Source organism: Cherax quadricarinatus, chromosome 27 (genome assembly GCF_038502225.1).
Source record: "Cherax quadricarinatus isolate ZL_2023a chromosome 27, ASM3850222v1, whole genome shotgun sequence".
NCBI classification, from domain to species: Eukaryota; Metazoa; Arthropoda; class Malacostraca; order Decapoda; family Parastacidae; genus Cherax; species Cherax quadricarinatus.
In genome coordinates, this window is record NC_091318.1 from 18,976,390 (window position 1) to 19,120,568 (window position 144,179).

The window sequence follows — 144,179 nt, forward strand, 5'->3', positions numbered from 1 at the left end:
AGGGATTGACAGTTCAGAAGCTCCATCTTTTAGGAACTTACACGGGATGTTATCAGGGCCTGTGCTCTTAGTTGGGTTTAACCTGCTTAGTTCTTTTTGAATAAAGTCATGAGATACACTTACTAGTTGACAACTGTTCGGGGTTACCCCTTTATTGGTATAGTATGTTTGAAACTTATCAGAGTCTGTGTTAAAGGTATTTGATGCAGCTGGTAGTTTACTTACTAGTGTTGATGCAACAGATGTGTAGTATGAATTAAAACAATTTGCCACCTTAGATGTTTCATGGCATACCTCATTATCGATAGTGAGTACTATGTTAGACCTATCTACTGGCTTATGGCTATACCCCAAATGTTTTAGTTGTTGCCAGAGCTTTCTGGGGTTATGCTTATACTCATCAATTTTTGAGCAGTAGTGCTTTGCCTTTGCTCCTTTTATAAGTCTCTGTACTCTGTTCCTCACCCTTTGGAATTCATTTAGTGCTGCAATATCCTGTCTGTTTGCTTTAAATCTTTTTAGCAGCTGGTCTCCGAATTTCATATTATCTAATATCTCAGTATTCATCCAGGGTTCAGTTCTTCGTTTAATCCTAACCTCTTTAACTGGTGCAATATTATCAAGGATGGTAGTGAACATTGTTTTAAATTTTTCCCAGGCATCGTTTACGTCCGTGCAACTTGTTATCTCTGTCCAGTCACAATTGTGTAGCCTATTTACCAGTGTTTCTTTACTGTAGTTTCTAGTTGACCTCATTTTTATTGTCCTGTGTAGGCCTATCCTATCCCTAGTGATTTTCCTGGTGCAGTAAATGATGAAATGATCACTAAGACCTGTGGTAATGACGCCTGACTGACTAATGTTCTCAGAGCGGTTACAAAGTATGTGGTCAATTAGGGTGGCTGAGAACTGCGTGATCCGGATTGGCGTATTAATTAGTTGAGCGTAACTATTTAATCCTAGAATTTGCTTATACCTTTTGCATAGCCCGTTATTTTGCTGCTGAAAACAGATATTGAAGTCGCCCAGTATTATTGTCTCGCAATTGTTTTCAACTCCGGACAAGACTCTGGAAAAGTCTTCTAAGAACTGGTCCTGCGTAGGAGGGCGGTAACTAGTTCCTACTAAGATGGGTTTGGTCTTAGGAAGCAGCACTTCAAACCATAGAATCTCCAGTTTATTGTTATTTAAATCAGGTCTTGGGTTGTAAGCTAAGTCATTTCTAATGTAGGCACATACTCCACCACCCTTTCTGTTCCTATCTAAGCGTTTTATATTGTAACCATCTATTTTGACCTCGTTATCAGTCATCGTATCATCCAACCAAGATTCAGAGATGGTTATAACTGCCGCCCTAATTTTGTTAGCTAGAATCCTAATCTCTGCCAATTTAGGAAGAAGTGATCTTGCATTGACATGAATAAAGTGAAGGCCTGTTTTCATAAAACAATTATAATCATCAATATATGGCAATGGGTCATTTGTATTAAATTTAGGTAAATCAATGTCATCACTGCTAAAGGGTAACTGTGCCAAAGTGCATTTGTTACACACAAAATGAATTCTGGCACCGTTGTTATAATTGTACATACATCCATCATGCACCCACCCCTTACACATTTTACATAAGGCGCCTTTTCTGTTTTTCATGCGTACTTTAGTACAGTGTATGCACCTGTTTGGTAGTGTTTGAGATAATAATGGCTGTATCGTCTCACATTGACCTATGTATGCATTACATATGGAGTTAAGGTTATCATTCCTAGCTACTAGACCGTCATTATCGCCGTCATTTATCTGTCTGTTTTGCCTCTGCACAATAGTTTGAGGTCCTGGATTAATTTGGATATCACCACTTAAGAGTGCTACAATAAGAGCTGTGTGCCACTGTTTTTGTTTGGGTATGCGGTGTTGCCATACCTTGCGGCGATAGTGACATTTACTTTTCTGGTAGGATGGCAACTGTTGGGCTTTTACTGTCCAGGGCGCTGTTACTCCATTCACCTTTTCCAACCCCCATGACTGATTTCTTTCTTCATGGAACTGAAGAAGAAATATAAATATAATTATGGCAGCCTGTACCCCCCTAATGCCTGCCATTTTCACTCTTCGCTCTTTTACTCATATACAATGATATTTATTTCTCTTTTCCAGTCCCTAGTACACTTAGTATCTGCTTTAGCAATCACCACTGAATTACTAGTAAAATTTCCTCTTCAAAACCCTCTTCACTGCTCACTTTTCCCTTAACTTCACAAAACCCTTACAGTTAACCCCTTATTACACACTCCCCTTCCCATCTCACTTCACAGTCTGGCTTCCTCAATTAACTTCTAACTCCTTTCCATTCTGGTAGATCAGAAAGGTTTAATCCATGGTTTTATCCTTCCAAATCCCCCTCAATTCCATTTATCGGGGGTTGTGTGGTGGTGTTGTCTCCTGACCTGTTCTGCTGACTCAGCCATTTTTAAAACACTGAGGGGAGTAACGCCACCTACAACCTGACTTTCCTTGAGTTTATAGATATATTTGGCGTTTTCTGCTATGATTCTCTCACTGTACACTGGTCAGCTGAATATAGGTCAGCTACTAAAACATTAACCTTGACTGTTTAACTATTCACTTCTTTCTCACGACTGGCACTGAGGGATATCCGACCTATAACCTTGGAGTTTTGTACTGTTGATTTGACGATGTCTCCTGTGTTTCCCTCTCGTTAGCACTGGTACAGGTGATATGATGGTGGTACAGATATGATGCTACTGTCAACAGATGAACGTCAGTAAAGATGAGAATTTCACTTCGCTAGTTGTACGTCTGGCAGTAGCGGCTGTTTGGATGCCGGTCAGCCATGTTTAAATGCTCAATTCTTTCCCTCGTTTGGCACTGAAGAAAAAAGTCCTACAGACCTGTCATTTCCTTGGAGATTTAGTTGATCAGGTTTTCTGCCATGTTGTCTTCCCGTTAAACACTGGTGCAGTTGATATGGAGGTCAGTTATTTCATTGTAGTGGAAAACGTCTCATGTCTGGTTCACGTCTGGCAGCAGGTCTGGTACTTGAATGCTGGTCCCTCTTTTGTCATATTTAGTCCATTTCGTTGTCGTCACCGTCAGTTTTTATGTCACTATAGGTTCCTTGCATGTTGTTGTAGCAGTACTTGCAAATTTGGCCATCACTGGAGTTCGGATAGGCCCAGGGGACGGCAAGATATAGGAGTTAGTTTAATATGTTTATTATGCACCCCATACCCATCCTGTGGGCGGTAGTCAAAAGATTACAGAGGTACATAATGGGTCCAGGGACTGGGCCTCAAAGTTTTGATGGCTGAGCAAGTTACAGAGGTAATGAATTCGCAATTTACAAAGGTAATGAACTCACAATTTACAAAGGTAATGAACTCCAGGTAGGTCTAGTCACAATCATGACAAGTTACAAAGGTATTAACAGATTATAGAGGAGCAGCCTTGTTGCTGCTTGCTGCGGCTGCGTGTTGCGGCTGCGTGCTTATACACGAGTCTGGCAATGTGTGTGTGTACTCACCTATTTGTACTCACCTATTTGTGGTTGCAGGGGTCGATTCACAGCTCCTGGCCCCGCCTCTTCGCTGATTGCTACTAGGTCCTCTCTCTCCCTGCCCCATGAGCTCTATCATACCTAGCCTTAAAACTATGTATGGTTCCTGCCTCCACCACATCACTTTCTAGGCTATTCTATGGCCTGACTACTCTATGACTGAAGAAATACTTCCTAACATCCCTTTGATTCATCTGAGTCTTCAACTTCCAATTGTGACCTCTTGTGTCTGTGTCCCATCTCTGGAACATCCCGTCTTTATCCACCTCGTCTATTCCGCGCAGTATTTTATATGTCGTTATCATGTCTCCCCTGACCCTCCTGGCCTCCAGTGTCGTCAGGCCGATTTCCCTCAACCTTTCTTCATAAGACAATCCCCGTAGCTCTGGGACTAGTCTTGTTGCAAACCTTTGCACTTTCTCTAATTTCTTGACGTGCTTGACTAGGTGTGGATTCCAAACTGGTGCTGCATACTCCAGTATAGGCCTGACGTAGATAGTATACAGAGTCTTAAACGAATCCTTACTGAGGTATCGGAACGCTATCCGTAGGTTTGCCAGGCGCCCGTATGCTGCAGCAGTTATCTGATTGATGTGCGCCTCAGGAGATATGCTCGGTGTTATACTCACCCCCAGATCTTTTTCCTTGAGTGAGTTTTGCAGTCTTTGGCCATCTAAACTATATTGTGTCTGCGGTCTTCTTTGCCCTTCCCCAATCTTTATGACTTTGCATTTGGCAGGGTTAAATTCAAGGAGCCAGTTGCTGGACCAGGCTTGTAGCCTGTCCAGGTCTCTTTGTAGTCCTGCCTGATCCTCGTCCGATTTGATTCTTCTCATTAACTTCACATCATCTGCAAACAAGGACCCTTCTGAGTCTATCCCTTCCGTTATGTCGTTCACGTATACCAAGAACAGCACAGGTCCTAGGACTGACCCCTGTGGAACCCCGCTTGTCACAGGCGCCCACTCTGACACCTGTGTGTGTGTGTGTGTGTGTGTGTGTGTGTGTGTGTGTGTGTGTGTGTGTGTGTGTGTGTGTGTGTGTGTGTGTGTGTGTGTGTGTGTGTGTGTGTGTGTGTGATGTGTGTGTGTGTGTGTGTGTGTGTGTGTGTGTACTCACCTAATTGTGGTTGCAGGGGTCGAGACTCAGTTCCTGGCCCCGCCTCTTCACTGATCGCTACTGGATCCTCTCTCTCTCTGCTTCCTGAGCTTTGTCATACCTCTTCTTAAAACTATGTATGGTTCCTGCCTCCACTACTTCACTTGCTAGGCTATTCCACTTGCTGACAACTCTATGACTGAAGAAATACTTCCTAACGTCCCTGTGACTCGTCTGAGTCTTCAGCTTCCAGTTGTGACCCCTTGTCCCTGTGTCCCCTCTCTGGAACATCCTATCTCTGTCCACCTTGTATATTCCCCGCAGTATCTTGTATGTCGTTATCATGTCTCCCCTGACCCTTCTGTGTGTGTGTGTGACTCAACAATCAATATTTGCACCAATAACTCATTACAGTTGTGACCGGGTGTGGAAGTGTGAATTGCTCATTACTCTGGAATTTGTTCATGATTGTAGCCATGTATAAACGTAAGTAACCATTCTTACAGAATTCATTACCTTTGTAACTTGTGAGCTCATTACCTTTGTACCTAGTTCAGCTATCAAAACTTTGGGGGCCCAGTCCCTGGACCCATTACGTACCTCTGTAATCTGTAAATACCTTTGTAACTTGTCATGATTGTGACCAGACCTACCTGGAGTTCATTACCTTTGAAAATTGTGAGTTCATTACCTTTGTAAATTGTGAGTTCATTACCTTTGTAAATTGTGAGTTCATTACCTTTGTAAATTGTGAGTTCATTACCTTTGTAAATTGTGAGTCCATTACCTTTGTAAATTGTGAGTTCATTACCTCTGTAACTTGCTCAGCTATCAAAACTTTGGAGTCCAGTCCCTGGACCAATTATGTACCTCTAATCTTTTGACTACCGCCCACAGGATGGGTATGGGGTGCATAATAAACATATTAAACTAAAACTCCCAGGTTCTCTACACATATGCTGCTATGTATGATAATTCTATGTAACTGTATTTGTGTATACCTGAATAAACTTACTTACAGGGACTGGACCCCAAAGTTATGACAGTTAAACAAGTTACAAAGGTAATGAACTCCAGGTAGATCTGTCACAATCATGGCAAGTTACAAAGGTAATGAGAGTTACTTATTTCCATTCCGTATCCGTCCACAGGATGGATGTGGTGCACGATAAACTAGCCACTTCGGTGGCAAAATCTAAATCTAATCTAATCTACATATATGCTGTTATGTATGATAATCTAAGTAACTGTATTTGTGTATACCTGAATAAACTTACTTGCCATAGATTTCAAATCTGGATATTTACCGAAAATATAAATAATTATATTCATGCCATCTTGTAATGTAAATAAATATTTATATTCATACTCCTTTGAGATATAAAAGCAATGTTGTGATTAGTGGACGCAGTATAATAGGCGAGCTCTGATTGGTTGTCCCTCACTATGTTGTTGAGTATGGTGGTGTTTAGTTTTGCTTCATATTAAATTAAGTTTTTAGCCAAATATGGCTGCCAGACCCAGTTTGGCCATATTCACTATTGTCTGCGCTCTTACCTGCATTTACGCTTTTAAGGAAACAAGAAGTTTTTCCTACGATAAAGGTGAGAACGTTAAATATATCGTGTTTCACTATTGCTTTATCTTGTGTCTCACTGTTTGCTTATCTTAAGATAAGATAAGATAAGATTTCGTTCGGATTTTTAACCCCGGAGGGTTAGCCACCCAGGATAACCCAAGAAAGTCAGTGCATCATCGAGGACTGTCTAACTTATTTCCATTGGGGTCCTTAATCTTGTCCCCCAGGATGTGACCCACACCAGTCGACTAACACCCAGGTACCTATTTGCTGCTAGGTGAACAGGACAATAGTGTAAGGAAACGTGTCGAAATGTTTCCACCCGCCGGGAATCGAACCCGGGCCCTCCGTGTGTGAAGCGGGAGCTTTAGCCACCAGGCCATTATTGGCTCATCTTATTGTGTCCCACTACTGTCCAGTCGTATTGTCCCACTACTGCCTGTACATTGTCCCACTACTGCCTCATAACATTGTCCCACTACTGTCTAGTCATATTGTCCTACTACTGCCTCATCTTAGTGTCCCACTACTGTAGCTATATTGTCCCACACACTGCCTAGTCATGTCTCACTACTGCTTCGTCCTAGTGTCCCACTATAGCATTGTATGACCCATGTGGGTTTAGTGCTTGGTTTTGATAATAATAATAATAATAATTGGTGTCCCACTAGTGCTTTGTCTTATTGTGTCCCTGTACTGCCTCTTATTGCTTCTTGGTTCATTACAGTATTGCTTCTACTGCCTAATCTTCCCTTAAGGGATGTTTCTTGACTGGTGAAGGGCTCTTGACCTAAGAAGTTGGACCTGATCTCTCCTTTGTAGAATTAAAACTGCCTCCCATTTCTCCAGGCATTGTATAACCCCTGTCAGTCCTGTAGCTCAGTAGGCAATGCTCTCTCCTCGCACACACTGAGTGTCTGTGGTTCAGTTCCCAGCCGGTTGGAAATGTTGGGGATGTTTCCTTACACTTGCTCTGTCTGTTCACCTAACACTAAGTAGGTACCTGGATGTTAGTCAACTATTGTGGGTCGCATCCTGGGGGGACAAGATTGAAGGACCACAATGGAAATAAGACAGACAGTCCTTGATGATACATTGATATTTTTGGGTTATCCCAGGTGTCTAACCCTCTTGGTTAAAAATCTGAACAAATCTTATCTTTTGGAAATATAAACACATATGCAGTATAATTGAACAAGTATTTTCTAAACTCCACTATCCTCGTCACTTCATCAGAGACTGCAGACGGCGGGCATTAAACATCTTCAACACACCCAGAGAAGACACTTCCGAGAAGAGATACATAGTCCTCCCCACCAACTCCATTACCAAACATGTTTCCAACATCTTTTCCAATACATCATTCCAAGTATCTACCTCCACAACCACGACCATCAAGGACATCACCAGTAGTAGACAGGACAAGCCTCCATCCTCTGCAGGGGTATACATAATCCCTTGTAATAACTGCAACAAATTATATGTGGGCAAAACATCAAGAGACCTCCAAACACGTATTTCAGAACACCAATATGCAAGCAGGACTGACGATACAAGGAATGCCTGTGTACAACATCGCAATTCACACAACCATTTAATTAACTACAGAAACTCAAGACTTATCGCCACAGAAGACAACACTCAATACCGAAGAATCCTGGAATCATCGCTTATCTCTATAACCAACAATTTCAACCAGAACAACGGCTTCTATAACATAGCTGAACCACTCGCCAAGAAACTTCTTCATCGCTATCCCACATAAGAACATAGAACACTGCAGAAGGTCTACTCACAACTTGTCCAATATCCCCGCCAAGCTACCCAAGACTCTATATCTCCACCCGGTAGATCATCAGATGCGGCATTCTCCACCTGACCTCAACATTCTGAACAAGACTATAAATACTCCCGTACCCTCCACCCCAGGTAGATCTGTGTGTGACTTGAAAAAGCCCACTGTGTGGGTGAAACGTTGTCAATAAAGGATCACATTATACTGCATATGTTTATATTTCCACTGTGTCGGTATTTGATACCATTTATTTCCAAATCTTATCTTTTCTTATCCCCCCCCCTTTCCCCCAAATGTAATAATGTTATCTGAATACTTCGAGTGACATACTTTGTCTTAAGATTTCTTAAGGGTAAGTTTGGTGTTCTTGTTAACAGCACAGCCTCACATTCAGTCTGATTCCATATAACCTAAGTGAACATGGAGAAAAAAGGAATTTTATACATGTAAAAATTATTTATAGCTAAGGTTCGTGACTGCTACTTGGTGGAACTCAGCTGTTAGTTTATACATTTTATAATTCACACATCCTATCTATACCATAGAATAAGTCTTGCAGAAATTTTTGTTTTAGGAGATATTAGCAAAAATAGTATACATATATATAGTGGACCCCTGCCTTACAAATGCATCGCGTTACGTTAAATCCGCCATACGGAGCATTTGAACGCAAAAATTTTGCCTCGCCTCATGATAAAAAACGCGCCTTACGTGATTCGTCCGGGACACGTCCCACGTGTGGCCTCAGCGCCAGTGTTTACAAGCCAGCCAGTGCGGTCGCATCTACCCATACATTCGGTACATTTCACATTATCCCAGTGTTTTTAGTGCTTGTAACTGTAAAATAAGTCACCATGGACCCCAAGAAAGCTTCTAGTGCCACCCCTGTGGTAAAAAGGGCGAGAATTAGTATGGAATTGAAAAAAGAGATTAAGGAAATGTGTGCATAGTGGGTTGAACTGCAAACCTTTACGGATGAAAATCACCCTGACACAGCTACTGCAAGCCATGTTGGCAACCTGTACAATGACAATGTTATGGCCCATTTTAGGAAAGTCTTAAGAGAACGGGAGGTACAGAGCTCTATGGACAGATTTGTTGTGTGACAGAGGTCCAGTGACTCTCAAGCTGGTCTTAGTGGCATTAAAAGAAGAAGGGAAGTAACCCCAGAAAAGGACTTGCTACCTCAAGTCCTAATGGAAGGGGATTCCCCTTCTAAACAATAACTTCCACACTCTCACCTCCTCCCATCCCATCAGTCATCACCAGATCTTCAGTAAAGGTAAGTGTCATGTATTCTCAGTTTGTGTGTATTAAAATTAATATTTCGTGTGGTAAAAAATTTTTTTTTTAATAGTACTTTGGGGTGTCAGGAACGGATTAATTTGATTTCCATTATTTCTTATGGGGAAAATTAATTCAGCTAATGATAATTTCGGGTTACAGTGAGCTCTCACGAACGGATTAATATCGTAAGGCGGGGCTCCACTGTATTTATTTGGTTGTGCAGCACTTCTGAGCTAGTCAACACTCACATGCCAGTACCAGTGGCAGAGTAAAGTTAAGTTATATTTGGTTATTGTAGGTTGGGGTAGGTGGGTTTCATCACCATTTATGCAACAAAATAATAACCCGGCTGTAAAATGATTTTAATAATATTGTGCAATTCGGACTATAATTAATGGCAGAAATCCACCGAGGAGCAGTTGTCTACTTTCCCATACTATTTAATGATGTAATATTTCAAGATTATTAAAAGATTATCTTGATTCCATTCTTCATAAAATTTTGAAAATATCATAAAAAGCTGTTTTCATAACACCACAAAAATAACATACAATTTTATTATACTTTACTAAATACATTTAAGGAAAGTCTTTTTGTATTTCCATTATTGTGAGGTGGAAAGGTTGATGATCCATATTAAGAATAAGGAGAAAGAAAACCATCAAAAGTGTAGTTTTGACTGGTTTTATTAAAAAAATTGTAGGTATATACTACTGTATTTGCCAGGGATTAATTATTTAATGTAACTATTTATCAAATTTAATCAGAGTGCTGCAATTGACTTAGTTGGTAGCACCCTCAACTCACTGAGGGATCAGGGTTCAATGCAGTAGCATGGTTTGTGTCCAGGGGAATGGGGCCTTTCTCTTGTAGGGGTGACACCCTTCCCACAAGATTCTTGCTTAAGAACACAGCATCTTTTCTCACCATAAATGGTGGGACTATTTCCCCTTTTATCTAGATTTGCTCATGCTCCTGGTTTATTACATGGAATGTTTTATTGGCATGGATTCCTTAATCACATTGTGATTATAATTTATGTAATTCGAGTGCAGTGGTCATGACAATAGCAAGTCTGTACTGATAATGTAAATTTGTTATGTAGTGTTTGAAATGGATGATGTTGAAAACAATGAATAATGTAAGGTTCAAGTACTCTGTCAATACAGTGGAACAACTAAATTGATTTATGCATTTTGGTTTTGTGTAGGAAATATTGTATGTACCAATCATTTTTTTAAATTGGCACATTATAATCAGTGCATTTATATTTTTGTATATACTATACTGTTCATTCTATAATTTTGCAGGTGTAGTGTCTAATCTCTCTCACTGCCCTGGACGCTATTGTGGTCGTACAAAACTTGAAAATGGGTCCTGGTCGACTTGTGGGGCATGTGAGAGAGGACTTCGACGCAACAATAGAAGTGCTTGTGAAGAATGCAATGATACTCCAGAATTTTATGACAAGTTGTACCTAGGTTTTATGGGGCTGTTACCATTAACATTTCACTTAGGCTGCATTGATGCTGCTGCAAAGAGAAGAACGTAAGTTATCCTGAGCAAGAAGCAGGTTATCCATTTTCCTGCATGAAATAATCCAAAAAAATCAAGTAACTTGAAGTTAAGCTAATCAAGTGTTTATGGGTGTAATACAGATGAGAAAAAAGGGGCTAGCTGTTGATGGTATGCATGAGAGTAAGCTAGATGTCCTAACACTGAGTGAAACAGAGTTTGGGAATTACTAAAACAAAGAAACAAACAAACAAGCAATTTTATTTTTATAAAGTGGAATACAGTATACAGTTGACATTTGAGTAATTGATATGTATAAACTATTTATAGAAAACCCCTTGTTATGTAGAGCATAAATTTGAAAAATGCATAGTTTAAGTTTAGATTGAAGGCTAATCATTATGCATGGTACCTGTTGGTGAGAGTGATGTATAATTGTGAGGGAATAATTGGTTTGAGAGACTTATGGAAAAGTCAGAAAAACTGTTGTAAAACATATAATAGGGAAGTTTAGAGTGCCTATTGTAGATGAAGATCAATCAATCAAATCAGTCAATCAAGTTTATTCTCTATAAGGATTACAATGCAGGGTTTACAGATTTTGGATATTGTGTGGTTTACATGTTATAAAATACTAATTACAGAGGGGGCCACTAGGACACCTAGCATGGCTAGGCATTTCGGGCAGACTTAGATTAATTCTTAACTCTAAATTATTACAAATTATGGAGTAAGTTGGTATTATGACTAAGTGACTGAATCATAGTTTGTGAGTTTAGCAATGTGAATGCTTTTGTTTTGGCACAATACATAGTTTCTATATTGGAGTATCACAGGCAAACTTATGACTAGTTAGGATTCATTATTTTAGGATTAAGATTCGTATTTCTGTGTTTATAGTCAAATGGGTGAGTGAGTGAGTGTAAGTGTGAACCACCAGGTGTTTTCATGTAGTAGTTAGTTGACGGGGTGTATCAGGAAGATAAGATGTTTTCTAACGGTAGTTTTGAAGGTGATGAATGTGTCTGCAGTTCTAGAGTTTTCAGGTAGGGTGTTCCAGATTTTAGGGCCTTTGACATACATTGAATTTTTGTAAAGGTTTAGTCGGACACGGGGAATGTCATAGAGATGTTTGTGTCTGGTGCTATGCCTATGGGTCCTGTCACAACTATCAAGAAAACATTTTAGGTCAAGGTTAATATTGGAATTTAAGGTCCTGTAGATGTAGATTGCACAGTAGTAAGTGTGGATGTTCTGAACAGGTAGTAAGTTTAGATCTATGAAGAGTTGGGGGGGGGTGTTGCCAGGGATGGGATTTAGTGATTATTCTTACTGCAGCTTATGTTGGGTTATTATTGGCTTTAGGTGTGTTGCTGCAGTTGATCCCCAAGCACAAATAGCATAGGTAAGGTATAGATAAATGAGTGAATGGTATAGTGTGAGAAGGGCATTTTGTGGCACGTAGTACAGTATTGTATCTTGGAGTGAATCCCAACCGTTTTGGATACTTTTTTTGTTATGTGTTGGATATGGGTGCTGAAATTAAGATTGTTGTCAAGGTATAGGCCTAGGAATTTGCCCTCATTATGTCTGGCAATTAGAGTATTGTTGATCTTAATGTTAAGTAGCACAACACCTGATCTGCTACCAAACATAATGTAGTAGGTTTTGTCAGTGTTAAGTGTAAATTTATTGGCTGTCATCCAAGTCGATATTTAGAGCAGCTCCTCGTTAACAATGGTGTTGAGGGTGGCAAGATTAGGGTGAGAGATGACATAAGTCGTGTCATCAGCAAAGAGAATGGGTTTCAGGTGTTGGGATACATTTGGAAGATCATTGATGTAAATGAGGAAGAGCAGGGGACCAAGGAAACTTCCCTCTGGAACTCCAGTATCAAGTGGCTGTGTTGTTGATGCTGTGTCTTTAATGGTGACATACTGATACCTATTAGTAAGGTAAAATTTGAAATATGCAAACGCATGGCCTCTTGTACCATAATGGTCAAGTTTGTGGAGTAGGATGCCGTGGTCTACTGTGTCAAAAGTTTTTCTTAGGTCAATAAAAATTCCTAGCAGATATTCCTTATTTTCCAGTGCTGTGTAAAGCAGATCTAGCATTTTTACAATTGCATCATTAGTGCTTTTATTTTTCCTGAATCCAAATTGGCAGGGGTTGAGTATGTTTTGTGCCGTTATAAATGAATATAGTCTCCTGTGCACGAGTTTCTCAAAGATTTTGGATAGCAATGGTAAGTTTGATATTGACCTATAGTTGACTAGCTGGTCTAGTGGCTAACGCGACGGGCTGGAGTTTTGAGACTCTATGACCGCGGGTTCAATCCCGGCCGGGGGTATGGTTTGGTTGACCTATAGTTGTTTACATCTGTAGGGTCACCACCTTTATGTATTGGTGTAACCCTTGCTGTCTTGAGTAGTGTCGGGAAAGTGCTAGTTTCTAGTGACTTGTTAAAAAGTAATGTAATAGCATGCGAAAGGACATGGAGGGGGAGGGCAGCCTTGAAGTTATAATGGTTTCAGGAAGAATAAGATGAATAAGCATAATACACATAAAGAATTAAACATGGGATTTTTGTTTAGGAATCCCCTTCAGCAACCTGCCTCAAACCAGTCAACTCAACAAAAGGTAGCAATCAGAATTTTCACAAATTCTAATTATGGGCAATACACTGTGCCTTTATTGTATCTCTTAAACCTTCTAATAATGTTATTTTTACTACTGTTCACTCTAGTTTTATAACATTGCACTGTAATGCTGATGCTTACCAAGGAGACTTGGTTGAACAGTGTATCAGACAACAACAAAAAAAAATTGGCTGGACAAACAGATGCCTTAGAATGAAAAAAAAAAAAGGCAATAATTCTGGATTTTGTCCATTAGCATGTTCTTTATAATGATAACTTATAAACATTTTTTTTTTTTTAAAAGTCGGCCGTCTCCCACCGAAGCAGGGTGATGCAAAAAGAAAGAAAATCCCCAAAAGAGAAAATACTTTCATCATCATTCAACACTTTCACCTCGCACATAATCACTGTTTTTGCAGAGGTGCTCAGAATACAGTAGTTTAGAAGCATATAAGTATAAAGATACACAACATATCCCTCCATACTGACAATATCCCAAACCCCTCCTTTAAAGTGCAGGCACCGTATTTCCCATTTCCAGGACTCAAGTCCGGCTATATAAAAATAACCGGTTTCCCTGAATCCCATCACTAAATATTACCCTGCTCACACTCCAACAGCTCGTCAGGTCCCAAATACCATTCGTCTCCATTCGCTACTATCTAACACGCTCATGTACACTTGGTGGAAGTCCAAGCCCCTCACCCACAAAACCTCCTTTACCCCCTCCCTCCAACCTTTTTGAGGATGACCCCTACCCTGCCTTCCTTCCTCTACAGATTTATATGCTTGAACTGCAAGAATGACCACCATACTCTAGCTGCCAGGTGCCCTATCAGAAGAGACATACTCAAGAAACAACAACAACAAAAGAAGCACAACCCACAAGCACCCACATATTCTGCTCTCGCCAAGCTTCAAGCAGACACTACCAAGATACTACAAGCCACGCAAGCTGCTCCCACTACTTTCCTCCCAGCACCTGCTGCCGACTCCACCAAGATTCTTTATTGCATCATGTATGCTCATGTACAGAATGCAGCTGAGCCTGGCTCCTTCAACAACACTATCAACGAACTTTTCAAACTAAACAACATGCCTGGCCTCACATTCCCTGCATCACCTTCCACTGAGATCCTACAAACCACTGCAAATATTGCCAGCATAACCGCTGTTCCACCACTGACACAACCTCCACTTGACACAGAGATGGACCAATCAGAGACCACTGAGACATCGACAAATCTTACCAATGAGAGTCCACCACCGCCTGCCTCCACCGTCACCACAACTGTCCAAGCAGAGGCCTTGCCTCTCACAGTTCAACCACCAGCCAAGAAAGCTAAAACTCAAGAACCAAGGGTTGCAGCTCCCCATGCCAATACTACTGCCCCATCGCAACAAGAAGCCAAGGTCAAGAATGGTGGACAATGCACAACCAACCAGAAGAAGAACCAAATGCGAACTCCAGAACGTGATCAAGACCTCCTGGACGAAATTATGTCACCCAACGTTGAAGAACTGGCCAAATGTGTCTACACCACCCTCTGCAGCGCTGGACTCGACCACACCACACTGAAGAACAGGCTGATACCTCCGAATCGGACTAGTGAAGAGGGTACCCCCCACCAGCACTACTATCAAGACAAGTTTCCCCAGCACTTTGCTGTCTGCTAAAGCTGGGGTGTGGCTCCAATGAACCCTGATTTCTGCCTCTGCCCAACTGTGACACTGAAGATGCCAAGCGTGAAGACACTTCCCACTTGGGGAGTCAATGCAAGATAGATGAAGAAGTTACCCTCCAACCGGAGGGCCCAAGAGAGAAGATAGAAGAATGAAGACGAACGACACCCCCGCCCCGGGGGCCACCGCTGGGTCACCATCTGGAGAAGACCCGGGCCAGAAGTACCGGCAAATCTCTAATGAATGAATGAATGAATATGCTCTCCATGTCATTCTACTTTGATCCATTCTCTCTAAATGACCAAACCACCCCTACAACTCCTCTTCAGCCTTCTAATACTTTTATTAACTCCACACCTCCTAATTTCCATACTCCGAATTTTTTTGCACAATATATACACCACACATCGCCCTTAGACAGGACATCTCCACTGCCTCCAACTGTCTCTTTGCTACAGCATTTACAACCCAAGCTTCACACCCACATAAGAGTGTTGGTACCCCTATACTTTCATACATTCCCTTCTTTGCCTCTATAGATAACGTTTTTTGTCTCCACATATACCGCAACACACCACTCACCTTTTTTCCTTCATCAATTCTATCATTAACTTCATCCTTCATAAATCCATCCGCTGACACATCAACTCCAAAATATCTGAAAACATTCACTTCTTCCATACTCCTTTCCAATTTGATATCCAATTTTTCTTTATCTAACTCATTTGATACCCACATCACCGTGCTCTTTTCTATGTTCACTTTCAACTTTCTGCCTTTACACACTCTCAAAACTCGTCCACTAACCTTTGCAATTTTTCTTTAGAATCTCCCATAAGCACAGTATCATCAGCAAAAAGTAACCGTGTCAATTCCCATTTTGTATTTGATTTCCCATAATTTAATCCCACCCCTCTCCCGAACACCCTAGCATTTACTTCTTTTACAACCCCATCTATAAATATATTAAACAACCATGGTGACATTACACATCCCTGTCTAAGACCTACTTTTACCAGGAAGTAGTCTCCCTCTCTTCTACACACCCTAACCTGAGCCTCGGTATCCTCATAAAAACTCTTTACAGCATTTAGTAAATTACTACCTATTCCATATACTGTACCTGTAACATCTCCCACATTGCTTCTCTAACCACTCTATCATATGCCTTTTCTAAATCCATAAATGCAGTGAAAACTTCCCTTCCTTTATCTAAATACTGTTCACATACATGCTTTAATGTAAACACTTGATCTACACATCCCCTACCCACTCTAAAACCTCCTTCCTCATCCGCAATCCTACATTCTGTCTTACCTCTAATTCTTTCAATAATAACCCTACCGTACACTTTTCGTGGTATACTCGGTAACTTAATTCCTCTATAATTTTTACAATCTCTTTTGTCCCCCTTCCCTTTATATAAAGGAACTATACATGCTCTCTGCCAATCCCTAGGTACCTTCCCCTCTTTCATACATTTATTAACCCTTTCAGGGTCCAAGGCCAAAATCTGAAGTCACGCACCAGTGTCCAAGAAATTTTGAAAAAAAAAAAAAATTATTTTTTCTTACAGAATTAAAGAGCATATTTTTGTGAAGGTAATAAAACAAAAAAAAATAGAATCTGATCAGTACTTACCGAGATACAGTGCCAAGAAGTTTGTAGAAAATGATGTGGTGGCGGCAACATCGACGAATTCCACATACGCGTATTATATTATTTTGTTGTTTTAGTTGTTTTTTCTTTTCTTTTCCAATTTTTTTCTATTCCTACTAACATTTGGGGCCTGAGAGACCAACACTGTATATAATTGATATATATATACTCACTGTATTGAACACAATAACCGCACTAAAGTTATTATCATATTATTGTTTACCACTGTTGTTTATTACAATAAACATGCACAAATATTGTATAATACTAATGTTCTATCATATATTTACATATTTACAATCACTGGACATGGTTTTAGAACTGCTGGAGCTTGTGGAACTCCTTGAAACAAGGCACCATGCACAGAGGCACCTTACATTCCTCACACATAAACCGAGTGTCTTTGCGTCTTTGTTGCCGTCGTTTTGTTTGTGCACAGACAATGCATCTCTTCTGAGCAAATTTCTTTTGAGTTGAAGGAAGCTGTATTATGAAATGATCACCTTCTCTTCTCAAACGCTTGGGTATATTGTGATGAATTCGAGGACCATGTTGTATTGCAGGTGTTGTTACCTGGTACTTCATTATGAGTTGTCTGACAACAGACAAACAAAATTCACCATACGGTGGTCTGTTACCAGTCTTTATTTGGTACATATTATATGCATTCAGCATTGAAATGTCCATGAGATGGAAGAAAAGTTTCATGTACCACTTGTAACTCTTACGAACACAGTCAACAAAACCAATCTGCATGTCACACTTGTCAACCAAGCGCATGTTTTGTGTATAATCAATCACTGTCACTGGTTTTCGAATACGTTCATTAGTCACTCGATCAACTTTGCCACTGTCTTGCATTTCATTACGGTGAATGGTTGTCAACAATGTGACATCTCGTTTGTCATGCCACCGTAATGCCATGATGTCATTGGCAGTAAACACCTGCACATCATCACCACGAACACCTGCGTTGAGCCTGGGCATATGTTTACAATTAGAACGCACTGTGCCACACACATCTGTCTTGTTCACTCGCATGAAATCACTGAGTAATGGGCTTGTGTACCAGTTATCGGTATATAATGTGTGGCCCTTACCAAGATAAGGTGCCATCATGTTTCTCACTACGTCACCTGATATACCCAATAACATCTTGGTATCTTTCAGTGTTTTACTACCTGTGTATACAACAATATCCAACACCAGGCCACTGTCACAATCACAGAGTACAAACAATTTTATACCAAAGCGGTTCCTCTTGCTCGGTATATACTGCTTGAATGACAGTCTACCTTTGAACAAAATCAAAGACTCGTCAATTACAAGATTCTTGTATGGATAAAAGTATATCCTGAACTTTTGTTTGAGATACATGAAAACATTTCTAATCTTGTATAACCTGTCACTTCTGTCAGGCCTGGTTTTGTCAGAGAAGTGCAACATACGTAACAGTAAGATAAACCTGTTCACTGGTATTATTTCACTGAAGGATGGGGTACAAATTAGCCGATCTGTGGACCAGTATGCTTTTATATTATGCTTATAGACGTGAGGCATAAGCATTATTGTTGCAAAAAGCAAATACATTTCTGCAACAGTCGTCTCTTTCCACCTGTGTAGTCTTGACTGTGGTGATAAGATCGTATTTGCCATGGTGTACTGAAAATACTTATTACTTTCCCTGACAATAATTTCCATCAATGGCTGGTCAAAGAATAATTCAAAGAATTCCAGTTCATTGGCCGTGGTTCCAAGGGGACAGGTAGGTAGAATTCCACTTTGCGAGTCATCAAAGTGGTGAGGGCTGGGAACAAAATTGGGATTTTGCTGCCAATCCCAGATACGGTTTGCTGGTGGATACTGGACATCATAGGCTGGTTGTACGGGTGGTTGTGGTGGGCTGGTGGGTGACGCTCCGCTTTGTCCTTGAACTGACGAGTCAGCAGCGTGGGTTCCCGCGTGGCACAGCGAGTCACGCATGGCGGTGCCACTACCACCACCAGCCCCACTAACACCATCCACTGATGTCTGTGGCCCATCCATGCCAAGTGTAGCCACATCATCCTCACTATCACTACCTAAAACGGGTGTAGGGCCACGGGATGTACTCCGGGATGTACTCCGGGATGTACTCCGTCCCCTGGACACAGCATAGGGTACACTACCCGAGCGCATGCAGTGGCGAACATACCGACGCTTCACTGGTGAATATGTTTCCTCACTATCACTACTCGAATGATCGTCGAGCGCAATAAAATCACAATCCACGTCAGAATCATCGTCATTACTGAAGTCAGAGGCCAGGCCACGGGAAAATACGTATTAGTTTTCTCTTACGTTTAGGAACACCCGACGGTGAGTCACGAGTGCCCACACCAGAGGTAGAAGGTCGAGGATCGTCGGGGTTTTCTGCACTATTATTGATATCCTGGTCATTATTTTCGATCACTAACTTATCAAAGCCGTAGAATTCGTCTTCATTTCCACTTCCATCAGTGTCAGAACTATCAGACAGGAAGAGGAGAGTCCCAATTTTCCGGGGAGTGAGAGCTGACTTGCGACGAGGCATGGTGAAAAAGGGTGACTGAGCCGGCGTTCCCACAATGCTATGCAGGCGCCTAGATTTTTTGTTTATGGCGCACACCCATGGCGCAGACCCATTCTCTCATATGTAGGCCTATGAGCGCTTTCGCGCTAAATTTGACGGCGCTAGAATTTTGGCATAGATCTACGGTTTGGACACTCACCGACCAGCCGTAGATCTACGGGACGGACCCTGAAAGGGTTAAACAAAAATACCAACCACTCCAACACAATATTTCCCCTGCTTTTAACATTTCTGTCATGATCCCATCAGTTCCAGCTGCTTTACCCCCTTTCATTCTACGTAATGCCTCACACACTTCCCCCACACTCACATCCTGCTCTTCACACCTAAAAGATGTTATACCTCCCTGGCCAATGCATGAAATTACCGCCTCCCTTTCTTCGTCAACATTTAAAAGTTCCTCAAAATATTCCCGCCATCTACCCAATACCTCCATCTCCCCAACTACTAACTCCCCCACTCTGTTTTTAACTGACAAATCTAGTCATTCCCTAGGCTTTCTTAACTTGTTTAACTCCAAAATTTTTTCTTATTTTCATTAAAATTTGTTAACAATGCCTCTCCTTCTCTATCATCTGCTCTCCTTTTGCACTCTCTCACCACTCTCTTCACCTTTCTTTTACTCTGCACATACTCTGCTCTTCTTATAACACTTTGCTTTGTAAAAACCTCTCATAAGCTACCTTTTTCTCTTTTATCACACCGTTTACTTCATCATTCCACCAATCACTCCTCTTTCCTCCTGTACCCACCCTCCTATAGCCACAAACTTTTGCCCCACATTCTAATACTGCATTTTTAAAACTATTCCAACCCTCTTCAACTCCCCCACTACTCATACTTGCACTAGCCAACCTTTCTGCCAATAGTTGCTTATCTTGCCTGAATTTCCTCCTCCATTATTTTATACACTTTCACCTCTCTCATAATTGTTATTGTCATTTTCCTCTTGTCCCATCTACCTCTTACTCTAACTGTAGCTACAACTAAATAATAATCTGATACATCAGTTGCTCCTCTATAAACATGTACATCCTGGAGCCTACCTATTAACCTTTTATCCACGAGTACATAATCTAAAAAACTTCTGTACTTTCATTATGTGCTATATCATACTTTGTATATTTTTTTATCCTCTTTTTCATAAAATATGTATTGCTTATTACCAAACCTCTTTCTTCACATAGCTCAATTAAAGGTTCCCCATTTTCATTTACCCCTGGCACCCCAAATTTACCTACTACTCCCTCCACAACATTTTTACCCACTCTAGCATTGAAATCTCCAACCACAAGTACTCCCTCACTTGGTTCAAAACTCCCCACACGTTCACTCAACATTTCCCAAAATCTCTCTCTCTCCTCTACACTTCTCTCTTCTCTAGGTGCATATATGCTTACTATAACCCACTTTTCACATCGAACCTTTATTTTACTCCACACAATCCTTGAATTAATACATTTATACTCCCTCTTTTCCTGCCATAGCTTATCCTTCAACATTATTGCTACTCCTTCTTTAGCTCTAACTCTATTTGAAACCCCTGACCTAATCCCATTTATTTCTCTCCACTGAAAATCTCCCACCCCCTTTAGCTTTGTTTCACTTAAAGCCAGGACATCCAGCTTCTTCTCATTCATAACATCCACAATCATCTCTTTCTTATCATTTGCACAACATCCACGCACATTCAGACATCCCACTTTGACAATTTTCTTCTTATTCATTTTAGTAATCATTACAGGAAAATGGGTTACTAACCCATTGTTCCCGGCACTTTAGTTGACTTTTACAACACACATGGCTTTCGGAGGAAAGATTCTTTTTCCACTTCCCCATGGATATGAAAGGAAAAGTAATAAGAAACAAGAACTATTAAGATAAAACCAAAGAAAACTCAGATGAGTGTGTATAAGTAAACGTGTACATGTATGTGTAGTGTGGCCTAAGTGTAAGTAGAAGTAACAAGATGTACCTTAAATCTTGCATGTTTATGAGACACAAAAAATACACCAGCAATCCTACCATCATGTAAAACTAATATGTACAGGCTTCCTTTTTTCACTCACTTGGTAGGACGTTAGTACCTTCCTGAATGGTTGCTGTCTACCAACCTACTACCTTTTCTTCTTTCAACAATTCTCCAATGCCAATGGTATTGACGATTGGACAGACATTTTTCTTAACAAAATACTTTGACTATACAACAAACATTGTCCTATAAAAACGAAACAGATCACGAATAAACGGCTTGGTTGCCCATGGCTAACCAGCAGCATTCTGAAATCCATTAATAAGAAACACCAATATGAAAAGCAATATAGACTGGGCTTAATACACAAAGATATTCTTAAACAATATTCAACAGTTCTCACCAAATTAATAAAGAAAGCCAAACAACTGTACTACACCAGCAGATTCACTGACACAAGAGGAGATATAAAAAAGACCTGGAAAACACTTTCCCAGATTCTGGGGACCCACAAACTGAAAAAAACCAAGAATATTGCTCTAACTAAACCTCATGAAACACCACTGCATCCCACTGATACAGCTAACAAGATAAATGACTTCTTCTCAAACATAGGATCTAATCTCGCTAGTAAAATCCCATGTACCAATGCCCGTGCCGGGGACTACCTAGATGGGAATTTCCCAAATTCCTTCTATCTTGTACCAACTGAGTCCACGGAAGTCACCGCGATCATAAAGTCACTTAAAAATAACTCGGGGAATCTGTCTCACGTCCCACCATTATTGTACAAGCGAGCGCCCCATGTCCTTTCGCATGCTATTACATTACTTTTTAACAAGTCACTAGAAACTAGCACTTTCTCGACACTACTCAAGACAGCAAAGGTTACACCAATGACACAGTAGACCACGGCATCCTACTCCACAAACTTGACCACTATGGTATAAGAGGCCATGCGCTTGCTTATTTTAAATCCTACCTTTCTGATAGGTATCAGTATGTCACCATTAAAGACAGCCTCATCAATACGGCCACTTGATACTGGAGTTCCGCAGGGAAGTGTCCTTGGACCCCTGCTCTTCCTCATTTACATCAATGATCTTCCAAACATATCCCAACACCTGAAACCCATTCTCTTTGCTGACGACACGACTTATGTCATCTCCCACCCTAATCTTGCCACCCTCAACACCATTGTTAACGAGGAGCTGCTCAAAATATCAACTTGGATGACAGCCAATAAACTTACACTTAACACTGGCAAAACCTACTATATTATGTTTGATAGCAGAGCAGGTGTTGCGCAACTTAACATTAAGATCGACAAAACTCTAATTGCCAGACATAATAAGGGCAAATTCCTTGGCCTATACCTCGACAACAACCTAAATTTCAGCACCCATATCCAACACATAACAAAAAAAGTATCCAAAACAGTGGGGATCCTCTCCAAGATACGATACTACGTGCCGCAGACTACCCTTCTCACACTATACCATTCACTTATATATCCATACCTCACCTATGCTATCTGTGCTTGGGGTTCAACTGCAGCAACACACCTAAAGCCAATAATAACCTAACAAAAAGCCGCAGTAAGAATAATCACTAAATCCCATCCCTGGCAACACCCCCCCCCCCACTCTTCATAGATCTAAACTTACTCTCTGTTCAGAACATCCACACTTACTACTGTGCAATCTATATCTACAGGACCTTAAATTCCAATATTAACCTTGACCTAAAACGCTTTCTTGATAGTTATGACAGGATCCTCAGGCATAACACCAGACACAAACATCTCTATGACATTCCCCGTGTTCGACTAAACCTTTACAAAAATTCAATGTATTTCAAAGGACCTAAAATCTGGAACACCCTGCCTGAAAACTCTAGAACTGCAGACACATTCATCACTTTCAAAACTACAGTTAGAAAACATCTTATCTCCCTGATCCATCCCGACAACTAACTACATGATATCTACCTGGTGGTTCACAATTACACTCACTCATTCACTGACTATAAACCCAGAAATACTAATCTTAATCTTAAAATAATAAATCCTAACTAGTCATAAGCTTGCCTATGATACTTCAATATAGACACTTCGTATTGTGCCAAAACAAAAGCATTCACATTGCTAAACTCACAAATTATGATGTAGTCACTTAGCCTTAATACCATAATCTGTAAGGATTTAATGTTAAGAATTAATCTAAGTCTGCTCGAAATGCCTAGCCATGTTAGGTGTCCTAGTGGCCCCCTCTGTAATTAGTATTTTATAACATGTAAACCACACAATACCCAAAACCTGTAAACCCCACATTGTAACCCTTATAGAGAATAAACTTGAATTGAATTGAACAAACTGGCCGTATTGCACCAAGGCAGGGTGGCCGAAAAAGAAAAACGAAAGTTTCTCTTTCTAAATTTAGTAATTTATGCAGGAGAAGGGGTTACTAGCTCCTTTGTCCTGGCATTTTAGTCACCTCTTACAATACGCATGCCTTACGGAGGAAGAATTCTGTTCCACTTCCCCATGGATATAGGAGGAAATAAACAAGAACAAGAACTGGAAAGAAAATAGAAGAAAACCCAGAGGGGTGTGTGTATATATGCTTGTACATGTATGTATAGTGTGACCTAAGTGTAAGTAGAAGTAGCAAGACGTACCTGAAATCTTGCGTGTTTATGTGACAGACAAAAGACACCAGCAATCCTACCATCATGTAAAACAGTTACAGGCTTTCGTTTTACACTCACTTGGCAGGATGGTAGTACCTCTCTGGGTGGTTGCTGTCTACCAACCTACCTTTCTTTTTTTCAACACACCGGCCGTATCCCACCAAGGCAGGGTGGCTCAAAAGGAAAAACGAAAGTTTCTCCTTTTACATTTAATAATATATGCAGGAGAAGAGGTTGCTAGCCCCTTGCTCCCGGCATTTTAGTCTCCTCTTACAACACGCATGGCTTACGGAGGAAGAATTCTATTCCACTTCCCCATGGAGATAAGAAATAAACAAGAACAAGAACTAGAAAGAAAATAGAAGAAAACCCAGAGGGGTGTGTATATATATGCTTGTACATGTATGTATAGTGTGACCTAAGTGTAAGTAGAAGTAGCAAGACGTACCTGAAATCTTGCATGTTTATGAGACTGACAAAAGACACCAGCAATCCTACCATCATGTAAAACAGTTACAGGCTTTCGTTTTACACTCACTTGGCAGGATGGTAGTACCTCTCTGGGTGGTTGCTGTCTACCAACCTACCTATTAAGATTAAATAAAATTGTAATACAGTTAACCTCTACTATCTTATCTAGTTTTTAGTAGTTACTATGTACTATTATCTGTCTAGTTTTAAGTAGTTTCTATGTACAGTGGACCCCCGCATAACGATGGCATCGCATAGCGATTTTTCCGCATAACGATTACTTTTATCGCAAAATTTTTGCCCCGCATACCGATTAAAAACCCGCATACCGATTTTCGTCCGAGACGCGTCCAATGTGCCCTCAGCCAGCCTCACATGTGCCGCTCCGTCCCATTGTTTACCAGCCAGCCTCCGCGGTAACATCCAAGCATACACTCGGAATATTTCGTATTATTACAGTATTTTCGGTGCTGTTTCTGGAAAATAAGTGACCATGGGCCCCAAGAAAGCTTCTAGTGCCAACCCTGTGGTGAAAAGGGTGAGAATTAGTATGGAAATTAAGAAAGATTTTGAAGGGTTTGGGGCTAACCCTGAGAAGCCTATGCCAGTTGTGGAATCCATTGTGCCTACTTCAAAGATTAAGGAAATGTGTGCACAGTGGGTTGAACTGCAAACCTTTATAGATGAAAATCACCCTGACACAGCTGTTGCAAGCCGTGCTGGTGACTATTTCAATGACAATGTTGTGGCCCATTTTAGACAAATCGTAAAGGAACGGGAGGTACAGAGCTCTATGGACAGATTTGTTGTGCGACAGAGGTCCAGTGACTCTCAAGCTGGTCCTAGTGGCATTAAAAGAAGAAGGGAAGTAACCCCGGAAAAGGACTTGCTACCTCAAGTCGTAATGGAAGGGGATTCCCCTTCTAAACAGTAAGAAGATAATGCTCTCCCCTCCTCCCATCCCATCAATCATCACCAGATCTTCAATAAAAGTAAGTGTCATTTAATTGTGCATGCCTTTTTCAGTTTGTGTGTATTAAAATTAACATTTCATGTGGTAAAAAAATTTTTTTTTCATACTTTTGGGCGTCTTGCACGGATTAATTTGATTTCCATTATTTCTTATGGGGAAAATTCATTCGCATAACGATTATTTCGCATAACGATGAGCCCTCTTGCACGGATTAAAATCGTTAACCGGGGGTCCACTGTATTAGGATTAGTCTGCCCAAAATGCCCTGGCATGATAGTGGCTTTCTTTGTACTTAGCAAACCAAAACTGTAATTACACATCAGTGACAATACTTTCCACAACTGGCATAGGCTCCTCAGGGTCAGCCTCAAACCCTTCAAAGTCCCTCTCTTGTACACATTCTGGCCACAGTTTTCTCCAAGCAGAGTTCAAAGTCCTGCAAGTCACTCCCTCCCAGGGCTTACCTATAGGGTTTATGCAATGGAGGATATTGAAGTGATCTTTCCAGAACTCTCTTAGGGTCAGTTCAGTGTCTGAGGTCACTTCAAGCACTTTTGAAACACTGCTTTGGGGTATAGTTTTTTGAAGTTTGAAATGACCTGCTGGTCCATGGGCTGGAGGAGAGGAGTTGTATTCAGGGGCAAGAACTTCACTGTGATGAAACAAAACTCCTCCACTATTTGCTCTTCCAAGTCTGGAGGATGAGCAGGAGCATTGTCCATTACCAGGAGGCACTTGAGTTCCAATTTATTTTCCAGGAGGTATTTCTTCACACTGGGGCCAAACACTTCATTAAACCAATCAAGGAAAATTTCCCTTGTGACCCATGCCTTACTGTTAGCCTTCCACATCACACACAATTCACTCTTGGCGACACTGTTTTTCTTGAACACAATGGGATTTTCAGAGTGATAGACCAGTAAAGGCTTCACTTTGCAATCCCCACAAGCATTACTACAAAACATGAGAGTTAGCCTGTCTTTCATAGGTTTGTGTCCTGGGAGTTCCATTTCCTCTTGGGTGATGTAGGTCCTCTTTGGCATTTTCTTCCAAAACAGTCCTGTTTCGTCACAGTTGAACACTTGCTGGGGTTTGAATTTTTCAGTGTCTGCATACCCCTTAAACTCCTGTAGAAACTTCTCAGCCTCCCTGTTGTCTGAACTGGCAGCCTCACCATGCCTTACCACACTGTGTATGCCACTACACTTCTTAAATCTCTGAAACCAGACTTTGCTGGCCTTAAAATCACAAACATCACCACTCGTTGCAGGCATTTTCTTTACAAGGTTGTCATGCAACTGCCTTGCCTTTTCACATATTATCGACTGCATAATACTATCTCCTGCTAACTGTTTTTGGGTAATCCGCACCAACAATGACCTCTCAACTTCTTTGAGGGTTTGCGATCTCTTTTTTGTCAGCATATCTACCCCTTTTGCAACAACAGCACACTTTATTTCCTTTTCCTTCGCCACGATCAAAGTGATGGTTGAATGGGGTTTGCCACACGTCCTGGCAAGCTCTGTAACACACACTCCACTCTCATATTTTTCAATGATTTCTTTCTTGAATTTGATTGTGTTCCTCACTTTCTTTACCAAAGGGCTGGCACTAGCTTTCTTTGGGCCCATGGTGATTTATTAAGCAGTTGCAAGCACAAAAAACAATGGATTATTATGAAATGTATCGTATGAACCCGTGGGGTGATGGTCACTTGCTGGTAAACAATGGCATACTGAGTGTGAATGGTGCTAAAGACTGGCTTTGCGTGCGCACTGATGGCGGACGCGTACCAGATGGTCGCAGAATCATGAGGCCAGTCACGAATCGCAAGGGTATATTTTGGCGAGGAAAGTTGCCAAAAGTCGGATTTCACAAAAGTCACGGCCGCTGAACGGCACGGGTTCACTGTGCTTCAGAGATGATGACGCTGCCTTTATTTTGCTCGATTGCGTTGGAAACAGCGATTAATGATGATTCAAGGCATTTACGTCTGTGGAAATTAGGCTCTCGATTACTAGTCGGGCGTCGTTGAATTTCATGAGGCGATTGGTGAAATTTCAGTGTTGTACGCAGGCATTGTTCAAGTTATCATTCCTGCATGTGTTAATGTGTTCATTGAGGCATGTTTCGAGGTTCCTAGCTGTTTCACCTACATGTATCTTGTCACGGCCTCCTCATGGTATGGTGTAAACTCCTGCCCCGACTGGTTCATGGTGGTTCAGTTTTGTCGAACAAAGCCTGCGTACAACACCAAAATTTCACCAGTCACCTCATGAAATTCAACGACTCCCAACTAGTAATCAGAGAGCCTAATTTCTGCAGACATAAATGCCTTGAATCATCATTAATCACTGTTTCTAACACAAGCAAAATGAAGGCAGCTTCATCATTTCTGACGTATTAGCAAAAATCCTCCTCAAAACAATAAACCCTGTCATCACATATTCTCTACTACACAAGAACACAACAGAGGAGGAGCACTGAATCAGACCTTCTCAGATCCATCCACCTACAGAAATATTTGTCTAACCTATCTTTGTTACCCAAGTACAGTAATACCTTTTATAACGTTTTACTCATGTGCAAGTTGACTGTTCTACCATATTGTCTTACTACAACTACTACTACTACTACTACTAATATTACTACTACTACTACTACCACTAGTATTACACCTCACTCTCTCTCTCTAAGCCTATACGTATATACCCTCTGTGTCCATGTATTGTTTGTAACTGCTTGATAAAGATCCTGGAGAGTGAAACATTTCCACAATAAAATGTGACATTAGTTTCACTTGTGTCCTTATACTTTAAAATAACTTACATCTACTTCTAACATATAACTACATAGTGGAAGTTTTGTAAGAACAATTCATTAGGTATTTTACATGTACAACAGCCTTTACCCTTTATGAAAGTTATTTTTTATTTTTTATTATCAAACTGGCCGATTCCCACCAAGGCAGGGTGGCCCGAAAAAGAAAAACTTTCACCATCATTCACTCCATCACTGTCTTGCCAGAAGGGTGCTTTACACTACAGTTTTTAAACTGCAACATTAACACCCCTCCTTCAGAGTGCAGGCACTGTACTTCCCATCTCCAGGACTCAAGTCCAGCCTGCCGGTTTCCCTGAACCCCTTCATAAATGTTACTTTGCTCACACTCCAACAGCACGTCAAGTATTAAAAACCATTTGTCTCCATTCACTCCTATCAAACACGCTCACGCATGCCTGCTGGAAGTCCAAGCCCCTCGCACACAAAACCTCCTTTACCCCCTCCCTCCAACCTTTCCTAGGCCGACCCCTACCCCACCTTCCTTCCACTACAGACTGATACACTCTTGAAGTCACTCTGTTTCGCTCCATTCTCTCTACATGTCCGAACCACCTCAACAACCCTTCCTCAGCCCTCTGGACAGCAGTTTTGGTAATCCCACACCTCCTCCTAACTTCCAAACTACGAATTCTCTGCATTATATTCGCACCACACATTGCCCACAGACATGACATCTCCACTTCCTCCAGCCTTCTCCTCGCTGCAACATTCATCACCCATGCTTCACACCCATATAAGAGTTGGTAAAACTATACTCTCATATACTTCTCAGTGCCAACAACAACATAACTATTTTTAACTACAATATCAGATCTTTAAGCAAGCATTACGATGACCTCATAGCATTACTAAATTCCTTACATGCCAATATGTCCATCATTACACTAACTGAAACCTGGCTAAAGCCTGATAGTACAGATGTCTATGCCATTCCTGGTTACACAGCCATACACAACTGTAGGCCAGACCAACAAGGGGGTGGCACAGCCATATACTACTCAGACCAACTAGAATGTATCACTAATACTTGCACAAGGGATGAACATGGGGAATATATAATAGCCAAATTCAAATCCAAATACCTACAAAAACCTCTCACATTGATAAACATTTACAGAGTTCCACAGTCAAACATTAGCCAATTTAGTCAAAACCTAGGAAGTATGATAACTGATGCACGCATGAACAAAGATCACTTACTACTCTCAGGTGACTTCAATATAAATCTCCTGCAAGACCAGGACCCACACGTTACTGAATTCACAAACACAATGAGTAACTGTATGTTGCTACCAACAGTAACAAAACCTACAAGAGTTACAGAGACTAGTGTTTCCCTACTTGACCACATCTGGACCAACACCATATCCCCTTTAAAATCAGGCATAATTACAGATAATACCACAGACCACTACCCTACTTTTCTCATAACAACTCTTGGTAAATTACCCCAAGACACTACTAAAGTCACCTTCAGACTTCACAATGAGGCAGCCATTAATAACTTCACAACAGCAGTAGCAAACATTGACTGGCACACTGAGCTAGAAATCTATACAGATATTGACGAATGTATTAATAATTTTCTAAAAAAGACACAATACCTCTATAACAAGCACTGCCCTAAAAAAACTAAACAGATGACAGCTAAGAGACTGAACAGTCCCTGGTTAACACCCAGCATTCTCAAATCCATAAATACAAAACACCAATATGAAAAACAGTACAGAATGGGTCACATAACCAGAGACCAAACAAAACGTTACTCGTCAATCCTAACCAGCCTAATAAGAAGGGCAAAAAAATTGTATTATGAGAACAGATTATCCAACTTACGAGGTGATATAAAAAAGACCTGGAAAACCCTATCAGAAATTCTAGGAACAAAAAAGATATCACGAAATAGCGAAATAAAATTAGCAAAATCAGATGAACCCCAACTCCCACCAACAGAAACAGCAAACAGACTCAATGACTTCTTCTCCACTATAGGACAAAACCTTGCCAATAAAATCCCAAGCTCAGATACCCCACCAAATGACTACCTCACTGGCAACTACCCGAACACACTGTTCCTAGCTCCGACTAACCCATACGAAGTCTCCCTTATTATCAACACGCTAAAAAACAAGGCAGGAGATTTAAATACCTTACAACCCTTTATATACAAAAAAGTGTCACAAGTGCTATCACCAATCATTGCAACACTCTTTAACAAATCCATTGAATCCTCCACCTTCCCCACAGTACTCAAAATAGCAAGGGTCACCCCGATCCACAAAGGAGGAGACCAAACAGAGTTGAATAACTATAGGCCAATATCCAACTTACACCCTCTCTCAAAAATCTTCGAAAAATTAATTCATAAACGAATCTACTCCTACCTTATCTCCCAAAACATACTCAACCCCTGCCAATTTGGATTCAGGCCAAATAAAAATACTAATGATGCTATTATACACATGCTAGAACATATATACACTGCAATAGAGAAAAAAGAAGTCCCACTGGGGATCTTCATTGACTTACGTAAAGCTTTTGATACAGTTAACCATGACTTGCTCCACGTAAAATTGTCACACTATGGTATAAGAGGGCACTCCCTCAACTACCTCAAGTCATACCTCAGCAACAGAAGCCAATATGTGTATGCAAATGGGGCAAACTCTTCTGCACAACCAATTACAGTTGGTGTCCCACAGGGAAGTGTCCTTGGCCCTCTTCTCTTTCTCCTATACATAAATGACCTACCAAATGCTTCGCAATTACTCAAACCCACACTATTTGCAGATGACACTACATACGTCTTCTCCCACCCGAGCCCAGTCACGCTAGCCAATACTGTAAATACAGAATTACAGAAAATATCTACCTGGATGAAGACTAACAAACTTACACTAAACATTGACAAAACCTACTTCATTCAGTTTGGTAACAGAGCTACAGATGTCCCTCTTAACATAATGATAAACGGATCACCTATCACAAAGCTAACAGAGGGAAAATTCTTAGGAATCCACCTTGATAATAGACTCAAATTTCATACACATATACAACAAATTTCTAAGAAAATTTCCAAGACTGTAGGCATACTATCGAAGATACGGTACTATGCTCCACAGTCAGCCCTCCTGGCCCTATATCACTCTCTTATTTACCCCTATCTCACCTATGGAATTTGTGCATGGGGCTCAACAACAAGTAACCATCTCAGACCACTAATTACCCAACAAAAGGCTGCAGTTAGAATGATAACAAATTCTCACTATAGGCAACACACTCCACCAATATTCAATACACTAAACCTATTCACCATACAAAACATTCATACTTATTACTGCACCTATTACATACATAGAACACTTAACTCTGATATTAACCCTCCCCTCAAACATCTCCTTGCCAACCTCAACAGAACACATGACCATAACACAAGGCACAGATCACTCTTTGATGTTCCTCGTGTCCATCTCACACTATGCAAAAACTCAATGCACATAAAAGGCCCTAAAATCTGGAACTCATTACCTGTAAATATAAAAGAAACACTACCTGTTTATAAATTCAAGTCTCTTCTCAAAGATCACTTACTCACCCAAAACCAAATAAATACTGAATAACTGAACCTTATAAATTGTATATCTTAAATATTTCTCACAATTATATCACATAAATGTTAAACCTAAAACCCAATCTAACTTTATTATTTTTTAAATACACTACCTAACAGAATACTCCATTCTACTGAATGTACAACAATGCATACAACCATATGACCTGTCTTTGTAATACTCACTTGTGCTTTATAGTAATCTGTTTACATTAAAGTTTTATCACCGATGTCATCATTGCTTAGTTCATCTTAAGTTAATTTTAAGCCAGCCCGTAATGCTATGCATAGTATAAGTGGCTTTGGCATACTGCTCTTTTCTGTATTTTTTGTACCTCTGTATGTGTGCACAAATTTTTAAATAAATAAATAAATAAATACATTCCCCTCTTTGCCTCCAAGGACAAAGTTCTTTGTCTCTACAGACTCCTAAGTGCACCATTTTCCCCTCATCAATTCTATGATTCACCTCATCTTTCATAGACCCATCCGCTGACACGTCCACTCCCAAATATCTGAATACATTCACCTCCTCCATACTCTCTCCCTCCAATCTGATATCCAATCTTTCATCACCTAATCTTTTTGTTATCCTCATAACCTTATTCTTTCCAGTATTCACTTTTAATTTTCTTCTTTTGCACACCCTACCAAATTCATCCACCAATCTCTGCAACTTCTCTTCAGAATCTCCCAAGAGCACAGTGTCATCAGCAAAGAGCAACTGTGACATCTCCTACTTCATGTGTGATTCTTTATCTTTTAACTCCACGCCTTTTGCCAAGACCCTCGCATTTACTTCTCTTATAACCCCATCTATAAATATATTAAACAACCATGGTGACATCACACATCCTTGTCTAAGGCCTACTTTTACTGGGAAATAATTTCCCTCTTTCCTACATACTCTAACTTGAGCCTCACTATCCTCGTAAAAACTCTTCACTGCTTTCAGTAACCTACCTCCTACACCATACACCTGCCACATTGCCCCCCTATGAAAGTTGTTAGTGGTAATTGAATACAAAAACAGATACATGTACTAATCTAAATTTCATTGTTACAGGGATGTTCCTGTCACTGACATGGCATGTTCATTCATTGGCTGAAGCTCAGCATCCTTTTTCTGTCTCCACTATTTTCTCACACTACAGTACACTCTCACACACCCACCCACTCCTCACATTCACTCTCACACCCACCCACCCACCCACCCTCCCACCCACCCCTCCCTCCCACCCACTCACCCACCCTCCCTCCCTCCCTCCCTCCCTCCCACCCATCCACCCTCCCGCCCTCCCGCCCACCCATCCACCCTCTCTCCCTCCCTCCCTCCCCCCCACCCTCCCTCCCCCCCCTCCCTCCCTCCCTCCCTCCCTCTCTCCCTCCCTCCCTCCCTCCCTCCCTCCCCTCCCTCCCACCCACCCACCCACCCATCCACCCTCCCTCCCTCCCTCCCACCCACCCACCCTCCCTCCCACCCACTCACCCACCCTCCCTCCCTACCTCCCTCCCACCCTCCCACCCTCCCTCTCTCCCTCCCCTCTCCCTCCCTCCCTCCCTCCCACCCACCCCCCACCCACCCACCCACCCACCCTCCCTGCCACCCACCCACCCACCCCCCCACCCACTCACCCTCCCTCCCTCCCTCCCTCCCTCACACCCATCCACCCTCCCTCCCTCACACCCATCCACCCTCCCTCCCTCCCTCCCACCCATCCACGCTCCCTCCCTCCCTCCCTCCCACCCATCCACCCTCCTCCCCTCCCTCCCACCCTCCCACCCTCCCTCCCTCCCTCCCTCCCTCCCTCCCTCACACCCATCCACCCTCCCTCCCACCCATCCACCCTCCCTCCCTCCCTCCCTCCCTCCCCTCCCTCTCCCCTCCCTCCCCTCCCCTCCCTCCCTCCCTCCCACCCACCCACCCAAACCCTCCCTCCCTCCCTCCCCTCCCACCCATCCACCCTCCCTCCCTCCCTCCCACCCATCCACCATCCCTCCCTCCCACCCTCCCACCCTCCCCTCCCCTCCCCTCCCACCCATCCACCCTCCCTCCCTCCCTCCCACCCATCCACCCCTCCCTCCCACCCTCCCACCCTCCCCTCCCTCCCACCCTCCCACCCTCCCACCCTCCCTCCCTCCCCTCCCACCCATCCACCCTCCCTCCCTCCCACCCATCCACCCTCCCTCCCTCCCTCCCTCCCCTCCCTCCCCTCCCTCCCTCCCACCCACCCACCCACCCACCCACCCTCCCTCCCTCCTCCCTCCCACCCATCCACCCTCCCTCCCTCCCACCCACCCTCCCTCCCACCCTCCCACCCTCCCTCCCTCCCCTCCCTCCCCTCTCTCCCTCCCTCCCTCCCTCCCACCCACCCACCCACCCACCCTCTCTCTCTCTCTCTCTCTCTCTCTCTCTCTCTCTCTCTCTCTCTCTCTCTCTCTCTCTCTCTCTTTCCTTTCCTTATCTTACAGCTCACTACTGTTTTACATGTTACAATGTTCTCTCTGTCCAGTATTGTCTCCAGAACCAACTGTTATGAAAAATAAATTTCATTATTAGGAAACAATGGACAGGGAGCAATAATGTATACCCTCTCCCCACTACTAGTCCATTAATTAGAGGGGTCACTATACTATATCTAGAATGAGATTTAAAAGAAAGTGGAATACACAGATTATGATTTCAGTAGTAAAGTTATAGTGAATGAATTTAATGAGAATATTTTTAGTGAGAAATATGAGCAGTTTTTGAACAGTATAATTATTGGGACATTGTAATTACTATATTTATTTAATGAATTATGTTCTATATAATAATGTAATGTTAATTAGCAGATATGAATGACTTATTATAACAATGGTATTTTGCAGGTGAATTGTAATGTCTGTATTTCACATTTCAGGTTTACTCGAGAAGTAATGGCCCTCTATGCTTTAGCCATTATTGAAGTAACAATAGCAGCAGTTGTAACTCTGCTTGTGACAGAACCATATGGATCCTTCAGCATTCGTTCATGTAAAGTACGAAAGCTAGCTGACTGGTATCCACTTTTTCACAACCCAAATCCTAACTATGAGGGTGTGTTGCACTGCACACAGGAAGCTGTTTATCCATTGTAAGTTTATTATTTTTTGTTGCTTGTTTGAGTTTATTGTTTTCAGCATAAAAGTCTAAATGTGACCCTAGAAATATTTTTATCTCACAGTGGAAGGTAATGGCTACATGAATATGCAGAGTGAGCAGTATTAGATTTGATCAGTTATTTATTGTTATATAGCTCAGGAATTAAATGCAATCAGTGTGTTTCTCTTTGCTCTTTTATATACAGTAGTTTTTTTTATTTTTTAGCATTGAAAAGATCTTTAAAAGCTTCTTTATTTATTTATTCATAGGGTTAAGATATTGTTTGTAGCTTGTGTGTTATATTAATTCCTTGAGGGTCCATGCCATTGTTCTACGGCTTTGAAGCCAGGGTTCGTGCCATTGTTCTACACCATGAGCTCAGCTCACCCAGATAAGCTGTGAGTGGTAAATTTGGGCCTAGAATATGAAAGAATGGGTCTATGTGGTAAGTGTGCACCATATAAAGAAAGTCCTGCATCATGCAGTGCATAATGAGAAAAAAACTGCGACAGTGTTTTGGGTTTAAAACCGCAGTTTTGCTGTGTATTTTCGTATGTTTTTTATTGTATTCACGGATTCTTGGTCTCATTTGATAGAATGGAAGATATGTTACAGAAATATAGATGATTTTGATTGGTTTTAGGACTGATAATAGCTTGAAATTGAGCTCAAAGTAGGGGAAATGTTAAATTTTTGCTGATATTCAAGAGTGAACAAATCACATCACGCATCCAGTACATATCAACTGGTATATCTGATATGCATTCACGAAGGTGCTGATATTATTTATACAATTATTACAATATTTCATGCGTGTCATATGAGGCAGCTAAAATGCCAGGAGCAATGGGCTAGTAACCCCTTCTGTAAACATTTACTAAAAAAGAGAAGAAGAAAAACTTTATAAAACTGGGATGTTTGAATGTGTGTGGATGTAGTACGGATGAAAAGAAGAGATGATTGCTAATGTTATGAATGAAAAGAAATTGGATGTCCTGGCCCTAAGCGAAACAAAGCTGAAGGGGGTAGGGGAGTTTCGGTGGGGAGAAATAAATGGGATTAAGTCAGGAGTATCTAAGAGAGTTAGAGCTAAGGAAGGGGTAGCAATAATGTTGAAGGATCAGTTATGGAAGGAGAAAAGGGAATATAAATGTGTGAATTCAAGGATTGTGTGGATCAAAATAAGGGTTGGATGCAAAAAGGGGGTCATAATAAGTGTGTATGCACCTGGAGAAGCGAGGAGTGTAGAGGAGAGAGAGAGATTTTGGGAGATGTTAAGTGAATGTATAGGAACCTTTGAACCAAGTGAGAGAGTAACTGGGGTAGGGGACCTAAATGCTAAAGTAGGAGAAACATTTAGAGAGGGTGTGGTAGGTAAGTTTGGAGTGCCAGGTGTAAATGAAAATGGAAGCCCTTTGATTGACCTATGTATAGAAAGGGGTTTAGTTATAGGTAATACATATTTAAAAAAAAGAGGATAAATAAGTATAAAAGATATGATGAAGGGTGTAATGACAGTTTGTTGGACTATGTATTGGTAGATAAAAGACTGTTGAGTAGAGGGGCCACAGATATATCAGATCACTTTTTAGTTGTAGCTCTAGTGAGAGTAAAAGGTAAATGGGATACAAGGAGAATAGAAGCATCAAGTAAGAGAGAGGTGAAGGTTTATAAACTAAAAGAGGAAGCAGTTAGGATAAGATATAAACAACTATTGGGGAATAGATGGGCTAGTGAGAGTATAGGCAATGGGGTCGAAGATGTATGGGGTAAGTTTAAAAATGTAGTGTTAGAGTGTTCAGCAGAAGTTTGTGGTTACAGGAAAGTGGGTACGGGAGGGAAGAGGAGCGATTGGTGGAATGATGATGTAAAGAGAGTAGTAAGGGAGAAAAAGTTAGGATACGAGAGGTTTTTACAAAGTAGAAGTGATGCAAGTAGGGAAGAGTATATGGAGAAGAAAAGAGAGGTTAAGAGAGTGGTGAAGCAATGTAAAAAGAGAGCAAATGAGAGAGCGGGTGAGATGTTATCAACAAATTTTGTTGAAAATATGAAAACGTTTTTGAGTGAGATTAACAAGTTGAGGAAGCCTAGGGAACAAATGGATTTGCCAGTTAAAAATAGAAGAGGAGAGTTATTAAATGGAGGGTTAGAGGTATCGGGAAGATGGAGGAAATATTTTAAGGAATTGTTAAATGTTAATGAAGATAGAGAAGCTGTGATTTTGTGTATAGGGTAAAGAGGAATAACAGCTTGTAGGAGTGAGGAAGAGCCAGTTGTGAGTGTGGGGGAAGTTCGTGAGGCAGTGGGTAGAATGAAAGGGGGTAAGGCAGCTGGGATTGATGGGATAAAGATAGAAATGTTAAAAGCAGGTGGGGATATAGTTTTGGAGTGGTTGGTGCTATTATTTAATAAATGTATGGAAGAGGGTAAGGTGCCTAGGGATTGGCAGAGAGCGTGCATAGTTCCCTTGTATAAAGACAAAGGGGACAAAAGAGAGTGCAAGAATTATAGAGGGAGAAGTCTGTTTAGTTCTAAGTAGTAGGTTAGTAGACAGCATCTACCTAGGGAGGCACTACCGTCCTACCAAGTGAGTGTAAAACGAAAGCCTGTAATTGTTTTACATGATGGTAGGATTGCTGGTGTCCTTTTTTCTGTCTCATAAACATGTAAGATTTCAGGTATGTCTTGCTACTTCTACTTACACTTAGGTCACACTACACATACATGTACAAGCATATATATATATACACAACCCTCTGGGTTTTCTGCTATTTTCTTTTTAGTTCTTGTTCTTGTTTATTTCCTCTTATCTCCATGGGGAAGTGGAACAGAATTCTTCCTCCGTAAGCCATGCGTGTTGTAAGAGGCGACTAAAATGCCAGGAGCAAGGGGCTAGCAACCCCTTCTCCTGTATAAATTACTAAATTTGAAAAGAGAAGCTTTTGTTTTTCTTTTTGGGCCACCCTGCCTCAGTGGGATGCGGCTGGTTTGTTGAAAGAAGTAGTAGTCTGTTGAGTATACCTGGTAAAGTGTTTGGTAGGGTTATTATTGAAAGAATTAAGAGTAAGACAGAGAGAAGGATAGCAGATGAACAAGGAGGCTTTAGGAAAGGTAGGGGGGTGTGTAGACCAAGTGTTTTCATTGAAACATATAGGTGAACAGTATTTAGATAAGGGTAAAGAGGTTTTTGTGGCATTTATGGATTTGGAAAAGGCATGTGACAGGTGGATAGGGAAGCAATGTGGCAGATGTTGCAGGTGTATGGTTTAGGAGGTAGGTTACTGAAAGCATTGAAGTTTTTACAAAGATACTGAGGCTCAGGTTAGAGTATGTAGGAAGGAGGGAGGTTATTTCCCAGTAAAAGTAGGCCTTAGACAAGGATGTGTGATGTCACCATGGTTGTTCAATATATTTATTGATGGGGTTGTAAGAGAAGTAAATGCGTGGGTCTTGGCAAGAGGCGTGGAGTTAAAAGATAAAGAATCAAGCACAAAGTGGGAGATGTCACAGTTGGTTTTTGCTGATGACACTGTTCTCTTGGGAGATTCTGAAGAGAAGTTGCAGAGGTTGGTGGATGAATTTGGTAGTTTATGTAAAAGAATAAAATTAAAAGTGAATATAGGAAAGAGTAAGGTTATGAGGATAACAAAAAGATTAGGTGATGAAATATTGGATATCAGATTGGATGGAGAGAGTATGGAGGAGGTGAATGTATTCAGATATTTGGGAGTGGACATGTCAGCAGATGGGTCTATGAAAGGTGAGGTGAATCATGGAATTGATGAGGGGGAAAAGGGTGAGCGGTGCACTTAGGAGTCTGTGGAGACAAAGAACTTTGTCTTTGGAAGCGAAGAGGGGAATGTATGAGAGTATAGTTGTACCAACACATTTATATGAGTGTAAAGCATGGGTGATAAATGTTGAAGCGAGGAGAAGGCTGGAGGCAGTGGTGCTGTCATGTCTGAGGGCAATGTATGGTGTGAATATAATGCAGAGAAAATATTATTTTAGTGCTAGAGGAAATGTTATTTTAGTGCCAAGAATGCCTGCATTGTTTATTCTGGACACTATTTTGAAGTTGGAATATTTTGAAATTTGTGTGAAATTGGCCAAATTACCAAATTCTTATCGCTTTTTGGATAGTTGAAATAGTTGATTGGGCAGTTTCTTGTGCTCACTTGATAAAATGGAAGGCATCTAGTGAAATAGCTAATTATTTGGTCAACTGGTACAATGTAATTGGCCTAAAATAGGAATCAGTGAGCAAAATCGCTGATGCGTAAATAATGCTGACACAGCAAAATTCGTGATAGCGTAACTTCGTCAGTTTTCCATCAATTTTCGTACGTTTTGTTTTATTACCTTCAGAAAAAAATTCTCTACCATTTCATAAAAAAATTCTTTTTTTTTTAAATTCTTGGGCCCTGTGGACGAGTTTCAGATTAGAGGTCTGGACTGTGAATGGGTTAAGAACTATGTATAAGACTGTATGGTTGAACCCAGAATTTCACAGCTTTCCAAATTTTGGTTATTCAACATTTTTATTGAGGTTTTCTTCTGCAAATAGCTTTGATTGTCCATTTTTTTTTATTGCACATGCTTTGCTTTGTGCATTACCTCTAAATTGAAAATCAGTCATAGAATTTTGTTCAAATTTGCACTCCCAAAACCAGATTTTTTTTCTTTCTTTACATATTTTTTTTTATACCACACCAGCTACCTCCCATCAAAATAGGGTGACCAAAAAAAAGGAAACACATTCACCATCATTCACTCAATAGCTGTGTTGCCAAAACTCTGTAGACACTGCAATTCAAATGACCCTTTGAGCTGTAACATCTATATCCCTCCTTTAGAGTGCAGCCACTGTATTTTCCACCTCCAGGACTTGAGTCTTGCTTACCAGTTTTCTAAAATCCCTTCGTAATTTTTACCTTCCTAGCACCCCAACAACACTTTAACCCTTTCAGGGTCCAAGGCCCAAATCTGGAGTCACGCACCAGTGTCCAAGAATTTTAAAAAAAAAAATTTGTTATTTTTTCTTATGAAATCGTAGAGAATCTTTTTGTGAAGGTAATAAAACAAAAAGTACGAAATTTGGTGGAAAATTGACGAAATTATGCTCTCGCGAATTTTGATGTGTCAGCGATATTTACGAATCGGCGATTTTGCCGACTTTGACTCCCATTTTAGGCCAATTACATTATTCCAATCAACCAAATTCTTAGCTATTTCACTAGTATTACTTCTATTCTATCGATTGAGCACAAGAAATTGCCAAGTCAACTGTTTCAACTACAAAATAAAGTGATCGGAAATTGTTAATTTGGCCAATTTAACACAAAGTTCAAAATATTCCAATTTCAAAATAGGGTCCAGAATGAACAATGTAGGCATTCCTGGCACTAAACTAACATTTCCTCTGTTCATTAGTTATGTTTTGAGGCTTTACAAATAAATTCCATTTTGATTTTTTATTCACATAATGAATTTTTATTCACACCAAAAAATAGAAGATTTACTGTTATGCAATACTGTAATAATTGTATAAATATCATCACCATATTTGTGAATGTATATTAGACCCACCAGCTGACGTGTATTAGACGTGTGAAGTCGTTTGTTTACTCTTGAATATCGGCAAAAATTTAACATTTCCGCTACTTTGAGCTCAGTTTCAAGCCATTTCCAATGCTAAAACCAATCAAAATCATCTCCATTTCTGTAATATGTCTTCCATTCTATCAAATGAGACCACGAAATCGCAAATACAACTATAAAAAACATACGAAAAAACACTGCAAAGTTGCTGTTATAATCGAAAAATCATGATTTCATTTTTTTTCTCTCATTATACACAGTGTGCTGCAGGATCTGTTTTATGTGGTGCACACATACCACATAGATGTATTCTCTCATATCTAGGCCCAAATGTACCACTCACAGTTTATCAGAGTCAGCTGAGCTCATGGCGTAGATCTACGGTTTGGACCCTGAACGTAAAGCCGTAGATCTACGGGACGGACCCTGAAAGGGTTAAGCCATGAAAATCACTTGTTTCTAGTCTCCATTCACTCCAGTTGAACATACTCATATATAGATGCTTGATGATCAGGTTTCTATTACCTAAAATATCTTTCACACCTCCCTCCAACTGTTCCTAGGAGGTTGACACTTTTCTCACTGCCATCACTGCTGGAACAATGGCAATAGTTGCTAACCTAGACAAATCATCTCTCTACTTCATTGAGGTTTTTGATGAAGTCTCTTGTGGGTACCCAAAGCTCGTAAATATTTTCTTAAACCAAGCCTGGAAAATAATGTGCTCAAACAAAAAAAATGTCAAAGCCTACTGGTAGCCTACAGGGTACTAGAAACCTCTTAAACCCTCCAAGTTAGGCAGATTACATGTTTAAGGAATAAGTTAATAGTACGATCTATCATCAAAACTGCTGTGAACGAGCAAAACAAGTGGAAAGGCAAATAACCTCACTTAATGTAAAGGGCTTTAGGCTGGAAAACACATGTGGATGCATAGTTCTCTGACTTCCTCCTTAGTCAAACTGATGAAAGGAATCAGCAACAGCTACCTGCTGTTGCTATTATCAACAGTAGAGCATTCCAACAACCTGTATCACCCAAAATTTCTGCAGTGATACTGCTCTAGCTCAGATTTCATTTGTCTTCAAGAAAAGTTTGATTTCTAACCAATATTATTGTACCCTAAAATCTTGTCTTTCAACTGTGTTCTTAGTTACCACATTAGTATTGGTAAACCTTTGATTTAACAGACTAATTGGGGCAAGCTGTGGCCTGTAGTGATGATTATGGGGGATAGATATGTGATTGTAACTATTGACCTAGCAAATTTTGTTTCATATTTCCAACATCAGTAAATGGAGGTCTGTTAAATTGTGATACTAAATTGAGGTCTGTTGTATTTAGGTTTACTATCTTCATTTCAATTATTATACCATGTACCATTTATCTGCGATCCATTATTTTCTAACATTTAATATCTTAATAAAAAATATTTTTTTGTAATTACTTTATAGTGTTATATCTCATCTTCAAAACTTTATTTTTTACCACAAATTTTCATATGCAATTTCTGTCTCTAGCTATGGCACTGTTGCTTTTGTATTCATTATTTATATGTTTATATTTTCATATTGTTGTCCTTTTTTTAAGTTAGGGGTGCAGTGATAGTAGCTTGTTAGACTGTGTTAGTAGAGAGAGGAACATAGATACGTTGGATCATTATTTAGTGGTAACTATAGTAAAATTGAGGGGTAGATGGAGTACAAGGAGAATGACATCAGTGAAAGTGAATGAACTGAAGGAGGAGACAGGGAAAGAATTTTTTTTTTCTTTTCAACAAACTGGCCGTATTCCACCAAGGCAGGGTGGCCCAAAAAGAAAAACGAAAGTTTCTCTTTTTAAATTTAGTAATTTATACAAGAGAAGGGGTTACTAGCCCCTTGCCCCCGGCATTTTAGTCGCCTTTGTAACACGCATGGCTTACGGAGGAATAATTCTGTTCCACTTCCCTATGGAGATAAGAGGAAATAAACAAGAACAAGAACTAGAAAGAAAGTAGCAGAAAACCCAGAGGGGTGTGTATATATATGCTTGTACATGTATGTGTAGTGTGACCTAAGTGTAAGTAAAAGTAGCAAGACATACCTGAAATCTTGCATGTTTATGAGACAGAAAAAAGGACGCCAGCAATCCTACTATCATGTAAAACAATTACAGGCTTTCGTTTTACACTCACTTGGCAGGATGGTAGTACCTCCCTGGGCGGATGCTGTTTACCAACCTAGTACCTAAAACAGGGAAAAATATAAGCAACTATTGGGAGAAAAGAAGTCTAAAGAGAGAGTACAAGAAATGAGGTTGAGGGAGTATGGGTAAATTTAAGAATGCAGTGCCAAAGTGTGCAGCAGAAGCTTGTGGGTTGCCAGCAGTAACAGCCTGGTTGATCAGGCAAGTACCAGACAAGTCTGGCCTGGGCTGGGCTGTGAGAGTACAGTAACTCTAGAAACCTTGCAGAGGTATATGTCAAAGGTAAAGATGAGTATAAGAGGGTGGGTGCAGGTAAGTAGAGGAATGATTGTTGGAATGATGAGGTGAAGAGGGTATTAAGGAAAAAAATTAACACATGAGATTTCACAATGTAAAAAAGTTATATACAGAAGGCAGATCATATGGAGAAGAAAAAAATGGTTAAGGGAGTGCAAAAGGAGAGCCAGTGAGAGAATGGGCAAGTCTTTTATCAGCAAATTTTGCTAAGAATAAGTAATTATTTTAAATAGAATTCAATAAAGTAAGGAAGTCTGGATAGCAAATGGACTTAGCAGGTAAGAACAAGGAAAGAGAGATGTTAGATGGGGAGGTGGAGGCACTGGAAAGATGGGTAGGATATTTTGAGTTGTTGCATATTAGTAATGAAGGGAAGACATTGGGTAGGGAGGGATAACATCATATAGGATAGTATGTGAGGCAGTGGGGAGAAATATAAGAATTATAGGGGGAGAAGCCTGTTGAATATACCAGGTAAAGTGTAGGGTAGTATTATTATTGACAGGGTCAGGGGAAAGAGAAAAAGTATTATTGTAGAGCATGAAGGATTTAGGAAGAGTAGGGGATGTGTAAACCAGGTGCTTATGTTGAATAATATAAGTGACCGGCACTTAGATATAGGTAAAGGGCTGTTTGTTGCATTTATATATTTAGTAAAGGCATATGATAGAGTGAACAAGAAAACCATGTGGCAGATGTTGAAAATGTCTGGAATAGGTGGGTGGTTGTTGAAAACAGTTAAGTGTTTTTATGTGGTTAGGTTATGTAGAGGGGACTATTTTCCAGTGAAAATAGGAGGTAGACAGTGATGTGTGATGTCACTATGGTAGTTTAATATATTTGTAGATGAGGTTGTAAAAGAAATGAACGCTAGGGTGTTGGGGAGACGTGTGGGATTAAAGGTTGTTGGATCTGGTATCAAGTGGGGGTTATCATAGTTGGTCTTTACTTATGACAGCTCTTTTGGAAGATTGTGAAGAGAAGTTGTAAAGGTTGGTGGATGAATTTGGGAAGGTATATAAAATTAGGTAATTAAAAGTGAATATAGAGGAACAAAGTGATTAGAGTAATAAAGATATGTTATAATTCATTTAGTTGTTTGTGTTTGGACCTTTTGCTATAATTGAAGATATTTAAACAATTACTGGTACTAAGGACACTTTTTGCAGTATTTATTGTATGGTACTGTAATTTTAAATATGGTCTGTAGGTTTTTCACTAGTATACGAGATGCTATCAAAAAGTTCCTGGACTGCCACGAAAATAATACATATGCTTACCTAATCACCTAGTTGAAATTGCCTCCTGCCAAGTACTCTCCTTGGGAGGCTATTCATTGATCCTAGTGCCATTGCCACCTCCCAGATAAATTCTGGAACTCTTGACAATGACAAGTATATTTTAGCATGATACATGTTTGTACAAAGGAGTGTAACAATTTGCAGAGCATTTCGGGCAAACTTAAGGCTAACTTAAGATCAATAAGGAAATAACAGTGCAGTAATTTTACATATTGTCATTAGGCGAGTTAATATGAATACAAGAAAATTGAATATTCAGCTTGAAGTTCATGCTATTTGGCTTTAGTAAGTTCAGTAGAGAATAAGAATAATTATAATTTTGATATAGTTATAAAAAATACAATATTACAATTTAGTAATTTAAAACAATGAAGTTGAAAGAATTTTAAGTAATGATTAAATAGTTGAGCAATCATCAAGCACAATATACAATAATGAAATTGAAACAATTTTAAGTTTGAAGTAAATGATCAAATAGTTGAGCAGTCTTAACTTATTTAGGAGTTTTTTGAGTAACTGGTAGGTATTAAGTGTTTGTCTGGTTAATTTTGGGTGATGAGGTGATTTCTCAGTAAGGCCTTAAATTGATTTACAGGCAGCAGGGGCCCTTTAGTGTGTTCAGGCAATGAATTCCAGATCTTTGGGCCCTTATGTGCATAGCATTTTTGTACACGGAGAGATGGACACAAGGGATATCGAAGAGTGATTTGTGTCTTGTATTATGCCTGTGTGTTCTGTTATAGTTATCAAGGAGTAGTTTGAGAGGAGGGTTAATATTTGAGTATACAGGTGGCCCTCCACATTCGTGAGTTCCACTTTCGTGAGCTTCAAACATTTGCGAATGCCCAGCCGCCCAATCATATTTATGCTTCCTCACCCTTGAAAAACTAGGGCAAGCGATGAGAATGACAGCACAGCTCAAACAATTTTTTTGCGACATAGACCCATCGATGTTGAGGGCTCTGAAGGTGATGAAAGACGTTGATAGGAGCATAATTCCCTACAAAACTCTGTTTGTAGATATGAAGAGGAAACAGTCTCAGATGCCCATCACAATGTTTTTCACGAGGAAGCCTGCCACAACTCCTGTTGCTAACTCTGACTCTAGCGGTGTCGATGATCCACCGCCTATTATTGGCAGTGACGCTGGCAGTGAAGTTAGAATCCACACACTAGACTTATCATGCCATGCAGTTACACTCCATATAATCACCTCCATTCAATTATCATCAGTAACTGCATGGCTAACTATCACCACCATTATCATCGGCATTGTCATCATCATCACAAGTCATCAGAGTTCGTCTGCCTAACCGTACGAGTGATGAGTGTTTTGTTTGTTGATTATTTGTTATTAAACCTTAACATGTATGTATATACAATACATGTATGTATATTACAATTGTTTATGGTTCAGTAGGTTAAGGAAGCAGTATTGTTAGGCTAAGTAAATGCTATTATTATATTTCCCTACAACATATTTGTGCACCAAACATTCGTGAATTTTCAACATTCGTGAGGTTCTTGATTCCCTAACCCTCACGAATGTGGAGGGCCCTGTAATGTTCTGTGTGTGTAGTAGGCACAATAATAAGTGTGGATGTTTTATGTATTAAGCAAGTTAATGCTCTTAAAAAGCAGTGAAGTGTGCTGTCTAGTGCAGGAGTTGGTAATCAGTTGCACTGCAGCTTTTTGTTGGGTTGTGCCCCATGCACAAATGCCATAGGTGAGGTAAGGGTAAATGAAAGAGTGGTAATGGTGTGTAGTGCGGCCTGTCATTTCTGCTTTAATCTTCTCCATGTCATTAAAACACCACTCTGTCTTTTTTTTTTTTTTAAGAAGAGAAAGAAGTCACAGGGGGCTAGACCTAGAGACTAAGGAGGGTGAGGGATGACAGCCAAGTTGTTTTTGGCTAGAAAATGATGACTGGTTTTGAGTAAACAAACTGGCACAAATTTCACAGCCACTCACTTCATGTTCAAATTTGCAGTCAGAATGTTTTAACTCAACCCATAAGAAATTCCCACAGCACTTGCAATGTCCTGGATTCTCTGATAACGATCTTTGTGAACATCCTTCTTTTTTTCTTTTTCTTTTTTTTAATGACATCTGTTTTTAACATTGATGGATGACCAGAGTGTTCATCCCATCATGATCATCATCATGTTCATTCATTCCACTTTGAATTGAGAAGACCATTCAACGCACCGTGTCCGACCCATTGGTTCATTGCCAAATGCTTAACTCACTGACATGACAAAACAATGCCCATCCAGCCTCACCAAAAAGACCAACTACACTGAAACTTGCCACACTACTTCAAAAGGAGTGTATGTAATGATTGATCTTCGCCGCCACCGTATTTAACCTGGGAAGTGTGCCAAAATTTGAGTCCAGGACATTTTTGATAGCACCTTGTATGTGTTGCTGAAGTAGTAGTTTTGTTGGGTGAATATTTGTATGCATAAACAATGGAGGATATAGGAATGTAACAGTTGTGGATATCAAATGAAATAATGTAAGAGAATGCTGTAGCTAAAGCAGATTAATGAGGTTCAAGCAATATTTTTAGAAATATGGATTCTGAAACGCAAAATTAATTCATATCTGAAACAATTTATTTTAAACTCAGAATTTGGGATATTCGCAGATTCTGAATTCATGGGAACCTCTAGGAACGTAATCCCAGAATTGTTTGATTTAACTGCACAGTATTTAATTAGGTATTGTTCATTAAAAAGGTAAAATTTGTTAAACATTTTTCTTCCAGATATTCTATGGTATTTGTGTTTTACACCCTCTGTTTGCTGGTGATGTTGATGATAAGGCCATTCCTTTCATCAAAACTTTTGCCAGGCCGTGGAAAGTCTGCCATCTATTCAGCACTCTACTTCCTCCCAGTCCTTATTGTTATCCATGCTGTTGGAGCAGGGCTTATATGTATGTAAACAAATATTGTCATTTCCTTTTTCATAGCAACACAAACATAGCACATACAGTAAACCCTCATACAGTAGAGGAGATATGTTCTTGGATATTGGTGCCTTGTGCAAATTATTGGTATGTGAGGCTTTGAACATATGGGAAAACTAGGGTTACAGTAAAAAAAATCCTCTAAATTTGTTAAACATTTTAAATGTTTTTCTAGGTACAAATTACTGTAAATATTGAAGAAGCAAGCAAGCATCACAATTAAAATGACTTAATGCAGCATTCCCAGTTTTGAGGGTAATTTACAGTAAATTGTTCATTGAAAATGTATACTTAGTAATTTCTATACTTTTAATGTATGACTGTATTCAAATGCTGGAATGTATCTAGTGTTAAACAGAGTTTTTATTTATTTCACAATAAATACATACATTTTTTCTTTTCAGATTATTCCTTCCCATACATGGTGATCATATTGTCAGTAGTATCAAATGCTGCACATTTTGCTTTTCAGTTGGACCAGGTTAGTATTATATTATAAATATTTGTAAAAAAAATTTAGTGATCAGAGAAGTAAAGAAGCAACTCTTGTCTGTAGAAACAGTATTTTTTTTTTTTTGTGGGAAAGTATATAAATTATGTTGTTTACTCTCTTCAGGCCCCTGAGTTACTGTGAGCACATTCAAAGCAATCACTTTGCTTATTACCAAAGTTGCTGTAGTCTTAATTTTTTATGTCTGATTCCCATTTTCTGTCATGTCATTCCATCTTCTGTATTGTCCAGTCTTTTGCTGTGTTGTCCTAATCTGCTGTGTTGTTCCCTCTTGTTTCACATTCTGCAGTGTTCTATCTTCTGCCATATTGTCCCATCTTCTGCTGTGTTGTCCTGTCTTCTGCCATGTTCTATCATCTGTTTTGTTCTCTTAAGTTCCCTTGTCTTATGTTAGGTAATAAATTCAAGTGTGTCAGGGTGATGACTGTGAAGATAAAATTACACATAATAGGGATGTGACAGTACTTGCACATCTGAAAAAGTAATATAGCACACTGTTCAGTGATTTATATAATAAATTTCTTCTTTTCCATCTTATTGATTTTTCTGTTTCCTTTTGCTTATCTTTACTAATCTTTGTCATTTTTTCTTGCATTTTTTTTTTTTGAATTCCTGTAGTATTTCATGTGTTCCTGTCACAGATTGTGTAAGCATTTATTTGCTTTTGTTCCACTGTTTTACCACTTCCTTTGTTATTATAGTAGACATGTCCAAGAAGTGCATGGTGTATTTTTATCATCATGCTGTCTTAACCCTTTCAGAGTCCGTGCCGTAGATCTACGGCTTTACGTTGAGGGTCCAAACCATAGATCTACGCCATGAGCTCAGCTCACTCTGATAAGCTGTGAGCGGTAAATTTGGGGCTAGATATGAGAGAATACATCTATGTGGTATGTGTGCACCACATAAAACAAATCCTGCAGCACAGACTGCATAATGAGAGAAAAAAAACCTGAGACCGTAATTTTCGATTAAAACAGCAACTTTGCAGTGTTTTTTCGTATGTTTTTGTGGTTGTATTTGCGATTTCTTGGTCTCATTTGATAGAATGGAAGATATATGACAGAAATAGAGATGATTTTGATTGGTTTTAGTACTGAAAATAACTTGAAACTGAGCTCAAATTAGCAGAAATGTTAAATTTTTGCCGATGTTCAAAAGTAAACAAATGACCTCACACGTCTAATACACGCCAGCTGGTGGGTCTAATATACGTTCACAAATGTGGTGATATTACTTATACAATTATTACAGTATTGCATAACAGTAAATCTTCTATTTTTTGGTTTGAATAAAAATTCATTATATGAATAAAAAATCAACATGGAATTCATTTGTAAAGCCTGGAATGCCTGCATTGTTTATTCTGAACCCTGTTTTGAAATTGGAATATTTTGAACTTTGCATTAAATTGGCCAAATTACCAATTTCCGATCACTTTATTTTGTAGTTGAAACAGTTGACTTGGCGATTTCTTGTGCTCATTTGATAGAATAGAAGTAATACTAGTGAAATAGGAAAGAATTTGGTTGACTGGAATAAAGTGATTGGCCTAAAATGGGAGTCAAAGTCGGCAAAATCGCCGATGCGTAAATATCGCTGACACACCAAAATTCGCGAGAACATAATTTCGTCAGTTTTCCATCAAATTTCGTACTTTGTTTTATTACCTTGAGATAAAGATTCTCTACCATTTCATAAGAAAAAAAACAAAATTATTTTTGAAAATTCTTTGATCCTGGTGCACACTTTGAAATTTGGCCTCTGGACCCTGAAAGGGTTAAATAAATGCATTTACCTGGTGCATTTTTACAATAATGCTAAATCAAGAAATGCATTTACACTGCATATATACTGCAATACTAACTAAGATACATTTACAGTGCATTTTTACCATCATGCTATCTCAAGAAATGTATTTACACAGTGCATTTTTGTCAGTGTCATATCATACCCAGTTTTTTTTCAACACGTCGGTCGTCTCCCACCAAGGCAGTGTGACCCAAAAAGAAAGAAAATCCCCAAAAAGAAAATACTTTCATTATCATTCAACACTTTCATCTCACTCATACATAATCACTGTCTTTGCAGAGGCACTCAGATATGACAGTTTAAAAGTCAGTCTCCAAACTGCCAATATCCCAGACCCCTCCTTTAAAGTGCAGGCATTGTACTTCCCATTTCAAGGACTCGACTTCGGCTAACTTGTTTCCCTGAATCTCTTCACAAAATATTATCCTGCTCACACTCCAACAGCTCGTCAGGTCCCAAAAACCATTCATCTCCATTCACTCCTATCTAACATGCTCACACATGCTTACTGGAAATCCAAGCCCCTCACTCACAAAACCTTTACCCCCTCCCTCCAACCTTTTCAAGGATGATCCCTACCCCGCTTTCCTTTCTCTACAGATTTATATGCTCTCCAAGTCATTCTACTTTGATTCATTCCCTCTAAATGACCAAACCACCTCAACAACCCTTCATCAGCCCTCTGACTAATACTTTCAGTAACTTCACACCTCCTCCTAATTTCCACACTCAAAATTCTCTGCATAATATTTACACTACACATTGCCCTCAGACAGGACATCTCCAGCCACCTCCTTGGTGCAGCATTTGCAGCCCAAGCTTCACACCCATATAAGAGTGTTGGTACCACTTTCCTTTTGTACATTCCCTTCTTTGCCTCCATGGATAACGTTTTTTTTTTCTCCACAGATACTTCAGTGCACCACTCACCTTTTTTCCCTCATCAATTCAATGGTTAACCTCATCCTTCATAAACCCATCTGTTGACAAGTCAACTCCCCAATACAGTGGACCCCCGGTTAACGATATTTTTTCATTCCAGAAGTATAAACCATACCCCCGGCTGGGATTGAACCCGCGGTCATAGTGTCAAAACTCCAGCCCGTCGCGTTAGCCACTAGACCAGCTGGAGTTTTGACACTCTATGACCGCGGGTTCAATCCTGGCCGGGGGTATGGTTTGTTTGCAATCGTGTCATTACGATTTCTTGAGTCATATTCCAGAAGTATGTTCAGGTGCCAGTACTGACCGAATTTGTTCCCATAAGGAATATTGTGAAGTAGATTAGTCCATTTCAGACCCCCAAACATACATGTACAAACGCACTTTCATAAATACACTTACATAATTGGTCGCATTGGGAGGTGATCGTTAAGCGGGGGTCCACTGTATCTGAAAACATTCACTTCTTCCATACTTCCTCTCTCCAATGTGATATCCAAATTTTCTTTATCTAAATTGTTTCATACCCTCATCACCTTATTCTTATCTATGTTCACTTTCAACTTTCTACCTTTACACACCCTTCCAAACTCCCTCTCTCCTACACACCCTAACCTGAGCTTCACTATCCTCATAAAAACTCTTTGCAGCATTTAGTAACTTACTACCTATTCCATACACTTGCAACATCTGCCACATTGCTCCCCTATCCACTCTATCATATGCCTTTTCTAAATCCATAAATGCAGTGAAAATTTCCCTCCCTTTATCTAAATACTGTTCACATATGCTTCAATGTAAACACTTGATCTACACATCCGCAATCCTACTCTCTGTCTTACCTTTACCGTACACTTTTCCTGGTATATTCAGTAAACTTATTCCTCTATAATTTTGCAGTCTCTTTTGTCCCCCTTCCCTTTATATAAAGGAACTATACATGCTCTCTGCCAATCCCTAGGTACCTTCCCCTCTTTCATACATTTATTAAACAAAAATACCAACCACTCCAACACTATATTTCTCCCTGCTTTTAACATTTCTGTCATGATCCTGTCAGTTCCAGCTGCTTTACCCCCTCTCATTCTACATAATGCCTCGTGCACCTCCCCCACATTCAAATCCTGCTCTTCTTCACTCCTAAAAGATGTTATACCTTCCTGGCCAGTGCATGAAATTACCTCCTCCCTTTCTTCCTCAACATTTAAAAGTTCCTCAAAATATTCCTGCCATCTACCCAATATCTCCAGTTCCCCATCAACTAACTCCCCTTCTCTGTTTTTAACAAACAAATACAGTCGTTCCCTAGGCTTTCTTAGCTTGTTCATCTGACCCCAATTTTTTTTCTTATTTTCAGCAAAATTTCTTGACAGTGCCTCTCCCACTCTCTCATCTGCTCTCTCTTTGCACTCTCTCATTACTCTTTTCACCTTTCTTTTACTCTCCATATACTCTGCTCTTCTTATAACACTTCTGCTTTGTAAAAACCTCTCATAAGCTACCTTTTTCTCTTTTATTACACCCTTTACTTCATCATTCCACCAATCACTCTCTTTCCTCCTGCACCCATCCTCCTATAGCCACAAACTTTTGCCCCACATTCTAATACTGCATTTTTAAAACTATCCCAACCCTCATTAACCCCCCCACTATTCATACTTGCACTAGTCCACCTTTCTGCCAATAGTTATTTATATCTTACCCTAACATCCTCCTCCCTTAGTTTATACACTTTACCCTCTCTCTTACTTGCTGTTGACATTTTTTTGTCCCATCTACCTCTTACTCTAACTGTAGCTATAACTAGATAATCATCCAATATATCTGTTGCCCCTCTATAAACATGTACATCCTGAAGCCTACCTATCATCCTTTTATCCACCAATATATAATCTAACAAACTACTTTCATCACATGCTATATCATACCTTGTATACTTATTAATCCTCCTTTTCATAAAATATGTACATTGGACCCTCGACCAATGATATTAATATGTTCCAGAGAGCTTATCTTTAGGTGAATTTATTTTTAGTCAAATTAATTTTCCCCATAAGAAATAATGGAAATCCAATTAACCCCTTGACTGTCGCAACCCCCAATCCTTAGGTGTCTCCTGGTGTCGCAAAATTTAAAAAAAAAAAATTATTTTTTCTTATGAAATGATAGAGAATCTTTTCCCGATTGTAATGACACCAAAAAAACGAAATTTGATGGAAAACTGACGGAATTATGCTCTCGCGAAGTTAGCAACCTCGGCGATATTTACAAATCCGCGATTTCGCCCACTTTGAGCCCTATTTTCGGCTAATTCCGGTGTTCCAGTCGACCAAACTCATAGCGATTTCTTTAGAACTCCATTTTTTCTATCGATTGAGTACAAGAAACTGCCCATTTACCAATTTCAATTACCCAATAATGTGGTCAGAAATTTGCAATTTGGCCAATTTCACGAAAATTAAAAAATATGACAATTTCAAAATAAGGTCCAGAATGAACAATGCAGACATTCCTGGCTCTAAAATAACATTTTCTTTGTTCATCAGTCATGTCTCAAGGCCCCTCTGATATTACTTTTGTTTTCTATTTTGAATTTTTATTCAAACAAAAAATAGAAGACTTACTATTATGCAGACTACTGCAATATTATAATAATTGTATAAATAACATCAACTCATTCATGACTGCATATTAGAATGGCTAGTTGGACATTTATTGGACAATGACATCATTTGTTTACTTTTGAACATTGGCAAAAATCAAACATTTCCACTACTTTGAGCTCGATTTCCAGGTTCTTTTTATAGAAAAATCAATCAAAATCACCTCTATTTCTATAATATGTTTTCCATTTTATCAAATGAGACCAAGAAAACGAGAATACAACCGTAAATGTTATACGAAAATAGACCACAAAGTCGGCATTTTAATTAAAAAAATGGTCGGAGTTTTTTTTTTTCTGCGTGCTCCAGGATTTTTTTTATATGGTGCACACTGACCACACATACCCGTTCTCTCACAACTGGGCCTACCAGCTTTCTCCTGCTTGATTTGAAGCCGCTAGAATTTATGAGTATGTATATGTCTTACGAGGTACCGTGTTTGACATATATATTTTATTATCACACTGGCCGATTCCCACCAAGGCAGGGTGGCCCGAAAAAGAAAAACTTTCACCATCATTCACTCCATCACTGTCTTGCCAGAAGGGTGCTTTACACTACAGTTTTTAAACTGCAACATTAACACCCCTCCTTCAGAGTGCAGGCACTGATGGGAAGTACAGTGCCTGCACTCTGAAGGAGGGGTGTTAATGTTGCAGTTTAAAAACTGTAGTGTAAAGCACCCTTCTGGCAAGACAGTGATGGAGTGAATGATGGTGAAAGTTTTTCTTTTTCGGGCCACCCTGCCTTGGTGGGAATCGGCCAGTGTGATAATAAAATATATATGTCAAACACGGTACCTCGTAAGACGTATATATACAGCCGCGACAGTCAAAGGGTTAATCTGTTCCAGACAGCCAAAAGTATTAAAAAGAGTTGTTTTTTTTTAATGAAATATACATTTCCTACAAAGAGAACAATGAGACATGCACAATAACTACATAAATAAATGTTAAAATGACACTTACCTTTATTGAAGAGTATTGATGAGTTATGAGACACTTTTTCTTGAACACTCTGGGATTTTCAGAGTGATACAATAGTAAAGGCTTCACTTTGCAATCCCCACTAGCATTACAACAAAACATGAGAGTTATCCTGTCTTTCATAAGTTTGTGTCCTGGGGAGTGCCTTTTCCTCCTGAGTAATGTAGGTCCTGTTTGGCATTGTCTTCCAGAACAGGCCTGTTTCATCTCACTCGAACACTTGTTGGGGGTTGGAATTTTTCAGCTTCGCCATACCTTATCACACTGTGTATGCCACTACGATTCTTAAATCTCTCCAACCAACCTTAGCTGGCTTTAAATTCACCAATATGAGCACTAGTTCCAGGCATTTTTTCCTGTTCACCTGGGTATGGGTCGCATCCTGGGGGACAAGATTAAGGACCCCAATGGAAATAAGTTAGACAGTCCTCGATGATGCACTGACTTTCTTGGGTTATCCTGGGTGGCTAACCCTCTGGGGTTAATTGTTTCTTGGTAATTGTTTCTCGTTAAGCCACACCAAAAACACTCTCCACATCTTCGAGTAGTATAGCTGATGGTGGTGGAGCAACAGCTGACGGTGGTGCAGCAGCAGCAACAGCTGACTGTGGTGCAGCAGCAACTGATCATGGTACGATAGTATTTCGATAGTATTTCTCACCCTTTTTACCACAGGGTTGGCACTAGAAGCTTTCTTTGGACCCATGGTGGCTTATTTAGCAGTTACAAGCACTAAAAACAATGGAATAATACAAAATTATTGAATATATGCGTGGAACCGTCCACCCTGGCTTGTAAACAGTGATGGCAGGGCAGCTGAGTCGCTCAGGCTGGACGGCCAGGTTCGGGACGAATCATGTTGGTCGAGTTTTTCATCGTTGGTTGGGCCAAAATTTTTATGCTCAAACGAAGCTCATTGGACGAATTTATCGTTAGACGATACCTTCGTTGGCCGAGGGTCCACTGTATTACCCAGTTATCTATGAAAATATCAGTTAAAGGCACAATTCATAATACATGCAGTATAGCTCACTAACAATTAAGTTAACAACTTGTTTTCCACTTTTGAGTCATTTTAAGTGTTCTCTACAGGTCAGAAGAACATCTCTAAACAACTGTGGATACTCAACACTCGTGGGGAAAGCTGATCTCTGATTCAATTGATGTTTAAGTGGAGGTCCAGGCACCTCAACAAAGCAAATTTTATTTTCAAAATGTGCATAACTGTTTCAATATTTACTGATTATGCAGAATATTTCAGGCAGACTAAAACTGAAATTTAACCCTTTGAGGGTCCATGGCTTTGAAGCCTGGGTCCAAATCGTAGAACTACGGCTTGAGCTCAGCTCACTCACATAAGCTGTGAACAGTAAATGTGGGCCTACATATGAGGAAATACATCTCTGTGGTAAGTGTGCACCATATAAGACAAATACTGCAGCATGCAGTGCATAATGAGAAAAAGAAAACTGCAACCGTATTTTTGGATTAAAACATCATCTTTGCGGTGTTTTTTCGTATGTTTTTTACAGTTGTATTTGCAATTTCTTGGTCTCACTTGATTGAATGGAAGATATATTACAGAAATAGAGATGGTTTTGATTGGTTTTAGTACTGAAAAGGGCTTCAAACTGAGCTGAAAGTAGCAGAAATGTTCAGTACGTATTTTCCGATGTTCAAGAGTAAGCAAATGGTCACGCATCTAATAGATGTCAGCTGGTGCATCTAATATACGTTCACAAATGGGCTGATATTTTTTATACAATTATTATAATGTTGCATAACAGTAAATCTATTTTTTGGTGTGAATAAAAATTCATACGAATAAAAAATCAAAATGGAATTCATTTGTAAAGCCTGAAAACATAACTAATAAACAGAGGAAATGTTAGTTTAGTGTCAGGAATGCCTACATTGTTTATTCTGGATCCTATTTTGAAATTGGAATATTTTGAACTTTGTGTTAAATTGGCCTTATTACCAATTTCCGATCACTTCATTGGGTAGTTGAAACAGTTTGACTTGGTGATTTCTTGTGCTCAATCGATGAAATAGAAGTAATACTAGCGAAATAGCTAAGAATTTGGTCAACTAGAATAATGTATGTAATTGCCCTAAAATGGGAATCAAGGTCGGCAAAATCGCCCGTGTGTAAATATCGCTGACGCAGCAAAATTCGTGAGCGTAATTTCATCAGTTTTCCATCAAATTTCGTACTTTTTGTTTTATTACCTTCAGAAAAATATTCTCAATTATTTCAAGAGAAAAATTAATTTTTTTTTTTTTTTTTTTTTTTAAATTCTTGTTCCCTGGCTGTCACTCTGAGATTTGGCCTCTGGACCCTCAAAAGGTTAAAGGGGATACAAGCCAGATCTTCAAATGGGCCACAAGAAACAATATGAATTTCATTGAGGACAAATTTCAGTTACTCCACCATCAAAAACTTGACGAAATAAAAGTAAGATTGGAGTACAAAACAAATTATAACAACACACTAAAGTGGAAAACTAATGCGAAGGACTTGGGAGTGATAATGTCAGAAGATCTCACTTTCAAAGCTCACAGCAATGTGATTATCACATCTGCTAGGAAAATGATAGGATGGATAATGAGAACCTTCAAGACAAGGGATGCCAAGCCAATGATGATTCTATTTCAGTCACCTGTTCTCTCTAGGCTGGAATAGTGCTGTACACTAATGACCACTTTCAAGGCAGGCAAAATTGCAGATCTGGAGAATACAGAGAGAACCTTCACTGCACATATAAGTACAGTCAAGCACCTCAATTACTGGGAACCTTTGAAGTCTCTCGACCTGTACTTCTTGGAATGCAGTCGAGAAGGACACATCATAATTTACACCTGAAAAATCCTAGAGGAATTAGTCCCAAATATACACACAGAAATCACTCCCTATGAAAGCAAAAAATTTGGCATGCAGTGCAACATCCCTAATGAAAAGCATGGGTGCTGTTACCAGGGTGGATCTACTATGAAACTAATGAAGCTTAAGCTTCAGGGTGTCTAATTCCGGAAGGGCTCCCAGAAGCAACTTTAGTCCACATTGTTTAAAAGTTTTGGATTTATTGTATGAAAATGGGTTGCAAAGGGGCTCCATAACAATTCAAGCTTCAGGACCCCAAAAATGTAGGTTTGCCACTGGCTGTGAGTACTAAGAGATATCACAATAAGTGTCAGGGGTCCCATGATTGTTCAGTTGCCTCCCAGCATACATAAGGGAGATTATAAATACAGTACATAGGCCTCTTGCTCTCTTCAAGAGGGAACTAGACAGATACCAAAAGTTAGTACCTGACCAGCTGGGCTGTGGGTCATACATTGGATTGCGTGTGGCTGGCATTAACAGCCTGGTTCATCAGGCCCTGATCTAGGAAAGGCTACAATAGGATCTCAGCAGGCTTCAAGCCTAATCTGACAAATGGCTCCTGGGGTTTAACCCTACCAAGTGCAAAGTCATGAAGCTTGGAGAAAGAAACTGGGCTTGTTTGACTATTTAGCACAATGAAGTCTGTTATAATATTATTTATTATTTTTTATTAACACATCGGCCATTTCCCACCAAGCCAGGGTGGCCCGAAAAAGAAAAATTTTCATCACAATTCACTCCATCACTGTCCTGCCAGAGGCATGCTTCCACTACAGTTATAAAACTGCAACATTCACACTCCTCCTTGAGAGTGCCAGCACTGTACTTCCCTTCTTCAGGAATCAAGTCCGATAGCCAGTTTCCCTGAATCCCTCCATAAATGTTACCTTGCTTACACTCCAGCTGCACGTCAAGTTCAAAAAACCATTTGTCTCCATTTGCTCCTATCTAACATGCTCACGCACACTTGCTGGAAGTCCAAGCCCCTTGCACACAAAACCTCCCTTACCCCCTCCCTCCAACCTTTCCTAGGCTGACCCCTACTCCGCCTTCCCTCCACTACAGATTTATACACTCTTGAAGTCGTTCTGTTTTGTTCCAGCCTCTCTACATATCTAAACCACCTCAGTAACCCCTCCTCAGCCCTCTGAATACTAGTTTTGGTAATCCCACACCACCTAATCTCCAAATTACGGTTTCTCTGCATTTTATTCACACCACACATTGCCCTCAGGCATGATATCTCCACTGCCTCCAGCCTTCTCCTTGTTGTAACATTCACAACCCATGCCTCACACCCATACAAGAACGTTGGTATAACTGTACTCTCATACATTCCCTCTTTGCTCTCATGGATAAAGTTATTTGTCTTCACAGACTCCTCAGTGCACCACTCACCTTTTTTCCCTCATCAGTTCTATGATTTATCTATCTGCTGACATGTCCACTCCAAAATATCTGAACACATTCACCTTCTCCATACTCTCCCCCTCCAATCTGACATCTAGTCTTTCGTTATCTAATTTTTTTGTTATCCTCATCACTGTACTCCTTCCTATATTCACTTTTAATTTCCTTCTTTTACATACCCTACCAAACTCATCAGTCAACCTCTGCAACTTCTCTTCAGAATCTCCCAAAGGCACAGTGTCATCAGCAAAGAGCAACTGTAACAACTCCCTCATTGTGTTAGATTCTTTATCTTTTAACCCCTCACCTCTTGCCAACACCCGAGCATTCACTTCCCTTACAACTTCATCTTTAAATATGTAAAGTAAAAGGACACAAGTGCAACTAATGTGACATTTATTGTGGCAACGTTTCGCTCTCCAGGAGCTTTATCAAGCCATTACGTAATGGCTTGATAAAGCTCCTGGAGAGCGAAACGTTGCCACAATAAATGTCACATTAGTTGCACTTGTGTCCTTTTACTTTACATATTGTCGGTAATTCTACCAACTTTATTACAATCTTTAAATATATTGAACAACCATGTTGACATCACGCATCCCTGTCCATGGCCTACTTTTACTGGGAAATAATTTCTCTCTCGCCTACATACTCTAACCTGAGCATTGTAATGACTCTTCACTGCTTTCAATAACCTACCTCCTATTCCATATATTTGCAACATCTGTCACATTGCTCCCTTATCCACTCTATCATATGCCTTTTCCAAATCCATAAATGCCACAAAAACCTCTTTACCCTTATCTAAATACTGTTCACCTATATGTTTCACAGTAAACATAAAGGTGAACACCCCCATACCCTTCCTAAAGCCTCCCTGTTCATCTGCTATCCTGCTCTCCATTTTACTCTTAATTCGTTCAATAATAACTCTACCATACACTTTACTGGGTATACTCAACAGACTTCTTTTTTTTTCTTTTAATACACCGGCCGTATCCCACCAAGGCAGGGTGGCCCAAAAGGAAAAACGAAAGTTTCTCCTTTTCTTTCTTTCTTTCTTTCAACACACCAGCCGTATCCCACCGAGGCGGGGTGGCCCAAAAGGAAAAACGAAAGTTTCTCCTTTTACATTTAGTAATATATACAGGAGAAGAGGTTACTAGCCCCTTGCTCCCGGCATTTTAGTCGCCTCTTACAACACGCATGGCTTACGGAGGAAGAATTCTGTTCCACTTCCCCATGGAGATAAGAGGAAATAAACAAGAATAAGAACTAGAAAGAAAATAGAAGAAAACCCAGAGGGTTGTGTGTATATATATGCTTGTACATGTATGTGTAGTGTGGCCTAAGTGTAAGTAGAAGTAGCAAGGCGTACCTGAAATCTTGCATGTTCATGAGACAGAAAAAGGGACACCAGCAATCCTACCATCATGTAAAACAATTACAGGCTTTTATTTTATACTCACTTGGCAGGACGGTAGTACCTCCCTGGGCGGTTGCTGTCTACCAACCTACTACCTAGGACTCAACAGACTTATTCCCCTATAATTTTTACTCTCTCTTTTGTCCCCTTTGCCTTCATACAAAGGAACTGTGCACGCTCTCTGCCAATCCCTAGGTACCTTACCCTCTTCCATACATTTATTAAATAAAAGCACTAACCACTCCAAAACTATATCCTCACCTACTTTTAACATTTCTATCTTTATCCTATCAATCCCAGCTGCCTTACCCCCTTTCATTCTACCTACTCCCCCATGCACTTTCCCTACACTTACAACTGATTCTTCCTCACTCCTGTAAGATGTTATTCCTCCTCGCCCTATACACGAAATCACAGCTTCCCTATCTTCATCAACATTTAACAATTCCTCAAAATATTCCCTCCATCTTCCCGATACCTCTAACTCTCCATTTAATAACTCTCCTCTCCTATTTTTAACTGAAATCCATTTGTTCCTAGGCTTCCTCAATTTGTTAATCTCACTCCAAAACTTTTTCTTATTTTCAGCAAAATTTGTTGATAACATCTCACCCACTCTCTCATTTGCTTTCTTTTTACATTGCTTCACCACTCTCTTAACCTCTCTTTTTCTCTCTATATACTCCTCCCTCCTTGCATCACTTCTACTTTGTGAAAACCTCTCATATGCTAAATTTTCCTCTTTTACTACTACTGTACTCTCTTTACACCATCATTCCACCTATCGCTCTTCTTCCCTTCAGCACCCACTTTCCTGTAACCACAAATTTATGCTGAACACTCTTACACTATATTCTTAAACTTACCCTGTACGTCTTCTACCCCATTGCCTATACAGTACTCACACTAGCCCATCTGTCCTCCAATAGTTGTTTATATCTTACCCTAACTGCCTCCTCCTTTAGTTTGTAAACCTTCCCTCTCTCTCTTACTTACTTTAGCTACAACTAAAGTGATCTGATATATCTGTTGCCCCTCTATAAACATGTACAACCTGAAGTCCACCCAACAGTCTTTTATCTACCAATACGTAGTCCAGCAAACTACTATCATTACGCCCTATATCGTATTTTGTACACTTATTTATCCTCTTTTTCTTAAAATGTGTTACCTGTAACCAAACCCCTTTCTATACAGAGTTCAATCAAATGCTCCCCATTATCATTTACACCTGGCACCCCAAACTTACTTACCACACTCTCTTTAAACACTTCTACTTTACCATTAAGGTCTCCTACCACAGTTACTCTCTCACTTGGCTCTAAATTTCCTACACACTTGCTTAACATCTAAAATCTCTCTCTCTCCTCTACACTCGTCTCTTCTTTTTTATTTATTTATTTATTTATTTAAAATTTGAGCACACATACAGAGGTACAAAAAATACAGATGAGCAGCATGTCAAAGCCACTTATACTATGCATAGCATTACGGGCTGGCTTAAAATTAACTTAAGATTAACTAAGCAATGATGAAATCAGTGATAAAACTTTAATGTAAACAGATTACTATAAAGCACAAGTGAGTATTACAAAGACAGGTCATATGGTTGTATGCATTGTTGTACATTCAGTAGAATGGAGTATTCTGTTAGGTAGTGTATTTACAAAATAATAAAGTTAGATTGGGTTTTAGGTTTAACATTTATGTGATATAATTGTGAGAAACATTTAAGATATACAATTTATAAGGTTCAGTTATTCAGTATTTATTTGGTTTTGGGTGAGTAAGTGATCTTTGAGAAGAGACTTGAATTTATAAACAGGTAGTGTTTCTTTTATATTTACAGGTAATGAATTCCAGATTTTAGGGCCTTTTATGTGCATTGAGTTTTTGCATAGTGTGAGATGGACACGAGGAACATCAAAGAGTGATCTGTGCCTTGTGTTATGGTCATGTGTTCTGTTGAGGTTGGCAAGGAGATGTTTGAGGGGAGGGTTAATATCAGAGTTAAGTGTTCTATGTATGTAATAGGTGCAGTAATAAGTATGGATGTTTTGTATGGTGAGTAGGTTTAGTGTATTGAATATTGGTGGAGTGTGCTGCCTATAGTGAGAATTTGTTATCATTCTAACTGCAGCCTTTTGTTGGGTAATTAGTGGTCTGAGATGGTTACTTGTTGTTGAGCCCCATGCACAAATTCCATAGATGAGATAGGGGTAAATAAGAGAGTGATATAGGGCCAGGAGGGCTGACTGTGGAACATAGTACCGTATCTTCGATAGTATGCCTACAGTCTTGGAAATTTTCTTAGAAATTTGTTGTATATGTGTATGAAATTTGAGTCTATTATCAAGGTGGATTCCTAAGAATTTTCCCTCTGTTAGCTTTGTGATAGGTGATCCGTTTATCATTATGTTAAGAGGGACATCTGTAGCTCTGTTACCAAACTGAATGAAGTAGGTTTTGTCAATGTTTAGTGTAAGTTTGTTAGTCCTCATCCAGGTAGATATTTTCTGTAATTCGGTATTTACAGTATTGGCTAGCGTGACTGGGCTCGGGTGGGAGAAGACGTATGTAGTGTCATCTGCAAATAGTGTGGGTTTGAGTAATTGCGAAGCATTTGGTAGGTCATTTATGTATAGGAGAAAGAGAAGAGGGCCAAGGACACTTCCCTGTGGGACACCAACTGTAATTGGTTGTGCAGAAGAGTTTGCCCCATTTGCATACACATATTGGCTTCTGTTGCTGAGGTATGACTTGAGGTAGTTGAGGGAGTGCCCTCTTATGCCATAGTGTGACAATTTTACGTGGAGCAAGTCATGGTTAACTGTATCAAAAGCTTTACGTAAGTCAATGAAGATCCCCAGTGGGACTTCTTTTTTCTCTATTGCAGTGTATATATGTTCTAGCATGTGTATAATAGCATCATTAGTATTTTTATTTGGCCTGAATCCAAATTGGCAGGGGTTGAGTATGTTTTGGGAGATAAGGTAGGAGTAGATTCGTTTATGAATTAATTTTTCGAAGATTTTTGAGAGAGGGTGTAAGTTGGATATTGGCCTATAGTTATTCAACTCTCTTTGGTCTCCTCCTTTGTGGATCGGGGTGACCCTTGCTATTTTGAGTACTGTAGGGAAGGTGGAGGATTCAATGGATTTGTTAAAGAGTGTTGCAATGATTGGTGATAGCACTTGTGACACTTTTTTGTATATAAAGGGTGGTAAGGTATTTAAATCTCCTGCCTTGTTTTTTAGTGTGTTGATAATAAGGGAGACTTCGTATGGGTTAGTCGGAGCTAGGAACAGTGTGTTCGGGTAGTTGCCGGTGAGGTAGTCATTTGGTGGGGTATCTGAGCTTGGGATTTTATTGGCAAGGTTTTGTCCTATAGTGGAGAAGAAGCCATTGAGTCTATTTGCTGTTTCTGTTGGTGGGAGTTGGGGTTCATCTGATTTTGCTAATTTTATTTCGCTATTTCATGATAACTTTTTTGTTCCTAGAATTTCTGATAGGGTTTTCCAGGTCTTTTTTATATCACCTCGTAAGTTGGATAATCTGTTCTCATAATACAATTTTTTTGCCCTTCTTATCAGGCTGGTTAGGATTGACGAGTAACGTTTTGTTTGGTCTCTGGTTATGTGACCCATTCTGTACTGTTTTTCATATTGGTGTTTTGTATTTATGGATTTGAGAATGCTGGGTGTTAACCAGGGACTGTTCAGTCTCTTAGCTGTCGTCTGTTTAGTTTTTTTAGGGCAGTGCTTGTTATAGAGGTATTGGGTCTTTTTTAGAAAATTATTAATACATTCGTCAATATCTGTATAGATTTCTAGCTCAGTGTGCCAGTCAATGTTTGCTACTGCTGTTGTGAAGTTATTAATGGCTGCCTCATTGTGAAGTCTGAAGGTGACTTTAGTAGTGTCTTGGGGTAATTTACCAAGAGTTGTTATGAGAAAAGTAGGGTAGTGGTCTGTGGTATTATCTGTAATTATGCCTGATTTTAAAGGGGATATGGTGTTGGTCCAGATGTGGTCAAGTAGGGAAACACTAGTCTCTGTAACTCTTGTAGGTTTTGTTACTGTTGGTAGCAACATACAGTTACTCATTGTGTTTGTGAATTCAGTAATGTGTGGGTCCTGGTCTTGCAGGAGATTTATATTGAAGTCACCTGAGAGTAGTAAGTGATCTTTGTTCAAGCGTGCATCAGTTATCATACTTCCTAGGTTTTGACTAAATTGGCTAATGTTTGACTGTGGAACTCTGTAGATGTTTATCAATGTGAGAGGTTTTTGTAGGTATTTGGATTTGAATTTGGCTATTATATATTCCCCATGTTCATCCCTTGTGCAAGTATTAGTGATACATTCTAGTTGGTCTGAGTAGTATATGGCTGTGCCACCCCCTTGTTGGTCTGGCTTACAGTTGTGTATGGCTGTGTAACCAGGAATGGCATAGACATCTGTACTATCAGGCTTTAGCCAGGTTTCAGTTAGTGTAATGATGGACATATTGGCATGTAAGGAATTTAGTAATGCTATGAGGTCATCGTAATGCTTGCTTAAAGATCTGATATTGTAGTTAAAGATAGTTATGTTGTTGTTGGCACTGAGAAGTGCCATTGATTGTTCTGCAGTGTAGTAATTACAGTAACTGTTTGATTCATTTAAGTCATTAAATAAGAGGTTGGTATCAGGATCAATGCTTGTAATCATAAGATTTGTAGTGAATCTATAGTTAGAATTAAGTATAAAACAAAGTAAATAGTCTTAAGCTAAAAAATAGCACCTGAATTATTTAACAAATGTAAAATAATGAGCTATTAAAAAGGGACTAATACAAATAAAGTGATGATAAAATAATGGAGCTTGGGAATATGATAGTAGGTAGTACTGTAAAGGTAATTCTTTAAAGTTAGAATTAAAGTATAAAATAATAATATAAAAGGGACTAATATAAGTTGTGGTGACCAATAAAGTGGTAATCAAATAAATGAGCTTTGGAATATAATGGCAAAATTGTGAACTTATTCTACTTCAGGTGCATACACTTATTATGACCCACTTTCACATTATTTATTATTTTTTATTAACACATTGGCCATTTCCCACCAAGCCAGGGTGGCCTGAAAGAGAAAAACTTTCATCATCATTCATTCCATCACTGTCTAGCCAGAGACGAGCTTACACAACAGTTATAAAACTGCAACATTAACACCCCTCCTTCAGAGTGCCGGCACTGTACTTCCCATCTCCACGTAATCCTTTAATTTATGCATTTATGTTCCCTCTTCTCTCTCCTTAACTGATTCTTCAACATTATTGCTACCCCTTCCTTAGCTCTAACTCTCTCAGATACTCCTGACTTAATCCCTTTTATTTCTCCCCACTGAAACTCCCCTACCCCATTCAGCTTTATAAAGTTTTTCTTTTCCTTGGTTTTAGTAGTATAATACAGGAGAAGGGGTTACTAGCTTATTTCTCCTGGCATTTAGTCGCCTCCTACGACACTCAGATTATGGAGGAAGATTTCTGTTCCATAAGCAGAAATAAACAAGAACAAGAACTAGGAAAAAATAGAAGAAAACCGAGAGGGGTTAGTATATAGTATAGGTCCACATTCTGAAATTTGAAAAGTTCAAAAAAACAAAGTTTTTTCGTGGAGTGTGGAGCATCAGTCATCTCGGTGCTGGGTCACACCGCCATGTGGTGGCGTTGAGAATCATTCTGAAATTCTAAAAAGTCTGAAATTCGAAACAGTACTAGCCCCAAGGGTTTCGGATAAAGGAATGTGGACCTGTATTTGCTTGTACATGCATATGTAGTGTGACCAAAGTGTAAGTATAAGTAGCAAGACATACCTGCAACTTTGCATGTTTATGAGACAGAAAAAGACACCAGCAATCCCACCATCATGCAAAACAATTACAGGCTTGTGTTTAACACTCATTTGGTAGAACGGTAGTACCTCCCTGGGTGGTTGCTGTCTACTAATCTACTACCTATAATGTATACAGGATAATTTAGTGTATACAGAATAATTTATTTTTGAGTTACAGAGATAAATATATAATTCATTGGTTTTCTCATTTCTTGCAGTCAATGCCTGGCCTCCTGATGGGATGTGTTCGGGACGTACGTAATCTCGTTATTCTCCTAGGTCATTGGGGATTGCATGCTTATGGTATTGTTGCAATTACACAGCTGACAGAAGGAGTCCTTCATGGCTCTCTATGTGCACTAGTGCCTCTACCAGCCCTCTTTTACATTCTTACCTCTCGATTTACTGACCCTTCCAACATTGGTTAAAGGGTATTTATTAAATAAAAAAATATTAAAATTTTATTTATTATATGTTGAGGGTTTTTCTGTTTACCTTTTTTATAGTAAGATGTTTGATTAGTTAGTTGTGTTGTTCATATGTGGATTACTCACTGAGTATATCAAGATAATGTGTTTATACTATCTCTAAATAATTAGGCATACAAAAACTATTTGCACCCAATATTTTGCTCCTCCACCTCACATAGATGACAACTCTTGTACCATCAGTGATATTGATGACAACTTTTGCACCTTCAGTTACCTCACAGATTGCACCATCAGTCACCTCACATTAATGACAACTCTTGTATAATCAATCATCTTATGTAAATGACCACTTCTGTCATCAGTCATCTCACATAGATTACCACTCTTGCACCATCAGTCACCATGTGTCAGTGACCACTTGTATACCATCACCTTACATAGGTAACCATTCAAAACCTGCTTTCTCCTCAACCATATGTCGGTAACGCGTGCATCTGTCATCACATCAACAATATGTAGGGAGCTTCTCACACACTTGCTGTCATCTTTTATCCTTAAAGCTGCAACCTTTTTTTACAAACAGTGCCAATAGGCACTCTTGCTCCACTTGTGTTGAGGGCCAGACTGCTGCTGCCACCATTATATGATGGCAGTCAGCTCCATGTATCTCAGGTGTCCTTAGTCGACCTCATGGATAAGTTCTTTGAGCTGTATTCAATTAACAGATGGAGACGAATCTGTGCCTGGGGTACTTGTACACTTAATTTTCATGCTTTCAAATACGCTGCATGCTGATATTTTAAGCCTCAGTGCAACTGTTTAGGTTTTCTACCGCCCTTCACACCTGGAAAAAAAAATCTGGAACCAGGTGGGTCCACACAGTGCATCATAGGTAACACTGCCTCACTAGCACATATAAATAATGTAATCAAGCCCTGTTGTGCTACCACAAGCTTCCATACTAGAATACAGGGTGTGGAACTGGCAGGAAGATAATCTCCAGATACATTACACTCTCATGATATTAGCCGGAGTTCAGTCAAAGCACTCACTATGTAGATTTAAACTAGGATAACCCAATAAAGTCAGTGTAATTTATTTCCTTGTTATGAGGAGTATTACACCTTGAAGCATTTATAAATCATAAGGTCTTGTAATTTTTTTTTTTTACAAATAATGGTCTTGAGGGTACACAGTTGTTATAAATACATAAAAAAATACATTGTGGCTTTAACTCAGGGTATTCCCTCAGGAAGGCTCCTCTATTCTGGTCTCTTAAGGGAGGTTCCTTGCTGCTGGTGATGGGCTCTTGATACAAGGCCCTTGTGAGTTTAGCACTTAGTTTTGAATATAATAATAATCTTGATCCAAGAAATTGAACTTGTTCCTCCATTTCCTTAGATCAAACCTGATTGCCTCCCATTCCCCAGGCACTGTATGACCTCTACAGGTCTAGTTCTTACCCTAAATATAATAATAATACCACAGGAAATACAAAACAAAATCCACTGGGTCAATAAATTTGGAAACAATAGACAAAGTTCATTGTTACTATCACAGCAAAACAATCTTTTCTCTGACTCCCGCAATTGCCATTACTGACCACTTCCCCCAATTAGTTTGTTCAATAATAACCCATGATGCTGGTGAGAGGCTCTTGATCCAAGGAACTAAACCCATTCCCCCCTTCTTTGAATCAAACCTGATAGCTTCCTGGTCCCCAGGTGTATGATCTTGTAAATATAGTTATTGTACAATAATAAGCCCAGATAACCTAAGAAAGGCAAATGCTGGGACTGTTTCCATGTTTTTGCTAAATGCCAGTTTTTGATGTGGTCTTTTCCCACATAGAGAAAGCATATTTCATTCCCTGACAGTATGACATCTTGTCCCAAGCCCATTCTTTTGGCTTGGAAGGCATCCTTCCATTTTTTCTTAAGACCTCCATAGTAGGCTGCCATTTACATGTCAGACTTTATTCAAACTGAAGAGCTTTTCCAAGGTAATGTCCTCAACACAACCTTATTCTATAGCACCATCAGTGGTCAGGGTTTTTGGTTCTCTTTGTATGTGGATGATTTTGCCATTACTTGTGCTGGCACAAACCTACAGCAGGTGACATTCTTATTGTATTGTGTGGTAGGTCATGTCTGACTGGGCTATGTTTTACGGTTTTTAGTTTTATATCCAAAAGTCTGTTTGACTGCCGTAACCCATGGGATTCATACATTCTCTCTGAGGATGGCATGCCTCAAGATTGAACTTGTTTAAAATTTTGTCATGCTCTGTTTTAAAGCAGATAGATAAATCTTATCATTTACATTTGGCATTGGTTTTTATCTAAGCTTATAATTATTTTTTTTCGTAGCTTTATATTCACCATCAGGGCTTATAGTTGTTTCTTGGTACCTTTCCTTAGTCCTGCATTAAAAGCTTGTATGAGGAATCTAATATGCTGTCTACATGATCATCCTAGAGGATACTCGGATAAAATATTTCTTCAGTCAGCATTCCTTTCATGTTTGCATGCAAGCTCTTAATTGCTATTCATCTTCCACCCCTACACTTTCACTGCACCATATGTAGTACATTGCACTACCATGGGACATTGTTGCATGTAGCTATCCCTTCCACTTTTGAAGTCGTGTATCTTTCCTCTGGACGTTGCTTATTTCTTGAGCATTTTCAGTTACACTCCCATGTTATTCCTGTGTACATCAGTGGATTTAAATCTACTGAAGATGTTGGGTACACAGCTGTGCTGTCTCTTCAGTCAAGACAAGGATTTTGTCCTTTGTAGAGTCCTTAAACATATTGGTATTTAGGACAGTGAACTTGCAGACTTCCCTGCTCATTGTTCAGCTGAGGACCTTCCATTCCATAGAGACTTCCCTTTTTCTGACTATACAGTGGACCCCCGCATACCGTTGGCATCACATAACGTTAAATCTGCATGCTGATACATTTTATCGCTAAGATTTTGCCTCGCATACCGCTAAAAAAACCGCTCAACGCTATTCGTCCAAGACGCGTCTATGTGAGGCCTGAGCCAGCCTCGCATGTTCTGCCGGTGGCATTGTTTACAAGCCAGCCTCCGCGGTAACATCCAAGCATACAATCGGAATATTTCGTATTATTACAGCGTTTTTGGTGATTTTATCTGCAAAATAAGTGACCATGGGCCCCAAGAAAGCTTCTAGTGCCAACCCTGTGGTAAAAAGGGGTGAGAAATATTATCGAAATACTGTGGTACCATCGTCAACTGCTGATGCTGCTGCTGCTGTAGCACTGTCAGCTGCTGCTGTAGCACCATCAGCTGCTGCTGCTGCTGTACCACTGTCAGCTGCTGCTGCTGCTGTAGTACCGTCTGCTGCTGCTGTAGCACCGTCTGCTGCTGCTGTAGCACTCAGCTGCTGCTGTAGCACTGTCTGCTGCTGCTGTAGCACTCAGCTGCTGCTGTAGCACTGTCAGCTGCTGCTGCTGCTGTAGCACCGTCAGCTGCTGCTGTACCACCGTCAGCTGCTGCTGCTGCTGTAGTACTGTCTGCTGCTGCTGTAGCACCGTCTGCTGCTGCTGTAGCACTGTCAGCTGCTGCTGCTGCTGCTGTAGCACGGTCAGCTGCTGCTGCTATAGCACCGTTGTTGGTGTGGCTTATTGGGAATACCAAGAAACAATTAACCCCAGAGGGTTAGCTACCCAGGATAACCCAAAAAAGTCAGTGTCATCGACGACTGTCTTAACTTATTTCCATTGGGTCCTTAATCTTGTCTCCCAGGATGCAACCCACACCAGTCGACTAACACCCAGGTGAACAGGGAAAAATGCCTGGAATTAGTGATCATATTGGTGAATTTAAAGCCAGCAAAGGTTGGTTTGAGAGATTTAAGAATCGTAGTGGCATACACAGTGTGATAAGGCCTGTTCTGGAAGAAAATGCCAAACAGGACCTACAGTACTCAGGAGGAAGAGGCACTCCCAGGACACAGTGTCTCATCAGTCATTGCTGCATCTTCAATAAAGGTAAGTGTCATTTATTCTTCATTTAGTAGAGTAGTACATGCACAATATATATTGTGCATGTACTACTCTACTATTGTGCATGTATCCTTCTCTTTGTGTGTAGGAAAATGTATATTTCATGTGGTAAAAATTTTTTTTTCATACTTTTGGGTGTCTTGCACGGATTAATTTGATTTCCATTACTTCTTATGGGAAAAATTCATTCACATGACGATAATTTTGCATAACAATGAGCTCTCAGGAACGGATTAATATCGTTATGCAGGGGTCCACTGTATCTCCCATCCCGTCTTGATGCATACATGTTTGTTGGCAGCATCTTTGGTCTGTGTTGAAGGCCAACAAACTTTTTACAATCAAACTGCAGCTGTTTCTCTTCAGCTTCCTTCCATCACTGCCAGCTGTGGGAAATTGTTCTTGATATTGAAATATTGACCACATGCATACCTCACTCATGGGAATCTCATGGAAACAAACCTGGTGCTTCTTTGACTGTCTTGATGGTCCAGCACATTTTGATTTATCAACCATGATGGTATAAACCTTGGTAATAAATACCGACAAGTTTGTTTAGAAAGACACGTAAGCAAACACTATAACATATTTATTAGAAAACGTTTCGGTCCTGGGACCGAAGTGATCAAGGTCCCAGGACCGAAACGTTTTCTAATAAATATGTTATAGTGTTTGCTTACGTGTCTTTCTAAACCATCAACCATGATAAGCAGGGCTATCACCCTGCTTATCATGGGAACCTGTAGGTCTCATTTCCATCCTGTTTTCTGACATCCAGGTGCTCTTTAACTGCTCACCTCCCCAACAGTATCACCCTCATTGTTGATTTTCTCTGATTTCATGGACAAAGGTTGCTTTTTGCACAAAGCTTGACTTTTCCTTTTGAGCCTGCTATTCCCTACGCATGCATTGTCCATACTCATCTTTTAGTAGATCAGTAGTGATTAACCCTATCAGTGACCAGACACCTGAAATTAATATTGCTTTCAATGTCCACATTTTAACCCTTTTCAGTGGCCATCATGCGGAACTGTCATTGCGGCCAGGGTTTTCACCTAGTTTTAAATCATGAGCTCAGCTCACTCAGATAAGCTGTGAGTGGTAAATTTTGATTTAGATATGAGAGAATGGTTTTGTACAGTGAGTTTGCACAGTATAAAAAAGATCCTGCCCAGCAGTGCATGATGGGAAAACAAACCTCTGATCATGTGAAAGGTTTAAAATAGCAATTTCAAGGTGTTTTCTTGGAGGGTTTTTATGGTTTTATTGGCAGTTTCTTAGTATCATTTGATAAAATGGAAAACATATGACTGAAATAGAGATGATTTTGATTGGTTTCAGGACCAGAAGTAGCTTGAAATTGAGCTCAAACTAGTGAAATACTTGATTTTTGCCAATATACCTGAGAACGGGTAAGGCACCCCTACACCCTGTAGTCTGTTTTATGGGTTTTTAATAGGCTTGGTTCAATTACTGAGACACTAAACTATGACCAATCATTCCTAGTTATATTTTATTATCAGAGAAATAGAGTAAATCTTCTTTTATTGTGTGATTAAGAATTCAAGATGGAAGGCCAAATATAGGAGAGCCCTGGGGACACGAATAATGAACAGAAGAAATGTTTTAGTCCCAAGAATGTCTATATTGTTTATTTTGGACTCAGTTTTTATATTAGTTTTTAATTTTCGTAAAATTGGCCAAAGGTGAAATAGTCAAATGGGCATCTTCTTGTGCTCAGTCAATAGAATGGAAGGCATACTAGAGAAATAACAGAATTTGGTCGAAAGGAGCAGTGGAATTGGTTTAAAATAGGACTCAAACTGGGCAAAATTGCCAATGCATAAATAATGCCAAGCCAGCTAACTTTGCACCTGTGTAATTCTGTGAATTTTCCATAACATTTCATACTTTTGCTGCCGTTACCTACAGAAAAAGATTTTCTGCCATTTCAGATTTTTTTTTTTTAATGGACACCGAGCAATATTAATTTCAGGGGTCTGGACAGTGAAAGGGTTAAGTTATTTTTTCCTTCAGAAATGGTAAAGAATATTTTTCTGAAGGTAATGACACCAACATGTAAAATTTGATGAAAAACTTACGAAATTACACAGGTGCATAATTAGTGGTCTGAATTTAATTTACACATTAGAGATTTTGCCCAATTTGAGTCATAGTTTTAAGACAATTCCATTGCTTCATTCAACCAAATTCTTTGCTATGTATTTTGCCAGTATGCCTCTATATTTCTGACTGAGTATAAGTAACTGCCCATTCAACTATAAGAACTATTCTATAAAGTGCACAGACGTTGGTAATTTGGCCAATTTTGAACAAAATTAAAAAAGTTCGAAATAAACAATGTAGACACTCCAGGCACTAAAACAACATTCCTCTGTTCATTAATCATGTCCATAAGCCTCTCCTATATTACCTTACATTTTGAATTCACAATTGCACAAAATCAAAGGTTTACCATATTTCTCAGATAATATAGCCAGGAATGATTGGACATGGTTTACAGTGTCCCAGTAATAGAATCAGACTTATTAAAACCTTAAAAAACAGACTGGAAGGTACTGGGGGACCTCACCCATCCTAGGGAATACCAGCAACAATTGAATATTTCCATTACTTTGAGCCCAGTTTTAAGTTGCTACTCATTGAAACCAACCAAAATCATCTCCTTCAGTAGTATATCTTCAGTTCTATCAAATAATATTAAGAAACAGCTAATAAAACCACAAAAACCATTAAGAAAACTACATGGATCAGGAGTTATTTTATACTGTGATCACTTGCCACACAGGCCCATTCTCTCATATCTAGGCCAAAATGTACCTCTCACAAGCTGAGGAAGGTGTGCTTTAAAGATAGATCTATGCAAGGGACCCTGGCATCAATAATGGAGCTCTATACGACAGCCCCTCGAAAGGTTAAGATCCATGTCAGATTTTTTTTTTTTTTCCTTGATGATGGCAGTAGCAACAACAGTTTTTTATGAGAAAGAAAAAACATTTGTAAAAAACTTATTTATTCATAATTATGGCTTGGTAAAATGTCATGACCTAATGATGGAGGTTGTATTGAATCGACTTTTACATATAAAGAATAATATCTAAGTTGACTGCCGTGCATTCATGACTACAGTGGCAGACCTTCACAACTCTTTACTTTTTTCAATGAGATGGGATTAGGGAAAATATAATTTGGTGAAAATAGCAAATCTACAGCTTGCACACTTTTTCCATAGAAAAAAATTGGCCTAGAAATGTTAAGATCCTTTCCCTGAAAGCTTTAGTTATAATGATTGACATAGTAAACTCTGGGAGACCAGAGATGTAACTATGGGACAATAATGACTTGCATGCAGTACAGGTGGCAATTCAATCTTAGGGCACATTTCTGAAGCATCCATTGAGCAATGGTAACAAGGCCTAGCCAATCAATGCAAGAAGTTCCTTATACCATCATTGATTTGTTTACCATCCCCTATGAAAGCATATGCCAAAGGTGTGGGTCCTTCAAATCATCTAAGCCAGTGACACTACTATAGTCTACAACTCAATACTTAGTAACCCAAAAGTAGTGAGTGATTAGCTATTGGGAATTTAACTACAGTATGTCACTATTATACTCCATATACCATGACATAGAATTTCTATGAATTTTTTAATACCTAAGTGTCCACAATATTGCCAGTTAACAATTAGTTTCATGACAAGTTGCTGTGCTAGTACTGTAATGTAAATTAAGCTACTTGTACATCTAAAGTATATTTTCATGAGATTTTGTAGAATGAAATGGTAAACAAAACATATGTACTTGTAAATGACTCATCCCAAAATACTGTCATGTAATCTACAGCTTTGCTGAAAAAAGAATACGCATATGGATCTGTACACGCTTCACTATGTTCAGCAACTCCCAACTTTGTCATAGTACTCCTGTATCCTCTCATGTCAATAAAATGACGTTCCACAGAGTTTATTATATAATTTTTAAAATTGCTTATAGTAGCTGGTGAACACCTTCCCTGATTATACTTGTTGAATCTTCAAACACTGAAGATTCCTCTCAATGTATTACTGGTAAACATATTAACTGGGTGACAGCAATTACATTTTCAGTTACACCAGTTATGAATCTCGCTATTAAAGATAACTTGGCCTTTTAGCAGAGAGCATTAAATGATCATGGTTCTACCAGTCTTAATATTGTCAAGAAAAAGACTACTAATTTTCATTATCCTGGGTCGTTTGTGTAAATTAAGTGAAAAAAAAAAATAAGGTCCAACTTATGCATAGCAATTCTGGTTTAGGCATTCTACAGATTTACAAGCGACAAATATACCCGAATGATAAGGGAAATAAAATCTATCTTTCAGTGTGTGTGTACAGGAAAACTGCATCACTGTTCATTTCTCCTCTTATGAGCCTTGCTAGTAAACATAAGCAACTAGGAGCTGGTGGTCTTGTGTATTAATTCCAATAAGGCACTTTCAGTGTCATTACTACTGTGAACTAAAGGCACCTTATTGGAGGACCATGCAAGAATAATGTGCACATTGCCACCACATGAAGTAGCATTCCAAAAGTTTTACACATTGGTCATGCAGCTCCTATGTCCAATGCAAATAACTTACTGTCCAAAGAGCATTGACACACTGCATTTTGGAAAAACTTGAGTGGCAGTTATTGCCATGTTTATGTATAGTAGAAAAAAAGTTTTATAAATTCATACATAGTTACATAAACAAGTGATGCCTATAAAAGGACTCATCAACTGTACAACTTTTTACATTAAAAATAACATAAGAATACTGTTATTTTTTACAATCTTCCACTTATAAACTACAAGGGTACAAAACTACATTCCTTTTTCACTGCATTTGGAAGGAATGTTTTATTAGTTTCACTGCAAATCTTCATTGGGTCAGAGAACTTTATCTGCAACTTTAGATCAGCTGCTAACATTTGGTTACATAAAATAGACATGTTAAAATTTATTCAGAAAATACTTGAAAAATTGCACTTTTGTGGAACATGAAAAATAATTACAAACCATAAACGAAGTTTCACTACAACTGCCTGAAGCTATGGCACGAAAGTTTTAAGGAAAACACACTTTGTATTTTTTTACTACTTAAAAAAGGGGGGAATAACCATATGCCGACTATAAATCTTGTTACATGTTCAGCACAATAAGAACCCTGAGCATTACTCCAAAGGGCTCTTCCTCTTGTCACACAGCAGTGTGCAGGAGCCTCAGTAAAGGGTCATTTGGGTCACACTGGCCAAACTTGGCTACAGTACTATGTAATCAGCATGATGCACACTGATGACTGTAGGGGGCTACAGAAATTATATAACAAAACATAAGCACCATATTAATCACTGGTCACCAGAACAATGACTATTAATAAAAATATTTAGTTAAATGGGCCAATTACATAAATACAACAAAAATGCATAAATAAATAAAAACATTAATACAATCACTCCATACTTGTTTGTCATTTTATAAAGTTCCTATTAAAATGATTCAAGGAGGCTCTAACATCTCTAAAATTATACTCCAATAATTAAAGTTACATGACTAACATATTAACTGACTTATGAAATCGTAACGACACGATTGACTCTCTGATCGCGGGTTCTATCCCCGCCCGTGGTATGGTTTATATTAAATTAATAGATGTTACATACAATTTTATGCATATTCAGGATCTGAAAGTTCATAAATATGAAATGAAAGTTTAGTAAAACCTAGGCATTTTTCCAAAAAGTTTCAATAATTATCCTTGGTAAACAATAATATATCAACTGCAATACATGAACTCATAACTCTACAATACACTTTTAGCAACTAATAGGGACTATAAAATTCTCTTAATATATCATCATGTTTTTGGTTGTGAAAATGTAATCATACATTTAATACACACATCTATACTGATGGGTCTATGAAATCCCTAGGGCCCTAAACAAGTGTATTTACTATAGAAAAAGTAATTGATATTGGCCTACAAATTTAGTAATTAGTTTAGTCAGCCCACTGATGAAAAAAAGTTAACCCTACTGAAGACTGTGGCACTGAAACTTGCCTATAAACCAAAGCTCTTCCAGAATTGTGGCAAACAAATTTTTATTTACATTAAAGTGTACAGTATACAGAATTTTTTTTTTTTGTCATTCTGCTCTTGACTACCGGTAATAACTGGCCAGTTCACTCACCATATAGAATGGGTGGTAAGGTAACAGCATTCATGCTGAACCCACTAAAACAGCCAAATATTTTAAACTATTCTTTCATCTACAGCTAGCTACATTATCTATCTCTACCTCTATCAATATGTCTACAGAAACTAGTAAAATAAATAATATTTTTACATGGCATTTGTCACAATGAATTTCCTTGAATATTAAGCTACATTAATTTGACACCTCATTAACCAAGATCATATGTTAAAACATCATAATTGTGACTTCAGTTGTGTATGAAAATGTCAAAACAGCTTAATTTTTTTTTTAACCACAGACAACAGAATTATGAAAAACTGTTACACTATAAGATATAATTTCTGACCTAAAAGATGCTGATAGTCGAGTGTGTCCACTGCTGAACCAATTCCTTACCAAGCCGACATTAACATCTAAAATGGTACGGCAGTTGCCTGGCCAGCATCCAAACATTAACATAATTAAATTTTCAAACAATTTTAGAAGTAAAATACAAGTTTTTATCAGCAAGCTTCTTTTCAAATCTTTATTCCTCTGGGTGCATTCTGGAGAACAAAGTAGCTTAGATAAAGATGTAACTATAGTGAGAGGGTTATCTTTAGTGATAATGTATTTTCTTACAAATGTGTTAGCAATGTCAACAAACTACTAAGTTCTATTAACTGCTCTACCCATGAAGGAAACAAACTTAAATAGTGTTAAATGTAAACAATAAAGCAGTTCCAGTTATGGAAGACAAACTATAACACTATGCAAAGGAGGAAATATTAGAAAAATGCAAGATGGTGCCAAACAAAATTTGAACACCAGGATGGCAGCTAAATATTTGTTTCATTCTTTAAGTACTAAAGAGGAAAACAATATCTCCAACACTATATGTTGAGAATATGTACCCTTCTTTGAAATGTTAACTCACACTTATGAGTCACAAAGATGAGGATCACCAAGAATGGTACAAGTCTATGATGGACTGTGCAGGCAGCACCATCATTCACCCTACAATTTCAAGTTCCAGCCATGATTATGCACAGTATTTATTTTATAATTTGAGCTTATTACATTGATACTAAAAATAATTTACTTGATTGCATAGTTGCTGGGAAATTGCTTGCAATGAATATTTATTTTTTATAATCTGAAATACTAGTTTTTAGTTAAAAAAAATTTAATACACCAGCTGTCTCCCACTGAAGTAGGGTGACCTGAAAAGAACATAAAGTTTTTCTTCTTGTTACATTTAGTAATGTATACAGAAGAAGGGGTTACTAGCCCCTTGTATCCTCTAGTAAAATATTCTCTAAATTCTTTTAAATTAAGTACAATACAGGTGGGTAATGCTAAGAAACATGTACCCACTATGTATTACATGTCATGCTGTCTAGCCAGAACTTTTCACTTTTGCTTATCTATCAATGATAGTTTTGCCAAATATACTAAGCCTATATTTGTTTTTTCTATAATTGCAAAAATCATTTGCATAACAAGATTAATACTATGTTTAAGTGACATTACAGTAACTCCATTTTGACTGATCTTACAGTTATACAAATAAACCTTTGTAAGGGTCAAGTTGCCAAGTCAGTTTTGGTGCAAACTTCAACAAATTCCATACCATGTTGATCACATGAATAATCTATCAGTCCATAAGAAAAGATGACAAAAATATTTAAGAAAACTTTTTTTTTTTGACGGTTCTGTCTTTATCCAACCCAACCTAGCTTTGCCTTAATTTATGTAGGATTACTTAATATTAATAAAATGTATTAATCAGGCAATGCTAACACTACCATTTTTATAATTACTGCAATAATATATTTACACTTGCTTAACTGGCAAACTGATCATAACTTGATGAATTTAATATGAAATCGCTGGCTAAAATGCAAGAGACATGTACATATCGTGCCTGATAAGCCAAATTGATTAAACAAATCAGTGACAAAAATAGAGAATTTACAAAAAAAAAATCTTATGTATTAACACATATTTTATTAATTTACATGGTACAAGATTAAAATTTATAATTTTGCACCAAATGTAACTTAATTTTTTTTAACTTAATGGCTATTTCCTGCCAAGGCATGGTAACCTAAAGGAAAACATATTCATCAACATTCACTCAACAGCCATCTTTGCGGAAATGCGCTAACATCACAATCAGATTGCCCCTCCAACTGCAACATGCTCACTCATTTTTCAGAGTGCAGGTGCTGCTCTCCCCACCTCCAGGACTAAAGTCCAACTGACTGGTTTTCATGAATCCTTTCATAAAAGTTACCCTGCTCATATTCCAACAGCATGTAGTAAGGTAGGAGAGAGAGAGGGGTCATCCAGGAATAGTTGGAGGAAGTGGGTACAACAGGCTTTGAGTTTTACGGGCTTGAGCATCCAGCATGGAGACAAAGAGTTTTCAATGGACATGCTGTTAGTGTGTGAGCAAGGTAACTTTTATGAAAGCATTCAGGAGAAACAGGTTAGCTGGTCTCAAGTCTCGGAGGTGAGAAGGCATGTACTCTGAGAGAATGCTGCAGTTGGAGGGTAATTGATCATGATGTCAGGATATTTCTGGAAAGACACCTATTGAGTGAATGTATTTTCTACTTTGGATTACTCTGCCTTGGCAGGAGATAACCAATGTATTAAAAGTTTATTTATTGTATTTATATATATTTTTACAAATAAAAGTTGCATTAATTTCCTTCAGTATATGCATTTAAACTTGTCAGACTATATTATACCTTTCAAAGGACTGTACATTTTTATAAGGAACATTATGGGTCCGATAAAAAATTAACATGTGTATTTATATTTTGCACAAATTACACAACCCATGGCTGACTTTAAAATAGGTCCAGGTGAATGACACTAGGTGACCTACATCCAGCACTGATCTCCATCTTAGACCAATGCATGGATTTATAAAGCTCACATGAAAATATGGAAAATATCACAGCTAAGAAATCAGACAGAAACATTTCTTAAATTATCGAGGGAAATTTGTAACCCATACATTGCAAATATAGTGCTTCAGCTATTTCCAATTATTAATTCTTAAGAGTTCATTTGAATAATATAATTCCACAGACAGAAGAATCCACATTCTTATTAAATACAGAGTTGTACTCTTTAAGTTTAACTACAACAGTAATTTTACCTTGTGTAAAAGATTGTAGTTATTCCATTTCTGCCTTCGGAGAGCCTCTTAAGAATTTGGATACTTAACCTTTGAAGCCTCATATCTTGAAATATTTAAAACAACCATTTCAAGAAAACAACATAAATCATCCCACTGTACAAGTTTATACTCACTAACTACAATGAGATTCACTGTACACTATTCACATTGTTCATCTGTTCCGTGACATGACCATCTATAGTGATGCGTCAGCTATAAAATGAACAAGGGTCAATTTCTCTGCAGAGCAAATGGAAAATGCGCCTTATTAACAAACACACACTGAAGTTCATGATAGCTGGTCCCATCACATTTGCATTTCACAGAAGTTTTGTAATATCAAGCTATACTACAATCTTCTATTATATATTTACAACCAAATTGTAACACGTAATAAAGCTTTCTGACCCCACATCTCAACAAAATTCAATATATATATATATAGATATATATATAGATATATATTGCTGCTTCCATTGTACTTTGAGGTAAGACCAGGTAATTCTTCCTTTGAGCTCATCCCTGTTTCATAAAAATAATTCTATTTGAAAACTTACAGGTGACTTATGCCCAGTTCCCAATAAAAATTAACTGCTTTATAAATGTATTTTATCTTTATGATAAAAGATTCTCTCAAATCTCTCCAAAGATGTGCATGAGATCAAAGAGATTAAAAATTGCAATTACTAAAGTATAGTGGTAATTTACCACATCTTATTAATTTACATTATAAGGAGAATTAGCATAAATTTTCAATTCTCAATAGATAATAATCAACTGTCTACCAAAAAAATTCTATATGCTTCAACTCCACTTTTAGTGTTTAGTCTTTTGGAGTCTGTGAGCTATTAACATATTTTATGTGAAGTAATTTTTCAACTTAAACAATTTCAAAGATTTGTTTCAGCAGTTACCCATTGTCAAATCTGTCATAAATTCATCTTCTGGCCCTTCATACATGCACAATGCCACAGCATCTTATTCCACAGGAGAAAGACATATGAACACAACACACAATTAAAGAGATACTCTTCAATACAAAACAGTAGCAAAACTTCCTGATTACCAAATAATGCAGCAAAAAACATTACTATACATTTTTTCAAATAGGCAGGTACCTTGGAAAATTACTCATTTCTATAATTGCCACATTAGTTATAACACAGGCTCTGAGAGCCTGCAAAATAATCCTCAACTGTAACCAGTATGTTAGCCTCCATTATGTATGAGCAATATGTACAAGCAACTGCATCTGTACAATCTATTCTTAAAGTTTTGAGTTGGTACATTATTTAGGAAGGTGCAGTTCGTCATTAAATATACCACTGGTACAATAACATTTACACGCAAAACACATTTAAACCTTATATTTTTAAACAAAAACTAATGTGTTTTCTTTAATACCAAATTCTGGTAATATTTCTTACTTATTGCTTGCACAATCTGAAACAGCTTTAGCTAATATCAGTATATTGGGCATAAGAATACCTTATAAAAAGTTACACGAACATATCTTTAATACAGCTTTGCTGTCAATTGACTCTAACCTCAAATATACATTGAGTGTTATCTTTTAGTGTTTTGGCGTATAATATTGCAACACAAGTACAAACATGACTGCTGGGTGCACTTCCTGAACACAGCTACTTAACTGAGCTACAACATATCTCGATGTTTGTATCTCATTTACAAACACAAGACTGGAAAGTTTTTGTCATATTTCAATCTGAATTCTGCTACACATTCACGTAGGCAAACAATTGAGCAACAGTGCATGGACAGCTTAGGTGGCACGCACGGTCTACGAAGGTGGGTATCTCAAGCTACAAAAACTCTTACATCTGGCAGTACTTATGGGATATAAGTGTAGACTTATTGAGAAATGAAATACTAAAGCTGTGCCTAATTTATACTAAGTCCACATTGAAATCTTAACTTTACTGAGATGCCAATGTTTATATATATATATATATATATATATATATATATATATATATATATATATATATATATATATATATAAACATTGGCATCTCAGTAAAGTTAAGATTTCAATGTGGACTTAGTATATATATATATATATATATATATATATATATATATATATATATATATATATATATATAATTTATTTATTTTGATGCTGGGTTCCACTGATAAAATATGAATAAAAATAAACAATAAAAAATAAAAGACATAACAATAACATAACAATCTAGATATAATTTATCATTATGTAGTGACAGGGAGTGTAGTGGTGGCTTGACTTGACGTTGGCACAGTGGCAGTGAGGGATGATCGTGCATCTGTGGAAATCAACATCAGTTAGAGCAATGGCATACGTTTGAATGCACCAATTTTTAAAATAAACACAGGATTAAATGCAGTGATGAGAAAAAGATCCAATGGGCATGTACAAGGAATAAATATGGTTGTACCCACTGTAAAACTTAACCCATAAAGTGTGTCTGATGTACGCAAATGTTGTCTGTGTCCAACGTATTAGTATGCCCAATTTTTCATACGCACAATTTTTCGCCAATATATTTGACCTCAGCACAATTCTTTGGGTCTTCTTTAACCCTTTGAGGGTCGACAGGCCCTCTCCGAAACTCGTTCTCAGGGTCGGCCAAATTTAAAAAAAAAAAATTATTTTCTCTTATGAAAAGATAGAGAATCTTTTCCCGATCATAAAGACACCAAAAGTTTGAAATTTGATAGAAAACTTATGGAATTATGCTCTCGCAAAGTTACCGGTCTCGGCGATGTTTACTCATCGGCGATTTTGCCCAATTTGAGCCCCATTTTCGGCCAATTTCACTGTACTAGTCGACAAAAAACATGAATATTTCGCTAGAACTCCATTTTTTCTATCGAATGGGTGCAAGAAACCACCCATTTATGAAATTCAACTATCCAGTACAGTGGTCAGAATTTAGCAATTTTGCCAATTTCACACAAATTTCAAAAGATGCCAATTTCCGAATAGGGTCCAGAATAAACAAGAAAGACATTCCTGGCACTAAAATGACATTTCCTCTAGTCATTAGTCACGTCTCAAGGCCCCTCTTATATTCTTTTGCTTTCCACTTTGAATTTTTATTCTCACAAAAAATATAAGATTTACTGTTATAAATGGTATAAATGGTATAAATATTATTGGTGCACTTGTGAAAGAATATTAGACTCACCAGTTGACGTGTATTGCACGCTTGGCACGATTTGTTTACTTTTGAAGTTTGGTAAAAATCGAACATTTCTGCTACTTTGAGCTCAATTTCAAGGCACCTTTCATTGTAAAACCAGTCAAAATCATCTCAATTTCTGTAATATGTCTTCCATTCTATAAAATGAGACCAAGAAAACTAGAATAGAACAATAAATACCATACGAAAATACACTGCAAAGCCGCTGATTTATTCCAAAAAAATGGTCAAAGTTTTTTTTTCTCATTATGCACTGTGTGCTGCAGGATTTTTTTTAGACTGTGCACACTGACCACATAGACCCATTCTTTCATATGAAGGCCTACCAGCTTTCTCCCACTAGATTTGAGGCCACTAGAATTTATGCGTACTAGTACGTCAAAAACCCCTACGCGTAAGACGTACTAGTACGACCAAAACCCTCAAAGGGTTAATCCATTCATACATTTGAAAGAAATCTAGGGCCAGGAGGATCCACACAATGTATCATGGTTAACTACTCAGGTGATGACTGTGCCCGACATACTAGTATGCCTAAATAGCATAAGTAAACAGTGAACTCAGTAGTTGTTGTTCCACCACCACCTAACCCTTAAACTGTCCAAACAGATCTATGTTCACATGCGTAGTGCTCCAAAAGTAGATCTACATTTTTTTACATATTTTCAAATATAACAAAAAAAAAATGTAGATCAAAGTTTTTTTGCACGTTTTCAAATGTAAAAAAAATCTACGTTTTTTTCCATACTTTCAAATGTTGAAAAAACGTAGCTCTAGGTTTGGACAGTTTAAGGGTTAACAGCAAATAGGGTGTGGAAGTGACACAAAGATGACTTATTCATTCCAAATTTATAACAATTTCATGATACTAACAGTGGAATTTAGCAACAAAGTCCATTAAGTACATATGTATGTATATTTAACCCAGGATAACCTATTAAAGTCAAACAATGTGAATTATTTCCATGTCTTGAAGAGTATTACACTTTGAAACAATTATAATATTATAAGTATTCCTTATATAACCTTAACCCTTTCAGGGTTTCCGACGTACTAGTACGGCTTACGCACCAGGGTTTTTGGCGTACTAGTACGCCTAAATTCTAGCGCCCTCAAATCTAGTGAGAGAAAGCTGGTAGGCCTACATACGAAAGAATGGGTCTATGTGGTCAGTGTGCGCAGTATAAAAAAAAATCCTGCAGCACAGTGCGTAATGAGAAAAAAAACTTTGACAGTGTTTTTGGTTTAAAACAGCGACTTTGCACTGTATTTTTGTATGGTATTTATGATGGTATTCTAATTTTCCTGGTCTCATTTTATAGAATGGAAGACATATTACAGAAATTGGGACGATTTTGATTGGTTTTACAATGAAAAGTACCTTGAAATTGAGCTCAAAGTAGCAGAAATCTTCGATTTTTGCCAAAGTTCAAAAGTAAGCAAATCTTGCTACACATCCAATACACGTCAACTGGTGAGTCTAATATTCTTTCACAAGTGCGCTGATATTGTTTACACTAATGCAGAAGTCTGCATAACAGTAAATCTTCTACTTTTTGAGAATAAAAATTCAAAGTGGAAAGCAAAAGAATGTAAGAGGGGCCTGGGGACGTGACTAATAAACAGAGGAAATGTTATTTTAGTGCCAGGAATGTCTTTCTTGTTTATTCTGGACCCTATTTGGAAATTGGCATCTTTTGAAATTTGTGTGAAATTGGCAAAATTTGTAAATTCTGACCACTTTATTGGATAGTTGAAATTGGTAAATGGGTGGTTTCTTGTACTCATTCGATAGAAAAAATGGAGTTCTAGTGAAATAGTTATGATTTTTGTTGGCTAGTACACTGGAATTGGCCAAAAATAGGGCTCAAAGTGGGCAAAATTGCCGATGCATAAACATCGTCGAGACTGCTAACTTCGCGAGAGTATAATTTCATAAGTTTTCCATCAAATTATAATCAGGAAAAGATTCTCTATCTTTTCATAAGAATTATTTTTTTTTTTTTTTAAATTTGGTGACCCTGAGAACAAGTCTCGGAGAGGGCCTGGCGACCCTGAAAGGGTTAATAGACCAAAATAGTAAAAATATATTAAAAACAATTATACTTTATCTTCTTTTTTCAACAAACCAGTCGTATCCTACCGAAGAAGGGTGGCCCAAAAAGAAAACTGTTCTACTTCCCCATAGGAAGTGGAGCTATGCCTGGCTAAGCATTTCACTACGTCTGAAGTGTAACATCATCTTTAACACATCTAATATCATAAGAAACTAGTGTACATAGTGTCAAACATTAAAATCAATTAAAAAACATGAAAACAATCATATCTTGACATCAATAATTGTAAAACATAAATATCGCTGGCACATTTACTGCTGTTGCTGATGAGTGATCAATATTTCTCAAAATTCAGTACACCATAAAATCATAAGTTTCTATCAGATTCCACTCATTTTTAGTCCTATTTCTATTTGATTCAGAAAAAATAAACTCTTTTATTCTATAAGATTTTTTTTTCCTCGCAATCACCCCCCCCCCCCCCCGCACAATTTAACCTTTAAACTGTCCAAACGTAGATCTACTTTCACGTGTGTAGCACTGATCGTAGATCTACTTTTTTTTTTTGCACAAGAAAGCATATAAAATCGGATGTAGATCTACGTCTGGAGGGCTACGCACGTGAAAGTAGATCTATGTTTGGACAGTCTAAGGGTTAAATTATGGGATACCCAGTAAAAAATAAAGAGTATGTGTGTGTGTATGTGTGTTGGGGGAGGATTGTGAGATAAAAAAAAAATCTTATGGAATAAAAGAGTTTATTTTTCTGAATCAAATAGAAATAGGACTAAAACTGAGTGGAATCTGAAAGAAACTTATGATTTTATGGTGTATTGAATTTTGAGAAATATTGATCACTCATCAGCAACAGCCGTAAATGTGCCAGCGATATTTATGTTTTACAATTATTAATGCCAAGATATGATCGTTTTCATGTTTTTTAATTGATTTTAATGTTTGACACTATGTAACTTTTAACCCTTAAACTGTCCAAACGTAGATCTACGTTCATGGCGTAGCACTCCGATTGTAGACCTTATTTTTTTTACCTAAGAAAGCATGTAAAACTGGATGTAGATCTACATCCGGAGTACTACGCATGTGAACGTAGACCTACGTTTGGACAGTTAAAGGGCTAAAAGTTACCATATTTTATGGCAAACAGGACGCTCTGGTGTCAAAGACGCCCCCTCAATTCTGACTGGCTAAATTTTGAACAAAAAACGATAAATAGTACTTTGGATTCCAAAATGCTGGGTAAATTTTCGAGACTTATTTTGGGAAAAAATAGCGCCTTCGAAGCTGTAAATTATGGTAAATCTTAAAGGTTAAGGATGAGCACTGTAAATGTACAAACTACAATTGTAGTATGATCATTTCCTGAGTATTTAACCCTTTCAGAGTTGGAACCCCTGATCTGAAACTTGATCTCAGGGTTGGATAATATATATATAAAAAAAATTCTCATGAAAGGACAGAGAATATTTTTCCAAAGGTAATGAAATAAGCATGAAATTTGATGGAAAACTTACGGAATTATGCTCTCACAAAGATAATGGTTTTGGTGATATTTATGCATCGGTGATTTTGCCCACTTTGAGCCTTACTTATGGCCAATTCCATTGTTCCAGTCAACCAAAATCATAGCTATTTAGCCAGTATTCATTCTATTCTATTGACTGAGCACAAGAAACCACCCATTTACCTATTTCAACTACCCAATAGTGATCAGAAATCTGTAATTTGGCCACTTTCACACAAAATTAAAAAAACTGCTAATTTCAAATCAGGGTCCAGAATAAACAATGTAGACATTCCTGGTATTAAAACAACATTTCCTCTTTTCATTAATCACATCCTCGGGCCTTTCCTATATTACACTTGCTTTCTATTTTGAATTTTTATTCACACAAAAAAAAAAATTTACTGCTATGCAGAATATCTCATTATAGTAATAATTGTATAAATAATGTCAGCACATCTGTAAACATGTATTAGCCTGACGAGTCGTACACGTATTGGACGAATGATGTAATCTGTGTACTCTGGAACACTGTTAAAAATAAAAAAAATCAAACATTTCCGCTTGTTTGAGCACAATTTCAAGCTACTTTCGGTCCTAAAACTGATCAAAATTATTTCTATTTCTTTAAAATATGTTCCATTCTATCAAATGAAGCCAAGAAACCTAGAAAACAACCATAAAAACCATGAGAAAATAAAATGCAAAGTCCTGCAAGATTTTCTTTATATGGTGCACACTTATTGCATTGACCCATTCTCTCATATCTAGGCCCAAATTTACCACTCACAGCTTATCTGAGAGAGCCAAGCTCATCACATAGAACAACAGGACCAACCTGTGCTTCAAAGCTGTAGTACATTGGGACCCACCCTGAAAGGGTTAAGATAAACTGTAACTCAGGGTAATGATTCCTAAAGGACAGAAAATGTCTATATGAAGGGTAGTTGAAACCTTTGTAGGTATTTGTGACAGAAGACAGCAGGATGTGAATATGAATAAAATTAATGTAATCTATGATAGTAAAATGAAATGCAAAGTGTATGTAAAATGAGAGTGAATAGAAATAGTATTGTAATTTGTTAAGTTCATGACATGACAGAAGATCATGTTTCATTTTCATTTGTCACTTTCATAAACATAACCTGGTTTCTTTGTGTAAGAATGTGACAACTGTATGACTTATGATAACCATACCAGGTGGTAGAATTCATTGGCAAATATTTTAAGTGCTACCAGAGAAAACCCAAGCACCATATTTTCTGGCATTTAATGTCCACAAGCATATCAGACATATAAGATGAAATTTCAAAGCAGTTGTAACGTAACATTAGTAAACAACTGCTAAAGCGTAACCCAAAGCCTACCCTTGACCCTGACCTTGAGCATATAAAGCGCAGGGTGATTTTCCAAGGCTTTTCCAAGGCTACCGTTGTCCTATTATTTTTACTATTCCTTGATAATGTGAGAAATGACAAAAGCAACTGGAATTTCACTATTTTTCAGTGTGATTATTTTGTGTGCATATGTGTATGTTGGTTGGAGGGAGGGGGGTAAAGGAGGTTTTGTGGGCGAGGGGCTTGGATTTCCGGCAAGCGTGCATGAGCGTGTTAGATAGGAGTGAATGGAGACGAATGGTATTTGGGACCTGACAAGCTGTTGGAGTGTGAGCAGGGTAATATTTTTTGAAGGAATTCAGGGAAACTGGTTATTTTTATATAGCCGAACTTGAGTCCTGGAAATGGGAAGTACAATGCCTGCATTTAAAGGAGGGGTTTGGGATATTACCTGGAGTTTACCTGGAGAGAGTTCCGGGGGTCAACGCCCCCGCGGCCCGGTCTGTGACCAGGCCTCCTGGTGGATCAGAGCCTGATCAACCAGGCTGTTGCTGCTGGCTGCATGCAAACCAACGTACGAGCCACAGCCCGGCTGATCAGGAACTGACTTTAGGTGCTTGTCCAGTGCCAGCTTGAAGACTACCAGGGGTCTGTTGGTAATCCCCCTTATGTGTGCTGGGAGGCAGTTGAACAGTCTCGGGCCCCTGACACTTATTGTATGGTCTCTTAACGTGCTAGTGACACCCCTGCTTTTCATTGGGGGGATCGTGCATCGTCTGCCAAGTCTTTTGCTTTCGTAGTGAGTGATTTTCGTGTGTAAGTTCGGTACTAGTCCCTCTAGGATTTTCCAGGTGTATATAATCATGTATCTCTCCCTCCTGCATTCCAGGGAATACAGGTTTAGGAACCTCAAGCGCTCCCAGTAATTGAGGTGTTTTATCTCCGTTATGAGCGCCGTGAAAGTTCTCTGTACATTTTCTAGGTCGGCAATTTCACCTGCCTTGAAAGGTGCTGTTAGTGTGCAGCAATATTCCAGCCTAGATAGAACAAGTGACCTGAAGAGTGTCATCATGGGCTTGGCCTCCCTAGTTTTGAAGGTTCTCATTATCCATCCTGTCATTTTTCTAGCAGATGCGATTGATACAATGTTATGGTCCAGTTTGGAGGGATATGTTGTGTATCTTTATACATATGTTTCTAAACTGTTGTATTCTGAGCACCTCTGCAAAAACAGTGATTATGTGTGAGTGAGGTGAAAGTGTTGAATGACGATGAAAGTATTTTCTTTTTGGCGATTTTGTTTCTTTTTTGGGTCACCCTGCCTCGGTGGGAGACGGCCGACTTGTTGAAAAAAAAAAATGTGTACATATGCACAGGACTGCAAAACTGCGGCATATTTTCGATCATGACCATGATATTTATCTATGATGATACAACTTTAGGGGAAAAATAGCTAAAAGGGCTGCGCTAGATGCCATTAGGAAAGAAGAGTTCCAGAAATGTTTCGAGAAGCGGCAGAGGCGCTGGGATCAGTGTATAGCCTCCCAAGGAGAGTACTTTGAGGGAGACAACTTTAACTAGGTAATTAGGTTAGCCTATATATTTTTCCGAGGCTGTCAAAGAACTTTTTGATAGCACCTCGTAGATTTCTGAGTACCACACATTTTCTCTTGGCACCACCACTTGCTGTAGAGGCCATTGTTAATTACACTTTATTTAATATGCTAATAAAGTCACACAAAATGCTCTAAATCCAGGAAAAATTAAAGGCTGAATAACAAGTGTATGAATGAGTGAAGACAAACAATACACTGACGGGGCAGCTCAGGGAACAATAAAAGCAGACAGGTCCTGGACATGGCTGCTTTGGCCTGTACTAGACAAACATCAGAGTTAGTTGACTTGACCTGATACTTCAGAAGACAACTGGACACTATCCCCAGACAAAATGTGGAATTACGGATTGCTTGCTCCTGGAAGATCATGATCATACAGTACAGTACAATTTTCTCAAAAAACAAAAATACAGATGAGAATCAACTCTTTACCAGAGAAGGCTCCAGATTCTAGAATAGGGAAACATGAAATGAAGCTACACACTCAATCCATCACAAAAAGTCAATGTGTAATAAGTATGTTGATATTATTTGTCTTCACAAGAGTGAAATTGTACAACCTACAGTTTTCTAAGTCACTGCTGACATGTAATGATTAAATATTCATATACAGTGGTACCTTAACTTACAAGTTTAATTAGTTCCATGACAGAGCTCCTAACTCAATTTGCTCGTGTATAAAATCAATTTTCCTCATTGAAATTACAGTGGTACCCCAAGTTTCATACAGCTCCCAACTCGAACAACTATGTAAGTGTATTATTGAAGGTGCTTTTTTAAGTGTATTTTTGGGGGTCTGAAATGGACTAATCTAATTTACATTATTTCTCAAGGGAACAAATTCGTTCAGTAAAGGCACTCAAAAAGCCTTCTGGAACGAATTATGGCCGAAACTCGGGGTACCACTGTAATTGAAATGCCGTTAATCAGTTCTAGCCCAAAAAAAATCACCCCAAGAGTAGGAGAAAATACTTCAATATAATGCTAATATTAACTCTATGGCTTATTAATCTATCAGAATTGATCTAATATTCAAATTCGAAGTTTATTCTCTATAAGGATTACAATGCTGAGCTTACAGAATTTGGTTATTGTGTGGTTTACATGTAGTAAAATAATAATTACCGAGTGTACCACTAGAACACCTAGCATGGCTAGGCATTTCGGGCAGACTTAAATTAAATCTTAAGTTGGTATTATGGCTAAGTGACTAAATACTAGTTTGTGAGTTTAGCAATGTGAATGCTTTTGTTTTGGCACTATACATAGTTTCAGTATTGGAGTATCACAGGCCAACTTATGACTAGTTAAGATTCATTATTTTGAGATTGAGACTGATATTTCTGTTTATGGTCAAATGGGTGAGTGAGTGTAAGTGTTAACCACCAGGTGGTATTCGTGTAATTAGTTGACAGGGTGTGTCAGGGAGATAAGATGTTTTCCGATGGTAGTTTTGAAGGTGATGAATGTGTCTGCAGTTTTAGAATTTTCAGGTAGGGTGTTCCAGATTTTAGGGCCTTTGACATACATTGAATTTTTGTACAGGTTTAGTCGGACACGGGGAATGTCAGAGATGTTTGTGTCTGGTGTTGTGCCTGTGGGTTCTGTCACAACTATCAAGAAAGCGTTTTAGGTCAAGGTTAATATTGGAATTTAAGGTCCTGTAGATGTAGATTGCACATAATAAACACTATAAGTATCATAGAAACATGATATATACTCTAGAATGAATAAAATAGGCCATAATATGGCGAGTGTCCAGGACCAGTCTGAGTATATAAAATCATTACTGCTCCTTCCTATAACGTGTTCTTGGTCCTGGGTAAGAGAAAATGGAGTTTTTGAGAGGCTAACTGCACTAGATCACTAGTGAAGTGATATATGGATATCTCAGAAGTTATCGACTTATTTTATGAAGCCCACCATTTATTATTGAAGTACAGTAGGGCCCCACTTATACGGCGGGTTAGGTTCCAGGCTGTCGCCGGAAAGCAGACATCACCGGAAGGCAGAACTCCATTTTTTCCATTTATAAATGCATATAAATGCCAGACGACAAGTTTACACTAAATTATATTAAGTTAGTAATAGAAATAGGCATTAAAAACACACAAAGTAAAATACAGTCACAGTAAATTCATTACTTATCTTAAAGTATTTGTAATCTTAATGTAGGGAGAGAGGTGAGTAGTACTTATTTGTAGGAAGTCAGGTGCAGGTAGCCCAGGTGTAGGTAGCACTGGCTCCCCGTCTCATACTTAATATACGATATTTAAAACATCCCAGAGGTAAAATACACATACAGTACACTCATTATTTACCTTAAAATATGTGTAGTCTTAATATAGGAAGAGAGGAGAGTAGTATTTATTTGTATAAAGTCAGTGTAGGTAGCCGGTAGGTGTAGCTGGTAGATGTAGCCTGGGCTACACCTACCGGCTACCTACACTGTGGCCCAGAGCCATATTATTAACATCGAGATGCCTTGTTCACTGAATTTAATCATTTCTAACAACTACCTTTAGATGCCATCATAAACAAAGGTAGAAGTAATGAATAATTCATGCCGAAAATTGTAAACAAAAGCGGAGTGGGGGAGTGGCTGGGCCAAACGCAGATTCATACACGTTTTCTCTGATGGCTGAACAGTGAAAACGTAATGTTGTCCTCCACCCGGCTCCACAAGTATTATTATCAGAGCATATAAAATATGCAATAAATGCCAGACAACAAGTTTACACTAACTTATATTAAGTTAGTGTAGTGATACTGCTCCTGTGGGGAGCAGCAGCAGGATAATACTGCACCACCTCTCGGGGCCCTTAACAACAACAACAGTTTGGTGTGTGTCATGGGCGCCAACACATGGTGTGTGATTCTCTTCTCTTCTATCCATATATTAGTGATGCAGATTACATGGTGAGTTTAAATATGTGGCCTGTAGTTATAACTTTTCTCTTGACATATGCAAGACATCACCATCCCCGTAGAAGCTGTTATTAGATGTACTAGTCATTATATTTTGTTGTTGCAGAAGTACTATGAAGATTCTATGTTCAATAAAGCCTAGAGATAAGGCCTGTGTTTCTATCACAACAATTTATTGAACATAGAATCCTGGGCTACCTGGTGGTGATCCTGCGCTAGACTACATCACAACATGGAGCGTTTACTGAAACCTGAGAGGCTAGACTGTGACCCCAGCTTATCAACGGCTGCTCAGGAATGGAAGCACTGGTTTAAGACTTTCGAAAACTTCTTGGGAGCCCTTCCTAAAGAAGATCTAGATAAACTAAGTCTGCTCATCAATTTTGTGTCACCTAAGATATATGAGGCTATTTCTGAGTGTAATACCTACGAAGATGCTATCAAAACCCTCAAGTCTCGGTATATTAAACCTACAAATGAAATCTTTGCACGCTATCGCCTTGCAACTCGCCGCCAGCAGATTGATGAATCCTTAGAGGAATACCTTCAAGCACTGAAAATTTTAGGTAAGGACTGTCACTTCTAAGCAGTGACAGCTGCTCAGTATTGTGAAGAGTCCATCAGGGATGCTTTTATCAGTGGCCTGCAATCACCAATAATAAGGCAGCGTTTATTGGAGAATAAAACTCTCGACTTAGCTGCTGCCTTTGACCAGGCAAGAGCTCTAGATTCAGCCCAGAAGAATTCTGAAGTATACAGTACCACTCAGCCTTCTCGAGTGGTAAGTGCTGCAATTCCTGACCAAGACTCTTGCAATGAAGTTACTGTGGAACCTGCCTCAGTGACAGCAGCAGCAGGTACGGTGCGTTTCTTTTGTGGTTTTTCAAGACATCCACGTCCAAAGTGTCCTGCTCGTAAAGCAATGTGCCATAAATGCCACAAGAAAGGTCACTTTGCTAAAGTATGTCGTGCTAATGCATCAACAAGAGCTAGTGCCTCCACACATTCCAGTGATCATGCGACTCTAGCAACAGTGACTTCTGCGGGTACTCCAAATTCACTGTCAAAGGCAGTTGTGAAAGTATTCATCAAAGGAACAGAAGTAGATGGTCTTATTGATAGTGGCAGCTCAGAGAGTTTCATCAACCTTGACTTAGTTAAACGCCACTCCTTGACTGTACATCACTCATCAGGTACCGTTTCCATGGCATCAACATCTCTCTCTATTCAGACCTTAGGGTTTTGTAAGGTAAATCTCAGAGTTAATGGAAAGGATTATCAAGATGTACATTTAGCTATTCTGCCACAACTGTGCTCTGATGTTATCCTTGGTCAGGACTTTCAGAAGCTGCATGGTAGTGTCACCTTAACATATGGAGGTGAACTGCCTCCTCTTGTTGTCTGTGGACTTAGCACTCTAAGGGTAGATCCACCAAAGCTGTTTGCAAATCTTACCGCGGATTGCCATCCTATATCAGCTAAGTCACGCAGCTATTCTTATGAGGATCGGATGTTCATTGAGAAAGAAACTCAAAGGCTGCTGAAGGAGGGTATTATAGAACCGAGTAATTCCCCTTGGCGTGCACAGGTTGTTGTTGTTAAAGATGATTATAGGAAACGGAGACTGGCTATCGATTACTCTGAGACAATCAACAAATTTACACTTCTTAATGGGTACCCTCTACCTCGAATTGATGATACAGTGAACAAAATTGCTCAGTACTATGTGTTTAGCACAATTGATCTACAGAGTGCCTATCATCAAGTCCCTATAAGGAATGAAGATAAACCATACACAGCATTTCAGGCTAGTGATGGCCTGTATCAGTTTACCAGAGTCCCTTTTGGAGTCACCAATGGGGTAGCCTGCTTCCAACGAATTATGGATTCACTCATTCAGGAAGAGCAACTCATGGGAACTTACGCGTATTTAGATAATGTTACCATTTGTGGCAAGACCCAGGAGGAACATGATGCAAACCTTGATAAGTTTTTGGAAGCCGCCAAGAAGAAAAATATCAGTTACAATGAGGAAAAGTGCACTTTTTCAACTAAAAGGCTTAGCATCCTTGGTTATGTAGTGGAAGGAGGTTCAATATTCCCAGACCCTGAACGACTACGACCTCTACGGGAACTTCCAATGCCTCAAGACAAAAAGTCACTCCGAAGAACTCTTGGTCTCTTTGCTTATTACTCACAATGGATCTACAACTATTCAAGTAAAGTCCGCCCATTGAGTGCTACCACATTTCCTGTGACAAAGGAAGCAGAAGCCGCTTTCCATACTCTCAAACAGGACATTGAAAACTCAGTAGTTCAAGCCATTGACGAGTCCCTACCATTCGAAGTGGAAACGGACGCATCTGACATTGCCATTGCTGCAGTCTTATCTCAGGCAGGACGACCAGTAGCCTTCTTTTCGAGAACTTTTCAAGGATCAGAGAAATGTTACGCTGCTGTAGAAAAGGAAGCCCAGGCCATCATAGAAGCAGTTCGCCACTGGAGGCATTATTTAACTGGTAGACATTTCACCATAAGGACTGACCAACGGTCTGTGATGTATATGTTCGACAAGAAGCACAAAAGTAGGATAAAGAATGACAAGATATTACGCTGGAGGATGGAACTATCGTGTTATGACTTTGATATTCTGTACCGACCAGGTCAAGAGAACATCTCACCTGATGCATTCTCTAGGTCTCACTGTGGAGCAGCATGTCATGATTTGCAATCACTCTCAGCGCTCCACAAGGCTTTGTGTCACCCAGGAGTTACACGCCTGTACCATTTTGTCAAATCAAAGAACATGCCCTACTCAGTGGAAGATGTGCGACAAGTGATCAGAGCATGCAGAGAATGTGCAGAGTGCAAGCCAAATTTTCATCAGCCAGAGAAGACTCATCTCATAAAATCCACCCAGCCTTTCGAGAGACTGAATATAGATTTCAAAGGACCTCTACCAAGCACAAATCAGAATAGGTATTTCCTTAACATAGTAGATGAATATTCAAGGTTTCCCTTTGTATTCCCCTGTGCAAATATGACTGCTTCAACTGTTATTAGTTGTTTTTCACAGTTGTTCTCTATGTTTGGTATGCCAGCTTATATCCATTCAGACAGGGGATCCTCGTTCATGAGTAACGAACTTCAGGAGTTTTTGGCTAGCAAAGGTATTGCCTGCAGCAGAACAACAAGCTACAACCCTCAAGGCAGTGGTCAAGTGGAGCGGTTCAATGGTACTATATGGAAGGCAGTTACAATGACATTGAAGTCGCGCAATCTACCTGTTCAACACTTGCAAACTGTCCTACCTGATGCTCTTCACTCTATTAGATCATTGCTGTGCACAGCTACTAATGCAACCCCTCATGAAAGACTCCTCAACTATTCACGTCGTTCCTCTACGGGAGCCTCCGTGCCCACTTGGTTATGTCATCCTGGACCCGTTCTCCTGAAGAGTCACCGTAGGATGAACAAGACGGATCCTTTAGTGGAAGAGGTAGAGCTCCTGCAAGCTAATCCACATTACGCCCACATTCGCTACCAAAATGGTGAAGAGACTACAGTATCTACAAGACATTTAGCCCCAGTTGAAATCCCCATTAGTGTGGAATCTCAAGATACACCAACAGATGTGAAAGATGCTTCGTTTTCTCCTGGAAAGCCCCTTGAGACTACCCCTACGGAAATAGAGGATTCTGCTCCAGCAGTTAGTCAAACCCCGCTGGAAAATATTGAACCTGGTGAAGAGGCTCAAGGGCTACGAAGGTCGGGACGTGTACGTCGCCCACCTAACAGTTTGGGAGATTACTGTCTCTGATATTTTAGAAGGGGGAGATTGTAGTGATACTGCTCCTGTGGGGAGCTTCAGCAGGATAATACTGCACCACCTCTCGGGGCCCTTAACAACAACAACAGTTTGGTGTGTGTCATGGGCGCCAACACATGGTGTGTGATTCTCTTCTCTTCTATCCATATATTAGTGATGCAGATTACATGGTGAGTTTAAATATGTGGCCTGTAGTTATAACTTTTCTCTTGACATATGCAAGACATCACCATCCCTGTAGAAGTCGTTATTAGATGTACTAGTCATTATATTTTGTTGTTGCAGAAGTACTATGAAGATTCTATGTTCAATAAAGCCTAAGAGATAAGGCCTGTGTTTCTATCACAACAGTTAGCAATAGAAATAGGCATTAAAAACACAATAAAAGGTAAGATACACACAGAGTACACTTATTACTTACCTTAAAATATTAATATTAATGTGTGAGAGGTGAGTGGCAGGGTGTTTATTGAATAAAATCAGAATGGCACACCATCATCCTCTAACTTGACACTTAAAGCAAGAGGCTTACGACTTCTCTTTTTATTACAGCTAACCTTAGACGCCATCATCAATGAGAGCCAACTAGTTAACGAAAGAGTAAACGAGAGAGAGAACGAGATACAGAGTTGAGACAATGTAAGAACACAAACTGAACAGGTAGTGGACGATCACTTGGTCAGGCAAAATAAATGCGTATTAATATGTGTCTACTTTTAGTTCATTCACGTCCATTTGTAAGAGTTTGTAAAACATTTACCTCAATATTTTTTTATTTTAATAATAATTACATCACAATACAAATACTCTTACATTGTGTACAAGTTGTACAAGTTAGTTCAGAATAAACAAACAGCAACACACCATTTTTAGAGTGAATGAAAATAATAATAATAATAATAATAATAATAATAATAATAATCATATTAGTATTAATATTGATAATAATAATAATAATTTTTTTTTCAACAAACCGGCCGTATCCCACCAAGGCAGGGTAGCCCAAAATGAAAAATGAAAGTTTCTCTTTTTAAATTTAGTAATTTATACGGGAGAAGGGGTTACTAGCCCCTTGCTCCCGGCATTTTAGTCGCCTCTTACAACATACATGGCTTACGGAGGAAGAATTCTGTTCCACTTCCCCATGGAGATAAGAGGAAATAAACAACAACTAGAAAGAAAATAGAAGAAAACCCAGAGGGATGTGTATATATACATACATATGCTTGTACATGTATGTGTAGTGTGACCTATGTGTAAGCAGAAGTAGCAAGACGTACCTGAAACCTTGCATGTTTATGAGACAGATAAAAAAGGACACCCGCAATCCTACCGTCATGTAAAACAATTACAGGCTTTCGTTTTACACTCACTTGGCAGGACGGTAGTACCTCCCTGGGCGGTTGCTGTCTACCAACCTACTAATTATTATTACTAATTATTATTATTATTATTTATTATAAAAAGCACTAAACCCACAAGGGTTGTGAATTGCTATACATAGAGAAAAGGCATACGAAAAGAATATTTTTCTACAGTTACCCCCCAGTGTTTGACTAGAGAAAACGTAATTCTTCCGACACAACCTACACAGCTGTTTTGTAAACAAATCTCATATTTACATCAATTTTTATTCTGAGTGTATGTATCATGTTTATATGCTATGTAATGGGTTTCATATATAATTTTGAGGAAAATATCATAGATGGATTAATGAAAATACCTATATTGATGTGAAATAAGACATTTAGTGTGCCCAAGAGTGATTATTATTACGTAGTATTGGCGTCATGAGTAGAGAGAGACTTGGCGATTTTAATGTGTACCTGCACACCAGCACAGTGTGTAAGTATATTTAGGTACAGGTACACATAAGTATAATTATCAGAGTACATATAAAATATGCAGTAACTTTAAAACACTTGAAATTTTGGAAAGTTTCCTGACATAATAGATGTGGTCACGGAAAATGTAAACAAACTGGGTTGGGGGCGCCGTATTTAAAAGACCGCTTGCCGTATAGCAAATTTTGGTCATAATTTGACATCGCTGTATTAGCGGAATGCCGTAAGGCAAAACGCCATAAAGCGGGGCCTTACTGTAAATGCAATAATATTAACAGGAATCATAAAAAAATTATTGTTGTACAATTGGCTTGTAAAATATTGGAAATATTCCAAATATTTTGGAATTTGTGTGGGAGTAAAGGGCAAAATATTTTGCAAATGTCAAAAACTTGGCAACTTTATTTTTTTGCAGAATAACTAAAGCTAATTACACGATTACCTCCAGTGAGAACATCGCACTAGAATTGTTTTATAAGTATCAAGTCCCAAAACCACCTTTCGTTGTGCCATTTAGGCTGGGGTTCTTGCCAAATGTCATTTTCAGTAAATATTTTTTGTTTCAGTAAATATTTTGTTTTTTGCTCATAACTCGGATTTTGTCACGCAACTCAAAGCACAAAATCGACCAAGCGACAGCTTGTAACTCAGAATACTCATAAGTTGGGACACTCGTAAGTCAAGGTACCACTGTACAGTGTGAGAGGAATTATCAATGTCGCTGATATACCTTTTTTCTTGTTTTTATTTTAATTTATATAATTTTTATGTTCTGATAATCATAATTTGTAGCAGTTCTTGTGATTTCATAGCCAATCTTTGTTCTGACACTAATATTAGGTACTGAAATAATACTCAAAAAGTCACAAACACACTGACAGGTGAACATTTTCACCTGCTCTGGTCATTTACTACCGACTAGAAATATATGCAACGTACTTATAGGTCTCAGCAATGTTTCAGACATGCTGGAGTATAAATGAAACTCCTTGAAGCATGGTGTTAAGATGAGTGTTACTAAACTGCTGACAGTGAAGCAGTGGAGTGACACTTGATGATCGTGCACTGCTCCAGGGTACCCTGGCTATATTTGTTTTCACTGTTACAAACAAACATGTCTGTCTATCTGTCTGTCTTCTATCTGCCTGTGTGTATGTCTTTCTGTCTGCCTGTGTGTGTGTCTGTCTTTCTGTCTGCCTGTGTGTATCTGTCTTTGTCTGCCTGTGTGTGTCTTTCTGTCTTTGTCTGCCTGTGTGTGTGTCTTTCTGTCTGCCTGTGTGTATCTGTCTTTTTGTCTGCCTGTGTGTGTCTGTCTTTCCGTCTGCTTGTCTCTGTCTCAGAGAGCAGCTCGTAAACCATCAGGTATTACACACAATGCAGAGTCGTCACGTCTGATTCCTAATCAAGTGAAAATGCATATTACTTGCCAGTCATGCTTATTATGCCTTATACAGTTGTACCCCGAGTTTTGTAGATCTCCCGACTCGAACAATTATGCAAGTGTATTATTGTAGGTGCTTTTGTAAGTGTATTTTTGGGGGTCTGAAACTGACTAATCTAATTTACATTATTCCTTATGGGAACAAATTCGTTTGGTAACGGCACTCGAACAGCCTTCTACAATGAATTATGGCTGAAACTCGGGGCATCACTGCATATACAAGCACTGTATAGCACTTTGCCTGGAATTTTTGGGTTATCCTAGGTAATTTATAATTTACACTACGTATAACTGTACTTATGTGTACCTGTGAGAGATAAACAGAGCCAGACAGACAGACAGAGGCAGCCATCCAGCCAGAGCCAGCCAGCCAGCCAGCCAGAGCCAGCCAGCCATCCAGCCAGAGCCAGCAAGCCATCCAGCCAGCCAGCCTGGGTCAACATTACTTTCCTCTTAAAAGGGGAGCGTTAGTACGACATGACATCAGTGAATCCCTGGTGTTTGCCAGCTATTTACTCTAGCTGGCATTCAATTGAACTGGTGCTCCCACAAGGTACTAAGTAGTCCCAGATTTTTTTAATACTACACACACTGAGTGTTAAGACCCATTCTATACTGACCAGGCATCTCAGGCCAATCGTGCCAAATCTGGAGGCAGGAAAAATAAAACGTTGATCTACGTTTGGAGTGCCAGCAGTACTAATGTAGATCAATGTTTGGACAGTTTAAGAGTTAACTGTCTTCAACGAGAAACTTGACAGGCTCCTCTAAACAGCTCCTGATCAGCCAGGTTGTAGTGCTTACATTACACTAAGTGCTGCTACATACAGCCTGACTGATCAAACCATCAACCAAGAGTCCAGGTCCAGGACTGAGTCATAGGGACAGTAACCCTTGGAACCATCAACAGGTAGCATGAAGTCACCATTGACCTCTTTTACTGGTCAAGTAGAGTCAAAGTGTGTACCATTTTTTCTTCTTAATTCACTAGTATATGGTTACTGAGGCAATCTTCATCACTGCCATTCTTACCTACTATTACAAATGAAAACTATTCTATATCAAATATCGGGAGGTGATCTGACAAAAGTTTCAAGAGCTTTTCCAATATTCTTTAAAAATTAGAATTCAACTGACAAGTTCAGGGATGATTCTACATTAAGTTGAATTCTCAAGGAATAAGAAGTCCCAAAAGGAACACGATGCCAATACCAAATGAAAAATTCTTATACGGGATTTTAAGTGACCAAGTTGGCCATACTTACTGTGGTGGTTGTTGTGAGTGAGTTGTGATTGATTAGCAGATGCATGTGATGCAGCTGCTGCAGGGTTAGGACTGCTGGGCACACCTGGGGTATTGGGCGTGTTTTGGTGAACCTTCTGTCTTACTTCTCTAATCTTTAAGATCAAGCAATTCTTGGTGGGGAAAATATCAGAATATCGTAATTGGAATGCTGCCACTGCCTGACCTGGAAAGTAGAAGAATTTGCAATAACACAGTAAGATATATCTATATTTTATACATTTATAAATGGTGTGAATATCATGCAGACAATTCTGAGTGCAGAAATTAAAAAGTGAAGAGGACTCACCAAGGGTATAATTCAGAGGGCTGAGGAAGGGTTGTTGAGGTAGTATAGGCATGTAGAGAGGATGAAAAGAGAAGAGAGCGAGGATGACAAAGAGGGTGTGTAAATCTGGGGTAAAAGGAAAGTGGTAGAGGTTACCTAGGAAGAACTGGAGAGAGGGGAGTAAAGGAGGCTTTGAGTTTTAGGGGCTTCAGCATCTAGCAGGCTTATGTGAGCATGAATAAATGAAGCCAAATGGTTTTAATGGATGTGCTGTTGGAGTGTGAGCAGGATAACATTTAAGAAGGGACTCAGAGAAACCATTTAGCTAGACTTGAGTCCTTGAGGTGGGGAAAAGAAAGCCTTGGGAAATGGTACTCTGCTGCAAGTGGACTAATACTAATGCCAATGTATGTACCTGTACCAATCTCAGTCAATAGTCAAAGCCATCTCACTATATGGTGTACTTACATTGTGTCTCAAAGTCACTCAAAACAATGCTTTTCTGCTGTTAGTAACCCACAACCCTAATCATCACAGCCTAGTTGATATACTACTTTGTTGGAGGAAGCAGCCCAGGTTCCTCTTGAAAACAGTCTTTGTTCCTGTGCAAGTCAACTGTTAGGCTTGTGTTCCTAACACTAGTACTGTAATAATGCTGTCAAGAAACCCTATCATTGGCATTTCACATGCTTTGTCTAAATATATAAGTGGGCAGGTTGCCTGCACATGGCTGGTGTTTATGTTGATGAAATTGGATTGTTTCTTTGTTACTGTAGATTTGGAAAAGGCATATGACAAGGTGAATAGGGGAGCAATGTGGCAGATGTTGCAAATGAATGGAATAGGAGGTAGGTTACTGAAAGCAGTGAAAAGTTTTTACGAGGACAGTGAGGCTCAGGTTAGAGTATGTACGAGAGAGGGAGATTAATTCCCAGTAAAAGTAGGCCTTAGACAAGGATGTGTAATGACACCACGGTTGTTCAATATATTTATAGATGGGGTTGTAAGAGTAGTGAATGCTTGGGTGCTGGCAGGAGGTGTGGGGTTAAAAAATAAAGAATCTGACACAAAATGGGAGTTGTCACAGTTGCTCTTTGCTGATGACACTGTACTTTTGGGAGACTCTGAAGAGAAGTTGCAGTGGTTGGTGGATGAGTTTGGTAGGGTATGCAAAAGAAGAAAATTAAAAGTGAATATAGGAAAGAGTAAGGTGATGAGGATAACAAAAGATTACGTGACGAAACATTGGATATCAGATTGGAGGAAGAAAGTATGGAGGAGGAGAATGTATTCAGATATTTAAGAGTGGATGTGTCAGCAGATGGGTCTATAAAAGATGAGGTGAATTATAAAATTGATTAGGGGAAAAAGGTGAGTGGTGCACTTAGGAGTCTGTGGAGACAAAGAACTTTGTCCATAGAAGCAAAGAGGGGAATGTATGAGAGTATAGTTATACTAATGCTCTTATATGGGTGTGAGGCATGGGTGGCGAATGTTGCAAGGAGAAAGATGGAGGCAGTGGAGATGTCATGTCAGAGGGCAATGTGTGGTGTGATAATGCAGAGAATTCGTAGTTTGGAAATTAGGAGGAAGTGTGGGATTACCAAAACTATTATCCAGAGGGCTGAGGAGGGGTTACCTTTGATATACCTCTGAAGAATTTCGAGAGTATATCTACTCTCTGAGCCCGGCCATGGGCCAGGCTCATCTGGTGCTCGCCTGGTCAACCAGGCTGTTACTGCTGGAGGCCCGCTGCCCCACATATCCATCACAGCCTGGTTGATCTGGCACCTGGTGAAGATACTTGTCTAGTTTCTTCTTGTAGGCTTCAACACTTGTTCCAGCAGTGTTTCTGATATCTTCTGGTAAGATGTTGAAAAGTCTGGGACCCCGGATGTTGATACAGTATTCCCTTATTGTCCCCACCGCACCCCTGCTCCTCACTGGGTTTATTTTACACTTCCTCCCATATCTCTCACTCCAGTATGTTGTTATGGCAGTGTTCAGATTTGGGACCAAGCCCTCGAGTGCCTTCCAGGTATATATTATCATGTTCCTCTCTCTCCTCTGCTCCAATGAGTACGTGTTCAAGACTTGCAGGCATTCCCAGTAGTTTAGGTGCTTTACTGGCTCAATGTGAGCCATAAACGATCTCTGTATTTGTTCCAGCTCTGATATTTCTCCTGTCCTGAACAGGGCCATCAGCACTGAGCAATATTCTAAGTGAGGGAGCACTAGCGATTTGAAGTGTCACCATCGGCATTGTTTCCCTTGTTTTGAAAGTTCTCAATACCCACCCAGTCATCTTCCTGGCTGTCATAATCTTTGTCTTGTTATGGTCTTTAAAAGAAAGGTCCGCTGACATAATTATTCCTGGGTCTTTTACATGTTCCTTACGTTCTATTTGGTGACCTTCTTGAGTTTTGTATATAGTGCTCCTTTTGAGTTCCTCATTCTTCCATACCTAAGCAGCTGGAACTTATCACCATTGAACGTCATGTTGTTTTCCACCACCCACTGGAAAACCCTGTTTATGTCTTCCTGTACTTTTTCAGTGTCCTCTACCGTACTGACTTTCATTCTTATTTTAGCATCATCTGCAAATGATGATACAAAAGTGTGCCGGGTGCTTTTGTCTATGTCTGCTATGAGGATGAGGAACAGCAGAGGTGCCAGGACAGTGCCTTGGGGCACTGAGCTTTTGACCTCGCTGATGCTGGATCTTGCCCTGTTCACTACTACTTTTTGTGATGTGTGTGTTAGGAAACCGAAAATCCATCTGCCTACCTGCCATCATTTTGTGCGCTATCACTCCATGATCGCATTTGTCAAACGCCTTTGCAAAATCTGTGTAAATCACATCTGCGTTTTGGTCGTCTTCCAGTGCCTCCGTAATTCTGTCACAATGGTTCAGCAGCTGTGACAGACATGATCGTCTGGCTCTAAAACCATCCTGGTTCGGGTTATGTTGGTTGTGCTGGTCCATGAAATTTGTAACCTGCCGTCTCATCACTCTTTCAAAGATTTTTATGTGAGAGGTTAGGGCTACTGGTCTGTAATTTTTAGCTAGCGCTCTACTACCTCCTTTGTGCAAAGGAGCTATGTCTGCACTCTTTAAGGCCTCCGGTATTTCACCTAGATCTAAGCTCTTTATCCAAAGAATACTGAGGGCTCGTGCTAGTGGTACTTTGCACTTCTTTATAAACAGAGCATTCCATGAATCTGGTCCAGGTGCTGAGTGAGTGGGCATGTTTTCCATTTCTTTTTCGAAATCTATGGGATTTGTACTAATGTCAGTTAGTTGGTCTGTGCAGCCTTCTTCCGGAGTGAAAAATATTTCTGCATTTTCTACCTTGCTGTCATTGAGTGGGTTGCTGAACACCGACTCATACTGTTCTTTTAGGATTTCACTCATTTCCTGTTCATCTTAGTATACGAGTCTCCTCTCAGTAGTGGTCCAATTCTACAGGTAGTTCTTAGCTTGGATTTTGCGTAGGAATAGAAATATTTTGGGTTTCTTGCAATATCTTGTATGGCCTTTTGGTCCCTTGGTACTTCTTCTGTGAGGTATGACATCCTAAGTTTTTGCTCTAATGCAGTGATCTCTCTGCTAAGTCTATCTTTCCTGTGGTGTAGCATATTTGTGTTTTTAAGCAGTTCAGTAACCCGTTTTCTTCTTCTGTACCATCTCCTATGCTCTCTCTCTCTCTCTATCTGATCTTCCTCTGGGTTTCCTCAATGGTACAAGTTTCATACATACTTTGTATGCTTCTGTATTCAGCTTCTCTAGGCACTGGTGGGGATTTAGGGTGCTCATGTCTAATTCCCAGGGTATATCTGATAGCTCTTGGTTTATTTTTTCCCAGTTAACATCCCGTCTCTAACTTTAGCGATGCAGTTTCCTACCCCTGAGTTAATACTAGTTTGAACCTCTATGATGTTATGATCAGAGTAAATAGTTTTGGAAACTTAAGTCTTTGATCAGTTCCTCGTTGTTTGTGAATATCAAATCCAGGGTATTTTCATTTCTAGTGGGATCAATTACCTGTTGGTTTAAAGAGTACTTTTCACAAAACCTCATTATTTCCCTGGTATGTACCTGTTGAGCCAGGGTGCTTCCCGGGGATACTTATGGTATAACATTACGTTGTGCCATCTTCCATTTTACATGAGGGAGATTAAAATTTCCAAGGAGTAAAATATTTGGTGTAGGATTTTCTAGCCTATCCAGATAGCTATCTATCTTACTTAACTGATCTGTGAATTCCTCAGCAGTTGCCGATGGTGGTTTGTATACTAGGATAATTACCAAATTCCTATTTTCAACTTTAATGCCTAGAATTTCTACTACATCATACGTAGAGTTCAGCACTTCTGTGCAACAGAAAGTATCCTTTACATAGATTCCTACTCCTCCCTGTGACCTATTGATTCTATCACATCTATACATGTTGTAGTTTTCTATCTTTATCTCTCCGTCCAAAACATCCCTTGTATGTGTTTCTGTAAATGCTCCGAATATGGCATTCACTTCTGTCAGGAGCCCACTGACATAACTAACTTTGTCATTTTTATTTGATTTCAAACCCTGTATATTTGCAAATATGAAGCAGGAATTACCAAGTGGGATGTTTTGTCTCACTTTGTGTTTCATTAGTACCACTGGTGGTGTACTACCTGGTATGTCCCCTGGTGTACATGCCCCTGGTTTCTCCAGTACTGGTTTCACGTTTGTTTGCTTATTTGGCCTTGACGTGCTGATGCCTGGTTTGGTACACCCCATTTTACTGCCCACATGTCCTCTCTGTACCATTCCCCCTGTTTGTCTCTTTGTTTGTTTTGATCTTTTCTCTTTTTTGTCTAAAAAAAAATGCTGTTCAATTTCCCTTTCTCTGCTAACTCTGTAGCGTCGCATTCCTTTTACATGATGGTCTGGGCAGCTCAGGTCATAACATTCTCTGGACTGCGTTGAAGCTTTACACATTACTGGATGGAAGTACCTGCACTCTTTGTTGAAACAACACTTTTCCTTCCTCAACATGTTCGCACATTTTCTGGTGTGTTTATTCCAACAATCTCTGCCATATAGGCACATACCTTTAGCATAGTAACTGCAAATGTTCTGACTACCTACATTTATTGATTCTGTGTCGTTCCTAAGTTCTGCCACCTGATCTGAGTCCCCTTGTTCACTTTCTTCTAGGCTAATTTCTTCTCTTTGCTAGTTTTCGTTTGTTCCTGTTCTAGTTTTCTCATCCTTCCTTCCCCTTTCCGCTATGTTACGTATCCCTGTTTCCTTTTCCAACTTGCTCTGTATGACGTTTTCTCTCTTGCTCTTACTCTCACTCCTTGGTTTTCACCTCTATTTGCATTTTCCTCCTTTTCTTGTTCCTTTTCCCCTGTTTTCCACTCTTTGTATAACTCTGGCAAGCTCCTTAGAAACTTCCTTACGCTTTCTAGGTTTTCACTTTTCAGTACCTCTCTTATGCTTAACCAGCTGCCCCTTTCACTAGGGCAAATTCAGAAATGACTTTCTTGTTTTTGGTCATTTGTCATGGCTGCATGAAGCTTTGTACATGATATATGTGATGTTTTACCGCATATTTCACAATCAATGCCCCTCATGTTTCTCCCAAAGATTTTTTCACATATAAAGGGAGTGCCCAGTGGGTTGGTTTTCAGGAAGTGGGAGAAGGAAGGTGGCAAAACTTGTTCAGCAAGACAGTCACGTAGGAAGCGAAGCTATTTCTTACGATGCCGGGTAGCAATAAGAGCAGCCTCATAAGATCGAAAGAGGGGTTTAAAAGAGGGAAGAACATTAAAAAAGTTGGAGAGAATATGACACTTAACTGCGGGGTCCATAAATAACAAAAAGGCACAATACCGTGACTGGAACACTGGGCACTCCCTTTCCTGATCATGCCCGTCTCCTACTTCAACAGCTCATTCTTTCTACTAAATCACAGGTTGAAGATGCCTTCTTTACTTTCCGTCAACGTCAATGTGCTCTCTTTGCGGCTCTACCACAGGATCTCTGTAACCTTCTCTTTACCATTGCCTTTGACACTGCTCGCCTGAATGCACAAATTCATTCTTCCAAATTACAAAATAAACTTCAACGTCTCATCTCAGCTAGCCCTTGGTCTAAATTCTCCCTCACTGACTGTGTTACTAATCTGTCTTCTGTCTCACTCTCTCAATATGAGCTTGAACTTCTTGGTTTTGGTCTTTCCTTTGCCACTTCGCCTACTCCTCGCGCTGGTATTTCCCTGATTAGCTCTTTTGATTCCTTTCGTCAATCTCGCTTCCGTAATCTTCCTGACTTGTCCACTTTTCGTGGTGCTCTCCTTCCTGCTCTTGTTAGTCTGTTTTCCAAGAATCACCACCTTCCACGCCGTTACCAACTTGCCCTTTCTTCTCTTAAATCCAACACTAACATTGTCATACTATCTTCTGACAAAGGTAATTCGGTAGTTATCCTAGATCGCGAGGATTACCTCCGTAAAGCTGATGTCTTGCTCTCTGACTCACGCACCTACACTCCTCTCGTTTCTAACCCTCTTGATCACATCAAGAGAACTTTCAACAAAAAACTAAGGACTCTCTCCGACCTCTGTCCTCCTGACTTTGACCTTGTTCAACGGTTTCGTGTCATTTGTCCCTCTCTTCCCTATTTCTATGGCCTTCCCAAAACTCATAAACCTGATATTCCTCTTCGTTCTATCATATCCTCTAGAGGTTCTGTCTCTTATTCTCTTGCTTCTTGGCTGGCCAAAACCCTCACTCCCTTTCTTGGTACTTTTTCTCCTGCCCACCTCAGTCACTCTCAATACTTCATTGAACGGGTTCGCTCTCTCCCAACCTGTAAGATGCTTAGTCTTGACGTTGAGTCCCTCTTCACCAATGTCCCTCTTGATGATGTCCTTGATTTCCTTAGAGAGAAGGCCCATGTAGGGTTTCTTCATCTCCCTATCCCCACTGATGTCTTTCTTGATCTGATCCGCCTCTGTGTGGACCCTAACTCCTTTTCCTTCCAAGGGAAATATTATTCTCAAACCTTCGGTGTCGCTATGGGCTCTCCTCTCTCTCCTGTCCTTGCTAATCTTTACATGGAATACTTCGAGACTGTTCTTCTTCCTACCCTCGATGTGCAACCTTCACTCTGGCTCCGCTATGTGGATGACATCTTTGCTCTGTGGCCTCATGACTCCAGTCTCTTCCAACCTTTTCTTGAAGCTCTTAACAATCTTGCCCCTTCCATTAAGTTTAAAGCTGAATGGGAATCTAATTCCTTACTTCCTTTCCTTGATGTCCATGTCCACCGCTCAGATACAGGTTTTTCCTTTTCCGTTTACCGTAAACCTATGCACAGTGGCATGTACATTCACTACTTTTCCTATCGTGCTTCCCCTGTCAAGAAAAGTGTTCTTATCTCCCTCTTTCTCCGTGCCCTCCGCATCTGTGATACTCAGTTCCTTCCAGCAGAAATTTCCACTCTTCATAATTCGTTCTCCCGTCTTGGCTACCCTTCCCATTTCATAGACTCTGCCCTCTCACGTGCTAAACGCAATTTCTTCTCTCCCAAACTCTCTACTCATGGGAACTCTTCTATCCTCTGCCTTCCCTACATTTCCGGTCTTTCTAATCTCAACAATTCTCTCCGTCCCTTAGACATCAAGCTTACCTTCCGCCAGACTAACACTCTTCGCACTAATCTCGTTCATACCTCTCCTCCCTCTACAGATGTTCCTGGTGTCTACTCTATTTCTTGCTCCTCCTGTCCTCTTCAATACTTCGGAGAAACTGGTCAATCTCTTTCTGACAGACTTAGGGAGCACAAAAATAGTGTTAGGCTTGCCGACACTAACAATGCTCTTTTCTGTCACGTCAGAGATCATAGCCATCCTATTGACTGGTCTTCTGCTAAAACTGTCTTCCCTACTTCCAACTCGAACAGTCGCCGTCTAGTTGAATCCTCTCTAATACACAACTTTCCTTGTATGAACCTTAGCCCTGGCTTCGTCTCTGTAGATGCCTTCCTCTCCCACTACATTGTAAAATGCTCCAAACTTCAGAACACCCATGACTTAACCTGAATCCTCATTTTTTCTTCTTCTTCTTCTTTTTCTTCTTCCTCTTCCCCTTTCCTCTCTCCTTTTCTCCTCTGGGTTGTCTTTCTCTCTCCTGTCTCGTGTTTCTGTTCCTTCTTCATTTATTTTATTTCACCACTTCCCCTTTCACGCACCTCTGTGCGCTTGCTCTCCCTCTGTGGGTATCTAGCTCTCTTGCAGTGCTCCCCTTCCTTTGTTTTTGACTGGCTCGTCATCCTTATTTCCCACTTCTACCACTACCACTACTACTACCTCTTCTTCTTCTACTACAACTACTGATGAAATTAAGACACATGTGCGGCGTCTGGTTGTCTTTGTTGTGGACGTTTCGCCATCCAGTGGCTGGCTGGATGGCGAAACGTCTACAGTGGGGACGCCCGGGTGTTGTGCATGTGTCTTGGTTTCATCCTGTCGGTATTATATACAATTCTTGTACTACTACTACTACTACTACTACCTCCACCTCTTCCTGCCTATATATAGCCATCCTGCTCCACCTCTGTTAGTGTGACTTTGTCAATGGTCCAAGTCGGACCGAAACGTCGTCGTAAGCTTCTCTCTTTTATGTGCGGGTATTTGTGTATTGTTCCAGTCACGGTATTGTGCCTTTTTGTTATTTAAGCTTAAACGACACCAGAAAAATTATGCCACTATTGAGAAAGAGGCTCTAGCTCTTGTGGTGTCCTTGGAACATTTTGACGTGTATTTGGGCACTTCCCCATTTAAAATTAACGTTTTTTCAGACCACAATCCACTCACTTATATTAACACTATGAAAAGTAAAAATGCTAGGATCATGAGGTGGGCCCTCAGAATCCAACCTTATTCTATTAGTATAAAACACATAAGTGGTCATTGTAATGTAATTGCTGACGCTCTGTCACGTCCTTAATAATTATCAGTTACATTAAAATTTACATAACTTTAATGCCCAAATACCTTTTGTTACTTGCTATGTCAAATTCAGTAAAGTAACTTAATCCCGGACAGGCCCCCATTTGTTACAAAAAACGCGATTCTAAAAGCTTAGAGATCTCCAGTGAATACTAGAAAGGACTGCCCTTCTAGCATCCAGCCTGTTACTGGGTTTTCGTAACAAGTAGTCAGTATCCTTGTCCAATTATCCATTAGAATTCAGTATTATTCAATAGTGCTTCAGGATTACAACTGGTAGGCTACTAACTAGAGAAATTAAAATTTAATAAATTTATTAAGTCTAGAGGTATATTATCAAATTAAATTAAATTAAATTAATCACAGTAATCAAAATAATATCAATCTCTCGAGTACAATATTATTGTGCTGAAAGCACATATCACATTTATAATTCTTAAGTACCGTCTGGTACATTAACATTTAATAAGATATTACAAATATGTACAAGTAAGTGTGTATGTGTGAAAGTGCTCTAAGTAGTTCGCTATGTCTCAAGACTCGACTAGACTTAAACAAGTGACTGACAAAGTCCTCTCATAAACTAACTTCTTGACCGACTGGCAACCAGAACAGTCTGCTTGAACAATAAAAAGAATGCTAAGCCCAATAGCAATATAACAAGCAACTGCGACACAGAATCAGGAACAAGGAGATAATATAACGACACTAAGTAGGGACCATCAGCAGATCCTCCACAAAAGTCACAAAACTCCCATACTACTGAATCTAAGTTCAGCATAAGAAAATCCCCGACTGTGATAATACACAGATACCAGTACAAATTAGGTCAAAAGCTACAGCTCAGGACCTGAGATGTTCAGAATGTCTATGAGACACACAACCTCAGTACAACGTCGAAAATCACTAAGTCTATACAATGTTCTGTGAACAGAGTTCTACAGAACTAACAAGAATAATGAGACAGACAATCTGTCCAACCACCAAGAGAGTCTAGAGCAGACTGAATACTTCATGTGAGGTGAGGACACCCCCCCCTCGATCACGTGATAGCTCCGTGGGTTGCTGTCGCTGCCCAACAAGAAGCCGGCAGGGAAACAAGCAAAGAGCGATAATTACAGTAGTTAGACAATCAAGACTTGAACTGAGCACATAATATGTTACATCCTACCTAACAACATAACTACGTCAAATAACAATATAAAGCAATACATTTACGATTTAGCTATTATCGCAAATATAAGCAATATAAAATTAAATGAAAAGGTAATAATTATATATATACATAATAATCATTGCAACCCATTCAGGAGTTGCAACAATGAGTGCCTTGAATAATGTTAACATTAGCAACATTTATGTCTTTTGTTTTAAAATTACTCATTATTCACCCAGTTATTTTTCTGACATTTGTGACATTTGCCTTATTGTGTTTTCTAAGTAAGAAATCATCTGATATTAATGACATGCAGACATCTTTACCTTACCTGGGAATGCAGCCATTAATAACTGCAGGCCTGATTATAGAAGCAGTCTTTTACTCTAACGAATTAATATGTAGTAACTTACATGTACCAGTAAGAACATTCTACAGGTTACCTCATACTAATATTCCCACCTTTGGTGACAACCTAAACAACCTAATAATTAACAAGCACCTAACAAATATCACCTAATACTTGCTGATGGCTGCAATATAAACCTTGTTCAAGCTGAAGACCCTTAAGTAGCTGACTTCACAAACATGAATAATTGCTTGGTAATTTTTTTTTTTTTCAACAAGTCAGCCGTCTCCCACCGAGGCAGGGTGACCCAAAACGAAAGAAAATCCCCAAAAAGAAAATACTTTCAACACTTTCACCTCACTCACACATATTCACTGTTTTTGCAGAGGTGCTCAGAATACAACAGTTTAGAAGCATATACGTATAAAGATACACAATATATCCCTCCAAACTGCCAATATCCCAAACCCCTCCTTTAAAGTGCAGGCATTGTACTTCCCATTTCCAGAACTCAAGTCCGACTATATGAAAATAACCGGTTTCCCTGAATCCCTTCACTAAATATTACCCTGCTCACACTCCAACAGATCGTCAGGTCCCAAGTACCATTCGTCTCCATTCACTCCTATCCAACACGCTCGAGCATGCTTGCTGGAAGTCCAAGCCCCTCGCCCACAAAACTTCCTTTACCCCCCTCCCTCCAACCTTTTCTAGGACGAACCCTACCGTGCCTTCCTTCCCCTACAGATTTATACACTCTCTATGTCATTCTACCTTGATCCATTCTCTTTAAATGACCAAACCACCTCAACAACCCCTCTTCAGCCCCTTGACTAATACTTTTATTAACTCCACACCTTCTCCTAATTTCCACACTCTGAATTTTCTGCATAATATTTACACCACACATTGCCCTTGGACAGGTAATGTCAGCTATAAATAAGCCTACATGAATTTCTGACACAAGTGCATAAGAACATAAGAAAGGAGGAACACTGCAGCAGGCCTGTTGGCCCATACTATGCAGGTCCCTCACAATCCATCCCATTAACAAAATATTTGCCCAATGCAATTTTCAATGCTACCCAAGAAATAAGCTTTGATAACTCTAATTACTCATGTGCAAGTCCCACTCAAATCCAACCCCCCCTCACCCATGTATTTATCCAATCTAAATTTGAAACTACCCAAGGTTTTAGCTTTGATAACCCTACTAGGTAGACCGTTCCACTCATCAACTACCCTATTACCAAACCAGTACTTTCCTATATCCTTTTAAAATATAAACTTATCTAATTTGAATCCATTATTGTGGGTTCTCTCTTGGAGAGATATCCTCAAGACCTTATTTATATCCCCTTTGTTAATACCCATTCTTCATCTTACAAGTGAATGTAATTTAAGGGACTTCAATCTTTCTTCATACAGAAGATTTTTAATACTATGAATTAGTTTTGTCATTCTTTGCTGAATGTTTTCTAACGAATTAGTATCCATTCCGTAATATGGAGACCAGAACTGAGCTGCGTAATCTAGGTGAGGCCTTACTAATGATGTATAAAGCTGTAGTATAACCTCTGGACTTCTGCTGCATACACTTCTTGATATAAATCCCAGTAATCTGCTTGCCTTACTATGTATGCTAGGCATTGGTCTCTTATCTGGACCAACATAATAACTCCTCTCAAAGCATGGAAAATCACAGACAATACTACGGATCACTACCCAACCTTCTTCATAACCAACATAAGTAAATTACCACTAGACATTAGTAAAATCTCGTTCGATATCCATGAAGAGACATCAGTAAAAAACTTTATTACAGCAGTAACCAACAATGACTGGCAGAGACAGTTTACTGATGATTGGGAAATTGACAAATGGGTCAGTGTTTTTCTACCAAAAATACAAAGAAACTACAAGAGGCACTGTCCTAGTAAAACTAAACAGATCACAGCAAAGAGACTAAGTAGTCCATGGCTAACAAACAGCACCTTCAGGTTCATTGCTAAAAAACCTAATTATGAAAGTGCAGATTGGGATGAGTAATTAAAAATTATACCTCTGTACTTACCAATCTAATAAGGAAGTTTAAACAACTGTATTATGCTAGAAGTTTAATCAAATAAACAGGAATATGAAAAAGACCTTGAAAACTCTCCCAAATCCTGAACTCTCAAAAATACACCCAAACCAGAGATATTGTCCTAACTAAACCCAGTGAACCTTACATTTAGTATGTTGAAAGAACGAATATACTAAATGATTTCTTCTCTACTACTTCAACAAGTCTAGCTAGCAAATTCCCAAATTCAAATGCCCAAGCAAGTGACTACCTAACTGGAGTTTTCCACTCACTCTATCTAGCTCCAATTAATTCTAATGAGGTGACTTTAATAATAAATTCACTGAAAAATAAGGCAGAAAACTTAGTTAATTTGACACCACTCTCCGACTACCCTCTCTCAATGTACAAACAATTCATGAATGAGTTGAAATGGAACTTGTTTATAAGTTGGAGCCCTTTCCCTGTATGGCAAAACATCGTATACTGTATTAGTTTCTTCCCTATATGGCATTATATCTACACTGCATACCCTCATACTGTACCATATAACAAGGGTAATTGGTACTGTATTAACAATTTTAGTAGTAAGAACGGATGAATTAGACACATGTGCAACACATGGTAAGAATTGTTTGGCTGATTTTCAAAGGACGATTTCAAGCTATTTTGGTTATCCAAAGAGAAATAAGAGAAATACTGCAAACATTCTTTGCAGATTGACAATATGACTTACCAGATGGAAACCAGCCATATTCAGAGAAAAGTTGCATGACAAGAGTACGGCGTTGGTCCAGGATGTGTCGCAAGGAGGAATGACTTTTGTCTGCATCACGTGGGGTCTTTGGCGTACGAGGAGATCGACCACCAGCTGGTGAATCCACCTCCGACTTATCTGATCGAGGTTCTCCTACTGCTGAGCATATAAAAATGTTACTAAAACAGTATCGAGAGAAGTTACATTTCTTGTAAAAAGAAAACTTAAAATTCCATAGCATTAATAATTCAAATAATACATTTGTTTCTCATATACTTGAACATATCTGAAGAATTAAATAAAAGCACTCTAAACTTACCCTTAAAGGTTTCCGGATTAAAATCTGGTGGGAAGAACTTGGAGCCTTGCAACGTAGATGATGGTGTAAGTGATGGGGTAAGGTGAGGTGTAACACTAATTGGAGTTTCTGCTTCCGACTCATCACCACCTGCTGCAGTAAGTAATTAGCACTTTGTAGGCAATATATGTCAAGTAATACAAATAATGTAATAACATACAAATTACTTATATGTGATATATGATGTTTAGAATGATACAATGAAACATAACATTGGGACTTCAATAAAAATAAATTGTTTTGCAAAAATATTGGAATATCCTGGGTTTACCTGGAGTTTACCTGGAGAGAGTTCCGGGGGTCAACGCCCCCGCGGCCCGGTCTATGACCAGGCCTCCTGGTGGATCAGAGCCTGATCAACCAGGCTGTTGCTGCTTGCTGCACGCAAACCAACGTACGAGCCACAGCCCGGCTGGGTTAAGTCGTCATACCACGTTACTTTTCTATACATATTTATACAAACATGAGGGTAAATAATTAATGTTCTGTAATATCTTCGAATGATATTTTGTGTACACTACAGACTGCCAACCAGACACTCTTGAAAAAACTAAGTTTATTAAATAACTGATTTTAGTTGTGAGGTCAAAGGTAAAGGTAGAAAGTTGAAAGTAAATATAGATAAGAGTAAGGTGATGAGGGTATCAAGTGATTTAGATAAAGAACAAATGGGTATCACATTGGAGAGAAGGAGTATGGAAGAAGAGAATGTTTTCAGATATTTGGGAGTTAATGTGTCAGCAGATGGGTTTATGAAGGATGAGGTTAACCATAGAATTGATGAGGGAAAAAACTGAGTGGTGCGTTGAGGTATATGTGGAGACAAAAAATGTTATCAATAGAGGCAAAGAAGGGAATGTATGAAAGTATAGTGGTGCCAACACTCTTATATGGGTGTGAAGCTTGGGTTGTAAATGCTGCAGCGAGGAGGCGGCTGGAGGCAGTGGAGATGTCCTGTCTAAGGTCAATGTGTGGTGTAAATATTATGCAGAGAATTCAAAGTGTGGAAATTAGGTGTGGGGTTACTAAAAGTATTAGTCAGAGGACTGAAGAGGGATTGTTGAGGAGGTTTGATCATTTAGAGAGAATGGATCAAAGTAGAATGACTTGGAGAGTGTATAAATCTGTGGGGGAAGGAAGGAGGGGTAGGGGTCATCCTCGAAAAGGTTGGAGGGAGGGGGTAAAGGTTTTGTGGGCAAGGGGCTTGGACTTCCAGCATGTGTGAGCATGTTAGATAGGAGCGAATGGAGATGAATAGTTTTTGGGACCTAAAGAGCTGTTGGAGTGTGAGCAGGGTAATATTTAGTGAAGGAATTTAGGGAAACTGGTCAACTGGACTCGAGTCCTGGAAATGAGAAGTACAATGCCTGCACTTCAAAGGAAGGGTTTGGGATATTGACAGTTTGGAGGGACTTCTAAACTGTCGTATCTGAGACCCTCTGCAAAGACAGTGATTATGTATGAGTGAGGTGAAAGTGTTGAATGATGATCAAAGTATTTTTCTTTTTGGGGATTTTCTTTCTTTTTTGGGTCACGCTGCCTTGGTGGGAGACGGATGACTCGTCGAAAAAAAATAAATATACAGTGGACCCCCGGTTAACGATATTTTTTCATTCCAGAAGTATGTTCAGTTGCCAGTACTGACTGAATTTGTTCCCATAAGGAATATTGTGAAGTAGATTAGTCCATTTCAGACCCCCAAACATACACGTACAAACGCACTTACATAAATACACTTACATAATTGGTCGCATTGGGAAGTGATCATTAAGCGGGGGTCCACTGTATATGTATATATAAATATGCAATAAGATCACAGTAAACAGGTGATATCACAATATGCAGGACATCCACTGTGAAAAATAGTGAAATTGCAAGCACTTTTGTGATTTCTCACATAATCAAGGAACTGTAAAAATAAATGATCAACAGGAAGGCACGTAAGGACGAGCCTACACTTTGGGTTACCTTACAACACCTGACTTTTTATGATGATGTAGGTAGGTAGTCAAAAATCTGTGAAACACAGGTTATATTCTTCCCAAGCATTAAGAATTTTTTAACTTGCCTAATGTATCTTTTATTTTTTAAGTTCCTTGATAATGTGAGAAATCCCAAGAGAGCTTAGAATTTCATTATTTTTTCAGTGGTTGCTCTGCATATATAAACATACATGGTTCACATTAAAAATGCAAACAATATTACAATTTATGAGTATATGCAAGTAATTTTAATACTATTATTTACTTTATGCAAATTTAAGAATTTGTAATGATTTCAGTGCTCAGTATGAGCCCTGCAAGTGTGTGTACACATACAGGGACAAAGAAAATATAATCTGAAAATGAAACATACTGGAATGCTTTCTTTTCTTTCTGTAGGAGCTGATGAATGTGCGAGGGGATGATGGAACTGATGGGACAGTGTTGGCATTAATGCTTGGAGATTGAACTTCATCAGGATTGAACTCAGGTAATGCCCCAAACTTTTTTTCAAAGTTTACTTCTTCTAAAACCCTGAAGAACAAAATGTAAAATCTTATTAGTATCATAATGAATGTAAAACATATATGTGATATATAAGTTCTTCAAAATTCCCAATACAAGAGGGCCCAGTTTACAAATGTCCAAAAGTACACACATTCGTGCTTAAATAGGGCACTTATGAAGCAAATAAGTTTCATAAGTTCCAAGTTGTAGTACGAACAAGTGTGAAACATGACCATCCTTTATTCTAATGTTTTTCTACGCAAAAAAAATTGTCTAAGTTAATAAAATCAGGAATGTAGCTCATCTGTAAATTGAGGACTTCCTGCACTGTAGCTCATAAAGCAGGCCTAAATCAAGTTTTCCCTAGTACATAACTCTCAACTTTTACCAACAGCATGACCCTAACCCTCATAACCTCTCAATTTCCAACTTCCATTTACTGATAAAATTAAGGTGTTTAGAGATGGTTTTTCTTACATGGCTCATCCAACTAGAAAACAAAAATAACTATTTTACTAAATAATAGTGAAATTCAAATTAAAGGTATATTATGCAAGGTTAACCCTTTGAGGGTCGACGGGCCCTCTCCGAAACTCGTTCTCAGGGTCGGCCAAATTTAAAAAAAAAAAAATTATTTTCTCTTATGAAAAGATAGAGAATCTTTTTCCAATCACAAAGACACCAAAAGTTTGAAATTTGATAGAAAACTTACGGAATTATGCTCTCGCAAAGTTAGCGGTCTCGGCGATGTTAACGCATCGGCGATTTTGCCCACTTTGAGCCCCATTTTCGGCCAATTTCACTGTACTAGTCGACAAAAAACATGAATATTTCGCTAGAACTCCATTTTTTCTATCGAATGGGTGCAAGAAACCACCCATTTATGAAATTCAACTATCCAGTACAGTGGTCAGAATTTAGCAATTTTGCCAATTTCACACAAATTTCAAAAGATGCCAATTTCCGAATAGGGTCCAGAATAAACAAGAAAGACATTCCTGGCACTAAAATGACATTTCCTCTAGTCATTAGTCACGTCTCAAGGCCCCTCTTATATTCTTTTGCTTTCCACTTTGAATTTTTATTCTCACAAAAAATATAAGATTTACTGTTATGCAGACTACTGCATTAGTGTAAAAAATGGTATAAATATTATTGGTGCACTTGTGAAAGAATATTAGACTCACCAGTTGACGTGTATTGCACGCTTGGCACGATTTGTTTACTTTTGAAGTTTGGTAAAAATCGAACATTTCTGCTACTTTGAGCTCAATTTCAAGGCACCTTTCATTGTAAAACCAGTCAAAATCATCTCAATTTCTGTAATATATCTTCCATTCTATAAAATGAGACCAAGAAATCTAGAATACAACAATAAATACCATACGAAAATACACTGCAAAGCCGCTGATTTATTCCAAAAAAATGGTCAAAGTTTTTTTTTTCTCATTATGCACTGTGTGCTGCAGGATTTTTTTTAGACTGTGCACACTGACCACATAGACCCATTCTTTCATATGAAGGCCCACCAGCTTTCTCCCACTAGATTTGAGGCCGCTAGAATTTATGCGTACTAGTACATCAAAAACCCCTACGCGTAAGACGTACTAGTATGACCAAAACCCTCAAAGGGTTAAATACTAAAAGATCAGAAAAAAAAAGTAATCATATTGTGGCACAAACAATGCATATTTGAAGCCAATCAGGTAACACTCCTTACCTGTGCTAATAATTTGCAAAAAGAGAACAGGTGCTGGATAATTTCAGTGAAAATTAAAGCAGTGTCAGTAGTATATAAATATCTATCTGTTGTATCAACTTATCAGAAAAAAAAAATCAGTTGCCAGTGGGTGCTCTCAACAGCAGTTTAAGGCAGTTACATGAGCATCTTAGCCTCAGTGTGGATAAATGCTGAATAATCCTTCTAGAAATCATCTACATACTAAGTGTCTGTGGTTTAAGTCCTGGAAGGGTGGAAGTGTTGGGCATATTTCCTTACACCTGCATCCCATTCACCTAGCAGTAATTAGGTACCTGGGTGTTAGGTTGACTGTTGTGGGTTGCCTTAGACAGGGTTAGGCTTTGAAATAACCTGAAGTAGGACAATAGCTCTTTGTCTATAAAACTGATTTGTGCAACAAAAAAGAAGTCAAAACTGTATATAGGGTTCTTCAATGATAAAGTTTCTTTAGGTTCTTGTAACAATTTATTAATAAATTGTAAATTTAAATAATAATAGCACTACAGTGGAACCTCTACTTACGAGTTTAATCCGTTCCGTCATATTGCTTGCACCTGGATTTGCTTGTTTGCAGAGACAATTTTCCTCATTTAACCCTTTGACTGTTCTGGTCATATACATATGTCTTACGAGCCAATATGTTTGACATATATACACTCTAAAATTCTAGTGGCTTCAAATCAAGCAGGAGAAAGCTGGTAAGCCCACATGTGAGAGAATGGGTCTGTGTGGTCATTGTGCACGGTATAAAAAAAAAATCCTGCAGCACGCAGTGCATAGTGAGAAAAAAAACTCCGATCGTGTTTTTGGATTAAAATGCCGACTTTGAGGTGTATTTTTGTAAAGTATTTATGGTTGTATTCTTTTCTTTGTCTCATTTGATAGAATGGAAAACATGTTATAGAAATAGAAGTGATTTTGATTGGTTTTACCATGAAAAGGATCTTGAAATGGAGCTCGAAGTAGTGGAGATGTTCAATTTTTGCCGATGTTCAAAAGTAAACAAATGACATCATTGTCCGATAAATGTCCAACTAGCCATTCTAATACACAGTCACAAATGGGCTGATGTTATTTATACAATTATTACAATATTGCAGTAGTCTGCATAACAACAAATCTATTTTTTGTGTGAATAAAAATTCAAAATAGAAAGCAAGAGTATTATAACTGGGACCTGGAAACATGACTGATGAACAGAGAAAATGTTATTTTAGTGCCAGGAATGTCTGCATTGTTCATTCTGGACCCTATTTTGAAAATGACATGTTTTTAATTTGCATGAAATTTGCCTAATTGCCAATTCCTGACCATTTTATTGGGTAGTTGAAATCAGTAAATGGGCGGTTTCTTGTACTCAATCGACAGAACAAATGGAGTTTTAAAGAAATAGCTATAAGTTTGGCTGACTGGAACAAAGGAATTGGCCGAAAATAGGGCTCAAAGTGGGCGAAATTGCCAATGCGCAAATGTCGCTGAGGTTACTAACTTCACGAGAGTGTAATTCCGTAAGTTTTCTATAAAACTTCGTACTTTTGGTACCATTATCATCGGAAAAAGATTCTCTATCATTTCATAAGAAAAATCATTTTTTCAAATATTTTGTGATACCAGCAGACACTTCAAGATTTGGGGATGCGACAGTCAAAGGGTTAAATTAACTGAAATGCAATTAATCCATTCCGGCTCTCAGGAGGCACAACAAGATACTTCAATATTTCGCTAATATCATCTATACAGCTTATTTATCTATCACAATTCATCTAATATGACATAATAAACAATATAAATAACATAGAAACCTGATATACACTCTGTCATTATGTGACAGGTGGAGGCGGCCAAAACCACTCCCGCATTGTTATGGTAATCAATGCCATCTAGTGACGGCCTTTTGAAGCCGTCTATTATAATTATTATTATATACATGTAGTACATTATTATTACACGGTACATGTATTATGTCAATGAAGAAAGGGAGGTGGTAATTTCGTGCACTGGCCAAGGAGGTATACCATCTTTTAGGAGCGAAGAAGAGCAGGAAGTGAGTATGGGGGAGGTGCATGAGGCATTACGTAGAATGAAAGAGGGTAAAGCAGCTGGAACTGACGGGATCATGACAGAAATGTTAAAAGCAGGGGGTGAAATAGTGTTGGAGTGGTTGGTATTTTTGTTTAATAAATGTATGAAAGAGGGGAAGGTACCTAAGGATTGGCAGAGAGCATGTATAGTCCCTCTAATAAAGGGAAGGGGGACAAAAGAGATTGTAAAAATTATAGAGGAAGAAATTTACCGAGTCCTAGGTAGCAGGTTGGTAGACAGCAACCGCCCAGGGAGGTACTACCGTCCTGCCAAGTGAGTGTGAAACGAAAGCCTGTAATTGTTTTACATGATGGTAAGATTGCTGGTGTCTTTTGTCTGTCTCATAAACATGCAAGATTTCAGGTATGTCTTGCTACTTCTACTTACACTTAGGTCACACTACACATACATGTACAAGTACATATACACACACCCCTCTGGGTTTTCTTCTATTTTCTTTCTAGTTCTTGTTCTTGTTTATTTCCTCTTATCTCCATGGGAAAGTGGAACAGAATTCTTCCATCGTAAGCCATGCGTGTTGTAAGAGGCGACTAAAATGCCGGGAGAAAGGGGCTAGAAACTCCTACTACTGTATAAATTACTAAATTTAAAATGAGAAACTTTCGTTTTTCTTTTTGGGCCACCCTGCCTTGGTGGGATATGGCCGGTTTGTTGAAAGTAGTAGTAGTAGTTTACTGAGTATACCAGGAAAAGTATACGGTAGGGTTATTATTGAAAGAATTAGAGGTAAGACAGAATGTAGGATTGCTGATGAACAAGGAGGCTTTAGAGTGGGTCGGGGATGTGTAGATCAAGTGTTTACATTGAAGCATATATGTGAACAGTATTTAGATAAAGGTAGGGAAGTTTTTATTGCATTTATGGATTTAGAAAAGGTATAAGATAGAGTGGATAGGGGAGCAATGTGGCAGATGTTGTAAGTATATGAAATAGGTGGTAAGTTACTAAATGCTGTAAAGAGTTTTTATGAGGATAGTGAGGCTCAGGTTAGGGTGTGTAGAAGAGAGGGAGACTAATTCCCTGTAAAAGTAGGTCTTAGACAGGGATGTGTAATGTCACAATGATTGTTTAATATAAACCATACCACGGGCGGGATTGAACCCGCGGTCAGAGAGTCTCAAAACTCCAGACCGTCGCGTTAGCCACAGTGGTGCCTATGCTAAACTTCCTATGGTGTAGGAATATACCTAGTTGGACGAATCTTATTGTGGCTAGCTGGTCTAGTGGCTAACGCGATGGTCTGGAGTTTTGAGACTCTGTGACCGCAGGTTCAATCCCGCCCGTGGTATGGTTTGTTTGCAATCGTGTCATTACGATTTCGTGAGTCATTGTTTAATATATTTATAGATGGGGTTCTAAAAGAAGTAAATGCTAGGGTGTTCGAGAGAGGGGTGGGATTAAATTATGGGGAATCAAATACAAAATGGGAATTGACACAGTTACTTTTTGCTGATGATACTGTGCCTATGGGAGATTCTAAAGAAAAATTGCAAAGGTTAGTGGATGAGTTTGGGAGTGTGTATAAAGGTAGAAAGTTGAAAGTGAACATAGAAAAGAGTAAGGTGATGAGGGTATCAAATGATTTAGATAAAGAAAAATTGGATATCAAATTGGGGAGGAGGAGTATGGAAGAAGTGAATGTTTTCAGATATTTGGGAGTTGATGTGTTGGCGGATGGATTTATGAAGGATGAGGTTAATCATAGAATTGATGAGGGAAAAAAAGGCGAGTGGTGTGTTGAGGTATGTGTGGAGACAAAAAACGTTATCTATGGAGGCAAAGAAGGGAATGTATGAAAGTATAGTAGTACCAACACTCTTATATGGTTGTGAAGCTTGGGTTGTAAATGCTGCAGCGAGGAGGTGGTTGGAGGCAGTGGAGATGTCTTGTCTAAAGGCAATGTGTGGTGTAAATATTATGCAGAAAATTCCGAGTGTGGAAATTAGGAGAAGGTGTGGAGTTAATAAAAGTAATAGTCAGAGGGCTGAGGATGGGTTGTTGAGGTGGTTTGGTCATTTAGAGAGAATGTATCAAAGTAGAATGACATGGAGAGCGTATAAATCTGTAGGGGAAGGAAGGCAGGGTAGTGGTCGCCCTCGAGAAGGTTGGAAGGAGGGGGTAAAGGAGGTTTTGTGGGCAAGGAGCTTGGAATTCCAGCAAGCATGCATGAGCATGTTTGATAGGAGTGAATGGAGACAAATGGTATTTGGGACCTGACAAGCTGTTGGAGTGTGAGCAAGGTAATATTTATTGAAGGGATTCTGGGAAACTGGTTATTTTTATATAGCCGGACTTGAGTCCTGGAAATGGGAAGTACAATGCCTGCACTTTGAAGGAGGGGTTCGGGATATTGGCAGTTTGGGGGGATATGTTGTGTATCTTTATACATATATGCTTCTAAACTGTTGTATTCTGGGCACCTCTGCAAAAACAATGATTATGTGTGAGTGAGGTGAAAGTGTTGAATGATGATAAAAGTATTTTCTTTTTGGTTATTTTCTTTCTTTTTGGATCACCCTGCCTCGGTGGGAGACGGCAGACTTGTTAAAAAAAAGAAAAGTATTATTATTATATGTATTATATTGTTATTATTATATTATTATACTATTATTATTATATGTATTATTATTATTTTTATTATATGTATTATTTTTACTATTATTATTATTATTGTTATTACAATATAAATAATTTGTAAGTTTTATTCACACAAAAATAGAAGATTTACTGTTATGCAGACTACTGCATTATTGTAATAATTGTATAAATAATGTCAACCCATTCGTGACTACATATTGAAATGGACAGTGACGTCATTTGTTTACTCTTGAACATTGCCAAAGAATCGAACATTTCTGCTATTTTGAGCTCAATTTCAAGGTACTTTTCATCGTGAAATCAATCAAAATCATAAATGAGAGAGTGGGTGAGATGTTATCAACAAATTTTGTTGAAAATAAGAAAAAGTTTTGGAGTGATATTAACAAGTTAAGAAAGCCTAGAGAACAAATGGATTTGTCAGTTAAAAATAGGAGAGGAGAGTTATTAAATGGAGAGTTAGAGGTATTGGGAAGATGGGTTGAATATTTTGAGGAATTGTTAAATGTTGATGAAGATAGGGAAGCTGTGATTTCGTGTATAGGGCAAGGAGGAATAACATCTTGTAGGAGTGAGGAAGAGCCAGTTCTGAGTGTGGGGGAAGTTCGTGAGGCAGTAGGTAAAATGAAAGGGGGTAAGGCTCTGGTGGCCTGGTGGTTAACGCTCTCGCTTCACACGGTGAGGGCCTGGGTTCGATTCCCAGCCAGAGTAGAAACATTGGACGTGTTTCTTTCCACCTGTTGTGTATGTTCCCCATCAGTAAAATGGGTACCTGGGTGTTAGTAGACTGGTGTGGGTCGCATCCTGGGACACTGACCTAAGGAGGCCTGGTCACAGACCGGGCCGCGGGGGCGTTGACCCCCGGAACTCTCTCTAGGTAAACTCTAGGTAAGGCAGCCGGGATTGATGGGATAAAGATAGAAATGTTAAAAGCAGGTGGGGATATAGTTTTGGAGTGGTTGGTGCAATTATTTAATAAATGTATGGAAGAGGGTAAGGTACCTAGGGATTGGCAGAGAGCATGCATAGTTCCTTTGTATAAAGATGAAGGGGACAAAAGAGAGTGCAAAAATTATAGGGGGATAAGTCTGTTGAGTATGCCTGGTAAAGTGAATGGTAGAGTTATTATTGAAAGAATTAAGAGTAAGACGGAGAATAGGAAAGCAGATGAACAAGGAGGCTTTAGGAAAGGTAGGGGGTGTGTGGACCAGGTGTTTACAGTGAAACATGTAAGTGAACAGTATTTAGATAAGGCTAAAGAGGTCTTTGTGGCATTTATGGATTTGGAAAAGGCGTATGACAGGGTGGATAGGGGGGCAATGTGGCAGATGTTGCAGGTGTATAGTGTAGGAGGTAGGTTACTGAAAGCAGTGAAGAGATTTTACGAGGATAGTGAGGCTCAAGTTAGAGTATGTAGGAAAGAGGGAAAATATTTCCCAGTAAAAGTAGGCCTTAGACAAGGATGTGTGATGTCACCGTGGTTGTTTAATATATTTATCGATGGGGTTGTAAGAGAAGTAAATGCGAGGGTCTTGGCAAGAGGCGTGGAGTTAAAAGATAAAGAATCACACACAAAGTGGGAGTTGTCACAGTTGCTCTTTGCTGATGACACTGTGCTCTTGGGAGATTCTGAAGAGAAGTTGCAGAGATTGGAGGATGAATTTGGTAGGGTGTGCAAAAGAAGAAAATTGAAAGTGAATACAGTAAAGAGTAAGGTTATGAGGATAACAAAAAGATTAGGTGATGAAAGATTGGATATCAGATTGGAGGGAGAGAGTATGGAGGAGGTGAATGTATTCAGATATTTGGGAGTGGACGTGTCAGTGGATGGGTCTATGAAAGATGAGGTGAATCATAGAATTGATGAGGGGAAAAGGGTGAGTGGTGCACTTAGGAGTCTGTGGAGACAAAGAACTTTGTCCTTGGAGGCAAAGAGGGGAATGTATGAGAGTATAGTTTTACCAACACTCTTATATGGGTGTGAAGCATGGGTGATGAATGTTGCAGCGAGGAGAAGGCTGGAAGCAGTGGAGATGTCATGTCTGAGAGCAATGTGTGGTGTGAATATAATGCAGAGAATTCATAGTTTGGAAGTTAGGAGGAGGTGCGGGATTACCAAAACTGTTGTCCAGAGGGCTGAGGAAGGGTTGTTGAGGTGGTTCGGACATGTGGAGAGAATGGAGCGAAACAGAATAACTTCAAGAGTGTATCAGTCTGTAGTGGAAGGAAGGCGGGGTAGGGGTCGGCCTAGGAAAGGTTGGAGGGAGGGGGTAAAGGAGGTTTTGTGTGCGAGGGGCTTGGACTTCCAGCAGGCATGCGTGAGCGTGTTTGATAGGAGTGAATGGAGACAAATGGTTTTTAATACTTGACGTGCTGTTGGAGTGTGAGCAAAGTAACATTTATGAAGGGGTTCAGGGAAACCGGCAGGCCGGACTCGAGTCCTGGAGATGGGAAGTACAGTGCCTGCACTCTGAAGGAGGGGTGTTAATGTTGCAGTTTAAAAACTGTAGTGTAAAGCACCCTTCTGGCAAGACAGTGATGGAGTGAATGATGGTGAAAGTTTTTCTTTTTCGGGCCACCCTGCCTTGGTGGGAATCGGTCAGTGTGATAATAAAAAAAAAAAAATTCTTCCATTCTATCAAATGAGACCAAAGAAACGTGAATACAACCATAAAAACCATCCGAAAATACAACTAAGGGGCGGCTAATGGCTGAGAAGTGAACTCCATTACTTATGGTCCGATTTCTTTCATTTTTGGTGTACATTAAGAAGCATCTTTCCATCATACAGTGCCATAGTTTCGATAAGATAGTCCAACAAACAAATGAGATCCAATTCCCTTGATCAAGAGCAAGAGCCCCTCACCAAGGAACCTCCCTTGAGGCCCGCTCGCTTATGGAATGCATATGGAAGCAAAAAATCGACCGAGTGACTGCTCGTATTTGGAAAAACTCGAACGTGGATGCACTCCTAAATGGAGGTTCCACTGTATATATTCAATGATATCTGAAAAATAAACTCTCTTCATTCCCTCTTTTAACTTATGGACATATTATATTCATTAGATTACATAAGTGATATAAATGATACATTTTTAATGTAATTCTATTTTTTTAAGACTACATCAACAGTTTTTAAAGTTTGCCACTTACTTATCCATGCCATCCTCAATATTTTTCTTAAAAAAACTTTTCTTCTCATTTGGTGAAGGAGGGACTGAGGTCATTTGCTGATTACCACCAGTAGTTGCTAATAGTGCTGAGTCTCCATCACAACTGTTACAGCCTCCTGGGGATACTTTAGTTTCTCCACTGGGGTGCTGCGGAGGAGCCATCTTGTTGTCTGGAGATAACTGTGGTGGGGTATCGCCTATTGCCGTTATTTGCCCTGAAGCAAGGGCACACCAATGAGTTTTGCATCTCACATAACCATGAAAGCCTACGAGTCAAAGAACAAATGGAATGTTGGAAAAGTTAAAGATTCCTATGAAATGGAAATGAAAAGCTGTAGTTTTAAATAAATATAAATACAAAAGTAAGCATGCACTGTATTAAATGACAAACTTGCTTTATGGAGGTGAGAAGGACAGTGTCTACACACTGAAGGATGGGTAGGGATAATGTAGTTTGGAGGGTAATGGTTATGGTGAATGTTACCTTCTTTGAATCACACTACTTTGGAAGGAAATAACAAGTGCTAAATAACTTTTTATAATACACTACTCTGTTTGAACACAACTTGCTTAAAGAATAAGCCTTTACTTTATCTCCTACAAACATTTCAACTTCCTTACTGCTGGTATGTTAAAAACTTCTGAGGAAGCATTGAAAGCCTTTCAGCTTCTCCACTGTCTCTACTCTTTTGCATCACTTTCACTCTCATCATTACATCTATAGTAAATATTTTACATTCATTAGTTAATTCAAAGCACAAAACACCTCTGATCCAGTATTCAAGAATATCTTTGTATATTCTTCTATACTCCAAGGATCTGTAGGTACACAGTCCCAACAAATAGTCTCCCTGTACGGTATGTATATGTAACTTATAATGACATACAGAAATAAATGAGCATGATTATTAGGTCATGGAGTGCAGCGAGGCAGTGGATAGTGCAGGGGTAGAGGGTAGCAAGAGATTTAGGTAGAAAGGGCTGTGAGTACTAGAGGTATCATCATCATCAGAGTTTGTGCAGTAAATCTGTTGCTGTCAAAAAGTCAATGAGAGTCTGGGTTAAAGGAGGGTCCATCAGAAGAAGGGAAGGTAAAGTAAGGGCAGTAGAGCGGTGATGACGTTGGAGGTAAATTCTGCATGCTCGTTGATAGAGTGGGCAGTCCAACAGAATGTGGCTAACAGAAATTGGAACCTGACAATTCTCACAGAGTGGAACAGGGCCCCTCTCTATGAAATACCCGTAAGACGAGCATGGCCAATGCGAAGACGGGAGAGAGTAGTCTCCTAACCTCGACACTGATAAGAAGACGGCCAGAAACCTATACTCGGTTTAACAGAATGTAGTTTATTATGGAGCAGATCAGATCAATGTTGTTGCCAATGGGTGCAAAGGTGGGTAGCAATTACAGCAAAATAGTCAGTGAATGGAACACTTCTATATGAAACTGGGAGGTAGTGTACTGCTGACCACGCAGCAGTGTCTGCCTGTTCATTGCCCTGTACGTCAACATGACCAGGGACCCAACAAAAGACAATATCTTTGTGCTTGCTAGAGATATGGCGTAACCAAAGTTGGATAAGAAGAGCCAGGGGATGAGGCGTATCAAATTTTCACATAGCCTGTAAAGCACTAAGGGAGTCTGAAACGACCACAAATGGTGACACAGGCATAGATGCAATACGGATAAGTGCTATGAGAATGGCATACAATTCAGCCATAAAAATGCTAGCCGGGGATAATAAATGCCCTTACATGATGCTGTCCGGAAACACTGCTGTGAGTCCAATGCCGTCAGAAAACTTTCAAACATTGGCGTACACTGTGATGGCCTGAGAATAAGATCGGAAATGGTTAAGAAAAAGAGCACGAGAATCCACCATAGGCAGTTGGGCTTTCACGCATGGCAGTGGGAAAGAACAGACACGAACCATCGGAACTTCCCAAGGGGACAGGGAAAAGTGAGATGCTACAGGAACAAAGAAAGGAGGAAACTAAAGAGAAGACAAGAGAGAATGTAGGTGAAGAGAAAAGGGACAGAGTAAACAGGGGCGACAAACAAATAAAGAACATCTACTAATATTAGTGACTATCCTATATATGGAAGGATTGCGGAGGTCATGAGAGTGAACACAATAGCAAAGGCAATAAGCATCAAGGCGATCGGACATGGATGGAATATTCGCCTCTGCATAGATGCTCTCAACCGGTGAAGAGTGAAAAGCACCGAGGCATAAATGTAATCCCTAGTGATGGATAGGATTAAGGCTAAAGAGAGTTGCAGGAGAGGCCACCAAATATATCTGGCTGCCGTAATTGAGTTTCGATAAGATTAGGGCTGAAGGTAAGCGATGGAGAGTTCTATGAACAGCCCCCCATGAAAGATGAGTGAGTGTTTTAAGGAGGGTCAGCCGACTATGACAAGTAGCCTTCAGAGAGGTAATGTGAGGTTTCCAGGATAACCTACAGTCAAACAGAAGGCCTAGACACCTGGGATATGTAAGCCATATAGGTATAATGGATGATCAGAGACAACAGAATGTCTAGTAAAAGTAATTTGGTGAGTTTAAGTACTAGAAAATTTAAACCCATGAGAGGTGGCCCAATTGGAAACACGGTTGACTGCATGCTGGAGAGAAACTGCAATGAGGTGACAGTCAGTGCCTGCACAAGCTATAGCAAAGTCATCAACATAAAGCGATGACCAAGTATTGGATGGAAGAACAGAGGCCAGGTCATTAACAGCAAGGAGAAAAAGTGTTGTGCTCAGAACACAACCCTGGGGGACACCTTCAGCTAGCACAAAGTCCGGGGAAAGCATATTAGTACTATTAACCTGAACATGGAAATGTCTTTCAGTTAAGAAGTTCTTAAGGAAAAATGGTAGATTGCCTTGGAGGCCTAAGGAGTGGGCCTGGGTCAAGATATTATACCTCAAAGTAGTGTCATATGCCTTCTCAAGGTCAAAAAAGACGGCGATAACTGAGTAGTTATTGGCAAAGAGATTACGGACATATGTATCTCAGGGGTCAATGGTAGAATGGCTCTTACCTAAGCCATACTGACTAGTGGAGAGACGGCTGTGTGTCTCTAAATACCACATCAAATGTCTATTTACCAGACGTTCCATCACCTTACAAACTGCACTGGTAAGAGCAATGGGATGATAGTGGAAGGCATCATGTCCCGTACTACCCGGTTTGTGGAAAGGAAGAACAATGGCAGATTTCCACAGCTGGGTGAGAACTCCTTGGGACCAAATAAGATTAAAGAGTCATAAGAGGACTGCAAGGGCTGACTGAAGTAAATGCTGTAGCATCCGAATATGAATGCCGTCAGGCCCAGCTGTCCATGATCAGCAAGCTGAGAGTGTTACCTCCAGTTCTAGAAGTGTAAAAGGCACATTGTAAGATTCTTCTCTGATAGCAGAAAAGTTTAAGGGCTCTAACTCTCTGGCAGACTTTGAGGAACAAAACGAGGGGCATAGATGAAGCCCCTGAAAGATACGGACAAGATGATTACCAATTTCAGTGGCAACATCAAGAGGGTTTGCGATATCAACACTGGCAACCCGAAGAACAGGAGCCGGGTCGGGAGAGTATTTACCACGCAGTTTCTACACTTTTTTCCAGGCTGCACTCATAGAGGAAGCAGAAGTGATGGTGGAAACATAATCTCGCCAGCAAGTGCATTTAGCATCACAGATGACATGGCGAGCAACCGCTCACTTCTGCTTAAAATCAAGGAGTCTCTCTGTGGTTCTATTGTACCGATACCTGCCCCATGCAGCACATTTCAAACGTACTGCCCGAGCACAAGTAGGAGACCACCAAGGCATGCGCTTCTGAGAATGCCTGCCCAAGGTTTAGGGTATAGAATGTGAAACTGCGGTTAAAACTGAGGTCGAGAAGAGGTGTAAAAGCTCATCAATGGAGGATGAAGAAGGAACCTCACTAAAAGCAGTTAGATGTGAGTAGGTCCCAATTTGCTCGGTCAAATTGCCAGCGTGGGCTACGAGGAGGTGGAAAATATGAAGAATGATTGGAAAATGATCACTGTCATGCAAGTCTGGGAGGACAGACCAGGTGAAATCTAGTACAGTGGAGGAAGAGCAGACCGAGAGATCGATGCAAGAAAGAGAACGAGTACGAGGATAAAAATGGGTGGGAGAACCCGTATTTAAAACATGGAGGGGGAGAGAAGTGAGAAAAACCTCCAACTGAATGCAGTGGGAGTCACAGTGAGACCCCTGCCCCCCCTCCAGAGGAAATGCTGGGCATTGAATTTGCCAAGCAACAGAAGTGGTGGAGGTAAGGAAGAAACCAGAAATGCAACATCTGGGATAGATAAGGCCCAAGAAATAGAGAGGTACAAAGAACAGACTGTATACCACTTATTCAAGTGGATACAGGCTGCAGTGTAATGCACCAAAGTATGAATAAAGAGCTGACAGTATGGAATACTGGTGCATATAAGAAGTGCACTTTCATTAAAGGTTCCATCAGGAAAAAGATCCGATGAATATAATAAATCATAGCCCAAGATGGGATGGATAACAGCGGAGTGTAATTTGGGTTCTTGTAAACAAACACAAATGGGAAAACTGGGAGAGCAACACCTGGAGCTCACCCCGGTTATCTCTGAGGCCACGGATATTCCACTGTAAATAAGCCATGATTTGCGAAGAGAAAGACACAAGAAATCTGAAAGTAGAGGTATCTACGGACTAAACGGATTAGAAAAGTCTACATGTGGAGATAGTGGAAAACTTTTAAGCAATGAAGGATTGGGGCGCTGCGAAGAAAGGAGTTGTGCAGACGGAGAAGGGTGAAGAAGAGGAACAGGAGGTGGATCGGTGTCCATCAATGGTCTAGTCTCCTCAATATATTCTGAGACAGCATCAAGTGTTTCTGAGGACAAGGACGTTGTATGTGGTACAATACTGGAGAGGGAAGAAGGAGAGTAAGTAAAGATCAGGGAGATGATGGATTGTACCAAAGTAGGGGGGGGGGATGAAAGGGTAGAGAGAACTAGCTTGGGAGGGGACATTTGGAGAGGAAGCAACCTGGGAGGGAGCAGAAGAAGAAACTTGGAAGGGGACTGGGGAAGAAGGTATTGTACGAGGAGGATGAATCTCCACACTCGTAACAGAGCCAGTTAGAGGTGAAGAACCGGGTACAGAGACTGGGAAGGAAAAAATGAGCAGGTTGCAAAAGGAAAGGAAGGGTGAAAGGAGATTTTTAACAATGGAGATGTTTTGGACTTCGGAGAAGGAGAGGGGCGATGGGGAGTAGGTGTAGTACGAGGTCTTGTAGACACGAACTTGTGAGTGAGAAGAGGAAAAGGTGAGAATAGAATAAGGTGCTGAGGTAGGGACCTCTGAGTCCAGGACAGCAAAAGAATTAGAGATGGGTGACTGTGGAAGGGGTGACCACAGAGGAGGCTGCAGAAGTTGAGACCCCAGAGGAGGGGGGATGTTTAGTAACTCGAGAATAAGAAATACGGAAAGTTCCCCTTGGAGGCGTAGATGAGAGACTGCCATAGCATATGGGAGGCCTTCTGCCTCTTTGAGACAACTGACTTCACACTCATTTAAGTAAACCTGGCAATGCCAAGAGTAAGATGGGTGAGCCTCATGACAATTAAGGCAAGGGGGAGGTAGACTATAAGACGTATTGGTCGTCAGCACCACAAACTGTGCATTCGGCGACGAACCTGCAATATTTTGCTGGATGACCAAAATGCCAGCAATTTCTACAACTTGTAAACGGTGTCCCGCTATATATACAGTGGACAGAAGCTCACAGCAGTTGAAAGTTAAGAGAGCTACATTACAAGGGTATTGTCTCTGCCTGCGGGAAGGGAGGACATAAGTGTCTACTTTGAGGATTGGGAGGTCTTGGAGTTCTAGCTGTTCCAGAATGTCATCGCCACACGTCTGGAAATTCTATTGGACAATGGTATGAGGCAGAAAGACAGTACCACTACAAGAATTGAGGGAATGATGTTTTTCAATAGTTACAGGAATAGTGTCAATAGTTGTAAGGAGAGAAAGATCATGAGCTTGGTTAGCATTCTGGACAGTGATGACACGTGTACTGCTCTTGAGAACATGAAAGGACATATCTCTACCAACATAGCGTATGAGCGCCTTGCCAATACTATGGTCGGAAAGATAGGCAGTAGAGGAAGTCGATCATCGAGTAAAAAACTTAGTCCATTGTGTATTTTGAAATACAGAGTGTATAGGGAGTGCGTGACGTGCCGGTCTTTTCTGAGCAGAATGAGAAGGAAGTGAAGAAGTACCATCAGGTAATGGTCTTGGGCGTTTAGGTGTAGGACCGGAGTTGGTCCGACGTAGGACAGGTGGGTGATCTGAAAATTGCCGTAACAAGGAGAAGCCAGAAGCATAGTCATAGAAGAGTGGAGGTCAGACGTATCAAAGGAGTCAGTTGAAACCCTGGTACCTGGAGCAGGTGTCGAAACAGCATCAGCAGGAGGTACAGGGGCAATAGAAATGTCTGAAGAGTGGGCAAATAATGAGGCAGGGTCAGAACAGGGTGCGGTATCAGGAAGGGGCCCGAGGGAACCAGGTTCATGGATTGGGAACTTCATAGTTAGTTCACTCCTTTTCTTTTTGTTTTTTAGAAAAAAAGAAAAGAATAAAAAAAGAATAAAAAGGGGGGGGGGGGAACGTGGAGGAATAGCTCCTAGGAGGAATGAAAGGACCAAAAATCCCCCTCAGTGCCCAAGAGGACCTCAGCACAGCAAGTAGTGCAGATGCAGCATGGAACCCGTGTCATACCCTACCCTTCATGCCAGTAAACCAGCAATCTGGGATAGCAACCTCATATTCGCCGAGTTACCTCGGTGGACAAAAGAGAGAGCGACCAGACACCTGCCACAAAGCATACCTCCTTTGGCCACCACCCCCTGGAATCCAAAAGGTAGCTTCCAGAGATACACCCATCACCTGAAAGACACCCAAAGCCACCTCCTGGGAGACTGGAGAGGGATCGAGACATCCCCAGGTGATCCAGATTCCATGGCAAACTACACCACCACCAAGAACCTCAACGGAATAGGATGGACCCCAGTACCCTTCCCCTTACCTAGGAACTAGAGTGCCTGTGGGAAGAATCCCAAAGGCTGAAAATAGGAAGGGAATAGGGGAGGGATGGGGAGGAGGAGGAGGAAAGGGAAAAAGGGGGGATGGGGAGGATGGGATAGGGAAGGGGTGATTGGGGGGTAATTAGGTTCGGTCTTAGGAAGGAGACCAAAAGGTCTAATTTCTCAGACCAAGAGCCTCTTCACTGTGCCCTGCACAGAAAGGTATATCAGTATCCAACATTTTGTGATCATTTTTTGTGATATAATTTATATACCACATATGCCTTTGACCAACAATGATTAAGTCAGTCACTTACTCTAGAAAAAGTAAAGATTAGCTACTCTACCAGGTTCCAGGCAATTTGAGGTGTACAGAATTGAACTAGCCATGCTTCACAGTAGTGTCAACTCAATACACAATGTCATTTGTTTATATTTCACACAACCTTTCCTGTGTGTAATATGTACCTAGTATGGGAAGGCTTTAATTACTACTTTAACTGATCACAGCAGTTAAGAATCTATTAATTACAAAAACTTGATTAAATTTTCTTTTTATCTAAAATGAATATACCAGTAACTAAAAAGTGGGATCACTGTAAATTTGTCCTAACTTATCAGGTTTTTGTGCTTTTACTGAAAAATAATCTCCCTCTCTCCTACATACCCTAACTTGAGCCTATCTTTATAAAAAAAACTCAACTGTTTTTAGTAACCTACCATCTAGGTCTCCACCTTGACAGTAATCTTAAACTCCAGACTCACATCCAGCATATAACTAAGAAAGCTTCCAAAACAGTAGGTATCCTCGGCAGTGCCTCAGCATGACAGTGGCTTTCTTTGTACCAATCAAATTATGAAATGTAAACACCCATTGTAACCTTAGCAAAGAAATAAAATTTTTATTTTGATTTTCATTTTCATTTTGATACACTTGCAACATCTACCACATTGCTTCCCTATCAACCCTATCATATGCCTTTTCTAAGTCCATAAATGCAACGAGCACTTCCTTACATTTATCTAAATACTGTTTCCTTAAATGCTTCAATGCAAACACTTGGTCTATGTATCCCCTACCCTTCCTAAAGCCTCCTGGTTCATTTGCAATCCTACTCTTCATCTTACAATTAATTCTTTTAATAATAACCTCTTCATACACTTATACTCAACAGGCTTGTTTCCTTATAATTCTTACTCTCTTTTTTATCTTTTTTGTTTTTTCCTTTATACAAAGGGGCTATGCACCCTCTCTGCCAATCCCTCGATACCTTTCTCCTTTTCACACATTCAATGAACAAACCCACCAACCACTTCAAAACTAGTATGTCCCCCACCTGCTGTTAACATTTGTCTTGATCCCATCAATCTCATTGTACCCACAGCCTCACACACCTCCCCACATTTGCAACTGGCTCCTCCTCACTCCTTAAAGATGTTATACTTTCCTGCCCAATGCAACCTTTGCCTAACTTACAAGCATAGACTAATACCAGTGTCGACTGGTACCACAGGCAGGCTTTGCTTTATTATAACATGACAATATTCCAAATTATTATTTACATATATTATGCATTTCATTTCAAAATTCCTAGGGATGCAGGTGTTCCCTTGCCTCCTCAGAGGCTATGGTCCTTACATTAAATTTCATATGAATTTAGCTGTTTTTTTTTTCTTACAAATTTGCTGTATCTAGATAATCTTTTGAACTATGCACAAGTACATTTAACAGTATAATAAAACCTCATTTAATGAATATCAGATTTAACAGAGAAAAAAATAGCCTGTGTCCAGTGTCTGTAAATTCTGGAAACAAGACAAAATCCTTCATTTCCATAATTATTATTTTTACAATCTGCTGGCCAAACTGATTTTTGAAACACTGGACAAAGCTCACTGTTTCTAGAATTGTCCATTATTGTTACAATCTGCAGGGTAAGTTTATTTCAGAAAAGGGGCAAAGTCCATAGTTTTCCAAATTGTCTATCACTGTTATGATCAGAGCAAAACAATCTCAATATTCAGACAAAGCAATTTCATTACAGTGGTCCTTCGAGTCAAGATATTAATCCGATCCAAAACACATATCGTACCTCAAAACAATCACAACTCAAATCCCAAAATATATGGTTTTATGGTAATTTGTTCCAAGACCCCAAAAGTGCAACTTTTACTGTACCTTGCACTTGCAGGCACTGTATATCTTTTCATTTGCTGGTTTTGTATCCACAATAACAAGTCTTTCTCTGCCATTTTTCACTAGCTTTGATTATTCAGCCACTTTAACATCTTCTACAATGTCTTTGTGCTTTATAATGGTAGAGATGGTTGATTGTGGAAAACCATACTCATACACCAATACACTAATTATAACTCCTGCATCATGTTTTTTTAAATTTCTTGTTTGATCTTTAGAGAAACTGCCTGTTTACTGCATGCTTCAGGGATCATAATGGTGTTAAGTCACAAATGTGTATCGTTTCTCAAATTTTTCATCGCAACTCAAAACTAATTTCCTTTGTGAAGGCAAATCGCAACTCAAAATTATTGCAACCCCAGCCAATTGTAACTCAAGGGACCACTGTATTCAAAATTTAGCAGAAAATCAGTACTGCCAGACGCCCTCTCCCCTTATTAGTACGTTAAATCAGGGTTTCACTGTAATTATCTTTTCTCTAATTATTAAACATAACTGTTGGAATTGTATATTGTGTGCAGTGCTATCCACATTTTTAAAAGAAAAGAATAGTTAAATATGTCTAAAGAATTTACTTACAGATTATTACATTCGTGGGGAAGAGTTTAAACCCATAAGGAATTATACAGTGCTTGGGGAATGGAAGATAATCAGATTTGATCCAAGGAAAGAAAGGAAATATCCAACTGCTTGAATCAAGAGCCTTTCACCAATATCAAGGCACCTGCCTTGAAGGGTTTTACCTGTAGAGTTAAGTCTCTTCTGGCGTGGAGCCTTGCCAAGCTGTGCTGGAGTTGGTGCAAGGATAAACTTAGGCTTATCATCTAATTCTTCCTCTTCAAGACCACTTCCACCAGTATTTGAACCAACAGAAGCTAGAGGAATATTGGCAACCTGTGCTTTTACTTTCTGCTGTTGTTGCTGATTGTGCTGATATTGCTGGTGTTGCTGCTGCTGCTGCTGCTGCTGCTGTTGGTGGTGGTGTTGCTGCTGGTGGTGATGTTGCTGTTGCTGCTGCTGTTGCTGCTGCTGCTGTTGTTGTTGTTGTTGTTGTTGTTGTTGTTGTTGTTGTTGCTGTTGTTGTTGTTGTTGCTGTTGTTGCTGCTGTTGTTGCTGCTGCTGTTGTTGCTGCTGCTGTTGCTGCTTCTGCTGAAGAAGTTGCTGCTGCTGCTGTGATTGCTGCTGCTGTGGGTGATGCTGCTGTATCTGTTGTTGTTGTTGATGATGATGGTGATGATGTTGATGCTGCAACTGTTGTGAGGGTGACAACTGCTGTACTGGAAGAGTTATGGCTGCCAAAGACCCAGCTGCAGGCGAGTTTGTCACTATTGCTGCTGCTCCTCCACACCCTCTACCTGCAATCAATTATAAAAATAAAAAATAATTAAGAGCAACATCCTCATTGGAAACTACAACATAAAATTTACCATCCTTTATCTTTTATATTTACAATATCTCTGAGGTATTAAATTAACCCTTTCACTATCCAAACCCCTGAAATTAAGAGTGCTCACAATGTCTACATTTAAAAAAAAATCTTTTTCTGAAATGGTAGAGAATCTTTTTCTGAAGTTAATGACACCAAAAATATGAAATTTGATAAAAGACTTACAGAATTATGCAGGCACAAAGTTAGCAGTGTGGGTGCAAATTATGCATCAGCAAATTTGCCCATTTTGAGTCCTATTTTAAACCAATTCCATTGCTCAATTTGGCCAAATTCTTAGCAATTTTGCTAGGATGCTTTCTGTTCTATCAATTGAGCACAAGAAACTGCCAATTTAACTATTATAGTTACCCTATAAAGTGCACAGATGTCAGTAATTTGGCCAATTTTTTAGACAAAATTAAAAAAATATTAATTTACAAAGTCCAAAATAAGCACTGTAGATATTCCAGGTACTAAAAGAACATTTCCTCTGTTCATTAGTCATGTCCCCAGGCCTCTCTTATTACACCTGGCTTCTATTTTGAATTCATCACACAAAAAATTTAAGATTTACTCTATTTTTCTGATAAAATATAACTGGAATAATTGGTCATGGTTTATGGCATCCCAGAAGTTGAATCAGACCAATTAAAAACTCATAAAACAAACTGGGAGATTTAAGGAGTTTCTAACCTATCCTCAGGAATTTTGGAAAATCAAATATTTCCATTACAGTAGGACTCCTGTATCCAAGGGCCTGCCGTGAAAACGGAACCATGGATAGTAACAAACCCTATATTTACGTCCTATACATACCTATTATAAAGTTTAACTGATAAATTATGCACATTAAGTGGAGAATTATCACTTTTTTACTGACAGAAAGCACTTCACGGCTTCTCTTAGGCTTTGAGGAACTGCCAGCTTTTCTACTTTTGCACTTTGAGGGCCATTATTATGCAAAATTAAGAGGTATTTTTGGGCCACAGTAAATCGTGGATAACTGAAACCACAGATACCGAATCAGTGAATACAGGGGTTCTACTGTACTTTGAGACTGGTTTCACGACACTTCCAGTCCTGGAACCAACTAAAGTTACGGTGTCTTTATTTCAGCATTATGTTTCCCATTCTTAGTAGGCTGGTAGACAGAAATTGCCCAGGGAGACACTACCGTCCTGCCAAGTGAGTGTAAAATGGAAGCCTGTAACTGTTTTACATGATGGTAGGATTGCTGGTGTCTTTTTTCTTTCTCATAAACAAGCAAGATTTCAGGTATGTCTTCCTACTTCTACTTACACTTTCATCACACTACACATGCATGTACAAGCATATATATACACACCCCTCTGGGTTTTCTTCTATTTTCTATTTAGTCTTTGTTTTTGTTTATTTCTGCTTATCTTCATGGGGAAATGGAACAGAATTCTTCCTCTTTCAGCCATGCGTGTTGTAAGAGGCGACTAAAACGCTGGGAGCAAGGGGCTAGTAACCACTTATCCTGTATATATTACTGAAGAGAAACACTTCTTTTTCTTTTTGGGCCACCCTGCCTCAGTGGAATAAGGCCAGTGCATTGAAAGAAAGAAAGAAGTTTCCCATTCTATCAAATGATACCAAGAAACAACCAATAAAACCATAAAAACAATCCTAGAAGACACCTCAAATTTGCTACATATTTTAAAACAAACACAAGATCAGAGTTCTACTTTTCCAAACATGCACTAAGTGAGGCAGGATTTTTTTTCTTATACTGTGAACACTCACTGCATAGACCCATTCTCTCATATCTAGGCCAAAATTTACTGCTCATATCTGAGAGAGCTGAGCTCACAATGTATAACTACATGAGAGACCCTGGTGTCCATAACGTATTTGTACATGACAGATAGTGAAAGGGTTAAATAGAAATACTATGTATCAAACTCTCTGCACTATCAAGTATTAGAATATTTAGTAACAAGCTTTGCTCTTGCTAACAGAGAATTGAAAGGCATGATATTGTGATTGGAACAATACACAAATAACTGCATGAAACTTATGACAATGTTTTGGTCCAACTTAGACCATTAACTAGCCACTCAGAAGTGAAAAAGCAGAGGGAGCCAGTATATACATATATATATGAGAGGGGTGCAGGGCTGGGAGAATGAGAGGAACTGGTAGTATAATGGTGGTGGTAGTAGTGGTTGAGAATATGGAGGTAGTAGTAGCACTAGTGAGTCATTCTTCAGTGTTTTTTTTCCTTCTCTTTTCTTGTCCTAAGACTACCTCCACTACCACCATTGCCTCGCTTACTCTCCACTCTCTGACTCTTGTGTCACTACCACTACTTCCTTCTTATTACCACCTCTGCCACTATTGCACTACTACTACTACTTCCATTACCTCTACCACTACTTCCACCATTATACTACCACCTCTCATTCTCCTGCTCCCCTTTCCCTCTTGTGTATACATATACTGACTCCCTTCCCTTTGCACTTGTGTGTGACTAGTTAATGGTCCAAGTTTAACCGAAAAATCGTCATAAGTTTCCTTTTCCTATATGTGCTTGTCTGTGTACTCTCATTTATATTTGGATTTTTTAATAATGAAAGGAAAAAATATAAAAATTGGGTGAGGCATAAAGTTATAAAATAAACTGCTCAACATTATTAAATTATGCTAAGGATAAAGAAAACAAATGAGGATTTGGGGAAAAACAAAGGGATATAGATTAAATATTGCTCAGGAAGTGAAGGGAGAATGGAAATGAAACTTCTAGAAGTACAAAAATAAAATAAACTATATAAACAGAAGTAATGGAATAATAAATTTTAAGAAATAAACATATATTATACATGCAAATGTGAGTGATGTTAAAATTTAACAAAAAATAATATGAAAAGAGAAGGTAGAGGCATCTAGATATAGGTTAAAATTATGGAGTTATGACCAGTGATGTTAAAACATTCTTGTGACGTAGGTTAACATCACACAACACTTGTGCATGTAAGTATTTAGAGCACAGGCAGGGTGCTTTATGAGTCAATATAAACAACACTCTTGGGAAAAGAGCCAGGGTAGTAACATGTAGAAATGATTACAGAAATAACAACACAGAATAAATGAACAGTAATTGAATCAGTGTAAGATTAAAAGGTTGGTAAAATATTGCAAGAGGTCAATGAATTAAAGTGTTTGTAACCAGCACTATAAAATATGAAACAATGGAGAAAGAAATAAGGAGTCTGTTATTATTACTATAAATTCATGGTAAGCCAATCAACCCATAAGGGATATATACACAGGACCTGCAGAATGGGATGTAATCAGGTTAGATACAAATTGGGGAAAGCAGCCAAAATTCCTTGGATCAAGAGCTCTTCACCAGAATCAAAGCACAGCATCCCCTCTTAAAGGAAAGGAAAAACTGCAAGAGGGAAATTAAGCTTGAATCCTTAGAAGGCTAATGAGAGAAACATTACATTTAGGGAAAGTTCTAGACCCATAGGGGTCATGCAGGTACTTGCTTGCAGATACAGTATACAGTTCTTATAGTGTTCATCACCAGTTAGTCTAGAATATACCTTGACTGGTCCTAATTTACACATTCATAGTTATATGTGGTGGCATGACAGGCTGGTAATCTCCAGACTGCCACATGGCAGGTATGAATCCTGTTCACTTATTAGAACCATTAACATTCACTCATGGTGAATTTCTCAGTACACAACTATGTGCTTAATTTTTTTTAAACAAACTTAAATGAATACTACATTTTATCATTCAATGATTAGCATTTTCTGTAAGTAGTTTATCACAAGTGCAATTAAGTGTATGTATATCCCATAACATTTATATTATCTATACATATAAAGTGGATTGTTATCATAAATTATATTCCACCTTACAGTACATACAGGCGGGCCCTGCTTTACAGTGCTTCACTTTATGGCATTTCGATAAAGAAGCGGTTTTCAGTTATACCCATTCTTCATTCATTCAAACTTTTTACAATAAATATATTCACCACTCACTATAAGCTAAGGATGAAAATATTTTAAGGTAAGTAATGTGTGTATTGTATATGCATTTTTCAGGCCTAGCTCTACTGCTCACTTAATTTATGATAATGTAAACACGTTATCAGGCTTTTTTTATGCATTTGAAAGTAAAAAAAAAAAAAAAAGGCTATTTCACTTAACAGTGATTTTCACTTTACAACAGTAGCCTGGAACCTGACCTGCTGTATAAGTGGGGCCCTCCTGTAATTAGGTACACTATCTAATATTAAATGAAAAAATTATTTCACAAAATAACTAATAACAATATAAAGTATATATATAGCATCAACAATAATTATTTCTTCAACACTTTAAGGCAAACACTACCCAAATTAAATGAAATATACAGACTTATGTATAATACTATATACAGTTATACATGTTCAGGAAAAGTATTTTCAATTTTATAATAAGTTAATATCAAAAGTAGGAAAACTTTATGATAGCCAGAGAACACCTGCAGTACTTTGTGTTACTGTATTTCCTTATTTGTAGTCTACAGGGTTGAGCCAGGCTTGTAGTCTACAGGGTTGAGTCAGGCTTGTAGTCTACAGGGTTGAGTCAGGCTTGTAGTCTACAGGGTTGAGTCAGGCTTCTAGTCTACAGGGTTGAGCCAGGCTTATAGTCTACAGGGTTGAGTCAGGCTTGTAGTCTACAGGGTTGAGTCAGGCTTGTAGTCTACAGGGTTGAGCCAGGCTTGTACTCTCAGTCACCTACTCTATCATAACTTCTTTAAAAATATAACTAGCTGCAGTACACACCACATTCTCCTTCAGATTTGCATTTCAACAGTTCTGTTTGCAGATAATTTACATACATCTTTGCAAAACCTTTTTCCGGCTAAAGATATACTGGGTAGGTTTAAGAATATAGTGCTAGAGTGCACAGCAGTGTTCTATGGTTATAGTAGGGTGGGTGTGATTATAGTAGGGTGGGTGTGGTTATAGTAGGGAGGGTGTGGTTATAGTAGAGTGGGTGTGGTTATAGTAGGGTTGGTGTGGTTATAGTAGGGTGGGTGTGGTTATAGTAGGGTGGGTGTGGTTATAGTAGGGTGGGTGTGGTTGTAGTAGGGTGGGTGTGGTTATAGTAGGGTGGGTGTGGTTATAGTAGGGTGTGTGTGGTTACAGTAGGGTGTGTGTGGTTACAGGAGGGCAAGTGTGGTTATAGTAGGGTGGGTGTGGTTATAGGAGGGTGGGTGTGGTTATAGGCAGGTGGGTTTGGTTATAGTAGGGTGTGTGTGGTTATAGGAGGGCAAGTGTGGTTATAGTAGGGTGGGTGTGGTTATAGGAGGGTGGGTGTGGTTATAGTAGGGTGGGTGTGGTTATAGTAGGGTGTGTGTGGTTATAGGAGGGCAAGTGTGGTTATAGTAGGGTGGGTGTGGTTATAGGAGGGTGGGTGTGGTTACAAGAGGGTGGTGTGGTTATAGGGGGGTGGGTGTAGTTACAAGAGGGTGGGTGTGGTTACAGGAGGGTGGGTGAGGTTATAGGAGGGTGGATGTGGTTATAGAAGGGTGGATGTGGTTATAGAAGGGTGGGTGAGGTTATAGGAGGGTGTAGGAGGGTGGGTGAGGTTATAGGAGGGTGGGTGAGGTTATAGGAGGGTGAGGGTATAGGAGGGTGAGGTTATAGGAGGGTGAGTTTGGGAGGGAATATGAATAGCTGATGGAATGACAAAGAGTTGTAAAGGAGAAATTGTCAGAATACAAAATGTTTTTAAAATGAAAAAAATGATGTATTGAACACAGAGTTACAGAGGAAAAAAGTGAGGTAAAAGGAGTGATGAAGGAGTACAGAAAGAAATTATTCATAGCAAATTTTGCTAAAAAGAAAAAAAAACAGTTTTGGAGAGAGATTAATAAGTTAAGAAAGCCTGGGAAGTTAATGGTCTTGAAAGTTAACCCTTTCACTGTCTCCCACATCACTGATGCCAGTGTCACTCATGTACATCCAAGCTTTAAGCACAGCTCCCTCAAATATGCTGTAAGCAGTAAATTTTGGCCTAGACATGAGAGAATGGGTCTGTGCCGTAATTGTACCCAGTACAGTATTAAAAAAAAATCCTGCTCAATGCAGTGCATAATGGGATATGTAAACCTCTGACCTTCTTTTTTATTTATTTAAATAAACACTAAATACATTGAGCTGTTTATAGGGTGGTTTTTATGGTTTTATTGGCCATTTCTTGATATCAATAGAGATGATTTTAGTTAGTTTCAGGCCACAAGTACATTGAAATAGGGCTCATAAGCAGCAGAAATATTCGATTTTTGGCAATTTTCCTCAAGGGAAGGGCCCCTCTGGCCTCCACAAACTGTTTTTAAGAGATCCATTTCAATTATTGTGACAGCCTGGAGGCCTGGTCACAG

The 144,179-nt window shown here is 39.3% G+C and overlaps 2 protein-coding genes across 14 annotated transcripts in view; one reads left to right on the forward strand and one right to left on the reverse strand.

Annotated features, from left to right (window-relative positions):
• Nucleotides 1–6,060: 6,060 nt before the first annotated feature.
• Nucleotides 6,061–66,474, forward strand: LOC128691186 (JNK1/MAPK8-associated membrane protein). 2 transcript variants are annotated; one of them, XM_070089067.1, is made up of 7 exons: nt 6,124–6,276; nt 7,488–8,180; nt 10,644–10,881; nt 34,908–35,120; nt 47,285–47,454; nt 47,892–47,968; nt 66,220–66,474. In XM_070089067.1, the coding sequence occupies exons 2-7, from the start codon at nt 8,111–8,113 to the stop codon at nt 66,427–66,429; spliced, it is 978 nt and encodes a 325-aa protein (XP_069945168.1). In that variant the 5' UTR covers nt 6,124–6,276; nt 7,488–8,110; the 3' UTR covers nt 66,430–66,474. The 2 variants fall into 2 exon arrangements, with proteins under 2 accessions (XP_069945167.1, XP_069945168.1); XM_070089066.1 differs by lacking the exon at nt 7,488–8,180 and having other exon boundaries at nt 6,061–6,276.
• Nucleotides 66,475–82,006: 15,532 nt separating this feature from the next.
• cic (Putative transcription factor capicua) overlaps nt 82,007–144,179 on the reverse strand; it is a 653,343-nt gene continuing 591,170 nt past the window's right edge. For 6 of the 12 annotated variants that reach the window (XM_070089069.1, XM_070089070.1, XM_070089072.1 and 3 more), the window contains exons 14-20: nt 137,080–137,691; nt 127,010–127,295; nt 117,281–117,441; nt 114,887–115,018; nt 114,547–114,726; nt 100,930–101,133; nt 82,007–82,190 (exon numbers count right to left, since the gene is read on the reverse strand). In XM_070089069.1, the coding sequence (XP_069945170.1) occupies nt 82,117–82,190; nt 100,930–101,133; nt 114,547–114,726; nt 114,887–115,018; nt 117,281–117,441; nt 127,010–127,295; nt 137,080–137,691 (1,649 nt within the window). In that variant the 3' untranslated portion in view covers nt 82,007–82,116. The remainder of the gene's footprint in view (nt 82,191–100,929; nt 101,134–114,546; nt 114,727–114,886; nt 115,019–117,280; nt 117,442–127,009; nt 127,296–137,079; nt 137,692–144,179) is intronic. The other 6 variants (XM_070089080.1, XM_070089079.1, XM_070089078.1 and 3 more) reach the window with 6 other exon arrangements.

What these genes read in the sequence shown, in the direction of transcription:
- LOC128691186 (XM_070089066.1), top strand. Translation starts at nt 6,180, where the DNA reads ATGGCTGCCAGACCCAGTTTGGCCATATTCACTATTGTCTGCGCTCTT. An exon ending in GCTGCTGCAAAGAGAAGAAC is followed by an intron (nt 10,882 to 34,907) that starts GTAAGTTATCCT and finishes TTCACATTTCAG; the next exon opens with GTTTACTCGAGAAGTAATGG. An exon ending in TGTTGGAGCAGGGCTTATAT is followed by an intron (nt 47,455 to 47,891) that starts GTATGTAAACAA and finishes TTTTCTTTTCAG; the next exon opens with ATTATTCCTTCCCATACATG.